The 121,896-nt window shown below is 32.8% G+C and overlaps 13 protein-coding genes across 31 annotated transcripts in view; 8 read left to right on the top strand and 5 right to left on the bottom strand.

Moving 5' to 3' along the window:
- The first annotated feature begins 12,878 nt into the window (after window positions 1-12,878).
- LOC109814803 (protein NLP6) lies at window positions 12,879-17,773 on the top strand. 2 transcript variants are annotated; one of them, XM_020379325.3, is made up of 6 exons: window positions 12,879-13,431; window positions 14,148-14,719; window positions 14,948-14,995; window positions 15,116-16,052; window positions 16,385-17,346; window positions 17,414-17,773. In XM_020379325.3, the coding sequence occupies exons 1-6, from the start codon at window positions 13,161-13,163 to the stop codon at window positions 17,459-17,461; spliced, it is 2,838 nt and encodes a 945-aa protein (XP_020234914.1). In that variant the 5' UTR covers window positions 12,879-13,160; the 3' UTR covers window positions 17,462-17,773. The 2 variants fall into 2 exon arrangements, with proteins under 2 accessions (XP_020234914.1, XP_020234906.1); XM_020379317.3 differs by having other exon boundaries at window positions 12,883-13,431; window positions 16,385-17,773.
- Window positions 17,774-32,075: 14,302 nt separating this feature from the next.
- On the top strand, window positions 32,076-38,165 carry LOC109795053 (uncharacterized). Of its 2 annotated transcripts, none has more exons than XM_020354463.3 (10): window positions 32,076-32,508; window positions 32,965-33,051; window positions 33,227-34,251; window positions 34,334-34,422; window positions 34,547-34,650; window positions 34,751-34,850; window positions 35,091-35,166; window positions 35,274-35,388; window positions 35,532-36,063; window positions 37,521-38,165. In XM_020354463.3, the coding sequence occupies exons 1-10, from the start codon at window positions 32,283-32,285 to the stop codon at window positions 37,987-37,989; spliced, it is 2,823 nt and encodes a 940-aa protein (XP_020210052.1). In that variant the 5' UTR covers window positions 32,076-32,282; the 3' UTR covers window positions 37,990-38,165. The 2 variants fall into 2 exon arrangements, with proteins under 2 accessions (XP_020210052.1, XP_029126404.1); XM_029270571.2 differs by having other exon boundaries at window positions 32,371-32,508; window positions 32,954-33,051.
- Window positions 38,166-39,267: 1,102 nt separating this feature from the next.
- On the bottom strand, window positions 39,268-40,868 carry LOC109791363 (large ribosomal subunit protein eL36x). Its single transcript, XM_020350660.3, has 4 exons — window positions 40,712-40,868; window positions 40,472-40,577; window positions 39,599-39,798; window positions 39,268-39,485 (listed from the first exon to the last, which is right to left on the bottom strand). Exons 2-4 carry the CDS (start codon window positions 40,571-40,573, stop codon window positions 39,455-39,457), a joined length of 333 nt encoding a protein of 110 aa, XP_020206249.1. The 5' UTR covers window positions 40,574-40,577; window positions 40,712-40,868; the 3' UTR covers window positions 39,268-39,454.
- Window positions 40,869-42,392: 1,524 nt separating this feature from the next.
- LOC109815467 (alpha/beta-Hydrolases superfamily protein) lies at window positions 42,393-45,790 on the top strand. 3 transcript variants are annotated; one of them, XM_020380206.2, is made up of 6 exons: window positions 42,393-42,531; window positions 42,687-43,906; window positions 44,050-44,108; window positions 44,724-44,852; window positions 45,013-45,148; window positions 45,275-45,790. In XM_020380206.2, exons 2-6 carry the CDS (start codon window positions 43,202-43,204, stop codon window positions 45,587-45,589), a joined length of 1,344 nt encoding a protein of 447 aa, XP_020235795.1. In that variant the 5' UTR covers window positions 42,393-42,531; window positions 42,687-43,201; the 3' UTR covers window positions 45,590-45,790. The 3 variants fall into 3 exon arrangements, with proteins under 3 accessions (XP_020235795.1, XP_020235789.1, XP_082916202.1); XM_020380200.3 differs by having other exon boundaries at window positions 42,398-42,531; window positions 42,681-43,906; XM_083060076.1 differs by having other exon boundaries at window positions 42,402-43,906.
- A 279-nt stretch (window positions 45,791-46,069) lies between these two features.
- On the bottom strand, window positions 46,070-49,241 carry LOC109815477 (ATP-binding protein). The gene is made up of 5 exons (XM_020380217.3): window positions 48,445-49,241; window positions 47,842-47,918; window positions 47,182-47,293; window positions 46,970-47,086; window positions 46,070-46,474 (listed from the first exon to the last, which is right to left on the bottom strand). The coding sequence occupies exons 1-5, from the start codon at window positions 49,126-49,128 to the stop codon at window positions 46,133-46,135; spliced, it is 1,332 nt and encodes a 443-aa protein (XP_020235806.1). The 5' UTR covers window positions 49,129-49,241; the 3' UTR covers window positions 46,070-46,132.
- Window positions 49,242-54,558: 5,317 nt separating this feature from the next.
- LOC109814378 (U-box domain-containing protein kinase family protein) lies at window positions 54,559-63,203 on the top strand. Of its 3 annotated transcripts, none has more exons than XM_020378798.3 (9): window positions 54,560-54,978; window positions 55,911-56,008; window positions 56,882-57,003; window positions 58,109-58,213; window positions 59,046-59,173; window positions 59,305-59,420; window positions 60,225-60,749; window positions 61,309-62,058; window positions 62,693-63,203. In XM_020378798.3, the coding sequence occupies exons 1-9, from the start codon at window positions 54,798-54,800 to the stop codon at window positions 62,870-62,872; spliced, it is 2,205 nt and encodes a 734-aa protein (XP_020234387.2). In that variant the 5' UTR covers window positions 54,560-54,797; the 3' UTR covers window positions 62,873-63,203. The 3 variants fall into 3 exon arrangements, with proteins under 3 accessions (XP_020234393.2, XP_020234387.2, XP_020234399.2); XM_020378810.3 differs by lacking the exon at window positions 54,560-54,978 and adding an exon at window positions 57,739-57,796; XM_020378804.3 differs by lacking the exon at window positions 58,109-58,213 and having other exon boundaries at window positions 54,559-54,978.
- A 3,762-nt stretch (window positions 63,204-66,965) lies between these two features.
- On the top strand, window positions 66,966-73,209 carry LOC109819211 (C2H2-like zinc finger protein). 3 transcript variants are annotated; one of them, XM_029270564.1, is made up of 10 exons: window positions 66,966-67,227; window positions 67,876-68,004; window positions 68,311-68,447; window positions 68,583-68,627; window positions 68,709-68,762; window positions 69,166-69,267; window positions 69,374-69,577; window positions 70,386-70,471; window positions 71,556-72,547; window positions 72,666-73,209. In XM_029270564.1, the coding sequence occupies exons 1-10, from the start codon at window positions 66,981-66,983 to the stop codon at window positions 72,917-72,919; spliced, it is 2,250 nt and encodes a 749-aa protein (XP_029126397.1). In that variant the 5' UTR covers window positions 66,966-66,980; the 3' UTR covers window positions 72,920-73,209. The 3 variants fall into 3 exon arrangements, with proteins under 3 accessions (XP_029126397.1, XP_020240449.1, XP_082916201.1); XM_020384860.3 differs by having other exon boundaries at window positions 67,086-67,227; window positions 67,799-68,004; XM_083060075.1 differs by lacking the exon at window positions 66,966-67,227 and adding an exon at window positions 67,248-67,380 and having other exon boundaries at window positions 67,799-68,004.
- A 1,056-nt stretch (window positions 73,210-74,265) lies between these two features.
- Window positions 74,266-75,551, top strand: LOC109806255 (uncharacterized). Its single transcript, XM_020368632.3, has 2 exons — window positions 74,266-74,447; window positions 74,591-75,551. The coding sequence occupies exon 2, from the start codon at window positions 74,603-74,605 to the stop codon at window positions 75,338-75,340; it is 738 nt and encodes a 245-aa protein (XP_020224221.1). The 5' UTR covers window positions 74,266-74,447; window positions 74,591-74,602; the 3' UTR covers window positions 75,341-75,551.
- Window positions 75,552-84,140: 8,589 nt separating this feature from the next.
- LOC109787984 (short-chain dehydrogenase TIC 32, chloroplastic) lies at window positions 84,141-90,422 on the top strand. Its single transcript, XM_020346597.3, has 8 exons — window positions 84,141-84,305; window positions 85,627-85,858; window positions 86,057-86,136; window positions 86,658-86,811; window positions 87,389-87,467; window positions 88,384-88,468; window positions 89,496-89,542; window positions 90,115-90,422. The coding sequence occupies exons 1-8, from the start codon at window positions 84,200-84,202 to the stop codon at window positions 90,271-90,273; spliced, it is 942 nt and encodes a 313-aa protein (XP_020202186.1). The 5' UTR covers window positions 84,141-84,199; the 3' UTR covers window positions 90,274-90,422.
- A 1,515-nt stretch (window positions 90,423-91,937) lies between these two features.
- On the bottom strand, window positions 91,938-94,951 carry LOC109793526 (putative ubiquitin-like-specific protease 1B). Of its 6 annotated transcripts, none has more exons than XM_020353005.3 (11): window positions 94,692-94,932; window positions 94,486-94,540; window positions 93,935-93,988; window positions 93,542-93,692; window positions 93,379-93,460; window positions 93,209-93,298; window positions 92,942-93,067; window positions 92,687-92,818; window positions 92,472-92,575; window positions 92,277-92,367; window positions 91,938-92,208 (listed from the first exon to the last, which is right to left on the bottom strand). In XM_020353005.3, the coding sequence occupies exons 2-11, from the start codon at window positions 94,526-94,528 to the stop codon at window positions 92,095-92,097; spliced, it is 987 nt and encodes a 328-aa protein (XP_020208594.1). In that variant the 5' UTR covers window positions 94,529-94,540; window positions 94,692-94,932; the 3' UTR covers window positions 91,938-92,094. The 6 variants fall into 6 exon arrangements, with proteins under 6 accessions (XP_020208594.1, XP_020208584.1, XP_082916200.1 ...); XM_020352995.3 differs by having other exon boundaries at window positions 93,935-93,991; window positions 94,692-94,928; XM_083060074.1 differs by having other exon boundaries at window positions 93,542-93,736; window positions 93,935-93,991; window positions 94,692-94,882.
- Window positions 94,952-97,017: 2,066 nt separating this feature from the next.
- Window positions 97,018-107,266, bottom strand: LOC109806728 (mitogen-activated protein kinase kinase kinase YODA). Of its 4 annotated transcripts, none has more exons than XM_020369231.3 (12): window positions 106,934-107,264; window positions 105,373-106,138; window positions 104,431-105,165; window positions 104,218-104,305; window positions 104,017-104,079; window positions 103,584-103,744; window positions 103,418-103,493; window positions 100,212-100,271; window positions 100,016-100,123; window positions 99,588-99,827; window positions 98,335-98,426; window positions 97,018-98,221 (listed from the first exon to the last, which is right to left on the bottom strand). In XM_020369231.3, the coding sequence occupies exons 2-12, from the start codon at window positions 105,924-105,926 to the stop codon at window positions 97,702-97,704; spliced, it is 2,697 nt and encodes an 898-aa protein (XP_020224820.1). In that variant the 5' UTR covers window positions 105,927-106,138; window positions 106,934-107,264; the 3' UTR covers window positions 97,018-97,701. The 4 variants fall into 4 exon arrangements, 3 of the variants coding, with proteins under 3 accessions (XP_020224820.1, XP_020224811.1, XP_082916198.1); XM_020369222.3 differs by having other exon boundaries at window positions 106,969-107,264; XR_014427981.1 differs by lacking the exon at window positions 97,018-98,221 and adding an exon at window positions 98,580-98,945 and having other exon boundaries at window positions 106,969-107,266.
- A 5,092-nt stretch (window positions 107,267-112,358) lies between these two features.
- On the top strand, window positions 112,359-116,262 carry LOC109806529 (uncharacterized). 2 transcript variants are annotated; one of them, XM_020368966.3, is made up of 5 exons: window positions 112,359-112,497; window positions 113,959-114,101; window positions 114,222-114,329; window positions 115,398-115,472; window positions 115,797-116,262. In XM_020368966.3, the coding sequence occupies exons 2-5, from the start codon at window positions 113,968-113,970 to the stop codon at window positions 116,026-116,028; spliced, it is 549 nt and encodes a 182-aa protein (XP_020224555.1). In that variant the 5' UTR covers window positions 112,359-112,497; window positions 113,959-113,967; the 3' UTR covers window positions 116,029-116,262. The 2 variants fall into 2 exon arrangements, with proteins under 2 accessions (XP_020224555.1, XP_020224563.1); XM_020368974.3 differs by lacking the exon at window positions 112,359-112,497 and adding an exon at window positions 112,520-113,871.
- Window positions 116,263-118,231: 1,969 nt separating this feature from the next.
- The window catches only part of LOC114914877 (silicon efflux transporter LSI2), a 4,305-nt gene continuing 640 nt past the window's right edge, over window positions 118,232-121,896 (bottom strand). The window contains exons 1-4 of one of the 2 annotated variants that reach the window (XM_083060071.1): window positions 121,781-121,896; window positions 120,402-121,676; window positions 120,088-120,277; window positions 118,232-118,657 (exon numbers count right to left, since the gene is read on the bottom strand). The exon at window positions 121,781-121,896 is cut by the window's right edge and continues 231 nt beyond it. In XM_083060071.1, the coding sequence (XP_082916197.1) occupies window positions 118,395-118,657; window positions 120,088-120,277; window positions 120,402-121,565 (1,617 nt within the window). In that variant the 5' untranslated portion in view covers window positions 121,566-121,676; window positions 121,781-121,896 and the 3' untranslated portion in view covers window positions 118,232-118,394. The remainder of the gene's footprint in view (window positions 118,658-120,087; window positions 120,278-120,401; window positions 121,677-121,780) is intronic. The other variant, XM_083060070.1, reaches the window with a different exon arrangement.

The following is a 121,896-nucleotide window of genomic DNA, read 5'->3' as shown; positions in this document are numbered from 1 at the left end:
CTAGTCCCATAATTTAACACGACTGCATACACAAAACAGGATTCGAACTCCTGAACTAAACGCTTTGGAGTAATTTATTATAAACTAATGAGTAGGATGGAACGATGTTTATGTCATTTTAGATGATAGGTCCATTTATTTGCAACAGTCATCCTGCGTGGAGGGTAGTGAACGAATCACTCACGGTCTCGGTGCGCTGAATTTTTCATATTAATATCTGTAATGATTAAAAAGAATTAAAAAAAGAAAAGGCAAAACATAATTTGATTTAGTCAACATTGTAAATGGCAAAAGTCTAATGAAACAAGTGCAACATGCAGGTTCGTTCTGGAGTGAGCAGGGTGATTCTGGGGTGGCAGCATATCCAAAATATGTCCCAACTGGTGCAGGTGTTATCACTCACTTTTTCTTTTTTACTTTCAAACTAATAACTAACTTTAACCTTTTAACCACTTGTTTATTCTTTTACCCAAAGTATGCTCTATCCATAATTGTCGACCGTAGAAATTATTAAAACCAGTTTTGTTTTGCTTAATAAAGTTTTTTTTTTTCATATCCGGCTAGAAAATCTAACAAACTTACTGTATATATGATATTTTTTTTATTAATTGTGATTTAATAATGTAAACAGTACTTTACTTTTTTATTTTTATTATTTTTACTTGAGACTTGAGAATAAGATGTAATTTGCGTGAGACACGTGGACACATCACGAGGATAATTTTTCTTATTTTTGAATGTTATGCCCATCCATTTTCTTTTATTTTTTAAAGCAACAAACTCAATAATTAAAGAAATTGTGACCATCCAACGTGATTTCTTGTAGAGAGGTGTCAAGGATGGCTCAAAGATTCCTTAGATAAAATGGGAAATGATGTGTAAGTCTAAGGTTAAGGGTGGACTAGGAATCAAGGATGTAAGATTGTTCAATTAGGCATTACTGGGGAAATGGGTGTGGAGGTGCATGCTTTATCCAGGTATGTTGTGGGCTAAAGTTCTTCTTGGTAGGTATGGACACATTGAGTCCTTTTCTAATTGCTCTAATGTGGATAGGAGGGCTTCTTGGTGGTGGGAGAATGTAGTGTATGTGCTACAACAATAAAAAAATTGTTAGATGAAAAAATTGATCGTTGTATTGGTGATGGCACTAGGACCCGGTTTTGGGAAGATAAGTGGATAGGGGGTTTGCACTTGTTGGATGTCTTCCCTCAATTGTACTCCTTTGCCATTGATCCTTTGTTAGTGGTGGCACAGAATGGAACTTGGGAGGGATCTATGTGGGTGTGGCAGGTTAAGTGGAGAAGATAACCTTTTGTCCATGCAGTTAGTAGTGTGAATACCTTGTTGGATATGCTTCAAGGCTTGCAGATTTTCCTTTCTAAGCAAGATTATTGGAGATGGATTTGTGACAATGACGGTGTATTCTCGGTGAAAAGTGCATATTTTTTGCTGCAGCACTTGGTGGGTGGAGAGCCTAAATATACTTTAGATTTTCAACAAATTATAAAAAGTCTTTGGAAAAGCAAGGCTCCGATCAAGTGCTTGGTGTTTTGTTGGTAGGTGTTTCTAAATGCGTTTCCGTGCAAATCATTGTTACAAGTACATGGTGTGGTGTTGGATAACAATTTATGTTCTTTTTGCTCTCTATTTGCTGAAGACCCCCTTCATCTTTCTCTAAAGTGTCCTATGGCTATTAATACTTGGTTAGCTGTGGCTAATTGGTTAGAGGTTGCGGTGGTCCTTCCTAACTATCTAATTTTCCTTTATTTATATTGGACAAATCTTGTTATTTATAAAAAACGTTCTCAATGTTTTCTGGTGGTTTGTGTTTCTGTTATCTGATCACTATGGCTTCATCGAAATGTGATTACCTTCCCAGCAAGGTGTTAAGGATGAAGTGCTGGACAGCATTAAACTGCGATCATGAAAGTGGATAACTAATTTTGTCCCTAGATATTCTTTTAGTTACATTAGCTGATATTATAATCCGACTTTATGTTTTTCATAGTTTCTGCTTTGATTTTGATTTCTAATTATGTCTCTATATTTCTTGTAATGAATTGGAATACCTTTGTACTCGCTTTTAATTTAAATCTCTTTTGTTTATAAAAAAAAAAAAAACATCACGAGGATAATGTGGGAAAGTAGCCTGGAACATTCTTAAAGTGGAGACTTACATCATGTTTGCATTCATGGAAATAAATAAGAGTGCAACAGAACGAAGTGTTTAAAATTAAATAAAAAGAGTGACATATGCATATTTCATTACGTTCTGATTAGAACTACAACCCCTCCACTTTAAAGATATGGGTCAATACATTTTTTTTTATTTCATTCCAGTAGATCATAACATATCGAAAAAATTAAATGGTATTTTTCTTTTTATTTATTTATCAAAATTATCCTCCACAAATAACATTCTCGAAATTATGTCCCGCGACTGCTAGAACATTCTTTATATATGTTTTGTACTTTGAAGTTTAATAAGTAGACTTCCATCGATCACGTTTTATTTTGTTTTCACTTCCTGTCTCTTATTTAGTTTGTCTACCTACCAATACTTTCTTTCAAAAATTTCCCATAGTGTGCTTAGATCATACTTTCTTTATTATTATTATTTTTTATAATATTCTTATTTACGGTGGATTTCGTTTTATGGATCCTTTTTATTCGAACTAGCACGATTTCATATTTCAATTTATGCGTGTTCGTGACATGACAGAATTGAAGACTTTCAGTGAAAAAATAAAATCGTACAAGTAAAAAATAGAATTTTCATTAAATGGTAACAGAATTACAATTCGTAAGGATAACGAAACGTGTTTAGAATGACTACACTACACTAGACTAGATTATGCTATGCTACGCTACTCCTAAAAAAGGAAAAAGAAAGGTGGTCGAGAAATCGTACCCAAAACTGTCTCGTATGCACAGTATGCCTTATGCACAGGCTGCGGAGTGCGTGTGAGGTATTGTGGGAATTAGATTTTCGACCCCTGCTACGAGCATGACTCGTTTAATTTATAGACAAAAATCTGGGAAAGGTAACTGTTTCTGACGTGCCCCGAAAGCGCATAACCGTTCTAAACTTCCACGTCGTGGCTTATTCCCGGGCACGTCTTTGGATAACTCTTGGAACTGCTCATTAACTTCCCCAAACCGTTTTGCAACCTTTGACACTTATCCCATGATTTACTTCAACCGCTCTTAAATCGTGTCTCCTTTAAGCTCTTCATTCCGAGAGGTTGCGAAGTGTGTTCGTGTATGTCCGGATTCTTGGGATTTCGAGTAACCAACGAAAAATATACTCGAGTGTTTCCTGATTTTTCTTGTACTTTGAGAGGTTGCGAGGCTGTGAGCCTTTCTCTTGAGCAGCGTCCTTCCTAGTTCAATAATTTCGAGAGTTTCTCGAAAAGTGTCTTCGTGTCCTTCCTGGTACAATGATTTCGAGAGTTTCACGAAAAGTGTCTTCGTGTCCTTCCTCAGAAACTTCTTTGCCATTTTCCGATCACCTAGGATTTAAAGCACCTCTGTATTTCGAGTGCCTCCGAATTCATTTTTCGGTACTAACAAATGCCCCCTGGAAAACATTTGTTTCGAAGTAACTGAGAAAGAATGTTTTTCAACGCCTCAACTCTCTTTCTCTGATAAGACCCTAGAGTGTTGTACTCTTCGCGAGAATTAAATGCCCCTGACATCTTTTAATTCTGAATTTTTCCTTTTCGTACCTGCTGCTCCATTTTCTCGGGATGTTATCGAAATTCGTGAATTAACTTCTCTTGAACGTCCTGAGGTATGTTTTGTTGACTTTCGATTTTCCTCGAGCCTTCTCAACTCTATAATTTTTCATAATTTCAGACACCTCGAAAGCCTTAACTGCTGATCTGTCAAACACAACACTACATCTCGGATAAAGCATAACTTCCCGATCATCGTCTTTCTTCCTCGAAAGGAAATCGAGCAAACTGTCCCTCTCTTTCGGATACATAGGTTCTTGCTCTTTCGCGAACTCATCTAAGAGCTCTTCCAGTTTTTCATCCGTAATAGGTTCGAAAACTTCCTCTTCGTTCGCACCCAGGTCAGCCATATCGATTTCAAGCACATTACATTGATCCCCATAGAGAGAGGTTCCACATATCCTGCTTGTGCAGCGAATGGATCAGTATCAATTTTCATTTTCTTCTCCTCGAAAGCCAAGCGACCATCAGTAATCGCTTTCTCGATCATATCCCTGAAACGTACACAATTGTTAGTCCAATGATCATACATGTTGTGTTGTGATAATTTTGTTTTTTTGTTAAAAAGGAGGAATTTTATGATTTTCTGGAAGTATGATTTGCTTATCTTTCAGGGAAATATCGAATATTCTATCGACTTGTTATATCGAAACTATATTTTCTATTTGATCCGGCCTCTATATCATTTTCCCCAGGTTTTAATAATTGGCATTGATAGGTTGGCCCATGTTGCAATTCGGCTAAGTTCACTTCCATTTCTTCATTTAGAGATTCAAAATTATCATCATTAACGTCCATATTGTCTAAATATGCTACTTTTTCTCTTCGAACAAACTTGTCAATTTTCTCAACCTTTCTTTCTCTGCTCGAATTTGTTCAATTCGTCTCACTTTCTCTGCTAGTTGAGCCATATCTCTCAATTGTTCATTTATAAGTTTCTTTCGAATCGAAAAATCTAACCTAGTGGCGGCAATTTTTACCAACTCATGCTCAGGAATATTCGTGTAACATCGAGACTTTAGTTTCCTAAATCTATTCAAATATTCGTCCAATGTCTCATGATGTTGCCTCTTCATGTTCATCAAATCAACTATGCTCACCTTGATTTCCTCTCGAAAAAAGTTTTCGTGGAAACTCCTTTCCAATTGTGCCCAAGTAATAATCGAATTAGATGACAAAGTCGTAAACCACATAAAAGCATGTTTGGTTAGTGAACTCGGAAAATATTTCATTTTCAAATATTCATTACCCACTAGGTCTCCACACTCGACTAGATATCTGGTTATGTATTCTACGGTAGATTCACCTAACTCTCCTGCGAATTTTGAGAATTTCGGGACTTTCATCCCCCTAGGTATGTGGTTTAGGGTTTAGAAATAATAATTGAAGAACTAAAATTAAATTAAATAATAATATATGTTACATATAAATTTATGATGACATATAAATTAGAAATATACAAAAGATCAAAATGATCATTTTAAAAGATAAATAATGATAAATATAACAATTAAAATAAATGATTAATAATATAATTTAGTCTCATATATAATTTTTATTATCAAATTAATCATTAATTAACAATTCTAGTTAATTATTAACGATTGATATGCATGTCAATTATTTATTGGCATAAGTACAAGTTTTTTCACATAAAACCTTACATATTATCATATTACACGTATTATTATACCATCTTGATAATTAATAAAATAAATAAGTAAAGATATTAAAAATCATAAGAAAAATGTTAATATCATTAAATTTATATGTCATCATAAATTTATATGTAACATATATTATTATTTAATTTAATTTTAGTTCTTCAATTATTATTGTTGCTTATATTTAATTTGTTTTATTCAATGCCACACAGCTAGGATCTAGCCTATCCTTCGTTCGACACAGCAAGGCAGGCAGCCGAAGTCATCTGTATGGAATTGGAAAGTCACATTGCATCTGCCAATCTTACAATAATTTCCATTCAATCATTTTGCTTTGAATGACAGCTTTAAGTTGTATAAAATAATATTCAACACATCACTTACTATTTATCACATTGGCCGAATTAAATAGTTTATATATATATATATATATATATATATATATATATATTTTAAGCAAAATTTTACATTATTTAATAAGGAGATGGATATGAATTTATATATATACAATTATTTCTATTAATTGAGAGACTTTTAGGTAATATTTAAAAGTAAAATTAATATGAAAACATGTGTATGTAGTGGTAATTCCAATGATGAACATTTTTTTATGTGTATAACGGTGGTAATGAATTTTATTGCATTCGTTTGTAATTCATGTTAAATTTGAATTAAGAATTTGGGTTCAGTTATGGCAGAAACATATTCTTAAAGGGATTGTGAAGTACAAACCAGCGTCGATCAGGTAGTGGAGTATTGAAGTGGTATATAAAGGATTTTAAATTTGGACTCACTTGTTATTATTGTAATATGGATTAAAAAAAAGGGAGAAATTGTGAAGTTTAAACGTGATTAAGGGTATTTTGATTTCACATTAAACATTGTATCCAAAATTATCAAAATCACGTTTATAGCATATTTAGTTATTAGTAAAGTTGATTTTAAGATGTGAAAATTTATATTCACTTGAATACAATTATTAATAGTTTCTTCATCAAATAAAATTAATTTATAATTATATACATAAAATTAATTTTGATAACAATTTTTTAAACAACATTCAGAAAATTAAATACATATCCCTTGTCATCTAAATAAAAATTATGTTACTTTTAACTCACATTTACTCAAAATCAATTCTACAAATTCATGTTGATTCAAAATTAATTATATCAATATATAAACTATTAATCTTAGTCTACTTAAAAGACTAATAAAATTACTTTGAGATATCACCATAGAGCCAAGAACTTTAATGATAAATTTAGTACATAATTTTTTTTTAAAATTTGATATTAAGAATAATATTACAGTTACAAGAAAGTTCTAAATACAATAAGGAATTACATGAAAATATGGTCAATCTCAAACAAGATTGAATTTCTAGCTAAAGTATGAACATGAGCCACTACATTAACTTACCTCCTAATGAATTGGATTATAAAAGATGGATAAAATCTTAGATATCTTTAATCTGTGTAAGAATCATGCCATGCACATTGAAATATCTTCCTCAATCTTTATTGTTGTAAATTAAATTTTGCAATTAGACTCAATAATAACATTGAATCATTCTAATCAATAAGCCAAATTAGAGTTAATATAATCAAAGTTAAAAATGTTAATTTTCTATATTTAATTTGTTATTTTAAAAAATAATATTATTAGGAAACGTGATTTTTTGAGCATACTTTTTATATAAATTTTCTTTCTGTGGAGAAGTGAGAACTTAATATTTTTGAATTAACAAAAATAGTTTTATTAATTACAGTAAAAATATCATATTACCTTAATCTATCTAGTTAAAACAGTAAAAAAAATATTCTTAAATAACATTTATAAGTATTTTTAAAAATACTTATGATTAACAAAATAAATTTTAATTACCTTTAAAACTTATGATTCACATAAATCATCATTTCTGATCATTAAAAAAAGAAAAAAAAAATTATCTTCTAACAAACATCTCTTAATGTTTCTTGGTTGAAAAACAACTAGAGACCGTAATATAGATGTACATTATATATATATATATATATATATATATATATATATATATATATATATATATATATATATATATATATATATATATATATATATATATATAAATTATTTTTAATAGTTGGGATTTCTAGTGTTGGTAGAGAATCCATTTCGAGACCTTAATTCTAGTGATTAAACTAAAACGAGATTTGAACATAACAAATCATAATTTCGTTTAAACCACTCAAATTTCTCAGCTTTGCGAATTAAATAAATCAATTAATTTTTTCTTATTGTAATTGATTGATTGTATATATGTATTAGAACATTTCTAGTAGAGGTTGCTTATAAATAAATTCTTGTGCTACATCATGGTTGCTTATAAATAAATTCTTGTGCTACATCATGTCACATTAGTTCTTTTTTACTTTATGAGTTACTTAAATTTTAATACTGGAGTTTTTATAAGCAACTTTGCTAAAATTTAAGCAACCCATAAAATAAAAAAGAATTAATATGACATGATGTAGCACAGGAAATTACTTATAAGCAACTTCCACAGTAGGTACTCTTATAGATTTGTCCATTAACACCAGAAAACCATTGTTCTGTCAATGAAAAATGGCTCGCTGACGTCGTCTAAAGTTTCTTTTTGACTTATTTATTTATTTTTATGTTAGGATAAATTTTATGTATGCTACTACGTTAAATGGGTTGGATATTATTTGATTAATTCAAGATTTTATTTAACAATGAAAAGTTATTTGTTAATTGCAGCTAGATTTACGTGACGCAAATGTCCATTTCACTAATGATCCATTAATAATAATAAAAAAATGTTTTGTTTTTCAACGATAATGAGATATACAATAATTATATATCTCAATCATGTTCCTTTCTTTTTCATGGAGAAAATGTGAAATAATAATTCTGTGGCAACTCGCAAGCAAACATGATCCATCCCCAAACAAAAACTAGTGCCTCATTGGATTCATTGAATAAGTTAATTAGTTGCGCATTGACCTTACAAGCATTGTATTTTACTACGATTTTCTTTCTCGACTCCCATTTATTCAGTCACTATTTTATGGAATAGTAAATTGGAAAAAAAAGGTTCTGTAGCCACAAGTGGGAATTTTACAATGCTTTTTCCTTTGGCCTCTCTGAGTGTCCATGTAAGAAAGGGTTCAAAATTAAATGCACAGATCAGAGAGCACACAAGAGATTAAGTATCACAATAATTGTTGCTTTCAAAGCCAACCAATTTTATCAAAGTTAATTGATCAAGAAAGTTTTTAGTATCAAGTTTTAACTTTTTATCAAAGTTAATTGATTAAAAAAAATGAGTATTCACTAACTCGTCTTTTTTTCAAAGTTAATTGACAGCTAGATTTATGTGAAGTAAATTCGAACTTTTTATATCTCAATATGATAATGACCTATATGAGTTTAGCTCGAGAAAAACTTTACAAATTAAACTTTCACCAAGCTTAGAAATCCAAATTGAATTTGGAATTTTTGTCTCCATCCGTAATAACTTGCAACTCACATTAAACTTGTAAACATCCCGACTTGAATTCAATTAATGAAATGTTAGGTATAAGCTTTGATTTTTTTTAATACAAAAAAGTTCTTTTTAAAACTTGAGTTGGTTTAGTTCGAAAAAATTTGTATAGACTCTCATCAAATTTGGAACTTATTTTCGAAGCTTGAATTAAATATAATTTTTTGCACAAATATTATAATTTGCAATTAATATCAAGATCAAGATAGGTCCAACTCAAGTTCACTCGAGGATAAATTTTAAATTTTAAGCATTTTGGATATTTTGATTTTTTTTATTATAACCTATAATTTGTTTAGAGTATTTAATTAGTTTAACTTGAGCTCATTTGATTGATAGTCTTGGTCTTCAATATTGTTAGCATAAATTAAATTTTAGTTTTTTTTAGTCTAATAGTCTAAGCTTAGCCAACTAAAGTCTATGAAAAACAAAACTTAAATCTCTTTTATTGTGTATTGGGGATTCTCATATATACATATTTCTATATTAATATGATATTGTTCATTTTGCATCTAAATTTTTATAAATTTTCATTTGGTCACCCAAAAGGTATCTTATTAATTAATAGAGATTTTGTCTATATTTATAAATTGATGTTCTTCCTCTTGTTCTAACGATGTAAAACTTTAATTGTACTCCAATACTTTTATCATGTTTTGTTCCATTCTCACTCTCTAAATCCTCTCAATACAATCTCACATGAAAAACATCAAACCTGATAGGTTAATATAGTAATTAAATGTAACGACTCAACATATCAAATAACAAGAAACATAAATTTATTTTCTTAGGGTTAACATGCAAATAGTCCCTATCTATATATACATGCAATAATATATATATATATATATATATATATATAAAATAATCCAAATTGACTAAAAACATAACCTTTAGGTTATTGATCAAACAACTACTCTACACTATATAAACTGCATCAAAGTAGCATCCAATAGGAAGAATGTCATCTCTCGCATGACACTTAGGCAACTAATCCCCCAACCTAATCTTGTTTTGTTCTCATATAAATATGATCATCATAACCCAACATTCAACATGACTATCAACTTAACATCTTTCAACATATCAATACAACATATAAACAACACAACTTATCAACAAAAGTCACATAACAATTAAAAAACATATAAACTTATAACACTATAACTTAATGTGTTATCACACATATCAACTAAGGGATTTCTTACAACGTGGCAAGTAATCTAAGTGACTTGACTTTACTAAACCAACTTAACAACACAATCTTTTTTGAACTTACTAGATCAACAACAAATTTGAATATTAAATTCATAACACATGATTTCTCGAATTTCACCACTTAGATTAAAAAAATTCAATATTTTCATTAAGGATAGAATTACTATTTTAGTCCACACATTATATATAGTAAATACTTATTTTTTTATAATTGAATTTCATATTAAATTAATATTTTTTATATAAAAATTATAAAATATAAGTATCTTTAATTATGCAAATTATATTTTAGATTTACAATAACTTAAATGACAGTACATTGTTATTTTAATTATTAACATTTTTTAATTATATATTAATTATATAAAAGGTTTAAATATATTTAGTTCTCGAAGTATAAGTTTTGATTTTAAGTTTTGTAATTTTTTTTATTCCTTTAAAGTTTGAAATATTAAGTTTTTTAATATAAAATGAACAAATTTTAATTTTTATCTTTATAAAATATTTTTATATTTTTGCTTTCTAAACTTTAAAGTCATTAATTCTAATCTATAAACTTCATTTTAAGATATATAACATTTGTTTTAGGGTTTTATAAAATATTTTAAAGCATCACATGTTGACATGTGTTACATGGGATAGTTAGATAAAGACACAAGTAATTTCTTAAAAGAATGTTTTTGTAAGAAGCACTTTTTTCTTTTATTTTTAATTTTTTAAAGTTTATATAAACTAGTCAATATTAAGGACTAAAATAATAATTTCAAATTTTGTATGATGAAAAACATTTTTTTTATGAGAATCAAAATGATATTTTTTTCATTTATAAAGACTAATATATAACTTCGAGTAAATGTTTAATTCTATGTATATTCTATCACGTCCATTTTTATTTAAATATTTTTCTCTTATAAAAAAGTGAACTTGACCCTCCTAATATGAAAATAAGTATCTTTTATATTTTATATATTAAATAAATAATTTATTATCTAACAAGTAATAACTAAATATGAGAATAAAATATATTTTATCTTTAAAATTCAAATATTAGTTCTTTACATCATTTTTATATTTGCTTCAATACTTTTTTACCTTTTTTTCTCTTTAATATATCATCTTATATTATTTTAGTCTCATTTTTTAAATACATTATTTGTATATTTATTCAATATTTTTAAAAAATATTATTTATAGAAATATATAATTTTGTATCACAATATAAACCATCTATCATAAATTATCATCCTATATAAAAAATAAATTATTTATCATAAATATAAATTATATATGTTTGAATTGTTTATCTATTACATAATTTAATCATATACAATATATGATAAAAATATTTATTTTATTATAAATTTATTTAAATAAAATAAATAATTATTATATGTATCATAAATGCTTAAAATGCTAATTCTTATATAAAAAGTACCCGGCAATTTGTTCGAAAATAAAAATAGTAAAAAGTTATATTTAAATTTAAGAATCCCATAATAAAGCAATGTGCGTGGGCCAAAATAATATTACATATTATTGTCGCTATCTTGGAATCCATTGCAAAGAAGCAAGAGTATACTATAATAAATTAAGAACAGAGTAGATAACTCTCATATCACATCCTGCTCTTCTCACTGCAAATTTGGCTAACAAATTCAATAAATATGATAATTTGTAATTAAATAACAATATATTTCCTCAATCTCAATTTATTTGACTTTAGTAAGATTTATATATATATATAAAGAAATATAATTAATATTTTAAAATTTAATAAAACATTCCAGATTTTTCTAACATACCTTATATTTTTCATATTACATATATTTTTGTCACATGTACTTATTATATATTTTTTACTCCATATTAATAATTAATAATATAATAAAAAAATTCATTTAATATTTTATCGATATTATAAAATGTCAATTTTTTTCTTCTAAAATATCAAACGAAATTATACAAAGAGTAAAACAAAAAATTATATTATCGGTACTATTTAATACTCAGAAATGCCTGTTAGACAAAATGAAGCCATTTTTTTTTTTTTTTTTTCACTTTCATTCATCATGAACCTCCAATTTCTGGATGGTTTGTATGAACAAACGTACTGACAATAAATTTTCAATATCAACGGGAATACTATTTGATAATAATAATAAAAAAAAATCAACCATCGTTAAAGGAATAACCACCACTCTCGAAAATTGTACCTTTCAAGAGGTACCACTTAATTTTGTGAATGAGAAAGGAGATGTAATTTCTTGCACGAAGCAAACAAAACAAACAAGTACTAATGCTCTTCACACCACACACAAACACAACACCTCAATTTTCTTTCCATATCTTTCTCACCAAACGTACCCAATTTTTCCTTTGCTTTCAATTTTCTTATCTCCCTGTAAACCGAATAAAAATACGAGTAACACATTTTTCTAGTAATATCTAAAATGTAAGACTATATTTTTCTTTTTGGTTTATATCAATTCCTTTTCTAATACATTTTTCAGACATAGAAAGTGTGTTTTATTTTTCTATCACTGATTTACTGCTATTCATGCTCTTCAATTCCAACAGTGGAAGTTACAATTCAACAATATCTGAACACGAAATAAAAAACATATTAAAAATGGTCAAGAATTACATTATTATAGTTCTGTATTTGAACTATGAAAATGTTACAAATGAATAAAAAGGGCAAAGACAGAGAGAGACAGGTGCAAGTGCCCTTCTTTTTGTAGTTGGTGCCACAGCGAGAATTTTTTTTCCCTTTACAATTTTATTTTATTGAATAGTTTATTGACACTTTGTCGCAACTTGCAAGTGGAAGGGAGTTGTAAAAATTTCAACATGGAATCACAATCTCTCTATGCATTCTCCTGGAGGCTTACCCATCTTCATCATCTATTCTACGCTGTCCTCAAACTCAAACTGCTATTCACAAAGTTCAATCTTCACCACAAAGCTTTTGCTTTCTAGCAGTTTGTGAAAATGTCAGAATCTGAGGAAGAAAATCCAGACTGTGTTCCAAGGTCAAAGGCAGAAGAGGAAGGTGGTTGCAACATGGATTTCGATCTGGAATTAGAAAGTTCATGGCCCTTGGATCACATGTCCTTTGTGTCAAACCCCATGTCACCTTTTCTGTTCTCCAACACCTCTGACCAACCTTATTCTCCTCTCTGGGCTTTCTCTGATGGAGAGGATGAGAGACACCCCAGATTTCCAGCTTCTGCCTTCTCTGATTGCCACAAGATCTTCTCTTGTATGTTTTCAGATTGGTTTTCATTTCACTTCCCTTTTGGGATTTGGACTTGCTCATTCCCTTTTGACTGTAACTTTAATTGATGCAGCTAGATTTGATTTACAAATGTAATATGTTGCAGAATTAGTTTCTGTGATGTATGTATTTTTTCATATCAAAAGCTTTCTTTTGCCTGTTTTCAGCTTTAAGTTTATGTAAATTGAAGAAAAAAAAATCTTTTTATTTATTAAAGAAAGAGATTTAATAGCCATTTTTTGTGCTTAAAGCTCTAATTGATTGATGAAAGACTTGATTATAAGGCACAACAAATGATACATGGATGGAATTTATGGGGGGTTGAAGTTGAATCTCTTTTGTCTAACTCTTCTAAATTACCAGATGAAGCTTCATGATTTCCCTTGTTTGTACTCCTCCCAGTGTTGTTCAAGCAAGCTAATTTTTACAGGCAGTTTTGTCTGTAATTGCTTCCTTGGGTTTTACCTTTGCTTTTGTGTGCTACATTTTTTTATATGATTCTCGGAGTATTTGAGGTTTGGATGTTCTAGATATATTGTGATGTTGAGCTCAAAGGTGCTATTGCTATTACCATAGCTGTGAACTTTTCATTGTCTACTACTCCAGTGCCATTTGGTATTAATTGGTGAACAACTGAACATGTATTTTGTTGTTTCTGTTGGGAGCTGCATTTTTTTTCTAACTGATGCTACTGTTTTCAGGTGATTCAAATTCAGTAGCTGAAAAGCCAGTGGAGAATGATGATCACAAAAAACTTTTGCCACCACTTGTGCCTATGCCACCAGTGGACACTTTGGATGGTTATTGTGTAATCAAAGAAAGGATGACACAAGCGCTTCGTTACTTCAAAGAGTTGACTGAACTGAATGTTCTGGCTCAGGTTTGGGCACCTGTGCGGAATGGTAATCGGTTTGTGCTAACAACTTCAGGTCAACCCTTTGTTCTTGATCCACATAGTAATGGACTGAATCAGTATAGAACGGTCTCTCTGATGTACATGTTTTCTGTGGATGGGGAGAATGATGGAAGTTTGGGACTCCCTGGTCGTGTTTTCCAGCAGAAATTACCGGAATGGACTCCCAATGTTCTGTATTATTCTAGTAAAGAGTATCCGCGCCGAGATTATGCTCAACATTACAATGTTCGTGGAACCTTGGCTTTGCCTGTGTTTGAACCTTCAATGCAATCATGTCTTGGTGTGCTGGAGTTGATAATGACTTCACCGAAGATTAACTACGCTCCTGAGGTTGATAAAATCTGCAAAGCCCTTGAGGTTGGTTTTCTTTTAACTTTGCTAATTATAACCATGCTTTATGGTTCCCTCATGTTCGGCAAATACCAAATATCATGTGATGATTATAAATCATTGTATATTAAGATTGATTTTTACAAGGGTAATTCTCATTGGATTATTTAACTATAGTGCTAGCTTGTTAGAAATTCTATATGTTCACAAATATTATTTAGATTCATGAATCACCCGCTGTCAGTTTCCTTGCAGACAGTAAATTTGAGGAGTTCGGAAATTTTGGACCAACCATACAATCAGGTGATTTTACTCATCATACATGATGCATCCCTATCTGTTATATCTAGGTTATATTGCTGTTATTCTTTATCTTAACCCTCTATTCCCAAAGATATAACTTTGGCAATGCTTTTAAACCAGATTTGTAATGAAGGTCGTCAGAATGCATTATCAGAGATCTTGGAGATATTGACAGTGGTATGTGAAACTCATAATTTACCTCTGGCTCAGACATGGATTCCTTGTAGGCATAGGAGTGTTTTGGCCCAAGGTGGTGGTCTAAAGAAAAGTTGTTCTAGTTTTGATGGTAGCTGCATGGGGAAAGTTTGCATGTCTACAACTGACATAGCATTCTATATTATAGATGCTCATTTATGGGGTTTTCGTGATGCCTGTGTTGAGCATCACTTGCAACAAGGTCAAGGGGTTGCTGGGAGGGCTTTTTTGTCCCACAACATGTGCTTCTGTTCAAACATTACTCAATTCTGCAAAACTGATTACCCCTTAGTTCATTATGCTCTCATGTTTGGGTTAACAAGCTGTTTTGCGATATGTTTACGGAGCTCTCATACAGGAAATGATGATTATGTATTAGAGTTTTTTCTGCCTCCTAGAGTCACAGACTTTCATGAACAAAAGACTTTGTTGGGATCCATATTGGCATCAGTGAAACAGCATTTCCAGAGTCTTAAGATTGCTTCTGGTGTTGAACTCGAGGATTGTTCAATTGAAATTGTTGAAGCAACAATTGAAAGAGTTCATACGAGGTTTGAATCTATTCCAATTGCCCCATCTATTAAATCACCAACTAGACATGATACCTCACCAAATATGGGTGAGGAAGTGCCACAGGATCCATCAGAACAACAAATGTTGATGTACTGTAATGACATCAATGATGGAGGGAGTCTTGGCGATAATGCAGGCAGAAACATTGAACATATACCCTCCTTAGAGGCTAAAAACATAAAGAAACCCTCAGAGAGGAAACGTGGAAAAACTGAGAAATCAATTAGTCTTGAAGTCTTGCAACGTTATTTTGCTGGGAGTCTAAAAGATGCTGCAAAGAGCCTCGGTGGTATGTTCACACTCCAAAATATATTGATAAGCAATAATTTTCTTTGTTATCTTTATGAATATCCTTCTAGCTGGAAACATATATTTATCTAAGAACAATATTTATATTTATCTATGAAATATGAATACAAATGTTTGCTCTACCAAAATGAATTGATCTCTATGAATCTGCTGGTATCTGGAGATGTTTAATTATTAAAGAATGTACTATGCAACCAAAACATGCAAAAATGTTTTTCTTTCCCAATTAGTAGTAGCTCTCTATCTAAATTAAAAATGGAAAGTTAGTAGTGGCTCAAACATATTGATCTTAGATATACTCTTGCTGTACAGTTTGCCCTACCACAATGAAGCGCATCTGCAGGCAGCATGGGATATCACGTTGGCCATCTCGTAAGATCAACAAGGTTAACCGTTCTCTGTCCAAGCTCAAGCGTGTCATTGAATCTGTCCAAGGTGCTGAAGGAGCATTTGGTTTGAATTCTCTCAGCCCAAGTCCACTTCCCATTGCTGTTGGTTCCTTTCCCGAGCCTTGTACTCCAAACAAGTTCAGCCAGCCAGCCTCATTAACCATGAGGCCATCAGAGCCTCAGATGAAAGAGAATGAATTGAATGCCTCCAAAGCAGTAGAAACAACTGGAATGGAAGATCAATTTCTAGGAGGAAGGACACAGAATCTTGCGAAAGTAATTAATGACAAAGGTGTGACTACTTGGGAGGTTGCGAAAGAACCAAAAAGGACTAGAACTGGGAGTGGCTCAAGTGAGGATAGCACAAATCCTACTTCTCATGGTTCATGCCATGACAGTCCCCCGAATGAAAGCTCACCTGTAAAGGATATATTCATTACTTCCAACAACGATCAATGTGCTGTGCTAAGGGGATCACCAGAGTCAATAATGCAGCCAACTAATAATACACCGAACCAGCCAGTTCCTTACCCTATGCCAGACTTTGCATCCACAGAACTTCAAGAGCCATTTGGAGGGATGCTAATAGAGGATGCTGGTAGTTCTAAAGACTTAAGAAATTTGTGTCCTTTAGTAGCTGAGGCCATTTTGGAGGATCTGGTTCCAGAAGCTTGTGGGACTATTAATCCTCCAGGTTTAGATTTGTCTCCCAAGCAAAGCATGGATACTCCTAATAAAGCAGTGACACCTTTTGCAGCTAGGAAAGAAATGAAGACTGTGACTATCAAGGCAACATACAGAGAAGATATCATAAGATTTCGGGTCCCTTTGACATGTGGCATTGTGGAACTGAAAGAAGAAGTTGCCAAAAGATTGAAACTAGAGGTGGGTACATTTGATATTAAGTACCTGGATGATGATCACGAATGGGTTTTGATAGCCTGTGATGCAGACCTGCAGGAGTGCATGGATGTTTCAAGATCATCAGGGAGCAACATAATCAGGGTTTTGGTGCATGACATAACGTCCAATCTTGGAAGCTCTTGTGAGAGCTCAGGGGAGTAAGAAGTGGCTGTATATAGGTTGAGTCTGTACTCTAATTATGTAGGTTCTTGTGGTGTTTAGGACAATAGGGGAAGAAAATAGATTTTGGTTATGATATGCTCAAATTGTAAAAAACTTCAGATTAGGTGAAAGGAGTTTGAATCTTTGGTATCACTCAAAAGTAAGTTACTGAGAAATCAAGGGTTCTTTTGTGACACATAATGTGGTCAACTTATAAATAAAATCATGTGGACATTCAAATTTATAACTGTCCGGTTCATATCTTGGATCAAGGGAAAATTATTTTTATTGCAAAATCATGTGATTGCTCAATTAAATGCCCTACCAGATGTGCTTTTGGTGAAGCCATGATTTGGCTTAATGGTTAAACAACACCAAGAGGTTGCATCTTTGGTGATGTCTTATTTTATATTGCCTCAATAGTCACTCTTATATATGTAGCCTTAACTGTCACAAGAGTAATACATGTTAAACGAAAAATTAAATTTTCCATCCAATAACGAAATTATATTTGATTGTAAAAGACAACAATAATCACTGGTAAGTTTCTGGAAGAGGGGTTGCCTTATCCACTTATAAACAGAAACGGTGGGGTCCGATTGTTATGCTCCACACGTTCTTCTTGTTTTCATTATCTTTTGTTGTTTTCTTCTTGCCATGTTACGGCCTAAACTCCTTAAATACATGCTTGTGTTGTCGCTGAATGTGAAAAGATTTTAGTTTTTCCAACACAAATTTAAGGGGAAACATCTTAGTTCTGTCATAATGGTGCGATTTCTTGATTAAAAATGTAGCTAACTCTGAATTCTTTGTCCTGTTGTCTTATGTAAGGCTGATTCTTCAAAGCTTTGTAGTCACAAATTGTTAGAACAGTTGGTCGCACTAAAGAGCCTAAAGAAGAGTTTGTTTAAAGTTCTTAGTCTTGTAATAGCCACATCGGCAAGTACTGTAGTAGCATCTTTTGTTCTCTATGAAAAAGAGAGGGAAAGACTGAATTTAACAAGATATTCATCAAGTTATTTTAGTTATCGTTTATTTGATTATCTCATGAACATGTTTGACTAAGGTAAATGTAATTGGTAAACAAAACTTATTAGCTATAGTGTTTTTCAAAAGCTACTTAAAGTAATACTTTTATAATTTTTTTACCCTCAATACTTCAGTAAAATTCTTTACAGAGCACCTCTATTATTTATTTTAATAAAATAGATGTATTTAGTTGGGGAAATGGAGGATGGAAAAGGGAATAAGAGGAAGAGTTTTCTTTTATTATTATTTCATTGGCATAACCTTTAAGTAAATTTGGGTAAAGAGATTAAGATATGAAACAATTACATTACTGAAACTGACCGAGACAGTACAAAGAACCATATAGTTTTCACATTTCCATGAATTATGATTTGTACATGATTGATTTGAAGATGATTTAGAAATGGATCAAGTTTGCTCTATTATGAAAATGTGAAATGGTTTAAAAGCTTTTAATTTAAACCAATCCCAATGTCACACGTATGGGGAGGTTGTGTGCAAATTGCATTTTGACAGGTGGACAAAGGTTGGAGTCCGTAAGTAAGACATCACTTTATAGAAAGAGCTTAACCGTATCACTCACGTTGAAAATGATTACTCATTCGAAAGGCGTAACTTTTTAAATCATTATATTTTTTAAAATTGTTGTCTCGGTTTCCAATTGTAGATAGGATCAATTCTATGTCAGAAATGGACCAATAATAAATTCACGATTCTCATAAAAAAGAGTTATGCCAAAACCACAAACCATAATACGTCTTCAAGATTCATGTAATGTAACAGTAGCGTTTCAAGGAATCAAAGTATCTCCACCTGCACCTCTTTCCACCAATCCAGTTACAAGATAAGAATAACATAAAACTTAGATGTAGAATTGAGGCAGATTAGTCAGTTTTAATAAAGGTCATCAGGAAATTTTAATGTTGAATAGATATAAAATTATTTGTAAATTGCGTTTAAATTTTGTCCATAACAATATTGATGCTTCTAGATTCATTTTTATCCTTTTATATATATATATATATATATATATATATATATCTTTATTTTTTATCATATCACTTATTATATGTATACACGTTTTTTTTATCCATCTTCCTTCTACCTATATGCCTAAAAAGTAAGGTATACAATGATAATTTTTTAAGTTATAAAGAATGACTTGATTTAACATGGATTAGACTTAAAAAAAAATGACTTAAATAAAACTTAATTAATCTAGCTTTCTTCAAAACTTAAAAATTGACTCTTTTTTTCTTCATAAAATTACAATAAGATAAATCGCAATTTAAGTCGAGTCAAGAATTTAATAATATATTAAGAATTTAATTCGAGTTAACCCAACCTTCTTTACATGTGTTGGCTCACTAAAATTATATGATTTCTCATAATGTCTTAATCATACACAAGTTGAAGATTCTTAATAAAGGTTAAAATGTCTTTTTATCTTTATAATTTTACTTTAATCTTTTAGTCTATTTACTTATCTTTTTAATTATTGTCTTTAATTTCTTTATAATGTTGTTCTCATATAAATGTTGTAGGTTTATTGAATCCACATGGGAGTAATGTATTTGACTTTGTTAGTAATGATGTGTCACTTAATGGTTTGGAAGGAAAAAAAATGAAGAGTCTTTTGTTGTTCTAAGGTTTCTTTCTCTCTTCATCAATGTGCTAGTGAAAGAAGTAGGAAAATACTTTACTATTGTATTTCTTGCAATGGAGCGTAGTGGGTTGAGATTCTTGTATAAGGATGTGTTGTGACTTTTAGCAGAGGGGAATGTTGGTAGTGATTTTGGTAAAATATGATGAAAATTGTACCGGAGAGACCGTATCGGTCACGTGGGCCAACACGTGCCATTTCGTCAGACACCCATGCATAGCCACGTACAAGCATCACCATCAACGTCGGCTCGGCATGAGGCCGAGAACCGACATCAGTCTGGTTAATGCAAATATGGACCATCATCACTCATCGATTCGGCTCGGTCAGGTACCGTTCCGACACAGAACATACCGGAAGTATACAAGCTGCCGTATACGGACTAGACGGCTCGGTCATTTGCCGTTCCGACTAGTATTCATTAGCCGGCTCGGCCTCTGGCCGAAGGGTTAAGCAAGTCATAACAAGTAATCACAATCAAGAAAGGTAAGTACATGATTAAAGCCTAAACGACCAATTAGTACCGTATTACCTAATTTGGTAAATATCTGAGAGGGCCCATCACGCTCAGGCCCATGTCAGATGCTATAAATAGGTCACACGTAACAAGGTATGTCACTGTTCATTCATTACCCTAGAAAATCGTGCCCACACTGACTTAAGCATCGGAGTATCTTTTGCAGGTACCTCCCCCTCCGAAGAATCCACCTAGAGCTCTCGTTCGGTCCTCATATTCCCCTGAAGATTACGAGTGTACCCTCAGGCAGGTACATTTTGGCGCCCACCGTGGGGCCGAACCGATAGCTCTCGAGAAAGACGTATCCAGCAATGTTTCGACGTCATGGTGAAGACAAGGAAGACTAACGCTGAACACCAGTCCGAGGAGGAGCATCAGTCCGGGGCCGAAACGGTAGAGGAGACAAACTTGACCGATGTGGTACGGCAAATGAAAGAGGAAATGATTGCCATGAAACAGCAGCGAGAGAGAGATGCCGCCGAAATGGCTGCGTTGAGAGAAGAAAATGCTGCCTTGAAAAACCAATACCGAGATCCCACATGGAAACCATCCGAGACGACCCATACTCAGGGGTCGTTTCATTCACACGGACACCACACCCCTGCCAACCACACCTCTATTGCCACCCCAGCCGCTCATGCTTCAGCTAGTAAGCCGATACTGCCGATGCCGGCTGGAGCACATCGGCATCCCTTTACATCAAATATCATGCAGACCGCGCTTCTTGATCATTGGAAGTCGTTGCCTCTTGACAAGTACGATGGGACCACTGATCCCGATGAACACGTAGATGTGTTCTTGACTCAAGTCACTTTAAGCACAACCGATGATGCCGCCTTATGTCGAATTTTCCCAACATCGCTAAAAGGACGAGCTCTGAGTTGGTTCACTCGGCTTCCGGCTAACTCAATCGATTCGTTTAGTACATTGGCCTCCCAATTCACAATTCAGTTTGCTACCAGTAGGCCTCACCAACTGACCTCGTTGGCTCTGGTAAGCATTCGTCAGGAGAAAAAGGAATCCCTTCGGACATTCATGAGCCGATTCAACAAGGCGGCACTGGAAATCCGAGACCTAAACCCGGCCGTCGCCCTACATCATCTGACTACCGCCTTGAAGCCAGGTCCCTTCGCCAACAGTATTTGCAAGAAGCCACCATCCGACATGGATGACCTTCGGCGACGAGCCGATAAGTATATGCAAATGGAGGAGCTAGCTGAGTTCCGCAACCAAGCTAGAGCAGAAGTAGCGGCAAAGCCTGAAAGGCCAGTCGAGAATAATTTCCGAGGTCGCCCGAAAGAATTGGTACCTCGGGAGAGACCCCCTCGTGGCCCAAGGTATTCCCAGTACACACCACTTAACACTAACAGAGCAGCCATACTAGAGCAAGCGCTGGCCTCGGACGTGTTGGCCGTTCCAAAACGAGCTTCTACCCCCCCCAGGGCCGACACAACAAAATCTTGCCGCTACCACCGCAATCGGGGGCATTCGACAGAAGAATGCGCGGCTTTAAAAGACAAGATCGAAGACCTAATTAAACAAGGCCAGCTACAGGGTTTCATCGACCGACCGCACACAACTCGGCACGCCGACCGGTCAAGACGGCATGACCCCGAGCAAAGGAGAATGGAACCACGTCAGTATAGAGAACGGAGCCGGTCCAGAGAAAGACGAGATGTCGAACCCTCGTCACAGCCTCGGCGAGTCATCAATACCATAGCAGGAGGATTTGCTGGCGGTGGCTCATCTTCCTCATCGCAACGGAGGCATCTACGGGCCGTTCGACATGTTCACGCCGTTGAAACAGTCCGTCGGCAATTACCTACTATCACCTTTACCGAAGCCGATTTCAAAGGCATTGATCCGGAGCAAGACGACCCAATGGTAATCAGTGTAGAAATCCATAACTGCATTGTGCGTAAAACGTTGGTAGACCAGGGAAGCTCGGCAGATATCTTGTACTGGAACACGTTCAAACAGTTGGGTATTCCAGAATCCGAATTGGTCCCCTACAACGAGCCACTGGTGGGGTTCTCTGGTGAGCGAGTGAAGACGAAGGGGTATATCAAGCTGTCCACACGGTTCGGATTTGATGAAGCTGATCACCGCGATATCCCAATCAAGTACGTAGTGGTGCATGCCAACACATCTTATAATATTCTGCTAGGACGACCGTCCTTGAATCGGCTCGGAGCCATTGTCTCCACTCCTCATCTGGCCATGAAGTTCCCGGCTGAGTCCGGACGAATCGTCACCATACACGCTGACCAGAAAATGGCGCGCGAATGTTATTTTAGTAGTTTAAGGTTGCCGAGAATGGAGGAGCCAACCGAACCGAGAAGGGTGCACTCGGTTTCGCAGCAGTCGGCCATCAACCTCGATCCACGAATCGATCAGGAGGAAAGGGTAGAGCCCATTGAAGATAAACAACCCTTCCAAGTAGGAACGACAAAATCCCAAGTTACTTACTTGGGAACCTATTTAACCGAAGGGGAGCGCCTAGCCATTCAGCGTGTGGTCCTCGAGAATAGAGACTTGTTCGCTTGGCACCCATCTGATATGCCTGGCATTGACCCCAATTTCCTATGCCACAAACTCTCCGTTAGCAAAGAGGCTAGGTCGATTGCTCAACGGCGCCGGAAAACGGGGGAAGAAAGAAAAACCGCCATCGAAGCAGAGGTGACCAAGTTGCTAGACGCTCAGTTTATCCGAGAGGTGCACTACACGACTTGGCTGGCTAACGTGGTCATGGTTAGAAAGTCAAATGGGAAATGGCGTATGTGCACCGATTATACCAATTTAAATAAAGTCTGCCCAAAAGACGCCTACCCACTCCCGAACATCGATCGGCTCGTCGATGGGGCATCCGGCCACAAATTCTTGTCTTTTCTGGATGCTTACTCGGGATACAACCAGATCCGGATGCACCCCCAAGACGAAGAAAAAACTGCATTCATCACCGAAACAGCCAATTACTGTTACCGGGTGATGCCGTTCGGATTAAAAAATGCCGGGGCCACATATCAACGTTTGATGAATAAAATCTTCCACAACCAGATCGGCCGAAGCATGGAAGTTTATGTTGATGATATGGTGGTAAAATCAAGTGATGTATCGGCACATACGCATAACTTGGCCGAAGTGTTCCAGGCGCTTCGGCAACATCAGATGAGACTCAACCCCGAGAAATGTGTGTTTGGAGTTTCGGGCGGCAAGTTCTTGGGATTCATGCTATCCAACCGAGGTATTGAGGCGAATCCGGATAAATGCCAAGCCATCTTGGACATGAAAAGCCCGACAACGTTGAAAGAGGTTCAAAAGTTAGCCGGACGGCTCACTTCGTTGTCTCGCTTCCTTCCCTGTTTAGCCGAGATTGCCGGGCCGATCCTACTCTTGCTGAAGAAAACGCAACGATTCAAATGGACCCAAGAGTGTGAAGAAGCTTTTCAGCAGTTTAAAAACCGGCTCGGCATGCCCCCAGTATTATGTAAACCGGTCGTCGATGCAGATATGATTATCTATTTGTCGGTTTCGGACAGCTCCATCAGTGCCGTTATGATGCAAGAAAACCAAGGTCAACAGCTCATCTATTTTATTAGTCGGACGTTGCAGGACGCCGAGCGACGTTATCAATTGCTCGAGAAGGTTGCCCTAGGACTCGTCTACGCCGCCCGACGGTTGAGACAGTACTTCCAAAGCCATAAGGTTGTCGTCCGAACCGACTGTCCGATCGCAAAGGTCCTTCGGAAGCCAGAAATTGCCGGCCGAATGATGGCGTGGTCGGTTGAGTTATCTGAATTTGACATATCCTTCGAGCCAAGGGGCCCTATTAAATCACAACACTTGGTAGATTTCGTCAACGAGCTCACTCCTCCAGGATCTTTCGAAGACCAACCTTGGATCCTTCATGTGGATGGATCATCTAACGCCCAAGGTAGTGGTGCAGGCATAATCCTCGCTAATCCTTCAGGCATCACAATTGAGCAATCCCTTCGGTTCGGCTTCCGCGCGTCCAATAACCAGGCCGAGTATGAAGCTTTAATAGCCGGACTTAGATTAGCCACAGAGATGAATGTTAAGAAGGTCATATGCTGGACCGACTCGAAAGTAGTTGCCGAACAAGTCAACGACAACTTTCAAGTCAAAGATGCTAATTTGTTGCAGTATTATCACCTCTTCCGAAAACTCAAAGATGATTTCACCGAGGTTCAAATTCGGCATATCCCAAGAAGTAACAACGAACGAGCCGATCAGTTAGCTCGGCTCGCCAGCACCAGAAAGCCAGGACAGCTAAGAACAACAATTCACCTCGAAGTCCCCTCTCCAAGTGTGGCCGTCGAGTGCATGGCTGCCGAGGTCGAAGTTCCAAGCTGGCTGACTCCTATTCGGAACTTCATCCTCCAGGGAGAATTGCCAACTGATTCGGTGGAAGCCAGAAAATTGCGAACCCAAGCAGCTCGGTACTCCATCATAGCCGGCGAACTCTACAGGCGCGGATTCTCCACCCCGTTGCTTAAGTGTATTGACAATCTCCAGGCCGACTATGTGATGAGGGAAATTCACGAAGGCATCTGCGGATCCCATTCCGGAGGCCGAACTCTTGCGGCAAAGGTATCACGAGCCGGATATTATTGGCCAACTCTAAAAGAAGATTGTGCTGAGTTTGTTAAGAGGTGCATACAGTGTCAACGGCATGGGAATCTAATCCACGCCTCGGCCGCCGAACTACACAGTATCAGCTCTCCATGGCCGTTTGCGTTATGGGGAATTGACGTACTTGGCCCATTCCCCATGGCGAGAGGACAAGTTAAGTTCCTTCTCGTGGCAGTAGATTACTTCACAAAATGGATTGAGGCCGAACCACTTGCTTGCATCTCTGCTGCTAACGTCCAAAAGTTTGTATGGAAGAACATCATCACCCGTTTCGGCATCCCATACGCCATCATTTCAGATAACGGTCTCCAATTCACGGACAAAAGGTTCAACTCATTCCTCGAAAACCTTGGCATTCGGCACAGGTTCACATCGGTTGAGCACCCTCAGTCGAATGGCCAGGCCGAAGCGGCCAACAAGGTTATCCTTACCGAACTGAAAAGAAGACTCGGCTCAGCAAAAGGAGTACGGGCTGATGAATTACCAGAAGTCCTCTGGGCATACCGATGCACACCACAGTCCACCACTAAAGAAACCCCCTTTCGCCTAACATATGGTGCCGACGTAATGATACCGGTTGAAGTAGGGGAGCCATCATTCAGACGACAACATTTTCAAGAAGACTCCAATGACACATCTCTTCGGGCCGAACTAGATGTTCTTGAGGAAGTACGGGACAATTCGCAGGTAGTAGCCGAAGCATGCAAGCAACGCATGAGTCGGCGCTTCAATTCTAACCTCAAACCAAGAACATTTCACGACGGAGATCTTGTATGGAGGGCAACCGGCTCGGCAAGGCGCAACCCGTCTGAGGGCAAACTGGCAGCCAATTGGGACGGCCCGTTTCGAGTGCGCCACGCTCTTCATAACGGGGCATACAAGTTGGAGGAGTTATCCGGCAAAGTCCTCCCACGAACATGGAACTCTACGCACTTGAAGACTTACTATAGCTAGTTGTCTATTTCACAAACTTGTAAGCGTTGTAAGGGTGCACTCTTTTCCTTGAACCGGTCTTTTTCCCTCTTAAAAAATAGTGAAAAGAGGTTTTGGCCGGCAAGGTTTTTAACGAGGCATCCATTTATCAATAACAACACGATTCAATCACTCATGCTTTAATTAAATTATTCAAGTCTTCCCTCCCGAGATGTCTCTCGGCCAAGGATGTGGCTTTAATTAAATTATTCAAGTCTTCCCTCCCGAGATGTCTCTCGGCCAAGGATGTGGCTTTAATTAAATTATTCAAGTCTTCCCTCCCGAGATGTCTCTCGGCCAAGGATGTGGCTTTAATTAAATTATTCAAGTCTTCCCTCCCGAGATGTCTCTCGGCCAAGGATGTGGCTTTAATTAAATTATTCAAGTCTTCCCTCCCGAGATGTCTCTCGGCCAAGGATGTGGCTTTAATTAAATTATTCAAGTCTTCCCTCCCGAGATGTCTCTCGGCCAAGGATGTGGCTTTAATTAATTATTCAAGTCTTCCTTCCCGAGATATCTCTCGACCAAGGAGACGGCTCACGCAAATTAAGTTGTTAATCACCACAAGAGTTCACGCCAGTTATAACATAAAGAACGGAGAAATTTCATTAAAAGAGAAAGGTACATTATCAATAGGCGCTATCGGCCCCATAATACAAAAGAAACATTTAAGACACTACTTCTGCCTCCCCCTGAACTGGACCATCCTCAGGCGCAGCCTCCTCATTCAGAGTCTCCTCTTCGTTCGGCCCAGCTGGCCGAGCCGGAGCCTCCTCGTCGGCTTCCTGATCAGGTGGAATGGAGGTCATATCCACCAACTTCCCTTGGAAAAAATCTTTTGTCATGTCCAGGTGGAAGTCAGGGGGAAAGTCACCAAAGTAGCAAGCCTGCCGAGCAGCTTGAGCAAAACCGGCCTGATGCTGACTGAGAACCTTGGCGCGCGCCTTCTCCTGATAAGCACCAAAGGCAGCCTTTTCAGCATCCAGCTCCTTGCTCAGAGCTGTCACCTTATCAGTCTCGCCCTTCAGAGCAAGTTCGAGACGCTGTACCTTTAAGGCCAAGTCATCAGCGGTTCTTCCTCGGCGATCCATCTCGGACTGATACTTGCTACTAGCCGTCTGGGCGTCGGTCAAAGCAGCCAGTGTCTCTTGAAGAGACTTCTCCTGCTCAGCTAGTTGTTTGCGCAACTCATCAGCCTCACCGTTCGGCTGCATGACAATACTCTGTGCCATGGCCACAGCGCGCACTTGGAACTCACAAAAGAAGCTCCATTTCTGCGCCGAACTCATTCGGCTCAGCAGCCCCTGCCCTACCTCGGAGGTCAGGTCTTGACTCAGGAAATCCTGAGCGTTAACATTGCCAGCCAAGAAACTTGGTGCCGACAAGCTTTCGGGAACAGGGGGGCTAGCCACTCGGCGCTGTTTTGCCCGGCGACTCTCCTCCTCGGCCCTAGAGTCAGGCCTTCTTTTTTCAGGTTGGGGCCGGGTGGTCTTCTTCGGCCGAGACGTGGGTCCGACCCCGCTACCTTGACCAGCTGGTTGATTCACGCGCGCGGCGGGCGCAGGCCTATTCGCGGTGTTCGACGCAAGTTGGTTCCGAAGCAAGTTGCGGATATCCAAATCATCATGAGCCGCCATTATACCTGCACATCATTAGTCAAAATCAATGATAACACTTGAATTCAAACAAGTAGGAAAAATACTATACCGATCAATTCTTCGACCACATCGGCCGAATCAAACAATCGGACAAGAGGACGGCATGGTAAGGGCCGAGGCAACTTGTTTAAAAAATCAAGACTTCTTCTCTCCTCCGGGGACATGCGTGATTTGGAAACCGTGTCGTACTTGCGCGGCTTCCGGGTCCAATACAAGGGAAATAGGGGATTCCCTTCGGCATCAAAGAAATACTTTTTTCCTGGTTCTGGCCGAATCATCACCTTCATAAATCCCACTTTAAATTTTTTGTACGAGGTGGTAAAAGGTTGCAGCAAGCAATCATTGTGACGAATCAACGACAGCCACTTAGCCTTTCTCGTTGGCCGAGACGTATAGAAGTGCAGGAATAGATGTGGAGTGGGCTGGAGACCGAGGGCTAGACACAAATGCCTAAACCCTTGCATAGCGGCCCAGGTGTTCGGGTGAAGTTGGCTCGGCGCCACATTAAGAAGTCGAAGTATACTCATGAAGTAATCGTCAAAAGGGAGGGATATCTTCAGATCCCGGAACATATAATCATACACGTAAAAGAATGGGTATTTGGACGACCCTTGATTCAAATAAACGAAGTCTGGATTCGAAGCCCCGTCACCTCGGCACGGTTGGAAAAAGATAGCAGAAGGCTCTTCATCTTCGGGAAAGTTTAAAAACTTTATGGCTGATACGAAGTCCACAAGAGACTTCTTGCTCGTATACCGAGAGTATACACTACCAACTTCACCATGTACCCACGAATACCCGGGAGTCGATATGGGAGGAAAAACTCTTGACGATTCCCCACCCCGACTCGGCTGATCTTCAGAACCCACAGCCGATGCCGAATCATTCCCGCTTTGCGACCGATCGGACCCCGAAGCCGACTCTGCGGAATCGCCCCCATTCGAAGCTGAAGCCGACGCTACCTCCTGGTTCGGCGTCGTCCTTAATCTAGATCCCTCTTCGTCCCCAGAGGAGTCAACATGAACAATGTCCAGGTTAGCCATTACGTACCTGATGATTGAACTTGACCAATTGCTGTTGAGTACTCAAAACGCTCTCAAATATCTTCGGCTCGGAGCAGCTAGTAAGTTTGCATGTGGAAACCCTTCCTCCTACACATCTATTTATAGGCGTTCTTAATAGGCAACTGAAGAGACACCCCCTCGTGCCTACCGTTGGATCATTTAGATCCAACGGTCTAGGGCGCGCAACTCTTCGCATGCGTCATTAATGACCAACGGTTATATCCCTTCGCTTCCCACCATAACTTCTCGCGTACGCCATCAAATACCCAACGGTCACAACCCTTCATATCCCACCATCAGTTGTAACCCTTGGCTTCTTCTTCACGGCACCGATTCAAAAATCCTCTTTTTATTTCATTAACCTTTCGCGTCGCTTCGTTCCTCAAAGGCTGGGGGGCTTGTGTACCGGAGAGACCGTATCGGTCACGTGGGCCAACACGTGCCATTTCGTCAGACACCCATGCATAGCCACGTACAAGCATCACCATCAACGTCGGCTCGACATGAGGCCGAGAATCGACATCAGTCTGGTTAATGCAAATATGGACCATCATCACTCATCGATTCGGCTCGGTCAGGTACCGTTCCGACACAGAACATACCGGAAGTATACAAGCTGCCGTATACGGACTAGACGGCTCGGTCATTTGCCGTTCCGACTAGTATTCATTAGCCGGCTCGGCCTCTGGCTGAAGGGTTAAGCAAGTCATAACAAGTAATCACAATCAAGAAAGGTAAGTACATGATTAAAGCCTAAACGACCAATTAGTACCGTATTACCTAATTTGGTAAATATCTGAGAGGGCCCATCACGCTCAGGCCCATGTCAGATGCTATAAATAGGTCACACGTAACAAGGTATGTCACTGTTCATTCATTACCCTAGAAAATCGTGCCCACACTGACTTAAGCATCGGAGTATCTTTTGCAGGTACCTCCCCCTCCAAAGAATCCACCTAGAGCTCTCGTTCGGTCCTCATATTCCCCTGAAGATTACGAGTGTACCCTCAGGCAGGTACAAAAATCTTTGTCACATTAATGCAAAAGAGACAAAGTTATAAAGAAATTAACAATAAATGTTAAAAAATAAATTACAAAAATAAACATAAAGACTAGAATTATCTGTTTCTAAACAATAAAAATTAAAATGTAAAATAAGTAAAATTATAAAAATTAAAATAATATTTTAACCATTAATAAATAAGGGCTAAGAGTTCATGCTGACATGTATGATGTACGCATGGTTGCTTGTTGTCCTATATCCGCATCACCATATCAGAAATGGAAGGTAATAAATATTAAAAATGATATTTATGTGTACAAGAAACGGAAATAAAAAAAAATGTGAAGATAATATAACATAGGCTAAAAAGAGTAAAAGAGAAAGGAAGATGATAAATGAAAGTAAATTATGTTAGTGTATAAATATCATCCTTGAATAAATACAAACATTTTAACTTAGGAAGTATTGGACAGTACCACATACGTAAATCTCTTAAATATATTAAATAAGACTTAATTTCTATTTGTATACATAGAAATGATTTTACAGAGAAAAATAAACCTCATTTTTGTTAATTTTTATGTCTTGATAAACTTTTGTCCTCTAACAAGTTAATAATATCCTTAGTTCATATATCAATAAGAAAGAATAAATTTAGATACAATTTGTTTGTATTATAACCAAGTAAAATCATATGTTCTGAAAAAAAATCTAGCATAGTCGATTCAAACATATAAATAGTAATAATATATATTTTTTAAAAATTATTTGAAATTAAGTTTTTTTTAATAATTTACATACTATTTAGAGGTTTTTTTTTGTTATTTTATAATTTTACTAATAATAAATAATTACATGCAACATCAAGTAAATGAAAAAATAATTATAAATTATAAATTATTTTTATATTATTCTTTAAGTATAAAATATGGTGATAATAATTTTTGATTTTTTAAGTGTTAGAAAGTGCTCAATAGGGATGGCAAAATAGGTCGTGGCCCGCGGGCCGGCCTGCTGGCCCGCCAAAAATTGGCGGGTCGGGCCCAATATTTCAGCCCGCCAACCCGTCAAGCCCGCCCCGCCAACCCGGTGGGCCAAATAGCGGGCTGGCCTGTCCCAACCCACCAAGCCCGCATAGGTAATTTATTGATTTAGTGATTGGGCTAGTATAAATAATAGGCTTAATAAAAAAAAATTAGGCCCAATAGAGCCCATTTCTAGCCACAGCCAAAACCTAAATCAATTCACTAGTTGTCATTTTTAACATTTTTCTTAAGTAAATGAAATTAGTATTGGTACATGTTGGTGAATGCATAAAATTAACTGTAGAATGCGGGCCACTGCACAAGTGCTTATGTTATGTGTGCCTCCTGGTACTTATGGTAACAAGCAATGATTCCTTTTTTTATAATTTTTTTTTCATTTTTTTATTTAAAATAAAATATATTTTTTTTCCATTTTTTTACAAAATATTTTTTGGGTATACGGGCTGGCCCGCCAACCCATCCTTAGGCGGGACGGGCCAGCATTTTCAACCCGTTTTTCCTTGGTGGGCCAGCCCGGCCCGGCCCGTTTTTTGGCGGGCCATTGGCGGCCCATTTTGCCACCCCTAATGCTCAATATACGATGATAATAAATGATATTAATAACTAATATTTTAATATGTGTATTTTATATACTAAAATATTTATTATATATAATTAAATTTTATGATAAATAATATTTAAATATATAAATTATATTTAAAATTTGTATAAATATATATTTTAGATATATAAATTATATTCTTGCAAATAAACATATAAATTATATTTAGATTTAAAGTAAATACTTGTGATATACGATTATTTTTAATTATCAATTTTAAAATATGAAAATTTAATATAAAAAATGGGATAAATAAAAAATTAGAAAACATTTAAAAAAATTATAAAATGTTTCTGTTGTACAATAACCTTAAAAAAAAATGGTGGCAGGGTTGATTTTTTATTTGTTGACTTTGTAGAAAGTGTGTAACTGAAGGGAAGAAGGATGATAGGATTGGACATTGGTATACATATATTCCTCAATCCTCATGGTCTCAAATTTGCCATAGAGAGAATAGTGAGTGACTCTTGAGTTCCTGTAAATGGTCACTTCTCAGTTCTCATTTGAGTTTTTCAACACAATAGTAACATTGCTCTAAAATCTAAATCTTATGGCGTCGATCACTGCCCCGAGTTCTCTTCAGATTCGATTAGCTTTCAGTGCTTCCAATTCCACTAAATTCCCAATCCTCCTCCACTCACGCCTCCCCCACTCCGATCGCCGCCTTCGTTTTCTCTGCGTTGCAAATAACGGAAACGGGTCGGACACTCCTCCCATTCGGGTCGGGTCGAATGACCGCTCCGATTCCGAGGTTAAGAACAATGTATCGTATGGAGGTGAGGGAACTTCTTTAAATTCCAGATCTTTCTGTTGCTAACGATTGTAAGATAATAACTTATTCTAATATGAACTGTCCTAATTTGTTTTCTTCATTAACAAGTTATTATTCGGCGTGGTAATTATTTAAATTTTGATGTGCTTGTTGCTGCATTTTGAATGTTTGCTTGCATTGTTGCTCTTAATGGGATTGGTTTTTCCATCATTTGTTTGCCTTGTACTAGAACGCACCTGCTTCATGGATTAATTATTGGTATGTTAGTGTTGATTTGTGAGGTCGGCATTTTGTCGTAAAGTTGGATACAAGCTCAAAATTCTTTGGCAAGCTTCTCAGCTGAAAAAAAAAAAGTTCTTTATTTTTAGTAAAAAGTTCTAAAAAAACGATTCTAAGTTTGTATCAAACAAGCTCTTAGTAATCCTCACAACTTGACACTTTTGAAGTAGTTTGCTTTCAGGAGCTGTGGGAGTGGGGGTGGCTGGAATCTTTCTTCTTTCAGGGCTTGTTTTTGCTGCCTTGTTTGTCAGCAGACGAAACAGTGCCAGTAAGTGTGTGTGTGTGTGTTTTTTTTTTTTTTTTTTTTTTTGCTTCTGCTGATGTCGTGCATCAACTGTCAAGTCTTCTCGTGAGGGAATTAGTCCGTGTTTGAGTGAAGCAATTGAACTTATACATGCTTAACATGGTACCTTCTCTGTTGGACTGTATTTGACTGTGATCAGGACAAACGAAGCCCTTGACTATACATCAGGAAGCGGTTTTATTGTCTGATGATTGTACTGACAGAATAGAATATGTAAAAGCTGGCAACATGGAGCAAGGAAATGGTAATGTGGAAGGTCGGATAGATATATCCAGGGATTGTTCGTCTCCCAAGTCAGATAAGATTCCCAATTGCCATAGAATCGTTGATGATTCTGATGGAGGATTTCAGTTGGTACATGATATTCATAACGTGGACAATGATACCAATACCAGTACACACATATCCATTCAAGAAGAATTGCACCATGGATCAGATGTTGATGCTGAGTCAGTTGTTCCCAGTGAGGGTGGAATGACACTGAATGATTCTGGATTGGAAAAACCAGTTGATTCTTTGGATAGTTATGGATTTAGAGATTTTGATAGTAGCACTGTTGTAGATACAGAATACTCTATTACTGAACTTAAGGAGAACCCATCCTTTGTTGAACAAAGAAATGTGTCCAACTTTGATGCTGACCCCCTACCTGCTATAAGTGAGCAGCAGGATGAAATTCCTGGTTCAAGTGGCAGTAGAAGTTCAAATATTTCTAATGCTTCTAGTTTTGTTGCCGATAATGAAAGTGTACTTGTCAATATTGCTGTCAGTAATCAGTCAAATAAAACAACTTCAGATCCTGAAGATGCAGAAGAGAATGCTCCATCATTTTCAACCAAAGAAAATCTTGACCTGAACAACATGCCACAGGTCATAGACAAGTTGTCCTTGGAGGAGCAGAACTTTTCAGAAAATGACCTCTTTACAAAATCATTTGTCTCATCAACCAATAACTTTATTGACGAACAGATTACAAATGATAATAATGAGGTTAATAAATGTAGATCTGAATCTCCAAATTCTGGAGCCTTTTACTCTGCACCTGGTATTCCTGCTCCATCAGCAGTTTCTGCAGCTGTAAAGGTGCTTCCTGGAAAGGTTTTGGTTCCTGGAGTTGTCGATCAAGTTCAGGGACAAGCATTAGCTGCTTTGCAAGCTATAAGGGTATTTCTTTGTTCTTATTCATATTTATTAAGAGATAGTAGGTTAAATTTTAGTTTTGTTTGAAAATTTGCTACATAATCAGGTCATTGAACCTGAAGTTCAACCCAGTGATTTATGCACACGCCGTGAGTATGCTCGATGGTTAGTGGCTGCTAGTAGTGCTCTATCGAGGTAGTTGTTTATTTTTTTTCTCCCTTTTACTCTTATGTGACATAACAAAATATAAACAAAGGTTAGCTATTTGCTATTGTTATAATATGCGGCTATCTGTGTGCCATTATGATTACTTTTTCAGGAAAACAATCTCAAAGGTATATCCTGCCATGTACATAGACAATGTTACTGAGCTTGCATTTGATGATATCACCCCTGAGGACCCTGATTTTTCTTCCATTCAAGGTTAGAGTAGGATATGTGAATGTGTGTTTTAATATTACAGTTTGTCAGTATGTATGTCTTTCTTCTAGCATATCATGTCTAAAGAATATGGATATTTCAGGTGTGGCAGAAGCTGGACTTATCGAAAGCAGGCTTTCAAGACGTTTTAGACAGTTGTCTACAGACAAAGACTATGGCCCATTTTACTTCTCCCCTGAAAGGTATGCTTTACTAAATTTGGAATTGGATATATGATTTGTGGTTACCTTTCTTCTACTGGGCCAACACAGTTTTTATTCAATATTATTTGAGTTCTCCCGAATTTTTTAATTATTCACAATTTTGACACTGTATCTTCCTTTCTTTTCATCTTGTAACTTTGTATTAGGCCTGGCAGAAGCTGGTTTAGGGTTTAGGCTATGATTGTGATTTCCCTTCTCTCCTATATTCATTTCTTGCAGCCCTTTATCACGTCAGGATCTTGTTAGTTGGAAAATGGTTCTAGAGAATAGACAGCTTCCGGAAGCAGATAGAAAGGTTTCTTAAAATTGTTGCTTGGTCTGATGTACTTAATCTATTCATGTTTTTCTAGTTGTACCGTAACTAATCAGTTGTTTGCTTCAAACATGATAATTGATGGGCAGATGCTGTACCAACTTTCTGGTTTTATAGACGCCGATAAGATACACTCTGATGCATGCCCTGCAATTGTAGCTGATGTATCTGCTGGGGATCATGGAATAATAGCTCTTGCATTTGGTAAGTCACATTCTCTTTTTAAGTCTTTGAAAATGGATGTCTGTATGGTTGTGAATATGTGTTTTTCTTTCATTTCTCTGAAAATTATTTTCTGCATTTGATTTTAACTGTTTCTTCTCTCTCTCTTTTCTCGGGGGGTTAAGGTTATACACGATTGTTCCAACCGCATAAACCAGTAACCAAGGCCCAAGCTGCTATAGCCCTTGCTGCTAGAGATGCTTTTGACGTAATTAATGAAGAGCTTGCACGCATTGAGGCAGAAACTTTGGCTGAAAACGCTGTTGCTTCTCATAGTGCTTTAGTAGCTCAAATTGAGAAGGACATCAATGCAAGTTTTGAAGAGAAGCTTTCCATAGAGAGGGAGAAGATCAATGCTGTTGAAAGAATGGCTGAGGAGGCAATATGTGAGTTGGAAAGGTTGAGAGCTGAGAGAGAAGAAGATATAATTTCCTTGATAAAGGAACGAGCTGCCATTGAAACGCAAAGGGATGTTTTTTCTAGTTTAAGACATGAGGCGGAGGACCAACTACAAAACCTTATTGGTAACAGGGTAGAAATAGCTTATGAAAAAGAGAGGATTAGCAAGCTTCGGGAGCTAGCAGAAGTTGAAAACAAGGATATTACACGATTACAGTATGAGCTAGAGATTGAACGAAAAGCCTTGTCAATGGTCAGGTAAAATTATGAAACCTCATAAAGTAACTAAATTTGTTTGATCAGCTTTAAGTTATGGTTTTATTGATATGGTAAAAGCATAAAACAATTGGGGACAGGTTGTCTGATAACATCGGTGTAACTTTTATTAAATATTACACCACTTAATAACTTTATATTAAATGTGAATTTTGTAAATTCAATCGTTAGATCGAAAGTTTTTCTCTTAGATCATATATATAAAATTTTATATTAATCCAAGATGATTTGAAACTTCATTCTTATAAAACAAAATTGATGTAATATATACATTTTAAAATATACTAAAATATTAACATTTTGATTACTTTCAAGTTCTTGTTCAATTTTAACAAAATTTGATATACATATAAAGTGATATGAACTTTCAATCTAACGGTTGGATTTACAAAATTCACATTTAATATAAAGTTATTGAGATGTGTAATATTTAGTCAAAGTTGCATCAGTGTTATTATAACCCTCCTCATATATATATGAGAAGGGATCCACTTAGACTTATTCTATTCAATAACTCGTGTTCTACTTCAAATTTTAATAATCTAACCGTTAAATTAAAAGTTTAGATCAAGTTTATAAATTTTTTAAAAAAATTGAAAATTATTTGGTACTCTAATTTGTTAATTCAAATCAATGTATGAAATGCATTTATGATTATCCGTTAATTTGAATTAATGAAACAAAGTATCAAATAGTTTTCAAAATTTTTAAGAATTTGCAAAGTTAATCTATATATTAAAAAATTTTAATTTAACAATTGAATAGTTAAAATTTGTTACAAAACATGAGTTATTAAATGAAGTAAGTGTAAGTAGACTTATTATTGGAGTAAGTGAATCTTTGTTCTCTTTATATATATATTCACATTTTACTGTTTGTATTGTACTCTAGAATCTTGATTGATATGTAATTATTCAATTGATATATGCATTAATTCCAACTATATTAATTTGTTGATCCATTTATGTTTCTTGGTTTGGTGCTTTCTACTTGGTCAAAATATTTTCTTGTTTCTACTTCAGTCTCGAGATTTTCTAGATTTTCAACCAGACATATTCCTTATATCTGAATTCTAAATTTTTGGTTTATTTTTACATTGTATTATATTATATTACCTCAAAAATGGTTCTTAAAATACAAGTATTTCTTGCGTTATGATTTACAGTCATATATTGATGTTGATGGTCAAAATCAATCATACGCCACTATTATTCTTCAGTACCATAAAATCAGCAGGACTCTTTTTTTTAACCTGTCAGATACTTTGCTTGTAGATCTTCTTGAACTATTGAAGCCAATGTTGGCATTATAGATATTATAATTGGCTACTATGCTTAGACATAGTTTTGTTATCTGTTATCACAGTAAACAAAATAGTTCAGGAGCACCCATTTTGTCTCTAGTCTAGGCATAAAGTTACATTAACTGTTTGGTTTCAGGGCATGGACAGAGGACGAGGCCAAACGAGTCAGGGAACATGTAGTGGCCTTGGACAGGGCTAGAGATCGTTGGGAGAGGAATGAAATCAAAGTGGTAGTTGATGATGATATCTGTGAGGACTCTGCCGAGGAGCCGTTATCGGTTCAAGACACGGTTGACAGTGCTGACAACTTAGTGGACAAGCTAAAAGAAATGGCAGCAGATGTGAGGGGAAGATCTAGAGATATGATTGACAAGATTATCCACATAATTTCTCACATCGTAACAAGATTGAGAGAATGGGCATGCAAAACTAGAAAACAAACTGAAGAATTGAGAGAAGCTGCCATCTCAAAGGCAAGTAAGTCAGCTCATGAGGTGCAGCAAAGTGCCTTTGATCTTGGATTTGCCATCAAAGAAGGGGCAAAGCGAGTTGCAGATGACTGTAGAGAAGGAGTTGAGAAGCTCACTCAAAAGTTCAAGACCTGATCTCTCCCTCTCTCCCTTTTTAAGTGCTGTCATGTTCAGCGAATTTTGGTATACATCATACTCGTGTGAACCATGTCATTTTTGTATAATTAGGAATTGTGGCGTTGTAATAACCAGTTGTAATTAAACTTGTTATCTTTATGGCACAAGCATGTCTGCACAGTGGAGTTTCAAAACTTCCTTGAAGCACGCTGAGATAGTTTTTGAGCATGACCATGCAAGGAATGGTCCTCGGCATAATTCAAGATCCACATTCTGGGCAGAAACTTAAAAATGTTATACCTATCCAATATAGAATGTTACACCGTCATAGATGTAAATGCAATTTTGAAATAATTCTCATTCAATATTTCACATTAAAAAGACTTCCACCCATGTTCGTACAGCCTTAAGGATGGTAAGAACAATTTGATGCAATAAAAAAATGAATATGAAGCATTCCTAAGTTATACCAGAATGCTCATTAAATAGACATCTGTTCATGCAATTTATTCTAATCAAATTCAATTGTATAATTAAATACATTTTAAATAATGTATTATATAAAAACTTAATAATGAAAATTAAATTTAGCTAAAATTACAAATTAAAAATAATCGTTCAAAACCCCATCAAAATTTACTTATTTTTAAACAAATCCAGGATTGCATTTTTCATTAAAGGAATAAAATTTATTTGACAGTGCAGTCTTATGTTTTGCAAAATATACTCCCAAACACGTCAGCAACGAATCATTCACCCGCAGATGCCCCTAGGCTTACTTGGAGAATTTATGTCCTCTAGTTCAATTACATTATAACCTAGTCCCCCACTCCTATCCTCTTCCTACTATTATAATGACTAAAAAAACGTTAAAATAATATTATTCTTATCAAAAGCATCGCCATTCTCACAAATAATGGTGAAAAATGTCCCATTTCTTGTGCCTTATGCCAATCACAAAAAACATCATCCTAAAGTCAATTGATTCTTTACTCTGCAAGAAAACGAACAATTGGTTCTTTCTAAACATCATCCCTGCGAGGCAAACAAGAACACGAAATCTTCATATACAAGAGCTTGTCTCGTTTAAGAAAATCAGTTTAAAAGACCGCTCGCTCCAAAACAACTATTCTAATTTATATAAATAGAAAACAATAATAACACAAAGAACACTGCATATACCTATGATTGTCACATTTTTAGCATACCAAACCCCCGATCAGAGTTTACTCTGCAATATAACCACTCGGGCAACTCACACGATGCGAAGTTCAATTAAAAAAGGATTGTAACTCATTTTTCAGGTAAAACAGAATAAGCCAATTGTATTTTTTTTTTTCATAAATCATGTCTAGGTTAAGCAAAACACATTTCTCAAACAAAAATCTTGAAGTAAACTAATTGAACCAAAGCAAAAAAATAAGACAGCTTATCCATCAATACACCGGTCCATCTAACAAAACTAGAACAGAGTAAGCAAGACTCATTTCTTCTTGTCTCCAGCTCCACCAGCCCTGCACACAATGGAGAAAATAACATAAGTGAAATTAACACTCAATCAATAATGCAGTCAGAATAACAAATTATATAGGATATACATAATATTGAAAATAGACCATAAAACTACCTCATCTTTCGGAGAACATTGGACATCTCCTCTCTCTTCTTCTTTGCACGCTTGTGAGTTCCAAGCTTTCTCTTTGCAACCTTGAGTGCTCTCTTATCCTTCCCAACCTTGAGCAACTCAGTTATACGCTTCTCATAAGGTGCAAAACCAGCAACCTCCCGAATAAGGTTCCTCACAAAGTGCACCCTTTTGCTTGTTTTCTGTTTTAAGTTCATATATTTTAGGATCACATATAAGATAAGCAAATTAAAAAGAAAAGAAATAAAATTAATGTATATCTATCTAAGAAAGTCCTATGGTGGATGCATTAGACATCAGGCTTCCCCTTTACTTTTCATCTATTACACAGCTTGACAAAGAAGACCCAAGAATTAACAACCAACATTTTAACCTAAAGCTTGTCTTTTACGCCTGCAGATTATAAAGTTACATTTCACAACCAATAATACAGTTTATCAAGGGTGAAAACGAAAAGGAGGAAGAGAAAATGGGTCCCCAAGGATCGGGATCAGCTTGGGAAAAATCTAAATGCTCCCTACTGACAAACATTGACTCCAGTAAAAACGGAGAAGTACCAAAAACCTCAATCCTTTGCTGTTGTTCTCGCAATTCCCCCGTATGAGAAAACTACTCAACTCAATCAGAAACCTAATAAACGCTATAGAAAAACAGAAAACTAAAAAACAAAAATAGCCTCTATGTTATTCAGCAAGACAATGCCTCTCTCATCATTCCAACTAGAAAGACAAAAACAGATTCTAAGAACCCAGTAACAGCATCGGATGATACTTTGACTCCAAAACCACCACTAACAACCTAAAAATAAGAGACTATAGAACTGAATCAAACTTGAAAATAAAAAAGAAAACTTACCCCCTTACGATCTGAGGGGCGTGGGGGCAATTCCTTCTTGGTGACAACGTGACCCTTGTTCAGTCCGACAAACAGACCCGTACTAGGCTGTTTGGGAGCCATTTTCCTGCCACAAACCCAACACGCTTAACAATTGTTAATGATTCATGCAATGAGAAACAAATGCTCGACAATGAATGAGAAATTGTAATTTTGCGTTAAGATAAGCGCGAGAAGAAGATCAGAGGCACAGGACAATACCTCTCCTGCTGCTTGGAAGCTTCAGAAACCCTAACACCAGAGTGTGCGGTGAAAGAGAGAAGACGAACTAGGGTTTTTAAGAAGCTGCTTCGCTTTTTATTAGAGACTCAAGTTCGGCTGTGGATCCACTTCGGGCTAACAACTGGGCCGGCCCATGAATCGAGTTGTCAAAAACAAAAAGCTCGTGATATATACACCTCCTTTTTTATTTATTTATAAGTACATCTTCTTCTTTTAAAAAAAAAATTATAAAATATTATAATTTTTTTAAAAAAATTAATTTTACACTTTCAACTTTCAATTTGCTACTTTCTTATTTTTATTCACATATTTTTTTTTCTCTTTCAATTTTCACATGCTACTAAAATAGGTGGGGTGAAGGAAAAATAAGGGAGTACATTTAAAAATTAAAAAAAGAGGAAAGATATGTGAAAAAAAGTACTAAATTAAATGTTGTAGATGTAAAATTAAAAAATTTAAAACAAACAATTAAAAACATTTTAAAATTTTAATTATTTTTTTTAAAAGGAGGTGTACTTATAAAAAAAGAAGGTGTATATATCATGAACCAAAACAAAAACCACTGTTGTACGCATTGGTATAGGTATTAATTAGCTTAAAAGGTAGACAGTTTTTTTTAATAATAATTTTATTATTTTTTATAATCACTTACGATTAATTTTTGAAAAATTAAAATGATTATTTTTAGTGAGATTGGATAAAAAATATTATAAAATGGGTCAAAAAGGGACCCAATATCTTATTATCATCCGTTTGTTTGACTATGATAAAACTAAAATCAATTTATATTTTTAATTTCTTATTTATTATTCTTTTAAATTTTAAATTTTATTTTTTATAATTAATAAAAAAATAATGCCCATACATAATTTGTACTAGGTTTATACATTAGTTTTCAGAAAACTTGACTGATTATTTAGTGAGATATTTCTTTCTATTTACGTTTTTTCTTTTAAAATTATTTCAAAATTTTAAGTGTTAAAAATTATAAGTGTTAAGTGTTAAAAATATTATTTCAAAATTATAAAATAAAATAAAAAATTTATAGAGAAAATATTATTTTATGTTTTTAAATAGAACTTAAATAATTTATTTAAAATATATTGTTGAAAAGTACCTTTTGAAAAAGCAAATGAGTTTGTTTGTTTAAACTAAACAAAAATGATTACAAAGAAGTGATTTTTTTTAAGTGATTTTTAAATAAGCAGAAATTACTATGTGTTTGTTTACCCCATCATAAAAAGTTTTTTTTTAAATTAAAATCACTCTTATTTTATTTTAAATTTCTTGTTTCTCTGCCACGGCAACTACTTTAAACTTGGTGTTTTTTCTATATAAAAAACAGTTTTATGCTTTTTCCTGCTTCTCCTTTTTTTTAAAAATATCCAAACATGTAAAAATCACTTAAAATAAAAAAGGTGATTTTCTGTAAAAGAAAATTAAACAAACAAAAATACACAGGTCTAAAAAATATTTTTTAGAATATGATTTTACTCGTTTAGAAAGTATTTTTTTTAAAAGAGTATATTTGGCGTGAAAGAGGTATATTATTAGTGAAAAGAAGTGTATTTAACGAAAACCCACATTTTAATGTAGGTGATAAACTTGTTTTATATGATCAGTATTTTCACTTGTATAAAATTATATTAATTATATAAATAATAAGAACCTCCTAGGAGATTGTTTTCCAACCTTAAGCCTGTGATACCATGACACTGTCAGATTTTCAATGCCTCCAGCCAAATTTTCTTTTCTTGGTGCTTTGCTGTACTGGATTCTTTGATCAACGCAGATATTTGGTACAAATTGTTTTCACTTTTTTTTTTTTATATAATAATTTTTCCACCTTGTTTCATTGTTGCATGCTATTACTCGAGTCTTCTTATTTGTCAAATGGCAAAATTTTCGAATCTGTGACCAAACTGATCATTATTGACATTGGCTGAAGTTGCAGAGTTTGAGTCCTTGAGTTTGTGGCTTCCCCTGGAAAGCGTATCTGTTTCCAATTTGATACTCATCAACCCCTCTGAAACTTTTTCTCAGTTTATTAAATTCTCCAGATTGTATAGTAGCTAGCTACTTACCCACTAGAAGGCTTGAATTGTTTCATCTCATCTTACTCATAGTGTTTTTGTTTTTGTTTTTTGATACATCTACTACCCTAAGTTACAGCTTCTTTGTGATCACTGTTGAAATCCACAATTTCAACATTGTCAATATCCCGTTTATTGTACAAGATACACAATACATTAATGGAGTAGTAAGTGTCCTAATGTGGTTATCATCGTAATTCCAATCGATAAAAAAAAAAAAAAAAGATACATGGTACACTTGTACCATTTTAGTTTGTGCTTCAAGTTTCACATTTGGAATTCATATTTATTTCTGTAAAAGCAAGTCATTGCATTCAGGAAATTTGCCATTTTGTGGGGGTATTCAGCATACTTGGTATGCCTAGGCTATAGGTAAATGTCAATCCTGTGCGGTGTGCCTCTTGTAGAGTGTGTGTACTGTCTGGCTTGTGCTCGTTGGGCTTGGAAAAGATGTATCTACACAGCAGGCCATGACAGTGAAACTTGGGGCCTTGCCACAGTAGAAGAATTTGAGCCTGTTCCTCGCCTTTGCCGATATATTTTAGCCGTGTATGAAGATGATATTCGACACCCTCTTTGGGCGCCTCCTGGTGGCTATGGAATCAACCCTGATTGGTTAATACTCAAGAAGACATACGAAGATACACAAGGGCGGGCCCCACCCTATACACTGTATCTTGATCATGATCATGCCGATATAGTTCTTGCCATTAGGGGACTAAATTTGGCTAAGGAGAGTGACTATGCAGTGCTGTTGGATAACAGATTGGGGAAGAGGAAGTTTGATGGGGGGTATGTTCACAATGGGCTGTTGAAGGCCGCTGGATGGGTTATGGATGCTGAATGTGAAATTTTGAGGGAATTGGTAGAGGAGTATCCAAACTATTCTCTGACTTTTACTGGACATTCCCTTGGATCAGGAGTGGCAGCAATGTTGAGCATGGTAGTGGTGCAAAATCACGATAAGCTTGGACATATTCAGAGGAAGAGGGTCAGGTGCTATGCTATTGCACCTGCTAGGTGTATGTCACTGAATTTGGCAGTCAGATATGCAGATGTAATCAACTCTGTTGTGCTTCAGGCAAGTTATCGGAATCTTTTTGTTCAGTTGAAGAATCCTTGGTATCCTTTTGAATATTTTTACATCCAGTAGGTTGTGAATTGTGATGAAGGTAAAATTAAAGCATTTGTACTTGGAAGTTAACTACTCCTTTGCTTGATCAGGATGACTTCTTACCAAGGACAGCCACTCCATTGGAAGATATATTCAAGTCTCTTTTCTGGTATGTCATAAAGCCTTGTATAAGAGTAGCTCCCTTGTTATCCTGCTTAATATACAAAGATAGAGTGTGATCTAGTTTGCTAAAGAATGGTTTGCTAACTTAGTTGATGAATTGTTGACCAAGCCAATTCCAACCATTTTCACACCTAAGTCAGTTTTGGGCTTTTGACATTCTGAACTCTCCAATTTCTGAATTTTTTGGATCTCCAAAGTTCAGTTTTGGAACTACTTTTGCTTTGAGGTTTCCAAATAGTGTTTGAATAAGACTGAGATGCTATTTGATAAACTTTAGATTTTTGTACCATGATTTTTTTTAGTGGTATCTTTCCTTTCCTAATATGCTTCTTTCTAGTGGTGCTGGTCTTCGTTTTAAGATTCCACCTGTCTACCTGCCATGTTGTCCACTTGTCCCTCTAGCTAAGTTCATTTTCTTTGATTTTGCAAGTTGTGGATAGTGGGGCGTGCCAGGTACCAAATTTGTACGATTTGTTTGATGTCTTTTTTGTTAAGTGCAAGTTATTTGTAACAAGCACAGCTTTGTAAGGTTCTTCAGCTTAATAAGGAGCACCATGGTAGTACTAAGAAATATGAATTAACAAGGTTCTTGGGTTGGCAGTTTGCCATGCTTATTGTGCTTGAGGTGCCTGAAGGATACATGTATACCAGAGGAGAAGATGCTACAAGATCCGAGGAGACTCTATGCTCCTGGTCGGCTTTATCACATTGTTGAGAGAAAGCCTTTCAGGTGTGATTAAGGTTCCAAAATGATCTTATGCAGAATTGTAACTGTACTTTTGGAAATTACCTGCAGTTTCCATTGGAAAATATGCTAATACGGTCACATTAAAAAAGATGTTTATATAAACTTTACTTTTGGCTTTCACATTAACACCTTTTATGTGCAGAATGGGGAGGTTTCCCCCAGTTGTAAGGACAGCAGTTCCGGTAGATGGAAGGTTTGAACATATAGTCCTTTCTTGTAATGCTACATCTGATCATGCCATTATTTGGATAGAGAAAGAAGCCCAAAGGGCTCTAGATGTAAGTTTGAACATATAGTCCTGTACACTGAAAACATATTGACACAACAAACATATTCAGAATACCGTTCCTTTTTATTCAATGCATGATAGTCAACCTTTGCCATTTGGTTTTTGCCAACTGCAGTTGATGAAGGAGAAAGATAACACATTGGAAATACCTACTAAGCAAATCATGGAGCGGCAAGAAACATTAGCTAGACACAGTCAAGAATACAATGCAGCATTACAAAGGGCTAAAACATTAGATGTTCCACATGCTTATACACCACCATCACAATATGGAACTTTTGATGAGGAGGGAGAGCAGAGTTCAAGAAGGTCACATGCTGAATCTTCTCTTGGCTCAACTAGTAGGAGTACAGTAGATGAAACTTGGGATGAAATGATTGAGCGTCTTTTTGACAAGGATGAGCATGGCCACATTCTGCTTAAGAAATAATGGTCAACTTAAATTGATTAGTTTATAAATTATTGTTGGGAACGAAATTCGTTCATTCTTTCTGTGATCCTTTTTGCTGTGCAGTTGTGGCTCAAAGATGGAATAACATGAAGAGGAGAATGATAAATTTAGTAGAAATTGTTTCAGAACAGTTTCCACAACACAGTAGAAGCATATTGGCAGCATCCTAGTTATTTGTTACCCCTTCACACACTAATTGAGGTTAATCAAATGTCACTTTAGAAGGTATCGTCATGAAGATATGGTGATTATGATGTCTAAACAACTTCAACAATTAGCCTATTAGAATACAACTTAAAAGAACTCTCGAGAACTTTTCTATTGAAAATAAAGAATATTTTTCAATAAAAAAATTCTTAAAAATCTTTCTAGATTTGTATCTAAACATTTAAGATGAATTCTTAAAAATATCCCACATTTACAATAACAACAGGTGAATTATTACAAAACACGGGAAAATGAAATTTAAGATGAATCAACTCGTTGTTTTGGAAAATTATGATATGTACACATTTCAGTTAATTAAATTAAGGCTTGCATTTCTGGTAGCATCCTTTTGGCATTTCCAACTCTAGTGTTTGCTATAGTGCCAGAGCTCAATTTGAAAAGTTGCCATGGCCAACAAAAGCGTCTCACTTTATGGCTATTGCGTTCACGTTTTTCTGCTTCTTCTAGTTGTCTGGTTAGTTCTTCAACCCGGTAGCGAAGTTCAACTGCTCTAGTATCAGCCAGCTGCAAAGATCTCTCTGCTGCTTCCTGTGCAGTAATTGCAGTAGTTGCAAGTTCCTCTTTCAGACTTAATTTTCCATTGGATATGTCCAAAGCAGCCCTAGTTTTAAGTAGTTCTTGTTTCAAAACAGCCACCTCATGGAACAAAAACATAGCATTAATAAACAAAGAAATAGAGTAATTATAAACTTTATAATCTTTTTAAACAAAGAAACTATAGAGTAATTTAGCATCCAACCATGACAATTAAACAAAGAAAGACTATTCTTTGTTGATACTATATAATCTTTTTAAGTATATCAATGTTCTTCTAACATAGAAGCATTTTATGGCAAGTGATATAACCAAAATTCCTTTTTTTTTGTTATAGAAATGAAGTGGCAGGAATGAAATTTGAACCTAGCTAAAACCTTTTGCTAACTACTTAAACCTCCCATCATTAGGCCAACTGATAGTAACTCTAAATAGACTTTCATGTTGTCCTTCGATGTAAACATTTATTATGCAAATTATCTGAAATGAAACTCTAATTCTAAGTGAAAAGCAAAATATAAAAATTTGCATCCAAGTTTTGTCCTAAATGATATACTAAGAGGATATAAAACTATACAGCATAAAACAAATTTTTACCACTTTGTTACGCTCTTCAATCTCTTTCTTTCCAGCTTCAACTTCCAACTCACAAGCTTCCTTCCATCTAGCAACTTCTTCTTCCGCTGCTTTGATTTCCATCAAAAACTCCTCTACCTGTTGGCAAGTCAGACAAAAAGGAAAAGTCTAGTAAGCAAAAGAGCTTTTCTAAGTGAAATATTATTTCATTTATTGATGAAGCAGGTGATTACATTTTGAGCCAAGATTCTCTCTCTATCTTCTAACTCCTTAATATAGAGTTTGTTTTCTGCAATTTCTTTGGCCTGTTTCTCTGTGAGACACTGGAGGCGCTCTGTGTCTGACCTGGCATGATTTTCATGATAAGTAATCCAAAACCAAGGACTTAAACTCAATATACTCATGAATTGTAGCAACAAGCCAGATTTCTGTAAAAACAAAATAAGCTAAAATAGCCTAATCAATCTGAAGGTATTTTAACTTTTGCGTTTGTATAAGCCAAGAGTGTATAAATTGCTCATATTTTTATCTAGCAGTATCAAAGAAAAGTAGGAGGCATCTGAATGGGCTTTGCATGTAACTGTAATGTCGCTTTATTGCAAATTATGCAGCATTAGCAAAAAAAACCATATCACTATAATTAAGTTGAGATGAACTTCTCCATAAATATTTATAGGTAAAGAAATAAAAAAAAAATCACAGTTATTTGATAAGTCAAAATCAAATTATGCGCTTCAAATTTTGAAACAAGTTAGATAAGAGGACTTATAAAAAAAATTAAAGTGCATAAACTACTACTTTTCATTCAACTATTTGTTTTCTTCTCTTACAAGTGTTTGAGACTGTGATAACAATAATGTATGAACTCAATATAATATTAGATCATAAAGTACCTAGATTCTCCCAAAGATCTCCTCAATTGAGTGATTTCAAGACGTAGATTCTTCATTATCCTTTCCACCGTTGAGGCCTTGGAAAATGACCATAAATTTCAGAACAGGCTACAACTGTCATCTATGAGAAATGTCACCTTTTTTTTAAAAGCAACACATAAAGATGCGATAAATATAACTAAATATGATGCTGATGCAATAGATGGGCACCGAGAGATATTAAAAAAAAAAAAATAGAGTGACTAGCAAATTGTAGCACAAAGGAGTTAATCTTGGTCCTAACAACATCACAGGTTTGCAATAGTAGGGTGTCAAGTGTAAAACTACCTATAAGCAATGTTATAATCCTTTATGTTCGTGTCCTTTTTCTCCCCTTGTTAGATGATACGGGGATCTAACAAAATAGACAATTTACCAAGATGACCTATAAGTTTTGATACAGTATTAGATTTCATCTTAAAGCCAATTGATATTAAGTCAAGTTCTCCTACAGATATATAAAAGTTTACCGGACTATATAAGGATTTCGTAAGAAAGATAATAGGTTTCAAACCTAATAACTTGTACACCAATTATAAGGAATTAAAGATAATACGAGCTTACCAGACTAACAACTTCCTCTTCGCACTCACTGCCATCTGATTTAGACCCACAACTCTCTGTTGATTCTTCATTATTCCCCCCTCCCATCATGAACCCAAATCCAACTTTCTGCAATCCAAACTGCAAAAGGGGCATCCTTCTATGATCATGTCCCTTTATTCTCTTCTCCAATGCCTCTTTCTCCAACAAAGCAATCCTAAGCAAGTTATTAACATCCCTATTCTCCTCAGTTAAGCTGACCAAACTACTCTCCAATTCTCTCTTCTCCTTCCTCCTCATGTTCTTGTACCTATCCACCCTTGTCTCGACCTCAATGGCAAGCCTTGAGATCAACCTTGCCTCTTCCAACAGCATCCTTGATTCCACACCTAACCACTCCCCTTTACCATCTTCTACAAAAGTTTCATCCTTTTCTCCCTCCAACCCCTCTATCACTCTAGACAAACTATCCTTAGTTGAAGTGAGAGATTCCAAAGCCTTGAACATGGCCCCATTTCTCTCCTCCCTCTCACTCTCCAGTCTCTCAACTCTTTCTCTGAAATACTCCTCTTCTTTGCCCTCAAACTCATGTTCTTCTTTTTCTTCTGAAACCACTTCAAAGTGAGGGACTTGATCGGAATGAAGAAGGTGGTCAGAGAGTTGAGGGGGGCTGGGACGAGGTGAGGGTTGAGAGAACTGTTCCATGATGCATAAAATAGTGGGTGCTTGGGGATCTTCATGAAGAGAGAAGCAGAATAAAGTTAGCGGAGGTGGAAAAATATGAGAGATTCAAAACTACCAGTCAACAGAGGGAAAGGTTGGTAGAAAGAGGAGCTTTCAAGTTTTGGCGGGGCTCTTCTTCATTCTTCAATGTCTATTGGAACTAACAGCCAAGTAGCCAACACTTCACTAACTTCTCTATATTTTGATATTGCTTTTTTAATGGCTTAAACATATTTTTAAGTCTTTAAATATAAGATATACCTTCTTTTTTTTTATAAATTTGAAACTTATGTTTTTTATTTTTTTAATTTTTAAAAATATTATTTTGATCTCTCAAATTTAAAATTTATATTTTAATTCCTCTAAATTTATTACTATTAGTTATATTAGTTGTGATATTAATCACTAAAATAATATTTTTTAAAAATTAAAAAGATAAATTTTTAATTCAATAGACCAAAATACTTTTTTTATATTTTAAAGATTAAAAACACATATTTAAATTTGAAAATAGAAAAAATATAATATAAATTTAGAAAACTAAAAACATAATTAAACTTATTTTTATTCATATTTATGTTGTGAATATATAGTTGGACTAATTATTTTCAAAACATAGATATTGTTAAATAAGTTTGATCTTTTCTAACAAATTCTTCTTTACATGCATAATCAAAAATTTAACTTTTAAACATGTTTAAGTAACCGATGCTTGATAACTTGCCTTTCATACATGATGTGCAATGACGGTGAGTTTTCGATTCTTTGGATTTGTATATATATTCTATCTAAGAATTAGTTTGAGACTAGAATAGTTAATTAAATTAATAAAAGAAATTAGTTTGTAAATTAAATTTTAATTTGAAGTGAAAAATTAAGTTTACTAAATATATAATTAAATTCAGTTTGATTCATTTGATAAATAAATTAACTTGTCATACATTAGTAGTTTAATACACGTACATGAGTTTTATGTAGTATTTTACAGGAAAAAAAATATATAATTTGATTGAGTTGAATTGAAATTTTTATCAATTTGATAAAATTAGAGTATAGGGTGAGTTTTAGGATGTATTATCCATCTCAAACTTAGACCTACTTATTGAGATAGAACTAAGATTTTATTATTAAACTTATTCTTCATAATTATTGAAAAAATTAAATAATAATATTAAAGTTGAAATCACACATTTTGTTTAAAATACATATAAAAATTTACGTAATCAGATTTGAGGTTGGATTTTTTTTCATCTATAAAAGTCAGATTATAGAATAAGTATTCAGATGTATTATCTATTTCAAAGTTAAACCTATTCGGATAAAGATAGAATTAGGATTTTATTATTAAACTTATTTTTTTATATAATTATTGAAAATATATAAAAACAATAATACTAAAGTTGAAATCACACATTTTATTAAAAATATACTTGATATATAGAAGCAAATTGAATTTTAAAAAAGGTAATGAGTTATATATACACAAGTTTCCGGGAATTAGTTTGAATCTGAATATTTATCTTTTTTCCTAAACTCAACCTAAAATTACTTAACTTTTATGAGAAAGGCAAAACTCAGGTCCAACCTATTTTATTGTCATGTCTAATAATCAATTGTTAGAAGAAAAAAAAAATTGATAGCAAATCATAGTAATAATGAAAATGATAATCCTAATAATAATAATATTAGTATCCACTCAACAATGAAGCACACTGCCCAAGATTGACAATATTCCTACATTCTAACTAATTTTATTGTCATCAAGCAGACTATTTTATTTTGAGGTTCAAAAAGAATTATGGTAAATGATTTAGATCAGACCCGTAAAATTCAGATTAAAAAATTTTGAGTCTATTAATTTGATTTGTTTTTATTTAAAAATACATATAAAATTGTAAAAGTATAAAATAAATTAATTTTACTTTGTTCAACGAGTCAATAAACTAAACCAACCTAACAAAATGTTACTCATAAAATTCGGACTGTATCGAGCTACTTCTCACCCCTTGACAACTCCAAATATTAGTGATATTGCGATTATAATTACATTTTTTTTGCAAGAGTTTTTGAAAGAGATAGAAGAACTGGATGATTTGTTTGTATGATTAAAAATATATAACCATTTTTTTTTAGTTTTTAAAATCGAAGAATATATTTAAAAATAAACTAAAAATTAAGTCAACTTAATTTATTTGAACATATTTTATTTTATATTTTATATTTTAAAATAAGAGTTAAAAAATTTGTAACTATTCTAAACACACATTTTTAAGTTTAATTCTTCCACTCACACTAGCTGAGTCTTTCACTCATACTAATTGATACTCTTGCTCAATTCTTAGACTATCTCCCACGACTACAATTTTTCACTAATATTGATGATGTTTCCTAACCTTGCAAAAGATCACAAGAATTATCCAAACTTTAACTCTGCCAAAAAGAAAAAATTGTTTCCATACAACAAAAATTATATAACTTGTATAACATTAATGTTATTAATTTTATGTATATCTTTCAATCATTAATGATATATATTTTTTTATAATAAATGAATCGATTGAGAGATAAATATAAAATTAATATTATAAAAATTGTTGTACAATTTTAGTTATCTACTTAAAAAAAATATTTCCAAACACATAAATATTAATCTTACTCAAAACTCAACAGTTCTTAATGATAAAAAATGTCACAAAAAATGATTTTACCATTTAGTGTATAAAATAAAACGTAAGATGGTAATTAATTTATTTAAATGCATACAAAAATCCCATTATTTAATTTATATTTTTCTTATCAATATCGATATATAATAAATTGATGATAAAAAACATATATAATAAATTCTCAGGTTATCAAGTGTCAGTTTAATTTTTCTTTTCATTCAATGAAATTTTTGTTATTCCCACATTATTATTGGTATTTTGTTTAAATAGATTTTTTTTTTCTGGGGATCCAAGTATCTGTTTTTAAATAAGTTAGAAAACTTAATGGTAGAATTGAGGTATTACGTATAAGTTAACAAATCATAATACCAATAATAAAAAAAGTAATAAGTTAGAGGACTAGTTACAAGGTTCATTATTTTATTTTATTTTATTTTATTTTTTTAGGGGAAGGTTCATTATTTATACCATAAAAAGAATAATCGTTCTTAGAATTATATCCTTTTTCTTGAAAAAGAAGATAAATGTAGTTGAAATTCTTTTGTTATACTAGCTGTAATATCTTAAAAGCAATAATTTAGAAGAAGAATCATAACAGAGCTACACATGGAAGTGACACCAAATTTGTAGATATGATAACTAATGTGAAGCTTTGTAGCTTCTGTTAGTGTTCTGGATATTTCTTCCTTCTTACAGCTGTTCTCGCTATAAAAGTGCGCCACATGGGACGATCAATAGATCAAATATAATTTGAGAAAATGACCAAGATCACCATGCCAACTTTGTCTCCCTCTACTGTCTCATTCACTTCACCTTAATGTAACTATACCTAAAGTTTAAGTACCCTCAAACCTGTTTAAGGATTTTGGACCAACTTGGTAAGGTGATGTGATGTTCCTGGTGGTAAGACCTAAGCATAGTGTTTTAAAACCCGGACCGACTCGGCCGGTCGGACCGGTTGGACCGAGAACCAGTGGTCCAACCGGTTCGAATATGAAGTTGAATCGGTTATGCAGTTGACCCGTTTCAAACCGGATTGAACCGGTCAATTTTCCGGTTCAACCGGTGAATCGGTGGGTCAAACCAGTTCAACCACTTTTTTTTTTTAAAATTTTTTTAAGGGACCATAAATCACAAAAATAATAATGAAAATTGAATCTCTTAATGAAAAAGCAAGGAGTCTTATTAAATATAACAATGACTACTTGTTCTAATATATTTATTTGCAATATATACAACTTAAATAACTTTTATAGTATATTATTAATTTTAAATTATATATTTAATAATGCAATATCTATGTAAATATTACATATATTATTTTGTGATATTAATTGCAAGCATATTATATATGTACATATTATTTATATTTTTAATTTGTATTAATATACCGTTTAACATGTAATTTTTTTATGTATTTTTTTACAAAATAAAAATAAAAATAATTTTAAATAAGATAGAAAAATTAAAATTTAAAATAAGATATGAATTTATTAAATTTTATAAGTATAAAATATATTTAATATGAATATTTTTTAATAAAAATCGAGTCATGTGGTTCAACTAGTGACTCACCGGTTCAACCTTTGACCCATTGACCCGGTACCTTAACCGGTTCGATGACCGGTCCGATTTTTAAAACTATGGGTTCAACTAGTGACCCACCGGTTCAACCTTTGACCCATTGACCCGGTACCTTAACCAGTTCGATAACCGGTCTGGTTTTTAAAAGTATGATTTAAGGTAAAAGTGGTTGGTGTCTTAAACATTTGTTTAATGTAAAAGAAAACACTAAAATATCAAAACAGAAAATAATTTAGCTGGTGGACACATCCTAAACATGAATCAATAGAGTTTAAATTTTCGCATTTCCTGCTTTCTTTTAGTTTCCTCTGTCGTTGCATTTTTTATGCTTATATTATTATTTATCCTTATCTTATATTATTCTGTAGTTTGTTACGAGATGAAAGAGACGTTCATGTCTTGCATTGAATCTTATTTGAGCCTTCTTCATAATTTATACGACCTAACATTTCTTTTGGGGATAATTGGTCTTTTCATCTGGCTCGGTTTTTCTCAATTACAATTTACAAGTTGCATTTGATTTTTTTTTTATTTTTATAAATATGAGCGACGTAGTATCTAAAATTAATAATTAAAAATTAATCGTGATTTTTTTTTATATATTAATTTTGACATATAATGATTTATGAAGTTGATATACTGCTGTATCCGTGCTGATGAATAAACTATAAACATTGCCCTCCCAAGTTTATGCACCAAAATAAAAGCTCTAAATCAAGAAATAAAAATCTCCAAGTGACACTTTTTTCAACGATTGGTGAGCATAGGAACTACGTTTCACTTAACAGATGAAAAGGGTTAACATCATCATATAATAAGGCTAATAAGTGTGGAGGTGAATCACTAGTAGACCAAACAATTTAGGATTAGTTTGACATTTTTTTTCTTGTGAGCGAGTTATTAGTTTTTAATTAATGATTAAATTTTATTAAGAGGATTTTTAAATATTTCTTAACAGGTTAACGACAAGTGATCAGCTTTCGAAAACTTAAGTCCACGTTATTAAAATCCTTTTTTTAAAGCTAATTAGTTATGAGAGAATACATATTTTTGACAGCAATTATCATGAAATATTCTTAACCATGTTTAAAAAAAAAGTGTTAAAATTATTAAGACATTTTTGTTCTTATACAATGCTTGTCGAGTTCTAGCACGGTTCACCAATGCTTATCCAAGGGGACCCACCAGCAAAAGAGAATCACTTTTTGGAAACGCTGATTTCACAAAATTGAATTGCTTCTTCTTCACTTCTTCAACTCCCTCGCGTATAGGTTTCTTCCCTGTTGACTGTTTCCTTCGGTTGTGTCTTCCGATTCATGACTCGCTGAGTCTCCGTAACTTGTAACTTGGAACGATTCCACCGAACGCCGTTTGCGCACTGATTCCCCGCAATTGGATCCGATGGGAAGCATCGTGGAAGGAGTTGAAGTTTGGGGAGAGGGGGTGGAAGACACAGTGTACGTGGCGGTCGGAAAGAACACCGAGAAGACTCAACAACTGTTGCATTGGGCGCTTCACAATTTCTCTGGCAAACAAATTTGCCTTCTTCACATTCATCAACCTCACTCTCTCAGTTCCTTTTGTGAGTTTCTCTTCATTTCTAACCCTTCTTTTTGTTTTTTTCCCTTTTTAAGCGTAAAACCTTTTATTATTATTATTATTTGGGTCCTGTGGTTGTTTTCTGATCATCAAACGCTTGACGAAGGTGTACAGTTTTAGTGAAAGATTTGTTGGTGGTTTGGTTATTCGTTAGTTTAATTTGGTTGTTTGGTTTGAATGGTTGCTATTGATTCCTTTTTTCTTTTATCACTTAAAAGATATATTCTCGATAGCCTTGTTGGAGAAGATACGAAGACCGATAGTGCAGAATTGAACTCTTGGATTGGATAGTGTGAAGCTCAGAAGATAAATATTGGATTATGTAGTTTTGCATTTACGGGTGATAATTGATGAAATGGATTTTGAAGCTATAAATGATGAAACTGTTTAGGTAATTCACTGATTGGGGTGATATTTGACTTGTGAGAAGCATATGATATCAAGGTTTCAAAGATCACGACTTAGAGCACAAATGAGTTGTATTGAACATTTGAAGTGAGTCAAGCTGTGACTTGAAGCTAAGGTTTGACCTGAAAAAAAACAAAAAAAGACGAAGCTTAAGCTTGCCTCATTAATTCGAATAGCCAAATTTAAGGCGTGAGCTTGTTTTGTTTAATTATATTAAGTTTGATCCCTTGTTTTACATGTTTATAGTTTAATTGTTTTTCTTTTCCTTTTCAGAATAGCCAAATTTTAGGCTTGAGCATAATTCTCTGACTTAAAAATTAAAGAGTGAGAAAGAAAGAAAAAAAAAACTGTGCTTTATTTTGGCTCTGGTTCTTATTTCTGGTTCCGATATAATTGCTGTAGTAAATACTGAGCTTGTTCTGGCTATATTCATCCTGGGTAGGGTAGGTTTTATCTGGTAGTTTGGTAACATTTAACAAACAATGAACAAATTTTTTTGCCTTGCAGTGGGCAGAAATCTCTCTGGGGTTGTACCAAAAGAGCATGGAAATCAATCAGTGCACAAACTTCTAGACCAATACATTCTCACTCTGGTCCCAGCAGGGGTATTATCTTTTACCTATTTCTTCATTTCTGTAGAAAGTTTTGAGAAATTATTGGCACTATGGGGTTGTTTGGATAAACTTCTCTGTAAACACTTATTAAGAGAAGAAAATATGAAGAAAAAAAGGAAATAAGTTTTTTTATAAATTAAAATTAACTTATACATAAATTAATTTATAGAAACTTTCTCATATTAGTTTCTCAAAAAAACTTACTTTTAACTTGTGCATAAACTAAGTTAGCTTATAGAGAAGCTAATTTCATTTTTTCCTTGTTATTTTTTTTTTCTCCTTTAAGGGCTTATAGAGAAATTTATCCAAACAAGCCCTATGTAATCTAACTATATTTATTTTAGTAAAAAAGTAAATCCAACTTACATGTGCATTTTAGTATGTAACCTCAAAAATGTGGAATGTGATCCTTAAACTTTTTAAAGTGTGTTTTAGTCACTCCATAATTTTCCATCAAACATCAACTAAAATTGTCATGCTGAAGTTTTTTGTACCTAATTTTTTAATGGGAAAGTTCAATTTTCCTTCTTTAACTTTGGTTCAAATGCACTTTGGCCCTTAAAAAAATATAACAATTTTTCTTAATTTGTAAGGATTGCGTTGCATGTTTGAAATATTGAGAATCAAAGTATGCATGACACTAAGTTGGACGAGGTAAATTGAACTTTTCCCTTTATTTTAAGGACAACTACTACTAGATAGCACAATAAAGTAGTGACTACCTTCTCCAAAGCATGATGTGCACAATGAATTTTAGTTAAATTTAAACAGTTCAAAGTAGTAGTTATGGGAGATGCTTGTAATGTTAATAGCTATTTCTTGAAAAAGTCCAAATTTTGTTTACATTATGGCATATGTGCATAGGTACGGGTTCATAAATTGTTGATTGAGATGGATGATATTGAAAAAGGGATCGCAAAAGCTATTGCTCAACACAATATTAGATGGCTTGTAATGGGAGCAGCAGGAGATGGATATAACTTGGGGTACCAATTCAAAATCTCTGTAGCTTTTAATTTTAGTATACGATGCTCATATATGGTACGACTATTAGATACTATACATATAAGATATATATCTAGATATGTATAAAAATTATAAAATATAATAAATATATAGTTGCATTATTAAAATCCAAATTAAGAACATGTCTTTGACATTAATATAAACAAAATAAAAGCTACAAATCCTTGTCATCATAAATCACTTTGTATTGTCTACAAATAGGAATAGTATCAATCTCATTTCTTTCTTGGAATCCTCCTTAAAGAGGATAATTTCCATTTTTTGGCTCATTAAGGGGCAATGCTTCTATGTTTTTATATTATACATGCTTCTCTCTCATATGTAGCTATACTAGATTTTCATAACTTATTTTAAAGCTTGGATACTTCATAGATATGTATCAGGGAAGTATTCAACAGTATTGATATCAAATACAGATACATGAAGCAATTAAAGTATCTTGATTTATAGATTTTAATGCTCTCATTATTTTTCCTTTTCCTTATCCTCCTGAAATTACTGAAAACTTGTGCTATAAAACTGGTGCTGCTTATAGAAAACAAAACACAATTGGTCTAGATGATCTTTGTCTTTGTGGTGATGTCTCTCTTCTCCTCAACTTTCTTTGGGATAGGATTGTGACATTGTGTTTATGTGTTCCCATAGGTGTTCTACAATTCTGTATATAGTTTTTTATGGGGGGTTTTCCATTTCAGATATGCCTAGATATTGGACAGCTATTCTGCATCCTTCACGTTTTCATTTTTTGAAAAGGTTCTATCTTAATCCCCCCATATTACATTGATGTTCATGTTGGATCACTGGTATCGGAAAAAAAAAATACAACTAGAAAGTACTACTTGGCTTGAGGATATTGACAACAGAACTGAACTAGCTTTGTGTTCAACAAAGTTTATAAATACAAAATGTAAAATAAATGCAGCACAGTAGGATATCCAAATAAAATTGTTTATTCCTGTCTGGTTAAATGAAACATTAATTCAAGAGTTTTATTTCAAGTCTGACTTAGATCTGTTAATTTGCATCTTTTGTATCATTACTGAACTATTGTGGTCGGAATTGCAGCAAACTAGCTAAGCAAGAGTCAGAGAAAGCTATTTTTGTACGTGAACAAGCATTGCTATCCTGTAATATTTGGTTCATTTGCAAGGGAAGCCTTATATGTACTAGGTAAAAATGAAAATGAAAATGACATTTGCAGTGCAATGACATGATTGTATTGTCTTGTGTAGATTAGGTGGACTGCACAAGTGGCTTGGTCAATTTCTTCAGAGCACTTTATGATATGGAAGGATGAGCTATTAAGAAACAGCATATTTATTCAATTTGATTTGATGGCATTCATTTTTATTAACGAATGGTTTATAAAATAAAAATAATAGGCAAGGAAAGAACACATTAAGGTAACTGGTATGGAAGTAGGGCAATAGGTTGATTGAGGATAGGAAGAGGGAGAATTTTGGAAGATGGTTGTCATACTAATTGTATAGACAATGGATCTGATGGTTTGTGGTGGGTTGCCCCAATGATTGAGCACTGGTTTTCCATATTGGAGTTCCCAGGTTCAGATGCCTTCAACAATGGGTGGTGGGACTTTCTGAAAAGGAAACAGGATACTGTCTGTTGTATGGCTTCCTCATATGACCCACAATAGAAGAATAAAAGGAAATAAGGAAAAGTAGTTAGAATTGGTTAAATGTAGTCAATTACAGAATTAGTTGGGTGATTGGCTTAAATAGTAGGACGAGTGTATAAGATCATTCATTCTGCATTTTAACCATTTGATAACTAGGTATTAGGTCTGTTATAAAAGGAAAACCCTTGAAAGGAGAATTCTCTGATTAGTTTTTTTTGTTTGTAATTAAGTGAACACTACCAAGTATTATTTTTCCTTGTCTTTTTTTTACTATATTCTGTAATGTTGGTACTTTGTAACAACTCATTCAGCTGATAACATGTGCTGTCTCTTACATTTTTTTATGAAATGTGCAAATGTAATCAGGGTATATAGTAAGCATACTTCTGATATAGAGACTGGCCCTGCTTTGTTGGTGCTCGATTCAAATACAGAAGCCAAACATTCAGAAAATATGAAATCAGAATCAACTCCTGATGCATTGAAATATTTAGGTATTCTTCCTGGATGTTTCTTTGCTTTTTTGTTGTCAATTTTAAAATGGCATAGGTATTTTGTCAATTCAGGTCATTTATCATTGTCTGTAGGAACTGTTACTGGAATAACGGGTGACAGGTTTTTGCAGATTCTGATGATATGAAAGAGATCAAAAGTGTCTATTCCAACCATTCCATAAATTCAAAATGGTCCTTTAATAATGTTACTGACAGGTCAAAGTTGGCAAATTTGATGTTTCATGAGGTGAGAGGTGATTTTTCTCTTTCGACCTTGGTGTAAAAGTTTCTTCGGTTTTCAACTTTTCAAACTTTACATTTTCTGGTGTGCTATACTACTCTTTTATGGTAAAACAGTAGGAGACTTTGTTCATGAGTCTGCACTTGAAAGTTAAGTTATGATTTCTTGTGAATAAATATCAAAGTGTATCAGAGGGATTTTGAATATTGTCCTCAGTCTACAAAAATATATTCATTTCAATCTGCAGTTTGGCATATTGTGTCTGTTATAAACCAATTGGTAAGTGGTAAATTTTGAATTATTCATGATTTTATTTTTTGCTGGAGGAAAAAGAAGAAAGTGAACAACGGAACAAGCAAGCAAAATATATGGTAAACTGGCAAAAAAAAATATAGATGCCTAGAGCATGAAACCAAAAGGATATGGAGAGAGGCATTAAAGAGATGGAAAGTAGAAAATATTTCCATGAAGTTTGACAACAAACAAATTCTTTCTTCACTTAAATATAATTTTTTTCTTCTAATGGTGTCTCATGTTTGGTTTCTTAAATTTTGTTCGTCGGTTGTTATTTGTGTATAAGTATAATGTTTGGAAATATGAAGAAAAAAAATGTTTCATTGGATTGCTTCATAGTTTAACTGGCTCAAAGATCATGGTTTATCATTTGATGAAGGCTGGGGCATGTAGATTAGACTTTTTAGTTCTTCAATACACTGCCTTAATTAATACTATGAATTTGTGTCTGATTATTGATGAACTAAGTGATTCCATTTTTCTCCTAAAACTTGCTTCAACATGCATTTTTGACAGGATGAAGCATTGGAAAGCTGGCATGCTAAGGAGATAAGAAGAACAAAAGAAGTTGAAGAACAATTGGCAAAGGCAAAGCAAGAGGTTCAGAAAATGAAGAATCAGCGGGATGAAATACTTGATGAATTACAAATGGTCCAAGATGAAAATTCAGCCCTTATGAACCAAATTTCAGAGTCCCAGTGTATGGAAACAGAGTTGGAGGAGAAGATCATATCAGCTGTGGACCTCTTGATAAGTTTCAGGGAAAAGAGAGATAGGCTCAGGATAGAGCATGCACATGCAGTTAGGGAAGTCAAAATGGTGAGAAAATTTGGGAAAGCAGATACCTCCTCTTATAGGGTAGAATTCCCTGCATTTTCTTTCATGGAGATCAATGAGGCAACTCATGATTTCGATCCATCTTGGAAGATTGGAGAGGGAAGGTATGGAAGTGTTTACAAGGGACTGCTCCGCAACATGCATGTTGCCATAAAAATGTTACCCTCTTATGGTCGTCAGAGCCTATCAGAATTCCAACATCAGGTACTCTTATATTTTTTATTATAGTCTCTACTTGGTGGTCTGAAAATTAGAATATGAAAAAAGCTCATTAAAAGCCCCAAAAGGTTTTAGAAAGAGTTATGGTTTTTACTTGATTAATAGTTATCATCTTTATCATTATCATTTCCATAGAATTGCACTATATATCATGTCATGATACAACAGGAACACATCATAACATATTCTACCTGATTTATTTTATGAAGGTGTTCGGATTATTGGATGTATTTTTTTAGAGAAAGGAATTATCAGTGTGGTGCATTTATGACTTTTTCTTTTAAAAATCAGCTATAAATCTCCAAAGTCCGGAGTTTTATTTTCTCTTCACTTAATAGTTTGTTCCAATTGGTTCCTGTTATCAGATTCAAATACATATTCTAAAATTCCAAGCTTCTAATACTCAAGTTATACGAGATTAAATTATATTGAGTGGTTTATCCAAAAAATCTCGACTGAATGATTTTGTCATAGGTTCTGCATCCATGAGGAACTCACAGATATTTATTTTTTTGCCCTGGCTATGTTATTGGCTGAATTTCAGGTAGAGGTCTTGTATAGGGTAAGACATCCAAACCTGTTAACACTAATTGGAAGCTGTGCAGAGTCTAGGTCACTTGTGTATGAGTACCTAAACAATGGCAGCCTTGAAAGCCATCTTTCCCGCAAGGATAAGAATCCACTTCCTTGGCAAATTCGAATATCCATTGCTATTTACATATGCTCTGCTTTAATCTTCCTTCACTCCAGCGAGCCTTGTATTATCCATGGGAATTTGAAACCTAGTAAGGTTCTCCTTGATGCGAACTTTGTTGCCAAGATCAGTGACTTGGGCATTCCTAGTTTAGTCCAGCAAAGTTTGGATTCAGCTGACACAAGCACAATATGTAACAACCCAAATGAATGTTTGGCATATGTGGATCCAGAGTGTTTTGTCACTGGCAAGTTTACACCAGAATCAGATGTATATTCATTCGGAGTCATATTGTTGCAACTTCTAACTGGAAGACCACTTTCGGGCCTAGTTAGAGATATGAAATGTGCATTGGAAAAGGAAAACCTTAAAGCAGTCTTGGACATTTCAGCTGGTGAATGGCCACTTTACCAAACCGAACAGCTGGCATATTTAGCATTGAGGTGTTGTGAAAAGACATGGTTGAACCGACCAGACCTTGTGTCAGAAATCTGGAGTGTTCTTGAACCATTCAAAGCTACTTGCATTGGCACGCCACCATATTTGACTTCTAAGAAGCTTCGTCGTGTTCCTTCCCATTTTGTCTGCCCCATTGTCCAGGTGAAGATCATAAATTTTTCAAAATGCATTTTGCTTAAAGAAAGGCTTGGTTTTTGTAGTATTAAAAATGCCATATAACCAGCTTTTTTTTTCCTGTCTAAACTTCTGACTAATGAGTTAGCTTAACTTTTAACTTTATGATGGATGAGTGGTTTTACAACTTTATCTTATCCGATAATCACTCTCAAATCTAATTGAATTCTACCAAAATCCTGGCTCGTTTTTGTTGTGTAGCTGTAACACTATTATTTTATATAAGCAATTAACGGGTCTGGTTATTCTTTTCCCCTTTCTAAATTAGCAGTTGTTGTAGCCTGTGCTAATTATTGCAATCACAATAAAAACATTAGGAATACTAGGAGCACATTCTTTGCTAACTCACTATTATTATTAATTAAATTAAAATTATTGTAAACTATTAAATTAGGAGAGAGACTCATTATATAATACGTGAGAGTGTGAGACCCACTAAAAATATAATTTTTAATAAATTTTAGTTAATAACGAAGAGTGTATTTAAAAGAGTATGCAATAATATGTTGTTAGCATTTCTCAGAAAACATTGAGCTCCGTGGTGTTGCTTACTTGCTTTGTTGATCATGATAATTACAGCACTTGCTTTTTGGTTTTGCAGGAAGTAATGGAAGATCCATACATAGCTGCAGATGGCTTTACGTATGAAGAAGAGGCAATAAGAGGATGGTTGAATAGTGGCCACGACACGTCCCCCATGACAAACCTCAAGCTTGATCACACAGATTTGGTACCTAACTATGCTCTGCATAATGCAATTCTGGAGTGGCAGCAACAGTGAACCTTCATTGTCCATTATACTTGCACATATTATACTGGTGTAAATCACACTTACATTCCTTTACCCTTAACTACTCATTTTAGAAAATTCACTTTAGAAGAGTCATGTCCTAAAATCTTGATATCAAGTTCGGGCGGAGAAGGGAGGAAAATAGAGAGCAAGGGAAATTTTTAATTAAACGTTTCCCCTGATTGAGAGCTTTCTAAAATGAGGAATGATCATGTAAATAAGAATCCGTATTTATTTTTATGAACATTTTAAAATTTAAAGTTCTCCAAATTTGAAGGATTAATATTTAAATCAGTTGAATGAAACTTGTTATTTGATTTCACCACACCCTTCCATTCCTTTCCCCTTATCATTAAAGGAAATGAGATTGTTTGGTTTGGATTGTAATTCATTTCCTTTATAAACACCAGAAATGTGATTGTTTATTTTTGGTAAGTAATTAATAAAATATTACAATTTTATTTATAAACATAATGTATTCAACTATTTCTTGATTTATTTTTAATCATTCTAATTTTTTTAATCATATGTTGTGCACTTTGGGTGATAAAATGCAAAAAAAAATAAAAATACATGAATTAATAAAATATAACAATTGTTTAGATTTTATAATACTTTTATTTAATCATGAACTTTTAATTGTCGATTTTTTAATTAATGATTACGAGTACAGCATTGTTTATATAGTACATTTTATCTGAGGAGTCAAATTTTATATATTTTTTTTCAAATTTTGAACTTTTTTGGAAGTGTTCCAAACATACATATTTGGTGGCATAAAAAAAATATACATATTTGGTATCTAATTGTAATTGGTTGCAAGGGAAGTGAATTGTAATTTTTAGTACGGGTTTAGATTGAAACCTAGGAATAGGATACATGTAAAGCAGCAGATTGCGTCAAAGATGTCAAATATTCATCTTAATGTGTTTCCATTGTCCTTGGACTTCAAATAAAACATGTGGTTAGATGATATGCATGTTTGGGTTTACATTGAATCATTTAAAGAATCGTGTTGAAATTTTAGTTAACATGATTTTGGATTATTATTTACATCTTTGGATCCACTTTAAGAAACTGATTTTGGAGTTAAAATTGATTTTCGAGTTAAACTTTAGTCAGTTTTTTATTGAATAAAAATATTATATTGAAACTTACTATTAATTAAATTGCTTTTAGAATAAAACGTTCAAACTTCCCTTCACTTTAAAATTAGTGTCAACTAAAATCAATTTTACAAAATCAATTTCACTTGATTATTTTTTAATGGTGCAGTTGTTTACTTTAAAATGGATATCAATACATTTGAAGTGGAGAACTAACACCATATTATTTTATTGATTGAAATTTAGTGCTAATTTGAGAATGAGATCTATCTATTTAGTAGAATATACATAAATCTCATTCGATAAAATAGAATTAGATTGAAAAAAATATATTAAACAGTATATTGTTAACAATTTTTTTTATATATTTTAGTAAATAAGTTTTTGAACCTAACTACAAGAATATCATAAAAAGTATTGGATTGTTTAGTCTGAAAGTATAAAACTATGAAAATTTAATGTTATTACAACAAAAGTTATACAAGTTTTTCAATTAAGTTGTCATTAATTATCAATAAGTGTTGTTTCGGAATGTTTCCATGTCCCAAATCAATGTCCAAAAGATTGATCATATGATTAGATTGTCCAAAGACTAATCATATGATTAGATTATTTTTTTTTATATGATTTTATGTTTAGTTCATCCCTTCTAATCTGACTTTCATATTTAGTGACCGCATAATGCTTAATCTCTGAAATTATGTAGTTGTTAATGACATAGGTATGCATATAAGAAATACATAATGTCATTTGCAATGATCTCCTAACCAAACATGACAAAATGACAATGTCAACTATCAAACACATGATTGATCACAGATTAAACTGTCTAAAAACTTATGACATAATAAAATCTTTTTTTAATGTTGAAATCACTTTAACGCGAAATATTTGAAATCCTTTCAAATTCAACTTTCATATTTAGTTATCACTTTAACATGTAATATTGAAATCATGCAATCACTACTAATATAAACATGCATGTTGTGTATAAGAAATATTTAACATAATTTGTATTTAATCTTCTTATCAAACAAGACTGTTAACTATCAAACACATAATTATTGTCTTATATAAATATCTCCATTGTCATCTTCGCCAAGTATGATTTATCCCACCTTTGACGTCATTATTTTGTTGAACAATGACTTCAACATTAGACTCTAGTCTTTGCAATTACAATCCCCACAAAATATACAAAGATCCCTTTGATATCGATGCAAGTGAATTGATCCAAGGTAATGTGTAATGTAATTTATATAATACTTTCTCTTAAAATGCGTAAAATATTGAGAAAAGAGTTTTTTACTCAAATAATACTATTTTAAAAAATATTTACGTAAATAGTAACAGTGCAAATTTATTTTCCAGACTAGCACTATTTACTGTTCACGTTCTAGAACAGGCCGTTTTGATTTCAGAACAGGCGGTTCCAAATTAAAAAATAACACATGACAAATGCATGGATCAGAACGGGCCGTTCCGGATTCAAAAAATGCAAATAAAAAGTGGAACCAGAACGGGCCGTTTTGAATTCGGAACGGGCCGTTCTGGCCTATAAATAAATTTTTTTAGTTTGATTTTTACTAATCAAATACTAAAGTTCAGAAACTAACATCAAATAATTAAATTTATTGAATATTAACATTGTAAATATAACAAAATAAATTTATTAAAATTCAATAAACAATAAAGATCAATGGTGGCAGAAACTGATTATGTTGTTCCGTAATGTTCATATCTGTTTTAATCCTGCTGGACTTTGACCACCCTTGAAAGTTCTCTTGAATTCTGGATTTGGCCACAAAGTTGGACCAGTGTAAGTAGGCCAATAATCTTCATGTCGGAGCTCTCCAAACTGTCTTTCGTATACTTTTGCAACTTATTGTAAGGTATATATGAGAGATATGTAAGTTTGATAATCGTGATGTGCATGTAAGTATGAAGCGAGTACATGCGAGCAAGAAATATGAACTTTTTGGAACTTGCCGCAATCACACCACATTACATTTAGCCTTACTGTAAATCTCTCAGCGAGTCATGCGAGCAAGGGATATGAACTTCCTAAAACTTGCTGCAATCATACCACATTTCATTTAGCCTTATTGTAAATTTCTCAGCGGGTCAAACTTCTCTCGGATGTTGCGTTTCTTCCAACTTTGTGACTAAATCTAGAACGTAAAAGAACTTTCAAGGGTCAGCCAAAGTCCAGCAGGATTAGAATAAAGATGGACATTAGATAATAATATAATTGTGTAAAAAATTGTTCCTATTGTCACGCTCCTGGTCACGCTACCATTGATCTTTATTGTTGTAATGAATTTTAATAAATTTATTTAGTTATATTTATAATGTTAATATTCAATAAATTTAATCACTTGATGGTAGTCTCTGAATTTTTGTATTTGATAAGTAAAAAAAAAAAAAGCCTGAATCTATAGGCCAGAACGGCCCATTCCAGATTCAGAACGGTCCGTTTCGGATTCGAAACGGTCCATTCTGGATTCAAAACGGTCCGTTCTAGAATGTAAACAGTAAAAAGTGCTAGTTGGGGAAATAAATTTGTACTTTTGCTTTTGGATAAATATTTTTTAAAATAGTGATGTAATTCATCATTTTTGTTTATCATGTTACGTCAACAACCGAATTTGAGGACATGGTGCCCAAATTGAAAGCGTTTTTGGGTGGACTACAACCCTTGTCTACGTTGTTGCCGTTTAATTCCATCCTGAAATGGACTGAAACGACGCTGACGTTTACCTGTAAACCACGTGCAGTTCCGCAAACAGGCACGTGCGGCTCACTCACTTCCTACCTCGGAATGAAGTGCTTGTGTTTAGTCATGTGACTGTGGAGAGTGGAGACCGAACATGAATTCAACACCACGCACCTTCACGCGCAACACGAGCGCGTAAGTGGAAATCTTCGCGGTGAAAAGAAAAGAAGTTAAACAATAATTAATTTAATATATTTTTATTAATTTCCTTATTATTATGTTTTTGAAGTTGTTGTTTCTTGTTAGAAACGCTTTTCGCCCTACTACAACTGCAGCGTGCAGGAACGACAGAGAGTTCTCTCTCTCTCTCTCTCTTAAACGCTATTTTCTCGCGTTTTCTCTGACGATTTTCTGTCCATCCAAACACTCTCAATCCCTTCGCAGCCGCTTGCGGTTCCTCTTCGGATCGTCACAAGAGAATCTCTTCGCCTTTCAACCGATCTCTTCATCGTCCTCTCTCTCTGGTGCGTGATCTGTTGTCACTTCACCTTACCTTCTCTAACTCCACAGTAGATCACGTTAATTGATATCGTTATATTATAGTTTTCTCCAAAAATAAATTTACCTTTCAGTGTTTGAATAGTTGAGGACATGAAAGAAAAGTTTGAATATATGAGGTAGCTTTATGTTTATGAGAGATCCTGTTAACACTGATCCATTCTTGTGTTCGATTTACTGATTCATAATTTGATTGATAAGGTTATGGCTATTTTGTTCTTATAAATGGAGAATGCGAGAACGTAAATTTCTTCGCCAATGGAGTGACGGAACAGAGTTATAGTGTAGTTTCTACATTGATCTATTGTGCCTTTGTGAAGTTTTGATGTGTTTTTATTTTTCTCTTTGAATTAATGTGTTGGGAGATTCAGTAGCTTGTGTCAATTGTCTAGCAATATGCAGTGTCTTGACAACTTTTGCTAGTTCCTTTGTAATTCAATTTGTTGAATATGTGTAGTTTCCTTCTTATTTTTCTATTTCCCTGTGATTTTAAATTTATTTACATGTTTACATGTAATATTTTATACTTTCTCGCAGTGGAATCTAGCAAAGTTTTGAATAGATGCCAGTTGCAAAACTCACGACCTCTGGCACTTCCGATTTCACGAAAACAGGTGATGGAAACGACTCTTTAGATACAATAATCAGACAAGCAATTGGAAAAGAGCCCTTACTTTCCTTTCCTAGGGCCGGTGACAGCCCAGTCCAGTGGATTCAATTACTTCATGCATTAGATCAGCAAGGTATTAGCAATTATTTGAGATTATATTTGAGGGTGAGGGTTCATTAAAGGCATTTATATGTAGCCTGTAATGATATGTTAGCCATGTGACTAAATGCAGCCTGCCTTAACAGTAAAATAAAAATCAATAAAAAGAGGAAAATAAAATGGTAATTTAGAATTGCTAGACTAGTGGTGCCTTTGTGCTGATCTATTCTAGGCTAGCAGAATTATATGTAAATGTATCATAAGTAGCTTTTAAGCTTGTATCTGTTGATTCTGATTCTAAACTCAGACATTCTGATAAAATATTTCATTTGTTTGACAGAACTTCCAGGGTGGCCTTTGCTCTCTCCTGTGAAGGTTCAGTTGCAAAAGTGCAACAAGTGTTCTCGAGAATTTTGCTCTACCATTAACTATAGAAGACATATACGTGTACAGCATCGGTTGAAAAAGCTTGATAAGGTTATCTTTTATAACATAATAGTAGAATTGATTATCTACCACATTGATTCTCTTAGTTCATGCTTTTTCCCTTTTTTGATATTTTATGGTTTGAAGTCTTCCTCATTTTTGTCCAATGCTTCTTACACATTGTAGGATTCTAAAAAAAATAGGGATCTTTTAGGAGCATATTGGGATAAGGTAACCTTTCATCATTGTGAATTTCAGTTATATGAGCAGTACATCTAGTTTTAATGTGCTAATATTCAATCATTTGTATAGCTCTCTGTAGAAGAGGCAAAGGAAGTTGTGTCATTCAAGAATGTAATGCTGGAGGTAATATCTTTTTGCTCCTTACCAGTCTGTTTGGTATAATGGAAATGGTGGGGAAATAGAGAAGAGGGAGAAAAAAAATAGGTGAGAAATGAAAAATTAGGGTTGTTTGGTTGTGTGAAAATAAGTGGGTAGAGAAATAAAAAGGTGAGTTGTAACATAATTGATTTCTTCTTGTCTGGAGATACTATCAATTATATCTTTTTTAAATTGTGAGTTGAATGTAGACGACACTGATTTCTATAATAGACGGATAAGAAACAGAGCTACAAATACAATGACGCTGCAGTCAATTTTGGTTTTCTTGTTTTCAGCTCTTATGGTTTTCCACTTTTCCTTTTGTCTCTCCTTAACTAATCAAAGTATCTTGCATTCTCGTTTCTCCCCTGTTGAAAATGCTTTGCAGGAAGTTCGAGGCTCTTCAATTTTAGAGGCTTTGATAACTCTTAGAAAACAAGGATTTTCTTCTCTTCCACAATATTATCTGAGGGCTGGTTCTGCCCTTTTGGTAGGAAACATTGTGTCGTCATGCTTATGCTTATCAATTATTTGTTGTGGCTATTTTTTTCTGGTACGTTCGTTTGGTATATTAACATTATCTAAATGTTATGCAGGATATTGTTCAATCCAGGCCGTCTAGTTTTCCCATATCTTCCCAAGAGTTGTTCAGTATCCTAGATGATTCTAGTGAAAAAACATTTTTGTGTGGATCAGCAGTGTCAATGCAAAGATATGTTTTCGATGGAGAGGCTGGAAAGATTGGTCTTGAACCCAAAAACCTCGTTGCTTGCACAAGTTTTTTGCTAGAGCAGAAATTGGTAATAGTTTTTCCTAACTTGAAAATCTGTTCTATTTATCTATAAACTTTTCCTCACATGCACTGGTGTGATTTTTTGAGTGTCTATAACTATAAGTTTTTTTGTTGTTTGTTTCATTGAATGGAATAATCTTGCATGATATTCGTTATATAAAGCGATGCTAGAGCCTTCACCAAATAGATTAGTTTGTACAAATGCATTCTTCATTTATAGCAAACATTAGCTGTGAGAACAAAACAGTAGTTATTCAATCAGATATTTTTTTATTTCTGCAATGAGATAAAATCAATTCCCATGATCATCTTATCTTTGCTTCTTCCCAAGGAAGGTTGTTCCACCCAACCATATTTTATTGTGTTGCTGGTCATGGAAATCATTTAAAAAATTGGTTTAGAAGTACACAACAGTCCGCCCTTCTATCCTGATTGAGAGTTTATATATGTCCACATTTACATAATAACATAGGTACCATTTTTCATAATTACACAAAGGAAGATTGAAGAGTTTTAGAGTAGAAAGGGAAAATTAATGTGAAACGATATGTCATCATCCAGGGCTGATGAAAAACCTATGCAATTCAATGTTGTCTCTTTTTAGGAATTGACACATGAATCAAGCACGTAGCTTGATATATGATTTGATTTTGAAGAAAAATGATGTGCTGGTGAAACCAGAATTCATGGCATATCCTGCTTGTACATATGCTTACATCAGACCTGATTCTATTCTAACTAACCCCAAAAGGGTGGTTTTCTTAATTAGCTTTTTAGATACAGTAATGATGAAATATGAATTTCCTTTCACATAGGTGAAAGCCTGGCTTGCTGACAAGGATGCTGAAGCATTGAGATGCCAGAAGCTGCTAGTGGAGGAGGAGGAAGCTGCTCAGAAAAGGTACATTTAGTGCTAGAACCAGTTTGTCCTTGAATCTATCCTTTTGTGGCACCTTTCACAATGCTTCCCTTATTCTGGTTCCTTTGTTCATATCAAGTCTTGTTGGTCTGCCCCAGCCCTGAGTGATTCTTGATTTTCATTTCAATGTTTAGGTTCTTGAGGAATGGTATAGATTACAGGGCAGTCACCTTGATTAAATGAAATTTAGGATTCAGAGTGAACCTGTTAGGATATAGAATAAAGGGAATTAGAATAGTTATTAGTTATAAATATCATGGGCTAGGCCCATCACATCTATAAATAGGAGGTTACTTGGTAGAGGGGAGGATTGAGATTTGTTTACATTTGTAAATTGAGCATTAGCTCTTTGTGAAAGGAGAAATCCTTTGTGAAGAGGAAACCCTTGGAGGAGATATTTCTCTCCTATTTTTTGTTCTTTTCAACATATTCAATAAAATCTTTCTTTTCTTTCTCTTTCCTAATTCTTGGTTCCTAACAGAACCCCTGACCATAACCCTCTTTTGATACCTGAAATAAGGGAATTCATATAACCATTGAATCAATGTAGCTGAAAAAATACATCCAAAAAAACCTAATTGGGTTTCATAGGCCCTGGTGTCATGAGAGAAACAAATTCACAAATGAAAAACAGGGATCAGGTTCTAAGAAAGATAGGGGTGTTATGATCACATTCACGCAGCATAACCAACTGCACAGACATAACATTGTAATGCAATAATTTTACTTTGTTTTTCCACTGTCTTGCTCGCTGGCTTTATGAATACTTCTAGGGACAATAATAGAGTCAAAATTGACATACGATGCTAATGTAATGACTTCTATTTCTCTTTCTTTAGTTTCATCTAAATTTTCTAGTGGCTTCTGTAACTTCTAATGTCCTATAATAAATAAAGTAAACTACATTATTTTTATTTTTTGGGTAGTTGATAAAATAATATTAGCTCTTTAAGTTGTTTATTTAGCAAAGCCAATAAGGTAGCAGAACTGCGGGTCAAGATTTACTATCTTGTAAACTATTCATGTATGAACAGGTTCTATATTTAATTTTTTGCCTTATTTATAGAAAAGCTGAGATTTTAGAGAAGAAACGCCTGAAAAAGCTTAGACAGAAAGAACACAAGGCAAGGGAACGACTTGAAGATGACTCAGAAATCAAAGGGAACATAAGCAGCACAGGGGAGGATGTATCGCCAACAAAAGCATCTCTGGGTACATTTGACTTTGATGCACGTAATCCAGATATATTTGCGGATCATTCTCCTCCACCACATGCAACTTCTGACTTCTTAGACACTAATGATGTTATAGAAGGGGATACACTGGCAGGGTATGATTGTGACACTGATCAGTATATAGAGCGACAGACATCAGGAGGATATAATCGCCGTTGCACAATAGCTGCCAGATGGCAAGGAATGCAAAAAGCACAGTGGGCTAGAGCCAATGGTCATGCAAGCCAGAATTCTCAAATGTGTAAGCTTGGAGTTGTTCAAAAACATGGAACCAACCGTGATCAAAGGGCAGCTTCTATAGCTAATGGGAGCAAGGTTTGGAGCCGGAAACCAAAACCAGAAACTAATGGGGTGGTTTTAAAAGCCAAACTGCAGACAGAACCAGACAAAGGCAAGAATCATGAAGTTTTGATAGGATCCGTATCTGTAAGTCTGGGTAATTGCAGCCATTCAGATGGTGATTTTGTGGCACCCCAGCGGGACTGCATGGTAGAGAATCTGGCCAAGCAGAATACTGCTCAGGAGAAGATAGTGAAACTCGATTCCTCTCAGGGAGGTAACAGTCGGTTAACAGTTAAGCTTTGGAGGCCGGTTAGCCAGCAAGGAACTAAAGATCCATTGCCACTTCAAAATGGTGGGACAGAAGCTGATGTAATTAATGGAAAATGTGATCAAAATTTGTCTGATCAAAGTAGTATAAGGTTGTGTAGTATAGATGGTAGTGATATTGGTTTTGGGAACTATTTTTCCCATACTGGGGCTAAAGTAAATTCGGAAAGCTTACGTCTATCCAGCCATGCTGCAAAAGCTTTTCTTGCACAAAGTAAGTTTTACCACTATATATTTACGTGTTTCTTCTATTTTATTGTACTGGTAGTGTGAATACCTGGCTTGGTCTTAATTTCGTTGATTTAATTAAAACAATTGTCATGCTGATGCAGGATGGAAAGAAGTTATCTCATCAAACCATGTGCAATTGGTTGTTACACCTGATTTTGAACCTCTCGGAGGCCAGCAGGTACTGAATCATGAACTACCAGCATCTCAATCTTCTAATGTGGACAGATGTAGCATTGTTGCAAATACAGAGAACCGGTTGCCTGCAACCTCTGGAGTGGCTAAATCCAAATCGAAAACGAAGCCTGAGAAGGGAATGAAGATAAAGTACATTCCCAAACAGAAAGCAGCAACGTAATATGAAGAAACAAATTTGAAATTGGGTTATTTAATTATGATGGCAGATATGCATAGATTGACTTCTCGCCAATTAATTTATTAGCAGAGGTTCCAGTTTTAACGATGGTCTTCTGTCAGAAAATTGAAGGTAGGTTTTGCCGGAAAGTCTTTTTATATTCCGTCCTTTTCCTTCAAATGATGCATAGGGGATTGTGCATTAAGTTTTTCTTTTCTTGTGGCATTTTTACCAATTTTTTGTGTAATAAATTTGTCTAGTTATCTTTATAAAATGGCATCCTCTTGTTTTTACTGTTACAACAACCCTCTCTCCCCCTCCCCCTCCTCCACCCCCCCCCCCCCCCCCCACAACCACCCTTCTCCTTTTTGGCATAATTGTCTATATATTTCAATAATTTTATTTCAATAATTTTGTTGCTTATATAATGAAAATCCCAAAATATTGTGCCCTGGCACTTTCTTTCTCTATCGTTTCTGTATTCTACTGTTTTATGGTGGCACGTCAAGGACTTTCATTTGGCGGATTTAATAGTTGCATAATCGTGTGAACATATCTTTTGGAGTTTTATACACTGAAAAAAAAAATTTGGTATTTCAAATGTTCAGAAAAAAGATTGTGTTTGAATAGATGTTTTTTTTTTTTTTTTTGTAGAGAGAATAGGTGTTTAATTAAACGTTTATTTTGCTTCAAAAAAAAAATTTAAACGTTTATTTAAAGAGTTTTATTTTAATGAATTTTTATCATAAATTAACTATAAATTTTCTTAAAATAAGATGAAAATAGTTGTTTTATTTGAATTTAAACAAGTTTCGTAAAAGTTCTTCCAGTCAGAAAACCTATATGTGCAATAAGGGATGTGGGGCAGTATCTATCGAAGCATGTTGCTAGTTTTTTTTATAAAAAAAACAAAAACAAAAACAAAAGTTATTTTAATTTTGAACCCCAAAATAATTTGTTTGGTAAGTACTTTTTATAAATTGTTTTCGTTATTTTTCCTCTTTTTTAATAAAATAAGTGTTTTAAATTTTGAAGAATTTTCCCAACGTATATTTGATCCAATTCTTAATTTAAGAAAAATAAAAGCTGGGTCAAATTTTCGATTTTAACTAGTCATCCTATTTTTGAAGTTGGTAACTATCCGAAACTTCTCTTCCATGTAAGCACAAAAAACTACATTTATGAGGCTACCCTTAATCCTTTCTCACAACAAAAAGTTGGTATCGAGGCCGCCGAATAGGCATCGCAGGCATCACATGGTGGAAAACATTCAATCAGTCACCAAGATATACAATTAATACCCACAATAAAGGACACGCGTCATAACTATAAACATAACTATGCCACGCACACCATCAACCTTACCTTTAAACTCACATAAACCTGCCATTTGTCCACCGTTTCCACCGCTTTATCCAATCTTATCTTCCTGCTTCTTCCCTTTCTTCTCGTCCCAATTTCACTGCTTATGTTTCCCCTCAATACCCATTTCCAAAATTCCGATCTTTGATGATCCGGTCAATTACCAAAGGTAAAAAGCTTACGTATTTTAAGTTTATTCTCATGCCATCACTTTAAGCATGTTCTCTTGAGAGTTGTTGATTGCTCGTAGTTAAAGAAAATTCAAATTGGCCCAACAAGGTAACTCTTCCTTCCATTCACAAATTTTCTCAGTAGCTGCACAGAATGTCAGGCGGTGTTGGTCCAACTGGCTGTGACATTAGCCTACCAAAAGAACAAGAAGTTAATCACAAAGAACAGCAAGACCATACAGTCAAGAATGTCCACAAACCCATCACCACGCCACTCAAGGCAGGCTTCCTCTCTTTCCGCCAACTGAATTGCTTGGCTTTGGTGATTGTTTTATCTTCCAGTGGCATGGTTAGCCTTGAAAACTTTGCTTTTGTGGTCTTCTCCATAGTTTACATGTACTTCATGTCAAAGGTTGCTTTCCCATCTCTTCACTCATCAAAGGAACCCTTAGTCTTCAACCCACAAAACAAGATCCTTCGCCTTTATGTGTTCATAGGAGCCATCATTGGACTTTATGCACCAATAGCTTATATCTTACAGGGAATATTTGAGGGAGATAAGGAAGGGATCAAAGCTGCTGCACCCCATGTTTTTCTCTTGGCCTGCCAAGTTTTCATGGAAGGGGTGGCATTCTCTGGCAGGTTCTCAACTCCAATAAGAGCTTTTGTGCCTGTCTTTTACAATTCAAGGAGGATTTTCACCATTGTGGATTGGCTTAGGAGCGAGATATACAAAGAGCACAGTGGGTCTGAATGGAGGATCTATGTTGGGAGAGCACTTGCTGTAGCTAATATGGCCTTCTGGTGTTTCAATTTGTTTGGATTTCTGTTGCCTGTTTATCTTCCAAAAGTTTTTAAGTTGTATTACTCTGGCCACAAAGAGGATGACTGATCAAGGAGGGTTGTTAATGTTTTCATAGAGTATCATGTAATTTTCTTTTCATGTGTAAGTTTAGGGTTTAGGGTTTTGGCCCTAATGTTTACTCCCTTCTCGGTGTGGCATATTATATTTTGTTGTTTGTTAATATTTTGATACAGTATCATGTAATTTTCTTTTCATGTGTAAGTTTTGAACAATGAGTTACTGTAGGTTTTGGCCGTAATGTTTACTCCCTCTTCGGTGTGGCATATTATATTTTGTTGTTCCAAATATTATTATTAGGGTGTGGGACTACTACATTTTATTTTTTTTAGCAATATTTTTTTTAATATTTGTGAAAATGTTATTATATATCGAATAAATATGTTATTTTGTAATTTATTTTAAATGTTACTATAGAATAACATTTTTTATTTTAATATTATTATTTTTAAAATTAAAGTTTTGCATCGAATAAAAATGTTACATAAATGTTAAAAATGTCACATAAATGTTATTCCATAAGTAACATTTTTTTTTATTTATTTTAATCTTATTATTTTTTAGTTATTTCTAAAATTAAAGTTTCATATAAAAAAATATATATTATATTTTTTATCTTTTATCTATGATTAAAATTTTAGTATAAATGATTTATAAAGGGTATATATAATCATAATGAATTTTTATATTTGATATACAATTAACAATAATTAATTAAAAATGTTTTAACTTTTTTTAAAAAGAATCTTAAAAGTTTAGGAGGCAAAAAATATAATAATTAATAATAAAATTTAAATTTAAATTAATTATTATTTAATAAAATTAATAAAAATTTAGTGATGTTATTAAAATGTTACAAAAACAAAAATATAATTTGATAATATTTAAAAAATGTTGCTTAATTATGTATTAAAAGTTTTTAGTAACATGTGTTATATACAACATTTAATAAAATGTTGCAAAATCAAATTAACAATATTTATATATAATTAAGTAATATTTTTTAAATATTACTAAAAGCTCTGTGTTGTAATGGGGTATGGGGTGTGTTATGGAATCTGTTGACCATTAGGAGTGATTAAATGGAATGGTTTAGAGTTTATTATATATTGGTTGTTGAATGGAACCAGTTGTCCATTAGGAATGATTATATTTAAATGGTTTAAATTTTAGAGTAGCAGGTTTTTTTTCCTTATTTAATAGAACTCGGAAATGATTAACAATGATTAAACTAAATTGTATAATACTTGCTTGTTTAATAGAATCAATTGACCATTAGTAATGATTAAATTTAATGGTCAAATCGTTTGATTTTAGTGTCTGTTCCTGTTTGATAAGGATACACACTTCAATTTGTCTTGTAGCGGGTCTGATCCTGGGTCTCGGTCTTCTCGTTCCTATCCGGGTAGTTCGAAGTGAGGGGGGGTGTGCCTGCAAAGACACTCCGACGCTCAAGTAAGTGCTCGGCGTAATAAATGCGGTAGTTGAAAAGCTAATTACGTACCTCATTGGGGTCCTATTTATAACGATTGTTATTGGGCCGTGATTAGGGACTGGGTCCCGGAAAATTAGGGGACTAAACCGGCGCATTATGTTAAATAATATCTCCTTAATTGGCTTGGTAAAATCCGCAACATGACCGAGCACACCAACATACTCGGTTTGGGTAATGAGTGGTCGGTGGTCTCGGAGTAAGTAATCGGGTCGGTCGGGTCGGATGACTTGTATTCGGCCAGGTCGGCTACTATCCGATATAGTGTCCTTTGTTATTGCATGGTCAGATTTAGGGTGTAGGGTTCATTTCTGTTTAATGAAATTAGTTGGTTACTAGGAGTGATTAAGCTAAATGGTTTAAAGTTTAGGTTTGTATGGAGTATCAAGTTTTTTTCCCCTTTATTTAATAGAACTAGTTGTCCAGTAGCGATGATTAAATTAAATGGTTTACTACTTACTTGTTTAATAGAATCAATGGGTCATTAGGAGTGATTAAATTTTAATGGTCAAGTCATTTGATTTTAGTCCTTTGTTATTGCATGGCCATTTTTTCTCAAACTAGCATTCATTTTGAAGTTGCATGTAGTACCCACCAGGATTATGAGTCAATTGTTGCAAATGGAATTGTTGGAAATGCTTGGCATAAAAATAAAAGGAGTGTTTTGCATCTCTTTTGTAGGTCTCCTTGGTTTAAGATTTTTGGGAGTATCATCACGAGAAAAAAAAAACTTGAAGCCAGAGTTAAAGGACTTGTGAAGTACTTAGAAAATGGGGATTCTTGTAACAAAAAATTCTTGCATGTATATGAGTCGAGGAAGAGTAGATTAAACTTGGTAGTAGGAACATCAAGTTTCTCCATACAACCCAAACAATGTTGAAATAAAGAAAAATAAGATCCATACCCAAACAATGATATTGATTCTCCTCTTAGGACGGCAGTGCATAGAAGATAAAATTCATCAAGAAGAAGTAGTGAAAATTTTTAAAAACCTTCTTGGTAATTTAGAAGCAATTCAACATGGTATCTTTATTCCTTGTTAGTAGCTTATCATTTCATGAAGTTAATTATATTAGTGCTTCGGTGACCAAGGTTTTCATGGTCATCATAAGTATGGAGTGCGATAAAATTCCAGACATAATATATCAATAAGTAGTTACCATGTTTTGGGATGACCATGTTAGATATAATACATCAATCTAAACGTTATAAATAGATTGAAACATATTCATATCACAATGGAAGCAAGAAAAAGAATCACAAAAGACTAACTTCCAACCATTTCAGCCATTGTTATTTATTTTGATCTTAGTTCTAGTTCATGTCTAAATCTCTTCTTAACAATTCCAAACCTTCACTTTCAATATACAATAGTGTTGTATGTTATAATTAAGAGCAAATTTAGGGACTCAAAGGAAGAATAACACACTTTTTATATAGAGTTTTGACCATCACAAAACTCGACAAAAATCCTCTACATACAAGATAATGTGTATATCCACATAGTTATTGTAAGGATAATGGGTTGAAATTAAATTGATAATGGATCACATTAAAAAATAACTTCCTCATTAAAATAAGTATTTTTAGACTAAAAATATTCTTATCAACCAAAGAGCATGTCTATTGATATTAAGAAGGAAGTAACTAAAAGACTATAATTTCCACCACTATCACCATTATTGTTGTCACATGACAACAATGAGATAGGTGGTGGTAGTAGTAGCTACAACGATGACAATGATGGTGGTGAGAGGAACGATGTTATTATTATTATTATCATTTTCACTACTTTCACCAACATCATTGTTGTTATAGCCGTCAACACTATTGTTGTTGTCCTTCCAAATGATAGACTTCTAAACTTTGCTATTGAACAATACAGTTTCATGATTTTTTTTTCAGGACTCAACAAGTAAAGAAATAAGAAGGTTTTGTGAAGATATTGGACAATTGGTTAAAATAGAAGTTGAGCACTCCACTTTAGAGTTTGGAAGTTTGTTTCGAGATTTAATAAAGAAAAGGGATAAGAAGATTTTGTGAAGATATTGGACAGGTGGTTAATACCAAAGTTGACTCAACTTTGGTATTTGAATTGCATCCTTTGATACTAGGATGTTTTGTGCCTTTGTGTCTTAAGGTATTACCCTTTAGATAAGGCTTCGATATGCATTAATCATAGTCAATATCAAGGAGTTAATGTCTACGATTCAAATTTTAACATACTCTGAGAAACAATAATGTTTGTGTTAATCTTTTAATCAAACTAAGTATGAATTTTGGTACTACACTACTATAATTTTTCCATACTCTTGTAAATACTTAGTAGATGTCATGGAAGTGTAGTTTGAAGTTGTAATTTTTCTAGTTTTGTTATGGTTATCTTTCATTACCAAAAAAAAAAAAAAACTCACCATTTAATTTGCATAATTATTTACCAATTATGTCTTGATAATTTATGGTAAATTAAAATTATGTATTTGCATAATTAATTAAAATCTTAAAAAGAAAAGAAACGTGATTTGCATCATAGAATAATGAGGTGATTTAAATATTATCTAATGAAGACAAATATATATAACTAATTATCGTTATCTTTCAATAAATAATTAAATGACTAGTAATTATTAATTTTTATATGTTATTTTCTAACAATTATTATGAGTACTAAAATGAATAAATTTTGTAAAATACTCTCGAATCCTTATTATAAGGCATAATTTAAAAAGAATTGTTGGTCCTTTATATAAGATATTTTACAATTTTTTTTTATAGAGCATTAATTTATTTTTTATTGTTTACTCTTTTTAAAGACCGTGAGTGTATGCGTTTCTCTCTCACACTTTTTTAGAATCTTCAATGGTCATTAATCATTTTTATTAGCAGTGGTGTTTAAGTCTTTATATAAATTATCCCGTTAATGAATTTTTTAATGAAATCAATTAACATAACTATTTATATTGATTTATGTGGCTCAAATAAAAATATCTCATAATAAGGATTGAAGGGAGTAATATATATTAAAATTTTATATATTCGTAAATATTAAAATGCATATAAAATATTAAAATTATAATTTTATATATAAACTATAAGTTAATATATGTAATAATTCAATATATATATATATATATATATATATATATATATATATATTAATTTGATTGATTGTTTGTAGCAATTTTAAAACTTTTATTCGAATATTTAATTAAAATATCTTAAAAATAATAATGCAAATTGTTTAAATGTGTGGTGATTTAACGTCAATGTAATTAAGGCAATTAAGCGCAAGATTATTAAATATATTTTGAGTCTTTAAACTTTAATTTAATTTTTTTAAATAAAAAATTAAATTTTAAATTTTATTAAATATTAATTATTTTTTAATGTTGTATCATACTTAATATTATAATTTAAAAAAAAAACTCGATTTTAACAGTTAGTGGGGCAAATTTAAGTTTTTCAGAAGTGTATTTAATATAAGCTGGGTTTAATTATGTTAGTCAACAATAATATTTTATCTGTAATTGTAATTTTGATTTCCTAATTTAATATAATAATAGACAATGTTTAAGATTCAAATTTTAACATGAGAAACAAAAATGTTTGTGTTGATCTTTTAGGCATGCTAAGTATAAGCTTTGGTACAGCATTACTATAATTTCTTCGTACTCTTGTAAATACTAAGTTGATGTCATGAGAGTGTAGTTTGAGGTCGAAATTTTTCTAGTTTTGTTATGGTTATCTTTCATTACCCAAAAAAAAAACCCATCATTTAATATTATTTTAGTTAAAATATACTTTTAAATTTTATTTATCATAAAATCAGGAAACAGATTAAAATTTAATTTAAATATTATATTATTTAATTAATATTAAATTATGATCAATGTTATAGTTTTAACAATTAAAAAATAAAAAATAAAAAATCAATAAATTTCAGGTTTTTCAAAATTAAAAAGGACTAAAATTAGATTTAAAATTAGGAAATCAAAATTACAATTACAGATAAAATATTATTGTTGACTAACATAATTAATCCCAGCTTATATTAAATACACTTTTGAAAAAATTAAATATGCCCTACTAACTGTTAAAATCGAGTTAAAAAAATCATAATATTAATTATGATACAATATTAAATAATAATTAATATTTGATAAATTAAAATTAAATTTTTATTTTTAAAAAATTAAATTAAAAATTTTAAAGACTAAAAATATATTTAATAATCTTATTAATTACATTAAAACACCAAATTTAAACAATTTGTTTTATTTGTCGTATATCAACGTATATTGACGCTCTCTTATTTCTAAGATATTTTTATTGAATATCCAAAAATCAATTAAAATAATATATATATATATATATATATGATGAGGGATCATTTTACTCCAAGAGTAAGTCTATCTAGACTTACTTTGTTCAATAACTCATGTTTTACATCAAATTTTAACGATCCAACCGTTCAATTTAAAGTTCTTAATACATAAATCAAATCTATAAATTTATAAAAAATCTGAAAATCATTTGATACTTATTTCATTAATTCAAATTGACGGATAATCATAAAATTATTTTATACATTAATTTGAATTAATAAAACGAAGTATTAAATAATTTTTAAATTTTCTAAAAATTTGCAGATTTGATATATGCATTAAGAACTTTAAATTGAACGGTTAGATCGTTAAAATTTGATGTAGAACATGAATTATTGAACGGAATAAGTCTAAGTAAACTTACTCCTGTAATAAAAGGATCCATCCTCTCTCTCTCTCTCTCTCTCTATATATATATATATATATTAATTTTGAATTATTGCATATATTAATTTATAGTTTATATATTAAATTATAAATTCATTTTAAAAAATTTAAGTATATAATTTTAATATTTTATATGCATTTTAATATTTACGAATATATAAAATTTTAATATATGTTACCCCTCCAATCCATATTATGAGACATTTTTAATCGAATCACATGAATTGGTTGATTTTATTAAAGAAATTATTAATAGAAGAGTTCTTATAAAGACTTAAGCATCAATATCAATAAAAATGACAAATGATAATTGAAGATTTTAAAAGATAAAAGAAAACGACTCACAATCTTTAATAAGAGTAAACAATGAAAATAAATTAATATTTTATAAAAAAATTGTAAAATTTCTTATATAAAAGACCATCAAATCTTTTTAAATTATGTCTTAGGATAAAAATTAGAGAGAGTATTATATAAAATTTATTCATTTTGGCACTCATAATAATTATTAAAAAATAACATATCAAAATTAATAATTATTAGTCATTTAATTATTTATTAAAAGTTAACGATAATTAATTATATATAATTATTAATTAGGTAATATTTAAATCACCTTATTATCCTTAATTTAGACCATGTAACGTGATGTAAATCACTTCTCTTTTTCTTTTTAAGATTTTTTAATTAATTATGCAAATACAAAATTTTAATTTATCATAAATTATCAAGACATAATTGGTAAATAATTATACTTTTAAAATATACTTTTCTTTTATCTTTTAAAATCTTCAATTATCATTTGTCATTTTTATTGATATTGATGCTTAAGTCTTTATAAGAACTCTTCTATTAATAAATTCTTTAATAAAATCAACCAATTCATGTGATTCGATTAAAAATGTCTCATAATATGGATTAGAGGGGTAATATATATTAAAATTTTATAAATTCGTAAATATTAAAATGCATATAAAATATTAAAATTATATACTTAAAATTTTTAAAATGAATTTATAATTTAATATATAAACTATAAGTTAATATATGCAATAATTCAAAATTAATATATATATATATATATATAGAGAGAGAGAGAGGATGGATCCTTTTATTACAGGAGTAAGTTTACTTAGACTTATTCCGTTCAATAATTCATGTTCTACATCAAATTTTAACGATCTAACCGTTCAATTTAAAGTTCTTAATGCATATATCAAATCTGCAAATTTTTAGAAAATTTAAAAATTATTTAATACTTCGTTTTATTAATTCAAATTAATGTATAAAATAATTTTATGATTATCCGTCAATTTGAATTAATGAAATAAGTATCAAATGATTTTCAGATTTTTTATAAATTTATAGATTTGATTTATGTATTAAGAACTTTAAATTGAACGGTTGGATCGTTAAAATTTGATGTAAAACATGAGTTATTGAACAAAGTAAGTCTAGATAGACTTACTCTTGGAGTAAAATGATCCCTTATCATATATATATATATATATATATATATATATATATATATATATTATTTTAATTGATTTTTGGATATTCAATAAAAATATCTTAGAAATAAGAGAGCGTCAATATACGTTGATATACGACAAATAAAACAAATTGTTTAAATGTGGTGTTTTAATGTAATTAATAAGATTATTAAATATATTTTTAGTCTTTAAAATTTTTAATTTAATTTTTTTAAAATAAAAATTTAATTTTAATTTATCAAATATTAATTATTATTTAATATTGTATCATAATTAATATTATGATTTTTTTAACTCGATTTTAACAGTTAGTAGGGCATATATAATTTTTTCAAAAGTGTATTTAATATAAGCTGGGATTAATTATGTTAGTCAACAATAATATTTTATCTGTAATTGTAATTTTGATTTCCTAATTTTAAATCTAATTTTAGTCCTTTTTAATTTTGAAAAACCTGAAATTTATTGATTTTTTATTTTTTATTTTTTAATTGTTAAAACTATAACATTGATCATAATTTAATATTAATTAAATAATATAATATTTAAATTACATTTTAATCTGTTTCCTGATTTTATGATAAATAAAATTTAAAAGTATATTTTAACTAAAATAATATTAAATATTAATTATATGTCTTTCATTTAATATAAAAAAATGCTACTAAAAGTAATTATAATCAACAATTCAACACTATAATTAACGGACGAATTGCACGTTTCATAAAATTAAAAAACTGTAATTACAAAATTAAAAATTGAATGACGAAAATTATGAAAGAAATATCATCAAGGGAATAAAAGTAAGATTTAGCTTAATTTTCTATAACTGCATATCCAGCTGTACAATGAAACAATCCTGTAATTTAGCGTATTTATTTAATGTAAATTAGCATACAAAATATATTTCATGTCTTGTAAATTATTTTTAAAATTAAAAATTAATAAAAATGATATAATAATAGATAATTATTAAAAATACAGATAATTATGAAATAAAATTGTTAAAAAAATAATTTTAAAAGTAAAATTACACAATATCGGTGAGTTATTTTCAGGTGCTTGGTGGGAATCATCATTTTACGCACTGCTTTTGCTTTTGCTGAGAGAGAGAGAGAGAGAGAGAGAGAAGATGTGGCCATTCAGCAAGAAAGGGGCTTCTGGGTTTTCATCATCATCCACTGCACAACAAGTTACTGAAGGCATTGATGGAACTTCTCTCACTGCTATTGTCACAGGTCCCTCCTTTTTCTTCTATAATTCCCACATACTGTATTTTTTTTCTTCCATCTAGTTCAATGATGGACTGAACAAATTGAAAAATGTTTCATTTATAATATAGTTCAATTGGCTTCTGTTGTAACCAGCCAGAGGAGTTTTTTTCGCTTATATATTTGTTCGTCTTGTTAATGAGTTTTTGAGCGTGTCCTATTGGTGAGTACACGTTTTGTTTGCCACGTGTTGCAAAGAACCATGGATTTAAATCGCGGTCGCTGAGGTTTTTAAAACCTTGTATAGAACTATTTGGAACTACTACCCTGTAGCCTTGCATCGGATATTGACTTGCGGAGTGATTTACAAGCTTTTTCGATTAGCCCAACAAGACTGAATCCCTAGAACTAGGGTGTTCAAAACCTAATCAAAACATTTTAGACTGCCAAATTGATAAAATATATATAAAAACCAAAATAATCAAACCGAAAACCAAAATAAAATGCATACTTTTTTAGCTGTTTGGTTCGGTCTTCAGTTCTTGTTGTGAAAACCTAACCGAACACCGCAGATTATATTTATATCTATTTATTTAATGGATATATATATATATATATATATATATATATATATATATATATATATATATATATATATATATATATATATAGCATTATGAAGTACTACTATTATCTTAAACTTTAATAGTTATAATAGTATGTTATATATAAATACTTTTTATAAGAAGTTTGTGATATGCAATTTATCTTCCTCTATAAGTAATAAGTATTAAATTAATTTATAGCATTTATTTTTTTGTTTTGTGATTAAGATATACAATTTCTTTATATTTCAAAGGTGTAACTTTTTTAAAAGATAATGTTAAACAATCATACCACATATTATTTTTCAACAAAAATATTTTAAATATATTTTATAAAAAATATTTTTTAATAAATAATATAGCATAATAATTATATAATTTTACTTGTTAAATTCTTCATTATGTCAATAAATTAAAAAAAATGCTAAACCAAATTGAACCTAACAAAACCATAAAAGATCAATTTGGTTTAGTTCGGATTTGATGTTACATTAATGAACCCAATCACTTGTTCAATTTATGTTTGTTTGGATGACTTTTGTTCCAAAAACCAAACTAAACTACACTACCTAGAACTCTATAAATGCAACAACCGAAACTGGAGTCTTTGGTGGGGCATAACTTGTGCATCTCTGCATATCAGCGTATGCATGCTTCATTGAACTCTAGCAGTTGACAAGATTAATAATTATTGGAATGATGTTCCATTTTTTAAATGTGGTATGTGAACATTCTGGTAACAGGAGCATCCAGTGGTATTGGCACTGAGACTACACGTGTACTTGCTTTGCGCGGTGTCCATGTCATTATGGGTGTGAGAAATATGATTGCTGCTAAAGATGTCAAAGAAACAATACTTAAAGAGATTCCCTCTGCTAAAGTTGATGCCATGGAGTTAGATCTCAGTTCAATGGAGTCTGTCAAGAAATTTGCATCAGAGTTTAAGTCCTCTGGTCTTCCATTGAACATCTTGATGTAAGAAAAGGAGATGACATGGTTCACTTATCAACTTTATTTTCACTATTTATTTTTATCATTTTGGTTTTAGTAATGTGTTTGGTTACTAGTTCTCTCTCATTATCCATGCCTATGTACCAATTGAGCTTTCTTAATCCTGGTCATTCAAGCAAACACAAGAGTAATATTGTTTTCTGGTTTGTTCGTAATTACAAGAAACAATGCAGGAATTATGGCATGCCCTTTCAAGCTCTCTAAAGACAAAATTGAACTACAGTTTGCCACAAATCACTTGGGTATGTTGAAAATGTTATTGTCTAGTTCAAGGTCCAACTAACTGAATCTGAGTGTTCTTCCATTAGAAAATTCATTTGATGACTGATAGTGACATTGCTTCAAATTTACTGATAGTTTATTTGTTAACGTAAACTTTCTGAGCTTCCTAGTTTAAATGGGAAAAGGGAATTGAAGGGAAACATTTTGGCCCTTGCAGAAGTTTCTAGGAACTGTATAGGCCATGTGATTTGTATCTCTCTGATTCAGATAATTAAGAATTCGGATAAAAGGTGATAGTTACTGTAGCAATATAGTCATAGACATATGCATCCTTTTTCTTTCTTTCTTGGGGAAGCAGTTATAAATCATTGAAGCATGAAATATGTGTATTACTACACTTACAACTTTCTCAACCTATATAATTGGGTGATATTTTATATTAAACATCAAGTAATTATTTTATTGTTTATTTAAATGAATAGAATGAGAATATGTGGTAGTGATCTTAATCCTGATGCTTTTATTTAACACACTTTTGCAGGGCATTTTCTCTTGACAAATCTTTTGTTGGACACTATGAAGAAAACTTCACGTGAGACTAAAAAAGAAGGAAGAATTGTTAATGTCTCCTCTGAGGCTCACCGATTTGCATATCCTGAAGGAATCCGTTTTAACAAAATTAATGATGAATCAAGGTAATATGTAACCTAAATTCAAATTACAACAAGATATGCTGGCAGCTTTTTTTTCTCTTTTTATTTTTTAATGGAAGAAGAGTTTATTGAGAGGGGAAATGGAGACTTGTGCAGGAGTCTTGAGACCTCAGTTCTATTATATCAGTCACTCAGCTCTAACATTTTTTTTATTATACAAAAGTACTATTCAATATTAACTTATTAAGTTTGTGATTATTCTATGTAGTTTTGGTACTCAGATTTTCTGTGTGTATTGGAGAATATGCCAGATCTGATACAAAAAAACTTTCTGATAGGATTTAATGCTCATGGATATAATTGTAGACCACTTGACCTATACCTACCTATGCACGTCTTAGTTGCATTTAGTAGAATTAGGAATGGAGATGTGATTCTCGTAGTACTTACTGAAACAACTTGTGTTATGTATATTTGATTTTGCTTCCATGTTTACAGTTAAATCAAATGACTCACCTTAGTTTTTTTGGTAATTGAAGCATCAAAACATGATTTATGTTCCTGTAGTTTTTGTCAACTGGTGGTGTGTATTTAATTATGTTTGCTTCCTTGTGTTCAGTTACAACAACTGGCGTGCATATGGGCAGTCAAAGCTTGCCAACATTTTACATGCAAATGAACTTACAAGACGTCTCAAGGTTTGCTAGCTTCTTTCTCCTCTACAGTGGTGTAATTTACAATATTATCTGGTAGAATAGTTAATAGTACTTTTTTTACACCATAGTGCAACATTTTAGTTGGCCATTGAGCAACATAATATTTTAATAAGTTAGCATTATTATCCCTGATTTATGTAAACTTTTGGCTGATTAATAAGAAAAAGATGTCCTTAGTTTTATGTGTTCATTCATTGTCCCTTTGGCTTTTGTCAGTTCACTAAGAAACTGATATTTCTGATTGAACATAATCAGATTGTGGCATGACCTTTGTTTAGTGTAATTAATTCCTGTTTCAGCCTCGTTTCCAATGGAAACAATTCTATTGTATTTTGAAGTTATATATTGCTTTCTTACTTGGTTGCAATAGACTAGCAGATTCAGACTTGTGCCAAATTTGTTTCTTCTCACTCACTCGTTATGTTCATTGTGCTCTAAGGAATTAAACTATTTTTCACAAGCCATCAGGATATCATTTAGAATTACTTAATTTTTAACTGTATTTTTCTTCTTCACACTACACTCTTACTAATCCCTTTATCTTGCTGGTTAATGGTCATGTATAAGAAGTTGCTCATTATTGTTATTTTTTATTAATTAAAGTTGACCATATCTTTGGGAAGGTTGCTGATTTGTTAGAAAAAAGTAGGTGATTATTGATTACCAATATTTGTTATTCATCAATTTCAGTGGGATTTTTAGCCCCTGGATTCAGTTTCTGAAAAAACTCAAATTTCGAGTCCCTCCTGGCAACTACTATCATATAATCCTTGTGTTTCTTTCTCGTTCTGCTTTTTTGTGGTTACCTTTTTCTATGTTGTGTGTAAAGATGGCACCTTGTTTTTACCACATTTGCTGTCTTTTATGTATGTAATATTATGTTTTGCATCTTGGTCAGGAAGATGGGGCGGATATTACTGCAAATTCTCTTCATCCGGGAACAGTTACCACCAATCTTTTCCGTTACAACAGTACAGTGAATGGTAACTACCACGTGATCTCTATCTAGGAATTGTATAGGTCATGGAATTTGTATGATGCATTCTGCATTATCGTCTTTTTTTTCATGTTAATTGTCTTTTAAAATGCAATAAGCTCGCATTTGTCTACATTTCTTTTTGGTTTTATATCCTTAATTTGGTACAAAATATTGTTCAGAAACCAACACCTATTAAGATTAGGTTGGTAATGACACACCAGGAGTGAGAATTCGTGTAAGATTTGTATTCAAATGAAAGAGCTTAAGCTCTTATAGAGGATACCAGATCCTCAGCTCCTCTGGGAAGGACTTTCTCTGTCTAAAAGCGACCCAAATAATCAACCTGCCTCTCACACCATGTTAGGACCCAGTGGCAAGGAGCGGGAGTTGAGACCCACATTGAATGTATGGGATTCTGGTGCGGGGATTCCAAGGCCTTGGGCGCTATTACATGGTTAACTTTTATGGTGTGGTTCTTCCAAGGTTCTTATCAATTGGTATCGTATTTTGGGGCTGTGGAGCTTGAGTTTCACATTAGAAGAATGAGGTTTTGAAACGGATTTATATGGTCTTGAACTTTGCAACTACAATGGCTAGTTTTTATGATTCTCCCAAGGTTCTTATAACTCTCCTTGCCCCTATAACCACTCTGCTAGGCCTATTTTACCTGCCAACTCAGCAGCATAACTAATTCTCTTCCCCCATAGCTCTTTTCTGTTTACATATACAGGCCTTCCAGATTATGGATTTTTTGGGGCTCAAGTCCATAACTGGTCCATGTCTTGTTCAGTCTTCCTGGTTACGTCAGGCCATGATCAAGTGCCCTATCAGTTGTTAGCCCTTCTGAATATTGAATGCAGGCATGCGAAAGAACAGCTTGAGCATTCTCGAGGAGCATTTCTCGTGATCATTTGGAAAAGACCTTTTAATTTTACAACACTTAATTTGTATATCAATTCATGTCTGTGAAATTGTTTATTTTTTTCAATGCAGATAATGATTGATGTGTATATTCTGTTTGATTTGTGCAGGGCTAATTGCTGCGATTGGGAGGCTTTTTCTTAAAAATGTCCAGCAGGTAAGTTGAATCAGACCTATATTATATACTCCCCCTATTCTCTATTATAAGCAAAATAAATGATTTTATGCATATTAAAAAAGTTGATTATTTGCATTAAATTATGCTATTTTCATTAAATTCTTTCTAAATTGTCCTTATTATAAATGTGAAAGAAATAATGCACCCGAAAAGTCATGTATTAAAGGATGGATATTTTAGAGAAAATATCATTACATGATGTAAAAGTAGTTAAATTTACTATTTTTTATTTATTTATAATAGACAACAAAGGAAGTATGTCGGGCCGACATCATGATTTTTAGGGCATTATGCTATATAGTATATATTTTCAATGATTACCGGTACTCTTGTGAGTTGCCGAACATTTATTTGTTGTTACTTGTTTGTTATCTTTAGTACACTTGAAAACATTTATTATGAAGTTAGTAAATAATTGACAATTCACCTAGATACAGCATGCATAAGGATACAATGTACTCTTTTTAACATAGTAGAGGATTCAAACATTCCTGTGGTTAATGTGGGATTCTTCTGACCTTGCTTGTTCACCTTGTCCAATCATAATGCAGGGAGCCGCAACAACATGCTATGTAGCTTTGCACCCACAAGTGAAGGGAATTAGTGGCAAGTATTTTTCAGACAGTAATTTGGCCAAAACAACCTCACAGGGCACTGATGCTGATTTGGCCAAGAAATTATGGGACTTCAGCACGGATTTGACCAAGTAAAACCCCCCACTGTTATTTCTCAATAGAATACATCAATTGTATGACATCCTGTAATATATTTATACCGAGATTATGATTCCTACATTGGCTTGGTCCTACTCTAACCTTTTATTTTGCACAGAATTTATACCAATAAGTCTTAAAAGTCATTTTCTGCATTATATTGAAGAAATGCGCAAACGTGGAGTTAGTCTCACTTTGTTAAGAAAATGAATTTGTGCAAGAATATCACTTTCTATACTTTATTATTTCCTGTTGGATGACTCTCCCAACTCCAAGCTTGTTGAGCTTCAATTGAACACGACAATCGAGGCTCTCCAAATTGATTTCAATGAACTAGGTGTTATTTGTAAGATACTTTGGCCTCGTATATACCATCAAAATAGTGCAGAGGAATGAAAATAACCATATAGTTTATCTCAAACTTACACAGCTCAATCAAAGGCACCCCTCTCAGGCACTTCTAATCATCCCCTTTAACTTCAAGCCTTTTTATAAAGCTGATTGGGCCATTGATCCAGACGATAGGAGGTCACATCAGATGCTGAGATGGCTTTAGGTCTTTTTCTTGTCTCTTCGTCTAGGAAGCAAACAACAGTCAACAGTGGCTCCCTCAAGCACTGAGACTTGGTTGTGAAAGTATGATAGATGGATTTTGTGTAATAAATTCAGTAATAAGTGAGCTTTTTTTTTTTTTTTTTTTTTACGATATTTGAACATAGGAACCCAAATAAGTGTGTTTTCTAAAAATATACTTAAGTTTAAAATGTTTTCACATTTGATCTTGGTCTATTTAATATGATCAAGAATAGAATCACCAAATTATATTTCTTTTTTCAACGAATATGAAAATGTCTCGACTAGTGTATTTCATTGAAATTGAACTAGAACACAAGATCTATCCAGCCCGATTGGCATTATATTTTCGAGGTAAATGAATCATATGATTTAAATTGTTTTGTAATCGTCTATATTTTCTTAAATTTACCATCAAAAAATTATAATTACTATCTATAACTTAAAGAAATATGTTTTTCAAAAAAATATATGTATTTTTTCATTTTTTTCAAGAAATATAATAATTATCATATAGGTAATAAACAGAGTCAAGCTAATTGAATTTAACCACATGTTCATACGATGTTTGAATTTGACGATTCCATTTTGATTGACATCCCCAAAATATAATCAAGTTATAGGTAATTGAGAGAAGCGTGGGTACAACGAATAAACCTTTATTTTAGGCACTTAAACTTTTCAAAAATCTTCATTTCAGCGCCAACTTTATTCATTGAGTCTGTTTTTTTGGAATGCGAAACAAAAATAAAAAGTAATATTAAAAAAGAGTAAAATGTATGACATTATGAGAACAAATGTGGATTTTATAAATTTAGGATTAGTGTGATTTCAAAACTAAAATGAGCATTTACTAAAGGTACAATTGCCTCCAACAACATCAATTAGAAAAAAGTTAAAATATATTTGTTTAGTCTTTATATATAATATTTATTTATTTATTATTTGATCTTTAAATTTAAAAAATGATCCAATCCTTGGACATGGAATGATTTTCAATTTGATCTCTGCTGTCGGTTACTATTATAAGTTATAACACTAACACAAGAGATACGAATAAACAGGACGAAGATGAAAATTTGTGCGACTGAAAAGTGAAAAGTCTTTTATTATAGGAACCAACTTGAAAAGTATCACATATATGTAAGAATGAAAACTGTATTTGAATTAAAGAAAAAAAGTAAGCAAGTATAAGCGAAAATGTCTTGGTAGACGTCTCAACTATTGGAGTTATGAAGTTGATAGTCAGCCTAATTTTTCCCATACTTGTGCCGCCTTCAAAATCGTTTCTCTAACCTCATTTTTAGGATGTTGAACCCATCCACACATAAAGCTTTGCCGAAACTTCTGAATTTCTTTCTGTAAAATCTTTTAAAGTAAGTCGCACTTCAACAAGGTAGCTTAGTAAAACACAAATTAATACTCACGTCTTGATAATCAGGCATGCTTTTGTCTTGCCATTTTATCGATCCATCCCAAATTTCCATGTATTTCATCACATAGATGCCACAATCATGACTTTATCAAACATATAAAGCATCAATGAGAAACAATATATTATTATCTTTAATAACGAATTCAGTTTTACATAAATGAACATGAGAGCTACACGCATTACTCACTTGTTTTTCTGCCTAGGAACATCAACGTAAACAAGTGTTACCGATGCATTCTCTTCTGTCAAACCAGGACTCATTAATACCAGCAGCTCCTCAAAACGACGTTTCTTTGCATTGAAAAACCATTTATTGGTTGGATCAGACAAAGAATTTAGGAATAAAAAATTGACAAAAATAATGTAAATATTTCCTAAGGAAAAAGAAATGTTCAACACTACCGTTGCATCGTCCAAGTTTTTCTTGCTGATTGAGAGATTATTTTGCATCGGATCTAACACATACAGGGTTTTTTCCTTGGGCTCGAACGCATAACAAGACCAATGCTCCTCAAACAAAGTTGGTGCAAAAATCTAAAAGGACAAAGGAAACAAATTATCTTACCTGAAAGACATTGTATACCACCAATTCTAAAGGTTACTTATAAACCATATTAAATTTCATACACAAGGCACATAAGGTGACACCATACTTACAAATTTGCACTGATTAATATCATAACCCAATTTAATCGGCGAGATGAATTGTGATACATCCTCAATGCACCAAGGCTTGTAGCTATCTTCTTCATTAGATAGATTTGAGCGAAATAGTACCTTACTCTACACAGAAACATCATTGACTGACTGACATGAGAATGTTATGCTGACTAAACGCTATTATAGAAAAACATTACTGCCATAAATGTTGATAGCGTCCTTCAACAGCTCTTTTGTTTATGAACTTTATAGTTAACTACTCACCATAAATTGTGGGCTAAAAATATGACGAGTGACAGCCCCATTGGTTGCCTTCTCCTCTTCCATCATTATCTTTCCAGCAGCTAAAATCACCTGAACATTATATATACTTTTTCAATTATAAGACAAAAAATTAGAACGTTAAATTCAGCCTTCAGCATTTTAGTACCGACCATAAAACTGACCCATCCTTTTGGTCTCATTGTATGGCTATCCTTGCGGCCTAAGTGAACGCCAAACATGCTAACCAAGACACTGGGATTGGAATACATGATCTTCAACATCAGTAAGACAACATATGCAACATCAAACTACCAAGGTACCGTAGCTTCGTACCTCAATTCATCATGTACATTTGGTCTACGGGTACAAAAGTAATATAGCTTGTTCAGCATAGACAGGGACTTTTTGTCCACAGCCTTCTTCACTTGTTGACGGCCGGAAGGTTCCAATGGCACAGATGGCCTACTTTCGGGGGCCCTGATAGCTAATTGAATAATACATGATCAGGTTACTGGACTCAGCTAGAGCCTAGGTACCAAAAAGAAAAATTGATCACATTACTCACATTTATATCACAGAATCATGGCACACTAACAACATATAACACATTTCTAGTTTTACACTAGAGTAGATGTAAAGGATCACAAGCTAGAAGAAATCAACATCAGAGAATCTATTAATCAAAAATGTTAAGTTAAAGGAAGAAGGAATTTTCGCCATAACTACCACTGCTTGAAGGTTCGACTGCCTCACTTGTCGTGTCTTTCTCCATGCTACCAGCTGCTGATACAAGGAAAGCACAATTTGTCACGTTAATACGTAAGTTCTGAACTTATAACAGTATTGGAGCAACAGAATTAACTAACATATCCTATTGGAGCATCAACAGAATTAATTAATACATCCTAACAGAATTTTAACTAACTTCCTGTTGCTCCAATAACCTCATAATGTAAAGGAAATATTCATGTAACACAAGCATAGGTATAAAATTTCTAAAACTGCATCAGGATATAGTGTATAAAAATATAAAAAAAAACAAAAACAATTAAGTATCAAAATCAAAATATTAATACAATTTTCATAATGTTCTAACTCCAGTAATTAACAAAAATACAAAATGCATGGATTGAACAGAGCTTGAGTGATAAGGGAATACAGGTACTTAATCTATAACTATACATCAAGTGTAATACAATCATGTGTAACAAACACGTATCTGATACATGTACAAGTGCGACTAACTCATGGTTCAAGTAAGTAGATGAAGTGTGTACCTTTGGCAGTGGTAGATGAATTCTTCCTCTTACGTGGCGGCATTCTTAACTTTCACTGTTTAGCGAAACAACAAGAATCACACTTCTCAAAATTGAAATATCTAATGCAAAATAATGATAATGAATGTTGAAAATGGAAGCATAAACACTTTAGTTAACAGAAGAAGAAGAGAGAGAGAGAGAGAGAGAGAGAGAGTTGAGTAAACCCTAAGAAGTAGAAGAAGAGGAAGACAAAGATGGAGGAAGAGAAGAAGCGCGCGACGACATCAAAAGGAAATTCAGAAATGTTTCGACACAACTGTCCCGACCACTCTGCTTTCTATTTATAGAATTATCGAACCATTTGTAGCACTCTACTTTACAATGCTTTAACACCATTTTTTCTAAATTATTTCTTTTATAAAAACTTTATTAATAACTTCATCTGTAAACAAAATATAACAGTTTTATTAATAACTTTCTCTGTAAGCCAAATAAAATATATATCTAAAATATTCTCTATTTAATTCAAATTTTATTTCAATAACTTTTAATTCTCGTATTATCAATCGCATGATCTTTAAAATGAAGAAAAAGCACTTTCATTTAAAATAAATTTTCATGAAATTGAATTTCGACCAATTAATGTGGAGTAGTTTGAGAGAAATGAAATTAATTTTCTTTTGCATGCAGATGAAGTTAACTAACTTTTTTTAATCAACGTGTGGCAAGAAAACACCATGCCTATTTTAAACTATTGGACATAGGTTTTACCCATTAATAATAATGGGTAAAAAATAATAAATAAAAAAATTACTAAAAATATTGTTAAAATATATCTGAAAATATGGTGAAAATACATTAATAATATTTGTTAATATAAAAATTACTTTTGGGTCGTTGGCTTTTGTTTTTTTAATTACCATATATAATTATTATTAACTAGATTTTCACATGGGGATACAAGTAAAATACTCAAATTTTGTTCGTTGGGATGTAATTTTATTTTATTATTTGGTATGCTAGTTTGAAATATGATTTTGTTAAACTATGCAATATAAGTTTATTATGACAATTTTCCTACGGTCTTCACATTGAAAAAATACTGACAAGTTGACATCAACTATTTAACTTTAATATCTCTAATATATCTATTAATATAATAACTTTTTTTTATTTTTTGAGATTCCATATCTTTTAACAAAATTTTAATTAATTTTTTTTATTAGAAGTGATAATACTTAAATAAAAAAAAGGAATAATGCGTCATATTCTCAACTTTGCTCTACATATGTATTACAAACTCAATATTTCAAAAAATTCATATATTATAATTTGTTTGGATTATAAATGAAATAGAGAGAAAATACATTAAATAATGAGAATAACAAAAATAAAAGAGAAGTCAAGTATAAAAGATGTAGATTCAAATCGAAGAAATAGAAAATCTTCTCGTTACTTACTTAGATGAGTAGGTGAGTAAAATTAAATTATTAAATTATAGAAAATATCCTGATTAATAAATTAAATTTAACACAATTAAAATTTTTACTATGTTATTTTTTTCTTAACATAAATCATTTATTATTATTTATGTTTTAAAATTTTATTTACTTTTTAAAGGTAAAAAAAATGTTGCACTTATTTTTCTCCATTTTCATGGCCGGTGAGAGAAAAAACAAATTTATACTTTCTTCATTTCATAACAAGTCTTATTTTAATTTTCTTTTACTTGAATAAACAAAAGTTAATAAATAAATAAAATGAAATAATAATTTTACAAAATTAGTCATATTATTAATTTACTTTACAATAAACAATGCAACACAACATCTATCTAAAATAATTATTACTTTATTAGAAATATAAATAAAAAAGATAATCAATATCATATTAAAAAAGTTAAAATAATACTCATTTTGAAAATTATTTTTTCTTTCTACATCACACTTCTTATAAATCGAAGGCAGTACATAGAACCTAAAATATAATCTTTTCTTATTTGTTTTCCTAAACAAGCAGGAAAAAATTAGTACTTTTGTTTTTATTTTATCTTCTCCATTTCCATTCCGCTAAATATGCCCAAATACATCCAAACAAATACTTATGTACCCAAAATATAATTTCTTATTTCCTTTCCTAAACAAGAATACCAATAACTAAACAAAAATATCAATAAATAAATTTTATACAACAGTATTTAACAATTTTTTTAACAAAATTTAAATATAAAAATTAAAACAAAATTTTTGATATTACAGAAATTAAAAAGACCAATTTTAAATTTGAGAAAATAAAGACAAATTTATCATAAATTTGAAACACTAAAATCATTTTTAAACCTTATACTTTCAACTCAGTCAAAATGAAGTACTCGTTCAAGATCAATAAATACAAGTTACCTTAATTTTTTTTTTGTAAGTACTTCAACTATAACGCTAGGAATGTAATCAAAAGGAGAGTGATGGCCAGTAATATATATTCAATGGTGTTTTCAAAGCATTCATTTTTTCTCATCCAACTATATTTGTTCCAAAACCCTGCATAAACCGATTGGAGGATCATAAGATTAGATTTCTTCCCTTTTACTGTTGAATAATAATGTACAGCCGCAGGACAGATCCGGTAGTATACAATGACTAATACATCTGAGTCCACAATTAAACATGACATGCATGGACTCTGTACCAAACTTGACTTCCCATCCATAAATGCATAATCACAACACAGATTCCCATCTACTGTACAACAATGTCTAACCTCCCAAAAAATAGTCTACAAGTTAAGTTTTGTATCAATTTAACCATTTTTCTGGCATCTATATGGTGTTCCAACTCCAGAAGATGCATTTGTCATTGCAAGAACTCTGTCATTTCTAGTATCTTAAAGCACAGCAGAGAAACGTCTCATGCGTTCACGCTGCATCTTAAATATGTTACATACAAGAAGTTCCTCTTTGCCAACAAGTAAGCATTTGTGAGTTGATTGCTTGATATGGACAAATTGTCAGAGAGTTTAATGCTGTGACACGAATTAATGAACTCCACAAGCCAGAGCCTGAAGCCATGCAAAATACACTTTTGTGCCTCATGTAGCCTATTCTCGGATGCAAATTTATTTACATTGATTCTCTTGTGCTTTGGCTCCTTATTGTATAATTATATTCTTGCAAATAGAACAATGAACAGATCTGCATAACCAAAGGTATTATGAGAAACTTGAGGAAAAATATTGATGTCATAAACCATTTGGCCGGCTAAACAAAGATGAGTTGGGACTGAGATCAAGCGATGGGTTAATCTTAACATGCTCCCCTAGCAGCTGCCGGCCAACACGATCAGCCAAGACTGACTGAAAATCATATGTTTCTGGATGAGGAGGCCTTGCAAACTGCTTAACCAGAACATCATTTTCACTGGAAACCAGTTCTGATGGAATGTGAGACCCTATTTGTATTCCTCGAAAAATGTCAACACTTAAGTCATGATGACCAGGGCCATTAATGTAGACACCGTTTGAGGACTTTGGCATGCTTCCAAAACCTTCTTGGAAGTAAATTGACTGTTTAGAGTGATTACCAAATGGAATGGCACCACTGCCACCAGCGAGAGGCGTGGATGCCCCAGAAGCAGTCCGAGGGCTAGATATAGGAGAAGGAGACATTATTCCATTCCTGTGCTGTGGTGATCTTGACCTCAAAAGTGGGCTACCAATGGGAGAGACAGGGCAAGATATATTCCTCGGAATATGGATTTCACTGGAGATTAATGACATAATTTCAGATTACCATTGACAAAGTCAGCAGCCTTGCATGCAAGTTTCCATGTGTATGTGTGTGTTAGCGAGAGAAAGAGAGAGAGAGAGAAAGACCTTTCATGAGGATTAGTTCTCAAAAATCTAGAAGAATGAACAGAAAGTCTATCTGAATCCAAGCTAGAAAGATTCTTTCCTTGTACAATGCCCTGAAAAATTGATCAAAGGAGCATGAAATTATTATAATAATAAGAGGATACAGAAGGAGAAATAAAATGAGAAGCAAATATCGACAGTTCCATTGATGCAAGAAAATATAGATAAGATCTCACATTTGGAAGCAATTTTATGTAAACACTTACAGCAGATACACTCTGGAGCCGGACTCCATATAGACATGCAGATGCTAAACAAAATTTATGTTACTGTTAAAATAATCATTACTACAATTCTTAAGATTACAACAGTCCCTTTAACTGAACTCCATCCATGTACTCTAACAAAATTCTAGCCTGATCAAACAGAAAGCAAATCCAATTTATAAACCCTAAAACCTTTATTCTGTTCCAACTGTTGTCCAACTATCCCTCAACCCAATTATGTCTCGAGCTACTGTCCCTGCCTTTCCCTTCTGTACCATTCATGCTGCCTCATATGCAAGGACAATTTCCATGGCAACATAATGTTAGATACCTGAGTGAGGCTTGAATAGTTGAATCAGTCAGTAACTGTTATAAATAGACAACTTAGTTAGTTTATTTTGAAAACTGGACTGTCAATCAGTGGGTTTTAAAGCCACAAATGAAAAGTCAAGAAGGTATAACTAGGAGAAAAAGGGAGAATTGGGCGAGTTGGGGAGGGGTTTTGGAGTGGAATTGAAGGAGAACCCAGGTCTCTCAAACACCAGAATAAGCCTGTATAGATGCTGATCAAGAGATAGGTTTTCTGTCAATAAACAGTCCATTTTTTCCAATACTCTGATCCAGTTCTATCACATACTTGAAAAGGGAATGAGAATATAAATCCTCCAAATACCCCAATATTCTGGACTCGGACAAAAAAATTATGTGTATTGCCAAGAGCATGAATTACCTATACAATATACACGCCAAGAACATTTAAATCAATCATGATGAATGTAAAAGCATGAAGAACAAAAAGTCCACATCACATAGTTTCATGAGGCAGATCAGATATTTCTTATTTGGTTCTATATCATGTTTAGACAAATAAGGCAGTGGGATAATTTGATACATAAGCAGCATAACATGCAGTGAAAGACAAACAAGCTACCCCCAATGCTAATGTGGACATATTACACCAATAAAAATGAGTTCTAAACAATTTATGTTAGAAAATCTTTTATATACCAGAGCTTTTGCTCCCTGTGTAATCCCAGAAAAAGGGTCCAGCGATTCAGGAGCCAGAATAGGTCTTTCCACAGGTGCAGCATGTTTTACAAAAGGGTGGTCCAATAATTCACTGGCAGAAGGACGATCATGCGGATTACGCTGAAGACATTTCCTAACAAAATCTTTTCCTTCATTTGAGAGATGATCTGGGATTGTTGGGAGCTCCTTGCTATTACCAATTTTGAACATGGCAGCAACCTGTTATGATAGCAAGAAAATACATCAAGCCACAAGAAGAAATAATTTACAAAAGGTGACGTGCTTACAATAAAATTATCATCAGCACTTTGCAAATATAAAATACTGCAAATACATATTATGGAAAATGATAAAAATATAAAAAATATAAAAAAATAAGCTCTGATATTTTGATACAAGTTACTAACCCCTTCATACTGAAACCAAGGAGGTTTGGTCGTAGCCATTTCCAAAACTGTGCATCCAAGACTCCATATATCCACTGCAAGGTTGCATCCATTAGAGTTCTTTATAACCTGAATCATCAGAAAGTAATGATTCTGAGTCACAAAACTAAGACACAATTAAAAATATTAAAAACAGATCTAAAGAAAGTATTAAAACCTCAGGAGCCATCCAGTAAGGGGTTCCCTTGAATGACAATGGACACGACTGCCCTTTTATCTGCAAATTACATAAGGTATAATAAGGGAAAACAGCACAAATTATGCAACATTTGGATTAGTTAAATCATTAAGAATTATAAAATCAATGAATCAGATGCAATATCAGATGACAATTATACGGGAAAACAAAGCCCTTAATTCAAAAGAAACCAAAGAATCCAATGCCTTTGTTGTTGGTGTTTGCATTTGAAGTTGGAGTTTCACGTGTTAACTAGTAGAAGCAGGGAATTGGAAGTTCTTTACAATATGGAATGTGGTCTACATGCAAATCATACCACCACCATTACAGAAAGTTGGCAGTCTGCAAAAGAGATTCAGAAGAGGTTCTTGGGAAATTTATTACTTCAGGTTCTGTATTCTGGTTTATTCAACTTCCTACTTATATATTAATTTGACTCTTTTTTTTCTACCCCTGTTTTTGGTTCTATGTTTTCGCTTTGCATACTTTGGAGGGAGGGAGGGAGAGAAAGAGGATAAGTTTCATTTTTGTATCTTATAAGATTTTAAATCACTCACTTACTGCAAGAGGCCAAAATCAATAATATTTCATCAGAATGAACAACAGATATTTTATTAAAAAATTATTAGAAACAACAGTAAAAGTATAGCTAGGGTAAGCTTACAAAATTCACCAAAAAAGTGGGGTGGAAAAAACTGAATTGTATAAAGAAAATAAAAGTGCAATCAACAATAGTATCCAATATCAGAAAATGGAAAATAGCAAAACTTTTAAATTAGTGACTTTTTAACCAACATTTTGATAGGCAATGTTCTGAATAAGGCGGTTATAATTGTGTATTAGGGAGTTTCTGTTATTTCATATTCCCTCCATCCCATTTTGTTTGACATTTAGGGGGCATTTGAAAGTTGATACACGGAAAGATTTTATTTTTCAGAGAATCTGAAATCAGGAATGTGAGTTTTGTATATTTGGTTTTATATTTAAAAAATAAATTTCTAGGAAACATTGTTTCCTAGGAATGGTTTTTCGATAGGTTTCCCACAAAAATGTTCCCATGGAAAAGGTGGGAAACTAACATTCCCAAGTTAAAGAGAAATTCTTAATTCAGTAAAAATGTCATGTTACCTTTATTTTCTTATTTAATATAATAAAAATCTTTTATTCCCGGTTAGCATTTATAGATACTCCCAAAAACATTTATGACCAACCAAACATTTTCATCATTTCTAGAATCATGATTCTTAGGATTTATGATTCTCAAACATGAAAAAAGGTTTTGGCTCAAGAATTAAGAAATACAATTAATGTTATAGATTTCATAACAATTATGAAATTTTCTAATATATCCCTAATCTTTCATATTAATTAGATTTTCTCTCCTTTATATTTTTTTTTCACTCCACGATAAATGTTTAAGCATATAATAGGAAAAAATATTTATTGCATCATTGATATTCTAAAAATGACAATCAAAGACATTTTTTTGCTAAATCATCAAACCAAAAGGAATAGGGTCTGACAATTATAGTAATACACAGGCTGTCTTACAGAGTTGTAGAAGGCAATTTGATGTGCCTGATTGTTATTTCTGGTATTTTGAGGGAGTAAACTCCTTGTTAAAGGGAAATCGATAAGAACATTGGAAGAACCACACCACAAAAGCTAGCCATTATAGTTGGATAACTCAAGTTCTTATAAACCCCCACTGCCCACACTAAAATCCCATACTTCCCATGTGGGACTCAAGGCCCATATCTTGCAATTAGATCCTAATATCCAATCGCATTCTGCAACCCCAGCACCAATGTGGGTTGGCTATGTACCCTTCACTATAGTCCCAGACAAACACTGCAACATGGTAGTTGAATCGGGATACAAATAGTGTATCGGAAAGCTTATATTTTGAATCGTGAATCGAATCGTATCGTGAATCGTAAGATTCATGATCAATAAAAACATATATATATATATATATATAAACAAATATAAAAAAATAAAATCATACATTAATATATAGTTAATAATATATAAATATATTCTAATTTATTTATTTTTACATATATATATAAATATTAAATAATTTATAATACATATAATTAATGATATACATATAAAAATAGAAACATAACTTAATTTATACATTAAATAATTTCAATAATTAAAATTTATAGTAGTTAAACAAAATAATAAAAAAATTAAGAAAACAAAATATTTAAGGTTTTATATTAAATTTTTTATTACTTAAAATATTATCTGAATTATAATAATAATTAATAATAAAGAGAAGTTACCTTCTTAAAAAAAAAATAGTGAAGGCCAAATCAAAAGATAAAATAAAATTTGGGCCCATTTGGCCCAACTTTTCTTTGAAGAAGACAGGTTGCATATGCCGGAGATGACAGAGTCACCGCCGGAGGAGACACAGTCGCTGTCAGAGAAGATAGATCGACGGAGATTCGTCGGAGAAGAAGACAGATCGGTGGAGGATCGGCACTTTCCCTCTCTTTTCTGCATTTTTTTTAGGGTTTCCAGAATCAGGTCGCGCGTGACTCGATCCAGTTTCGAGGCGTGACCCGCTGTTTCGAAATCGTGCGATTTCGTCCAGAATCGCGATTTTTCCGATTCACGCAACGATACGCACGATTCACATGCGATTCTTAATCAAAAACGAGACAACTTGCGATTCGTATCGCGGAAGCTCGGAATCGTATCGTATCGTACGATACGAATAGCGATACATCCGATACTTACTACCATGCACTGCAATATCAATGTTACTAAGAGACATGGTGAAAAACTCTAATACCAATCAATAAGTACCTTGGGAGAATTATATCACAAAAGCTAGAAGTTGTGTTGTAAATAAAGCACGAGATCTTATAAAATGCCACTAAAATCCCATACTTCTAATGTGGAACTCAAGTCTTGTATCTTGCAATTTAGATACTAACAGAAACCTTGCATTAGGGGGAAACCCAGTGTTTGTTGATGATTGTACTAAAATCTGGCCTAAAACCTAGATTATTTCTGTAGTTTTTCAGATTCAATTTGTTTATTTCTTGAATCTTGAGTCCAGCAGATTCATAAGTTCACTAGGAATTACAATAAAATTTCCATATCTAACTCACTTAGCTTAAATGTAGATATAATGGATACCAGATAGTAATTATCTCTAGGCTTACATGTTTTGCCATGCCAAAGTCTGCCAACTTGACCCGGCCATTTGGATCTACCAGTATATTTGCTCCTTTGATGTCCCTTTAGAAATAAATGTAAATTCATAGATATACACATCAGAACTTAGCAAAAATTAAAACATTGAAATCATGAATAGATGACTTGTTTTACCTATGCAGAGTATTTTTAGCGTGTAAATAAGCAAGCCCTGATAAAATTTGTTGAGTATAACTACGAATAACTAGTTCACCAAACTGCCCATATTCTCGAAGAAGTTTATGTATAGAGCCTCCAGATACATACTCAAGGTATATGTAAAGCTTGTCATCAACCTGTTCAAGGGATGATTCAGAAGCCTCTATAAGTAATCACAATAACAAAGAGTGTTGAGAAACTCCCACTTCTATGTTAGCAGATAAACCACCAGAAACAAATATTTGTGACCAGAAATCGAGAATATCATGTGATACATTACAAATGGACAGTCTAGAACAAAACTCATAATAAATCCTCATCACTCACAGGAAGGTAAAGATCAAAATCTGAATGCTAACATGTTTTGTCAGTACGGTTTTGTAAGCAGGAAGTGAAGGAGAAAACCTACCGTTTCAGAACCATAATACTGCACAATATTTGGATGCTGTAAACGGCTTAATAAATGAATTTCCTGCCAGCAATTTTGTAGTTAGATTTTCAAAGCTTTGTCAAATTCAAATCAGAACTAGAAAACTACAATATTGCACCTAAAGAAAATGAATCATTTATCTGCATGAAATTATACTAGATTTGAAAGGAATCAATTTACCTGCATAAATTGCTTAGCACTTTCCATAGACTTAGGATCATCTGAAAACAGGGTAACCTCCTTGACTGCACACATTTCGCCACTTTCACTAAAAGAGAGAAACATTTAAAACAAAGCAAATCATATTAAGATGCATATATAGAAATGGGAAGAAGAAATAAATAAATAAATAAATAAATATGAAATTAAGAACATTTTAACTTACATACATACCTATTGAAACCAAGATAGACATGTCCAAATGAGCCGCTGCCAAGCAGCTTCCCTTTTTTCCAACGTGAGCCAGAGCTTGGATTATCTGCTCTAGCTGGACTTCTTGGCACGGATGGAGATGTTGATGCAGAATTAGAATGAGAGAACGGTGAGGAATTGGTAACTGTCAAAGGAGGAAGAGGCAATCGATGAGTCTGCTGTTTTCCATCATCAACCCATCCATTCTGTGCCTCAGTGGGTGCTCCCCCAGCTTTGGGATGAATAGGTGTGACTGCTCCGCTCTGAATTCTAGAGCTTGGACCAGGGCTAGTCATTCTGGGACTAGGTACTGGAGAATACTCAGGGCTACCCCTGCTTGGTTGCCAAAATAACTGTCCTGACATGTCCCCACCCATTGAATTATGCCCAGAATTATGACCAGAACCTGGACTAGAGCAATGCCCAGATCCAACAAAATTGACCTCTGAATATGGCTTTCCAGCCAAAAAAGCAGAATTCAACACCTGATCTGTGCCAAATGCTCTCAATGGACTTCTTGATGGACTTGACAAGGAACTATCAGGAGCACTATAGAAGGCACCATGAGGAGGAACCTGAAGATTTGGAACATGGTTGCGCAAAGGCCTCCGTTTTGGTGAAGTAGAAGACACATGATTACTAAGAATATTTCCTGGTTTTTTAACTCCTGTTGAATTCAGTTGGGAAGCAGTAGGTGGTTGATCCTTGAGCATCGAGCTTCAGAAACAGGGCAACTTTTGAGTAAGGGAGAATATATATACATACATAAATACATATACATATACATATACATGCATACATATATATATATATATATATATATATATATATATATATATTTCTAATATATTCAATCACATATAACCAAGACCAGTATATGTAACAAGCACAATCTGGAAGTACATTATAGTTTGAGAAAGCTACCTGGATGGACTGCCAGCAGCATTTCTAGTCCCAGTCTCAGTGTCAGTTGCTAAAGGACTACGATTGTGCAAGTCTGCCAGCTCATCACTATCACCAGAGCCATCACTAAAGACTGAAACAGTGACCATATCTCCATCTACATCTGCAGGGTTTGGTTTACAACGTATGCATCCAGGTTTTGGAAGTGGAAGAAACAATGATGACTTGGAGACTTTTTCCAATCTTGACTTTGATGATATGCTAATTTCGGAATCTACTCGGCCTACACTTGAAGGGTGCAGACCAGGAAGTGGAAGTGGATGAGCATGCGGCCTTTCAGCAAAACTTTGACATCTTGCCACTTTGGAAGGTGAAGGAGACCTTGATTCTGATGGAGAACGATCTCCCTTCTCTGAAATTGTGTCATTGCAATGTCTACGGGATCCTCCAGATCTAATGCTTAGTTTACCTTCAGATGGAAATCTAAATTTTCGGTGCAGTGTGTCAAAAAAACTTTCTTTACTTGCTTTCTTCTTGGTTTCTTTTGATAGCAATTTTTCCCACCATGAATGCATATTTGTATTTTATAAATTGAGATGTGGCAAGCAAGTTTCTCAAAAGGATCACAGTAATAGTTCAAAAAATCTATCATTTCATGTCAGTGACCGGCGTTACAAAAGCCAGGACACAGCCATTAACCTTTAAAAGTAGGAGATTCACAAATTCCAGAAGCAATAACTTCAGAGTGACAGTAATCAGTTACTGAAAATTATTGATTGCAAAGAACCTGCAGCAGAGAAAAACGTATACTTTTAATCAGTAGAAGATGCATATAATTGTAAGTCATAAACATATATATTGTATCCAAATGCATGCTACATATCAATTCCTAATCAGTAAGCCTAGCTAAAGACAGTCCAAAGTGATAGAAGAATCTAACAATTCAACAATTCTTAGTTTATACAACAGCTACCAACTAGTAATGCAGATTACTCAACAAGTATGGTACAAGAAACACCATTCATCTGATCTGAGAGAACAAAGCACTTGGTCCCCAGTTCAAATCTCAATGAAGTATATACGCCATATAGTTAAAACAAATTCCCTCTAACCACTGGAAATAAATTAACACAAAATGACATCATTAGTCATCACTTATACATATCTTGTATGAAGAATAAAAACTCCCAAAACTTGAAAACTTTAAAGGCATGATTATTCAATACTTTTCATCAGCTCAATTTCCTTATTTACCAACTTCAGAGCACAATTCATATATCCTAACTTCATCAGTCTAACCAAAAGAAAGGGGGGAATCAATGAAATTAAACGGATATATTAGCCAGCTCTCAATCAAAACCAACCTACATATGATTTTTTTTGTGTGTCTCCATACCCAGATTCCCACATACCCAGAAAATTATCAGAACAAAAATTCCAACTTTCAAATTCCCTCCGTCCGATTCCACCAATTTTTTTAGGATCCCAAGATGCACTACCAATTCATTATTAAAAACAAGCTCATGAAAACAAAGATCAACTAACACGTGATTGAGCAAAGGAAAGAGTTAAATCAACTAACTTGTTGATTATCGAGTGAAATTAGGAAAAGGGTACCCAAAAATGGTGAAAAGGCAGAGACTTAATCGACTCTGAATTTGAAGTGAAGTCGCTGCAATTTTCAGCTAGAATCTGAGTGAGGAAGTTTCCCGAAGCATTCGGAGCTCCGCGTGAGAGCCCCAAGAGACTCGCAGAGACACAAAAGGCGACAAATAGAGAAGGATTTTGTAGTGATTTGAGGTGAAAATATTCGCAATTGAAAGAAAGTAAGTGAAAGAGATCGCGTAGAGAAGGAGAGAGAAAGAAAGAGAGTGAAGAAGGGGTCTCCGTCTCAATCAATGTTCAACCGACGATGATTACAAGATTCTTCTTAATAATAATTATTTGTAAAAATATTTATTGCCAAATACCACATTTTAACCTTTCCAAATTATTAGATACCTTTAAAAAGTGGTTTTTTTTTTGGAAAGAAACAAAGTAATTAATTTTATTAAATTTTAATTTTTCCTCTTTAAAAATTATCATTGAAGAGAAAAAAGACAAGTATTTCGTTAACATAAAACCTATATAACTGTTTTTACTTTTTAATTTCAATTTTGTGGTCTCTTTATTTTCATTAAAATTTAAACTTTACTCTCTTTTTATTTTATTTTACTAAATTTGATCTTATATTGTTTTAATTATGCATTTTAATCAAGTATGCTAATTTCGTAGTTAATATTTAATATTAGTGATTTTTTTATTGAAAATAATTATACTTGAATAGATTATAAATATTATAAGCGAGAGATCTATGTGAACATTTAACAGAATTGTTTATATAAATTTTAAATTTTAAATTATTAATTAAGTTGAACAATTTTATATTAATTAATCGTACGACTCGTGTATTGAGTTCTAGTCTTTAATGTTTATGTTGACATCTATTTTATTGCATCGTTATATATTATCATTTTCATCAAATAAATAAATAGATTAAAATTGTACCATGTGAAGAAAAAGATTAAAACTTTACAATTCAAATATTAAATAATAATTTTTTGGAAAAAAAATAAATTTTGAATTTGAGTGATAATTAGAGATTAATAAAATCAGCAAATATGTGATCTACTAAAAAAAACGAAAATATCTACCAAAATCTGCGAATATTTGAAAAGAAATTGTGTTCTTAGAAACTTTAAAAAGATTAATCTAATTTTTAATGATAATTTATTTTGGGTGGGTCTGTTGAAAATAAAATAAAATGAACTTGGTTGGTCAATTGTTTTTAAAAGGAATCAAATTATAGAATGTAGTGCATGTTTGAGTTTCAATGCAAACGTGAATTTTCACGTTTAGTTAAAGTAAAAAAAAATTATTTCCGCGTAAAATCTATCTTTAACGTGGAGAGAGTGTAAAATCAAGTTTAAAAATCCGATCCACGTAGTCTTTAGCCAACAAAAAAGAAAAGTTAAAAAATGTGGCACTACTCCTTACACGTTCAAACCATGGGTATCCAGGTAAATAGAGGATAGTTGGCATGTTGGTAATATTTAAAACCAAAAAAATTCATGCTTTTATGATTTGAGTTCCACCAGTATATATTAAATTAAAAAGTTTCGGCTTAAAAGAGAAGGGTGATAGTGATATCAAAGTTTAGAATAATACTAATCTTTAAACGTAAAACTTAAATCATGTTCACAGATGATAAATGATTAAGCCTCTTAGCTACATTGATTAAGATTTAAATCAAATTATGCATATAAAAAATTGTTAGAAAATATAAAATTCACTTTAATAGTCTTGATTTAAAAGATGATATTTAATTATAGATTGAAAAGATACTTTAGTACACACCAAAAGAGACTTTAACTAATTATCGTTGCCTTATATTGGAGCAGCCCTAGTGCTATTATTCTCGATGCACTACTTGATTGTGAACTAAGTAAAAGATAAATGAGAACAAACAAAAAAATAAATAAATAATTAAAGTATAAGAGAAATTGAGTAAAAAAATCTGTTGTTTGAATGGGTATAAATAAAACACAAGGGTGTGGGGGAAAAAAATCATTGATTTGAATGAGTAAAAAAAAATTATAAATTTTTACTCCGCTATTTTTTAACATAAACTATTTGTAACATGTTACTACATTTTATAACTCAACATTTAAATAATGAAAAACACAAATCTAATTATTTAAAATTATCATACAAATAGTTTCTAAATATGTTCAACAATATATATATATATATATATATATATATATATATATATGTATGTATAGAGGAAGATTATAATAACATCTATGTAACTTTTACTAAGTATTACATTGTTTAATAACTTTGTATTAAATGTTAATTTTGTAAATCTAACCGTTAGATTAAAAATTTATATTACTTTATATGTTTATATCAAATTTTGTTAAAATTGAACAACAACTTTAAGGTAATCAAAATATTCATATTTTAGTATATTTTGAAATAAATATATTACATCAATTTTATTTTATAAGAATGAAGTATCAAATCATTTTTATAAAAATTACATTTAATATAAAGTTATTGAGTTGTGTAATACTTGGTAAAATTTATATCAGTATTATTATAACCCTCGTATGTGTGTGTGTGATAGGTTAAACGTCATGATTTGATAGGGTCTGATCACTTAAATTGCTCACTTATACCGTAAGAGATTTTTTTAGTTGATATGTGTGACGATATGTTTGTCGTGTTGAACATGTTGTTGCAATGAAGTTGTTAAGTTATCCTATGTTATAAGTTGTATGTATTGTATTGTTGATAAATTGAAAGTTGTTAAGTTGTATTGAATATTAAATTTAAAGTTGTCTATGTTGTATTATTTTTAAGTTGCTTAATTGTGATTACTATGCTTTTTTTTCACAGGTTTACCATTTTTCCCTTATGACTAAAACTGCAATGATCATACTCGATATATAAAGCAAAATTAATTGGTTTGGTTTGTCTAAATTTTGGAGGGTCATATTGGAAATGATCAATTTTGTGGTGACACTACTTTTATGTAGTTTTAGTTGTGTAAAGATGTTTGATTTGTGAGTAGGCTATTTTTATTTTATACAATTATGTATTTAATGTAATTATATATGTGTACATGATATGTATAAAATTCCATGAGAGGATTTATGATTTCAATTGATTTATCTTGCTTTATACATGTATAGATTACCTAAATAATCATATATTTGTTGTATGTGAATTCTATGTTAATTATGTGTTATTTGATTTTTTTGTTAGAGATTGGATTATAATAATTATAGTGACTTGATAGTCTATACTTAAAATACAAGTAAAAGTATTATAAAAAATAATATTTGTTGTGAATGTTATTTTTAGTCTCTATAATATTCAATCTATGTTTTCCATTCTCTAATTTTTAATTTCACATTTTTAATCTTACAATTTCATTTTGATTTTTTCATCAAATATTTATTTATTGATTGTTAAAATTACAATATTAATCACGATCTATAATTAAATAAATGATATACTAATTAGTATTTAATTACATTTAGGCTAAATTTCATATTTAGTTATCATTTTTATCGTATTTATGAGATAAAAGTGTGAATTACAAGTCTAAATATTAATAAATATTTTTTTATACCTTTTATTTAATAAATCATGATTAATATTATAATTTTAATCGTCAATGAATAAATATTTAGTAAAATGACTAAAATTATAAATTTTATAAAATTGAAAACTAAAAATAATGAATTTCATATTGTAAAAAAGATCAAAAATAAAATTTAATCAAATAATATATCAAACACTAAAAGAATTAATATTCTCAGCTTCAAATCTTAAGAAACTACAAAAAAAAAAAAATTATTGTCTCAAATGCTTCCTAATACTAAAACTAACAACTTATGCATATTTTTTTTTCATTTAAATATATTTGACACTATTATTTAATTATAAATTATTATATATAATAAATTTATTGATTTTTATGATAATGATGAATGGAGTGTTCAAAAATGATAATAAAATAATGATAATTATAATAATAACTATAATAATTATAATAACAATAATAACAATAATATGGTGTTACGACGATCATTGCAATGCTAATTGTAACAATAACAATGATAAAGACAATCATAATGATAATAATATATAATAATTTTGTTTGTAATTTTTTAATTTAAATTGTGTATTTTACCTAAAAAATTATTACTAATTGTTCAATATTCTCTCTATAATTGTTCCATAATTTTAATAACTTTTTATATAATATAAATTTAATTCATTTAATCACTAAGTTATGTGATATTATACTTAAAATCATACACATTACAAAAAAAATTGTTAAACACGGTCTTTTGAGAGGGGTCAGTCTAAAAGGAAAAAATGGTTGTGTTTTTTGCAAAGAGGGGTTGGAGTCCAACAAAAACTTGTTCCTCTTGTATCCAGAGGCTTATGCTGTTTAGGTCAGATTATACGCTTGGTGGGGAGTGTCAGGAGTGCTTATCAACGATCTTAGGGGTTTTTGTCATCAATATATGGGATTAGTGAGTGACAGTAAGGGTATTAAGCGAGTTTGGTCCTTTGTTTGGTTTGCAGGTATATGACAATTATGAAAGGCTCGAAATGAGAACAATTTCAAAGGCAAACTCTTTAAGGTGGAAGAGATCTGTTCATGGCTCAGTTGAGATTGTGAGAGTGGTGTACTACTGCTAGAATGATGTCTTCTTCTTTTCCAGAATGGTAGATGAACCCCTTGTCCTGTGCAAGTGTCCCTTAAGTTATGTTTATTTTTGTTGTTTTTTTCTTATTTTTGGGACATCTTATTTTTTAATTATGACTTGCACTTCTTGTGATTAATAAATTATTGACTTATATAAAAAAAAAAACACGATCATTTGACATTTTTTTAATAAGGATATTTCTAAACTTCATTTGATAATTTGTATAAAATTTAAGTTCAAATATATTTTTGGTTGATGCAATATACTGTTTTTTTTTTTATAAATTTTAGTCTTTATAAAAATATTTTTTATAATAATCCTTAGTTTTAGTTATTCTTTTAATTCTTATAATATATTTTTTATTTATTTATTTTTATTTTTATTCTAAATAATTGAGTCTTATATATAAAAGAATGAAGATAATAGTATATAATTAATTTACTTTAAGTCTTATTAATTATTTTTTAAAGAGGCTAATTCAAAATAACAAAAATTATTAAGATTAAAATAAAAATAGATATATTATTAAGGACTAAAATAAAATAATAAAAAATAAGGTCTATCAATAATAAGAATCAGAATAAAAAAAATGACATTTATGAGAATAAGAATATGTTAACGAGTTAGCACTAGCAGTAGACTACGGTCGAACAAAAGAAGAAAAAAAATGAAACGAAAATTTGAATTGAATAAAATAAATTAAAATGATATAATATATGTTAATTAATTCAATTAATAATATGAAACGAATAATAAAACTAAATATTATTCTTTAGTAGTAGTACTGGTGGTAGTAGGGTTTGAAACATTGAGACATTTCTAATCCCTTCTCCTCTTACGCGCCACTTCTCGCTTTCTCTTTGCAAATTTACGTGTAATTCTCTCCCTCGTTTTTAGGGTTTCCCTGTTTCTTCTTTTTCTTCCATTTTGTCCCTTTGACAATGTTTTTCATTCAGTTTTATATGGTGATTGTCGGTACAAATAAATAACGATGCATGAAATACTACTTTTAAACAGTTGTGGTAGAGTATCGGTAAATTGAATCCTTTTAAATTTATTAATCTGGTCTATTCATGGGTTTTGGAAGGTGAATTTTGTAGCAAACCTGCGTTCAATGCCTTCTCATGCTGTTAGTATACTGTTGAAATAAGACGATTTATTTTAATGTTAGGAGCAGGTTCTCCTAAGTAGTTCAGTGTGCCAATAATTATTAGGTCTGAATACGGAACCAGTTTCTAAATTCTAATGTAAATGTAAAATTAATACCTTGACAATTAATTAAGCTTGTTATCCCCAAACCTTTGTTCGTCTCCTTGGCTAAGCAAATCAGACCTGATCCCTAGCAGAATATGTTGATGCTTAACCTTCTTCCAAACTGCATTAATAAAAAATATTTGTTGTTTATCTTATGTCTCAGACTATTTTAGTTTTACAATCCTTGAAAACTAGAAATTGCTTGTTAATTTCTTTTGTTTTTGCCCATACATAGCGTCCATTTCTTTTTAGTGGATGGCTCTTTTTAGTTCTTCATTGACTCATTCATTATAGCTGTTATTTTAGAGCTTCTTAACATGACATTGCTGTTAATTTTGTTCACTTGAATTGAGTTTGATCAAGCTGATGCTTACCCTTGCTGATAATGGTTGTCTTTTATCGCTGTCAAAAGCACAACACCTTAGGCCCGCCAGGAGCATCAGTCTTTTCAAGCCTTATCTTAGTTTATTTCTTTGTCTGTGGGAGCTTGATCCTCATCTGTCTGTAACTAGAAATATTGTTAAGATGTCCCTCAATGACTAGGAATATGACCAAAATACCCTTTATAAGACTTGGGCAATCCTCCTCTTTTGAGCTAGCTTTTGGGAGCTAGTTTGGTAATGGTTTGTTTCGAATATAGTTTAGATACAAGCTTAGAAATACTTTTGAGAGCTTCTGTATTGAAAAATCTTTATTTTCAATTGAAAAGCTCTCAAAAGCAGTTCTGGTTTGCATCCAAATAGGCTCATACTATATGATGTTTTAATGCTTATCTAGTCTTAATTCTGGGTCTCCCAAAGATTTCCAGTTTAGCAAACTTTACACTAGATGTCTAGTCCTTGGTGTGGCGTGGAAGGTGTGTTAAGATGTCCCATATAGGTGTCTTTCTGTGTGTCCGTCTATATATTGAACTAGAGGCTGGTTGAACAAAATTTCGGAACTTGATAATGGTGCTGCTAAACTTGGCTAAGTAGTAGTATTTTCTGAAGCTTAGGTATGCATTAACTAGCTAATAGACAAACTGATCAGTTCTTCTACCTTTAATAAACTGATTATTTAGTGTTGTGTATTCTGATGACAGTGAAAAACAATGAGGAAGCTAAAGTTTCATGAAAAGAAGCTTTTGAAGAAGGTAAATTTTTTGGAATGGAAGAGGGAAGGGGGTCATAGAGAGAACCTGGTTATGCAACGCTACCATATTACTGGACGTGACGATTACAAAAAGTATTATGCATAATTAATGATATTCATATTTTCTGACACTGTAATTCCCTTTGTTTTAGATTTTATCTTTTAGCTGACACATTTTATGTTTTTGCCTCTGTATGGTGGAAATATGAATAGATATTCAGGTTTATGCCATATGGTTCAGAAGTTAGTAAACATATTGAAACAGATGGATCCAAAGGATCCTTTTCGGATTGATATGACTGATAAGCTTTTGGAAAAACTGTAAGTTCATTTTTATTCACTCACATATCATGTAAACTTTTAAACATATTATTTAGACTAATTAGACATATAGTTTTGTTGGAGTTGAAAGTTAAACGTATGCCTTAAGTAAATATATCAATTCATTATTGTAATGAATATCATATTTTGTAATTATATTAGCTCTTATATTTCATATTTTTTTTATCCAGTCAAATTACATTGATGGTAACAAGATTCGAATTTAAGACTATGCATACTATCACAACTTCAACTCTTATATTTCATATTTACATTTTCTATTATTCCTTTGAAACAATTTATACTTAAATGTTGTTCTGAGACTCCTCAAATCTATTTGTGCTTCAGCTATTTCATTTAAACTGGATTGGTGTAGTTGGTGTGAAGTTGGTTTACCTAAATTCAATTACAAATGAAGTAGCAATTTTATATTTAAGTTGCTGGATGGATTTTGTTAACAATTTGTGCTATAAGTATTAAGTAGTACATATTCATGATCAAAAAATATGATAGAACATCAATTGCTAAACTAATAAAATACAATACCGAACATACAAATCATACATGATACAACAACATGCTGTTAGAGAGACAATTTTCCTAGAGTATTGTCTGCCCACAAACTGCAAATAAAAACACACTTGCCTAATTACACACTACTATTAGATATAATTCTAAATTTATAATATATAGCTTCCATCATGCAATTTCTAACACAGAACTTAGGCATGATTACTGATACAAGATAAGTTATTTTATATAACATACCATATACGTTTAGTAATAAGTAATAACTGACAACAATCCATCAAATGGATCCTTTCTAACCAATTAGATTTTGCAATAGGTGAACTAATTGCAATGACCCTCTGGTGCTTTTGGTTCTATGTTGATGACAATAGGTTTTCTATGTAACTTTCAAGCTGGTATAAATTATTTGAATGAGTATAACTCTATTCCTAGTCTCAGTTAGCCTTACAGTTTCAAACCGAAAGATTGTATTGATATGATTATGAGGCTATGAGCTATTATTTTCTTACACATCTTTTACTTCTTTTTGGGTGACAGCTATAACATGGGTGTGATTCCAACCAGGCAAAGCATCACACTATGCGAACGCTTGACTGTGTCATCCTTTTGTAGGTAAAAATAACATTTTCCTGTGATTATTGTTTTAAATGAACATTGAGTAATTAATTTTATTTGTTTGTGCTATGCTCAGTAGATTGTCCAAATGAAACTATATCAAGATAAAGAGAAAACAAACGATCTACTGTCAAATGTAGTTTAATAAATAATTTTAAGTGGCCCCAAATATATGATCAGGTACATGATAATCTAGGAAAATTACTGGGTTGATATTACAACTTACTTTATTCTAATGATACTAATTTTTGTTAGTATGACATCTTTGCATTATATTTTGCTCGTTTGTTCCTAAAATTAATGACTTTTTCCATAGTGCAGGCGTAGGCTCTCAACTGTTTTGGTGCGACTAAAATTTGCTGAGCACTTGAAAGAAGCTGTCACATACATTGAGCAAGGGCATATACGAGTTGGTCCAGAGACTGTTACAGACCCAGCTTATCTAGTAACCAGAAACATGGAAGACTTCGTTACATGGGTGGATACATCAAAAATAAAGAGAAAGGTGCTTCAGTACAATGACAAATTGGATGACTATGATTTAATGAATTAACTGGACAGCTAAATGTCAGCTTAATTTGGTTTTGCCATACATGAATCATGGAGAAGTTTGTTTCCTTTGGCGAGTAGTTTAGACAGGCTTAGATTTTAACAGGATTTTTTTATTTATAAAATTCATACCGAATTAAGGTGATGATGTAATGGACCAGGAAATTTATGAAACATAAAAATGTTGTTGCATGTTTAAAATATATTATGCATTTTCGAATATATTGTTTAGGGATCACATCTGCCCCCAGCTTGGATTTCAAGTGATTGATGAACCATTGTGGTTTGATTGGCGATTGGATGATAACGATGTTTATAAAGGGTAGCCTTCCTGCAAGGATTTGCCTTTTTGTTCTTTCAACTGCATAGTAATAGATTAATTATAATTTAGACTGCTACTTGGTGATTAAAGTTCACGCTCAGTGTTGTGCGTCTTTTCCCTGTTTCGTCCATTGCTCAGTTGCAGATATTCTAGCAAAACCTTAAAAAAAAAAGATCTAGGAATGCGATGCATACACATTCCAGCTTGCAATAAGTGTCACAAATGTGAATTTTTTACGTAAATATTATTTAAAAAAAAAAACCCAAATAACCACTGTGCAGGTTTATTTACACAGATAGAACCATTCACTGTTCAAGCTCAGAATTCGGTTCCCTGAGCATCAAAGTGTATTTTTTTTTGTTTTTTCAACTCAGAATTCGGTTCCCCAGCGTTAAGAACGGGCCGTTCTTGGCCCGTTTCACTTTTAGAAATTTCACTCTGTTCCTTTAAGCAGAACGGCCCGTTCTGCTTTCAGAACGGGCCGTTCCGCTTCCGGGTCTGCTCATGTTTCCCTGCGAACACGAAAAAAAAAAATATATAAAACCAACTCAGAATTCGGTTCCCCGGGAACCGAATTCTGAGTTGAAAAAACAAAAAAAAAAATACACTTTGATGCTCAAAATTCGGTTCCCCGGGAACCGAATTCTGAGCTTGAACAGTGAATGGTTCTATCTGTGTAAATAAACCTGCACAGTGGTTATTTGGGTATTTTTTTAAAAAAAATAATATTTACGTAAAAAATTCCACAAATGTCGGATTCTAAATTAGTAATCAGTTGATGCATTTATTCAATAAATAAATGTACACATTTCTAATAAATAAGTAATGACAAAAGGAAGGGAGAGAGGCCAGACGTATTTTTTGCTGTGTGAACATTTGATATTGTCTGAATAAATAAATATTAAAAATAAAATACAAAATACAAAAAAAAAAAAACAAATGTGACTTGTGAAACACCAAACAAAATCACATTTATCTTTTATGGAATTATTAGTTAAATTAGAATAATCTCACAAAAACTTACCGGTTATTAAACAGAAATTTATGTTTGGTGATTAATAAAGTGCAAGTACATGTTAGAAAGAAAAAGACAAACTCACAAATGTTATTAAGTAAAATGAAATAAATTTATAATTATTAAAAAAAATAGTCACACTACAATGTAAACAATAAACAATTAAGAAAAAGATGCAAATAATCAAATCTTATGTACTCAAATTATTACGATCTACCTAATGGTAAGAGATTGAAATAATATGTTCATAATCTTATATTTGAATTTTAGTTCTATTATTGTAATTTTCATAAATAAATAAATAAATAAATATACTTTATAAAAAAAATATGTAACCAATCTTAGCTCGCCTCCTAACCAAATATGGAGCAACCTATAGCTGGTACCTTGCTATGAGTTGATGCTAACTCGTAGGGCACCATGGTGGATAAATATGGGGCGATGTAGTGACGTGGTTCTACTCAATTGGTGTGCGTATAGCATGCACATGACACATTGATAGGTATTCTAGGCTCATGATGAGCCTTTAGTGTGCCGTTAATTTTAGACTCATGATGAACGAGGTATTATTCATGGAGATATTAGTTGGTAAAAAAAACTTAATGACTATGGCACCTAGTTTGGATGATGATATTAAATTAATATTGATGTTTGACTCCTATGTGTCGTTTAAGTGACAGTAGTGATGGGATTTGTCAAGGTTTAGTGTTGTGGTTCTAGTCTTATACATGGTTTTGAGAATGTTTGAGAAAAACTATCAGAATAAACAAAAAGAAACCCGGATATAAAAAAAGGAACAAGTAAAATTAAACTGTTTTAACACTTTAATATGCCTTTCCTATCTTATTTTACTAAATTTCACAGCATCACTTGGCAACTAGCTGCTCATTTTATTTTACATAAAGACCATTAACAAAGAACATCAACATCCATTTTCTTAATAATGTATCCATAAGTTGAAACAGATTGACATGAAATTCGTTCATGTTGAAATATCTTCAAGCAAGACTCGTTTTTGAATAAAATGTGTTTGTCATCTTATGAATGTCAAACCAATAGCAGTGACTATGATTGTGGAAGGAAGGCCAAATTTGAGGTGACTCCAGAAGGTTAATGTGTATGGTAGGTTTGGAGCACGGCGAGCCTGTTCACACACTATCAAGTTAGCAGCTGATCCCAACAGTGAGAGATTCCCTGATATGGTGCTGGCCCAAGCCAAGATCAGCCATGCCTTCTTCTCATCTGCTTTCGAAATTGCAGCAGCTGAGACTGCTACCCTTCCTCCAAGCAACAGAACTATAAATTGGAAGTTAATTTTAGTCATCAGTCATGTATATCATAAGATCAAAATTCTTTCATAATGATGCATACGAGTTTAGTATGATGTATAGGACATCTTATTTACATAGAAGAATACTAGCAACACTCTCTCAAACACTCCTTTTGACATTCTTTCTTTTATTCGCAAAAAATTATTAGAATTCACAAATTTTAATGATCCCATCACTAAATTAGAAGAGAAAATCATTGAATGAGAGGTAGGACTAACTAAAATTTATGATGTATAATAAATTTCAGTTAATAATAAAGAGAATGTTGAAGAGACTGATGCTAACATTTATGTTATTATATGATATCGAGCTAAAAAGAAAATGAACCGGAGACAAACGAAGATAAAATATCTACTATTGGCATTTGACCATGTATTCCCCTAGCATGGTTGGTGAAAGTGTACTGTGATTTGAAGACAAATTGATATAATATGCATAATTTAATTCCTATTATTCAATGACACTCAAAAGATTATGTACAGTAAGTGATAACTTAAAGAAATTTGTATTCTGATAGTTATTGGGTCTATGCAACCACTAAATAGACAATCTGCAGTATAAAAATTCAATGACAATCAAGGATGTCCATAAAACCACTACAATAACAATAACCTTATCCCATTAGATGAGGTTAATTACATGAATCACAATATGTTATGAAGCTTGGTTAAAAATCAAAATTTCAAAATATTATTTATCATAAAGTCACTTTTAATAATTTCTTCCATATCCTTCTTGGTCTCTCCATCCCTTTTCATAGGGACGAAAACTTTGTGATCTATTCTTCTTACCGGTGCCTCGAGTGACTTTCTTAAATAACCTTAACCAACTTTCCGTCATCTTTTTTCTCAAAGTTGTCATACCAATATCTTATATACAATTGTCAACAATACCACAACTATTCCTTTTTATAAGAAAGCTAACTATATTGAATTTAACTCTTCTAATGTGAGTAAATGTTTAAAATGAGAAATCAGAGATGCATATTCTGTTTAATTTGAGCTAAAGTATCATATAATCTTAAATCAACAATAGACAGATTCTTATATTCTCTCACTTTACACATTTGTTAACTTTAGAGGAGCAGTCAATCATGTCAAATTTGTTGAACATATCTTTCAATGTTTTTTTTATTTTGAAGGTAAAAGGCCCTGAACAAATTGATTCGCAATAGACGTGGACATTTAATATATGTCGTTTCATATAACGTTTTACTATTTCTTGCATTGCTTTGATTGCTTTGCAGTGTGCAATCAAGAACTTTATAGGATTCAAGTCCGTGAATATGGCGTGTGTTGATTACAAGCCAGGCTCCTATCTAAAAAGTTGATGCATTCAATGAACCAATGTTAATAAATCCACATCACATGATGAAAAACCCCCACATCCACTTACCTGTTGGTACATTTGAAGCCAAATTTGATAGGACAAGTATGACAATTGCAAGTACTGCAACCCCACTAGCACGATCAACATGAGAATAGGGCTCCATCAAATCCCACAGAGAACTTGGAATTCCAGTCTTATTCAGGCCATCTACTGTGATAAACATTCCACAAAAGAATATCAAAAGTGAATATGAAACCTGTTACAAGAGAAGAAAAAAAAACTATTCTGAGAGGTTGTTCAATGTTGAAGGGGCAGTAGAAGTATAGCTAGCATGTATTTCAAGGAGAACAGAAAGAAAACGAGAAAGATAATATTTAGACCTTCTCCAAACATGGTCTAGCATCCTTGAAATCAAGAACTATGAGAGCAAGTGCAGCAGTAATTGCAGTCCATGACATGTTTAAACCTAGAAGTAAAGCAACCAGCATTCCTAGTGTGATGATGTAAACGCAAGATTTCCACAGTACCCTTTTCCATCTTATGATAAAATCGCTTTTTCTTTCTGAAGGGTGAATAGGTGTATCTACTGCTGATGAAGAATTTGAAGGGCTAGTTTCCTCCTTTGTCAGAGATGCCACACCATTTATTCCATCCCTTGATATGTTTGACATTTTTGCAGAATCAAAAGTGCTGCTAGCAATTCCATTACTTGTTATATTACTTTCACTTGCATTTGAAACCGATCGGTTTCTTAGAATCTGAAGTTGAGGAGAGTTCTGAATACTAATAGATTCAAGATGAGAATGCCATTCTTGAGAACTCAAGGATGAAAAATGAGACATCGTGGCTGGAGAAAACCTATGGGAATCATACTCCTCCTCTACCACATCTTCAGCACCTGCATCTTCTTCATCCTTATGAACAGACAATAACTTCCAATACATGATTAGAAGAATTGTAGCATTTGCTACAACTCCTGCCACCATAGCTGGAAGAATACCAATCAGAAAATTCCCAAATGATATTTTACTCTGAACAGCTATAACAAGGTTTTGGGGGTTGCCAATTGGTGTTGCTGAGGATCCAATATTAGCACTTGAAGCAAGGGCAAGTAGGAAGGGTGTCGGAGGAAGGTTATGCTGCCTTGCAATTTTTAGTATGAATTCAGTTAAAACAACACAAGAAGTGTCATTTGTGAAAAGAGCACTTGAGACAGCAGAAATAATACAGATCCTACAAAGCAAGTCCTTTGCACCTCTACTTTTCCAAGCCAGCAACTTGCCTATGTATTTAAACATGTCTGCTCTTTCAAGATAAACACTCACAATCATTGTCCCAAAAAGAAGACCAAGAATTGGGAGATCAATTGTGGCATAAGCTTCATCTGGAGTGATAACTTGGAATAGGACCATGAGCATGGCACCAAGTAGGGACCCTGCAGTTCTTCCAACTGGTAGAAAAGGCACAGCTGGGAAAACTGCTAATACCCAGAAGATTGCAAATGCAATTAAACCATACACCACTTTCGGAAAAGCTAGTGCCATATTGAGACTAAAGAAGCCAACAACTAGTTCCTAGTTCCAACCAAAGACTAAAACTTTCAGCTCTAGGGTATCAACAATGATACAGCAGTAACTACTCCCTGAGAAATATTCCTGAAATATGATAATTCAGTCTGAGACATTAGCAATCAATAATGATTACCAATTAAGCAAGTGGTACAAAGACATAAGCAATCAATTTGCTCGTGTCATCTTACCAAGCTTAAACAGCAGCACAAATCAAGGTTTCACATAAAAACAAGAAGAATGAACAATTCATGCACCCCTCCTTTCAGAAAATGCAAAAGTCTATGCTCATGTTAGTGAGACCCAA

This window comes from Cajanus cajan, chromosome 7 (genome assembly GCF_000230855.2).
Source record: "Cajanus cajan strain Asha chromosome 7, NIPB_CcT2T_4, whole genome shotgun sequence".
Taxonomy (NCBI): Eukaryota; Viridiplantae; Streptophyta; class Magnoliopsida; order Fabales; family Fabaceae; genus Cajanus; species Cajanus cajan.
This window is presented reverse-complemented; position numbering and strand designations above follow the sequence as displayed.

Excerpts from the sequence above, each read along its gene's own strand:
- LOC109814803 (XM_020379317.3), top strand. The coding sequence starts at position 13,161 with ATGTCAGAATCTGAGGAAGAAAATCCAGACTGTGTTCCAAGGTCAAAG. Across the intron at positions 14,720-14,947 it reads AAATCTGCAAAGCCCTTGAG|ACAGTAAATTTGAGGAGTTC; the intron begins GTTGGTTTTCTT and ends GTTTCCTTGCAG. Across the intron at positions 16,053-16,384 it reads TGCTGCAAAGAGCCTCGGTG|TTTGCCCTACCACAATGAAG; the intron begins GTATGTTCACAC and ends CTTGCTGTACAG.
- LOC109795053 (XM_020354463.3), top strand. The coding sequence starts at position 32,283 with ATGGCGTCGATCACTGCCCCGAGTTCTCTTCAGATTCGATTAGCTTTC. Across the intron at positions 35,167-35,273 it reads TTCCGGAAGCAGATAGAAAG|ATGCTGTACCAACTTTCTGG; the intron begins GTTTCTTAAAAT and ends ATTGATGGGCAG. Across the intron at positions 35,389-35,531 it reads AATAATAGCTCTTGCATTTG|GTTATACACGATTGTTCCAA; the intron begins GTAAGTCACATT and ends CGGGGGGTTAAG.
- LOC109791363 (XM_020350660.3), bottom strand. The coding sequence starts at position 40,573 with ATGGCTCCCAAACAGCCTAGTACGGGTCTGTTTGTCGGACTGAACAAG. Across the intron at positions 39,799-40,471 it reads GCCCCTCAGATCGTAAGGGG|AAAACAAGCAAAAGGGTGCA; the intron begins GTAAGTTTTCTT and ends AACTTAAAACAG. Across the intron at positions 39,486-39,598 it reads AATGTTCTCCGAAAGATGAG|GGCTGGTGGAGCTGGAGACA; the intron begins GTAGTTTTATGG and ends CATTGTGTGCAG.
- LOC109815467 (XM_020380206.2), top strand. The coding sequence starts at position 43,202 with ATGTCAATCCTGTGCGGTGTGCCTCTTGTAGAGTGTGTGTACTGTCTG. Across the intron at positions 43,907-44,049 it reads TCAACTCTGTTGTGCTTCAG|GATGACTTCTTACCAAGGAC; the intron begins GCAAGTTATCGG and ends TTGCTTGATCAG. Across the intron at positions 44,853-45,012 it reads GTTGAGAGAAAGCCTTTCAG|AATGGGGAGGTTTCCCCCAG; the intron begins GTGTGATTAAGG and ends TTTTATGTGCAG.
- LOC109815477 (XM_020380217.3), bottom strand. The coding sequence starts at position 49,128 with ATGGAACAGTTCTCTCAACCCTCACCTCGTCCCAGCCCCCCTCAACTC. Across the intron at positions 47,087-47,181 it reads AGAGAATCTTGGCTCAAAAT|GTAGAGGAGTTTTTGATGGA; the intron begins GTAATCACCTGC and ends ACTTGCCAACAG. Across the intron at positions 46,475-46,969 it reads TTGAAGAGCGTAACAAAGTG|GTGGCTGTTTTGAAACAAGA; the intron begins GTAAAAATTTGT and ends TTGTTCCATGAG.
- LOC109814378 (XM_020378798.3), top strand. The coding sequence starts at position 54,798 with ATGGGAAGCATCGTGGAAGGAGTTGAAGTTTGGGGAGAGGGGGTGGAA. Across the intron at positions 57,004-58,108 it reads GGAGATGGATATAACTTGGG|CAAACTAGCTAAGCAAGAGT; the intron begins GTACCAATTCAA and ends TCGGAATTGCAG. Across the intron at positions 59,174-59,304 it reads TGATGCATTGAAATATTTAG|ATTCTGATGATATGAAAGAG; the intron begins GTATTCTTCCTG and ends AGGTTTTTGCAG.
- LOC109819211 (XM_029270564.1), top strand. The coding sequence starts at position 66,981 with ATGTTTTTGAAGTTGTTGTTTCTTGTTAGAAACGCTTTTCGCCCTACT. Across the intron at positions 68,448-68,582 it reads GGTTGAAAAAGCTTGATAAG|GATTCTAAAAAAAATAGGGA; the intron begins GTTATCTTTTAT and ends TACACATTGTAG. Across the intron at positions 70,472-71,555 it reads GAGGAAGCTGCTCAGAAAAG|AAAAGCTGAGATTTTAGAGA; the intron begins GTACATTTAGTG and ends CCTTATTTATAG.
- LOC109806255 (XM_020368632.3), top strand. The coding sequence starts at position 74,603 with ATGTCAGGCGGTGTTGGTCCAACTGGCTGTGACATTAGCCTACCAAAA.
- LOC109787984 (XM_020346597.3), top strand. The coding sequence starts at position 84,200 with ATGTGGCCATTCAGCAAGAAAGGGGCTTCTGGGTTTTCATCATCATCC. Across the intron at positions 84,306-85,626 it reads TCTCACTGCTATTGTCACAG|GAGCATCCAGTGGTATTGGC; the intron begins GTCCCTCCTTTT and ends TTCTGGTAACAG. Across the intron at positions 88,469-89,495 it reads TTACAACAGTACAGTGAATG|GGCTAATTGCTGCGATTGGG; the intron begins GTAACTACCACG and ends TGATTTGTGCAG.
- LOC109793526 (XM_020352995.3), bottom strand. The coding sequence starts at position 94,528 with ATGCCGCCACGTAAGAGGAAGAATTCATCTACCACTGCCAAAG. Across the intron at positions 92,576-92,686 it reads AAAACTTGGACGATGCAACG|AAACGTCGTTTTGAGGAGCT; the intron begins GTAGTGTTGAAC and ends TTCAATGCAAAG. Across the intron at positions 92,368-92,471 it reads GTTCCTAGGCAGAAAAACAA|TCATGATTGTGGCATCTATG; the intron begins GTGAGTAATGCG and ends TGTTTGATAAAG.
- LOC109806728 (XM_020369231.3), bottom strand. The coding sequence starts at position 105,926 with ATGCATTCATGGTGGGAAAAATTGCTATCAAAAGAAACCAAGAAGAAA. Across the intron at positions 99,828-100,015 it reads CTTGGTTTCAGTATGAAGGG|GTTGCTGCCATGTTCAAAAT; the intron begins GTTAGTAACTTG and ends CTATCATAACAG. Across the intron at positions 98,222-98,334 it reads AGAACTAATCCTCATGAAAG|TGAAATCCATATTCCGAGGA; the intron begins GTCTTTCTCTCT and ends ATTAATCTCCAG.
- LOC109806529 (XM_020368966.3), top strand. The coding sequence starts at position 113,968 with ATGAGGAAGCTAAAGTTTCATGAAAAGAAGCTTTTGAAGAAGGTAAAT. Across the intron at positions 114,102-114,221 it reads GGACGTGACGATTACAAAAA|ATATTCAGGTTTATGCCATA; the intron begins GTATTATGCATA and ends AAATATGAATAG. Across the intron at positions 114,330-115,397 it reads GATAAGCTTTTGGAAAAACT|CTATAACATGGGTGTGATTC; the intron begins GTAAGTTCATTT and ends TTTGGGTGACAG.